This window comes from Acartia tonsa, chromosome 6 (genome assembly GCF_053477335.1).
Source record: "Acartia tonsa isolate MP-2025a chromosome 6, ASM5347733v1, whole genome shotgun sequence".
NCBI lineage: Eukaryota > Metazoa > Arthropoda > Copepoda > Calanoida > Acartiidae > Acartia > Acartia tonsa.
In genome coordinates, this window is record NC_137265.1 from 468,722 (window position 1) to 608,367 (window position 139,646).

The 139,646-nt window shown below is 31.4% G+C and overlaps 4 protein-coding genes and 2 long non-coding RNA genes across 6 annotated transcripts; 4 read left to right on the forward strand and 2 right to left on the reverse strand.

Annotated features, from left to right (window-relative positions):
- The first annotated feature begins 281 nt into the window (after window positions 1–281).
- On the forward strand, window positions 282–19,476 carry LOC145321507 (uncharacterized). The gene is made up of 15 exons (XM_080162920.1): window positions 282–397; window positions 730–841; window positions 1,025–1,121; window positions 1,432–1,541; window positions 1,901–1,959; window positions 2,109–2,192; window positions 2,389–2,465; window positions 2,548–2,636; window positions 2,982–3,026; window positions 3,526–3,637; window positions 4,016–4,138; window positions 4,475–4,513; window positions 4,853–4,885; window positions 4,983–5,095; window positions 19,327–19,476. The coding sequence occupies exons 1-15, from the start codon at window positions 301–303 to the stop codon at window positions 19,388–19,390; spliced, it is 1,254 nt and encodes a 417-aa protein (XP_080019046.1). The 5' UTR covers window positions 282–300; the 3' UTR covers window positions 19,391–19,476.
- Window positions 19,477–34,419: 14,943 nt separating this feature from the next.
- LOC145323477 (uncharacterized) lies at window positions 34,420–37,142 on the forward strand. The gene is made up of 4 exons (XR_013880993.1): window positions 34,420–34,471; window positions 34,784–34,864; window positions 36,057–36,137; window positions 37,066–37,142. It is a non-coding gene; the product is annotated as an uncharacterized LOC145323477 (long non-coding RNA).
- Window positions 37,143–40,912: 3,770 nt separating this feature from the next.
- LOC145323479 (uncharacterized) lies at window positions 40,913–58,078 on the forward strand. The gene is made up of 17 exons (XM_080165879.1): window positions 40,913–40,933; window positions 44,140–44,476; window positions 45,933–45,996; window positions 46,571–46,623; window positions 47,148–47,209; window positions 47,292–47,368; window positions 47,764–47,826; window positions 48,012–48,079; window positions 48,157–48,214; window positions 48,519–48,621; window positions 48,712–48,824; window positions 49,196–49,248; window positions 49,520–49,599; window positions 56,089–56,182; window positions 57,241–57,327; window positions 57,797–57,901; window positions 58,020–58,078. The coding sequence occupies exons 1-17, from the start codon at window positions 40,913–40,915 to the stop codon at window positions 58,076–58,078; spliced, it is 1,497 nt and encodes a 498-aa protein (XP_080022005.1).
- Window positions 58,079–59,874: 1,796 nt separating this feature from the next.
- On the forward strand, window positions 59,875–60,698 carry LOC145323435 (uncharacterized). Its single transcript, XR_013880976.1, has 3 exons — window positions 59,875–59,947; window positions 60,459–60,525; window positions 60,607–60,698. It is a non-coding gene; the product is annotated as an uncharacterized LOC145323435 (long non-coding RNA).
- A 50,233-nt stretch (window positions 60,699–110,931) lies between these two features.
- LOC145323480 (uncharacterized) lies at window positions 110,932–114,039 on the reverse strand. The gene is made up of 8 exons (XM_080165880.1): window positions 113,989–114,039; window positions 113,352–113,614; window positions 112,669–113,010; window positions 112,276–112,466; window positions 111,847–111,889; window positions 111,552–111,595; window positions 111,218–111,356; window positions 110,932–111,025 (listed from the first exon to the last, which is right to left on the reverse strand). The coding sequence occupies exons 1-8, from the start codon at window positions 114,037–114,039 to the stop codon at window positions 110,938–110,940; spliced, it is 1,161 nt and encodes a 386-aa protein (XP_080022006.1). The 3' UTR covers window positions 110,932–110,937.
- A 6,410-nt stretch (window positions 114,040–120,449) lies between these two features.
- On the reverse strand, window positions 120,450–130,781 carry LOC145323481 (uncharacterized). Its single transcript, XM_080165881.1, has 8 exons — window positions 130,664–130,781; window positions 130,217–130,324; window positions 129,832–129,930; window positions 128,266–128,355; window positions 127,961–128,044; window positions 127,761–127,807; window positions 127,458–127,593; window positions 120,450–120,491 (listed from the first exon to the last, which is right to left on the reverse strand). The coding sequence occupies exons 1-8, from the start codon at window positions 130,754–130,756 to the stop codon at window positions 120,450–120,452; spliced, it is 699 nt and encodes a 232-aa protein (XP_080022007.1). The 5' UTR covers window positions 130,757–130,781.
- Window positions 130,782–139,646: the final 8,865 nt, after the last annotated feature.

A 139,646-nucleotide genomic window follows, 5' to 3' on the forward strand; every position in this document is an offset into this window, starting at 1 on the left:
ATATTTATAATTTTTCTTAACTCCATTATAGAGCAGTAGATATTCTGTTGGTATAATGTATATGTGTATTGTGTATTTCCTCCAAAATCTTGAAAACTGTTAGAATCATTCCTTAGTTTCTGAGAATATTTTTTTGTCACTTCTTAAAATAAATGGCACAATAAAAAAGTTTACCCATGACCAATTTTTTTCTTGAGGAAGTATTTTTTGGGGGGATGGATGTGGTAATCATTACTTTACCCCCTCCCCCTGTCAAGGGTTTAATTATGTGTAGTACTAAAAAATTAAGTTTCAGATAAGATGAAAATGAACATAATTTATTTATTTTGCTGTCATTGGATGATATTGGGGGAATGTTCAGAAGAAAAGTTACATACTGTTTCATCAAGTAATCAGGGTAAATATCAGTTTACTGTTAGATATACAATTGTCAGGAGTTGTTCAAGTCTGGACTACATGGCGTTGTACAAGATATTTTAGAAATGGTATCTACTGCTGCAATGTCAGGCACATGAAATAATGTTAGGGGGAAAGTGCAACTAATTACCATACACAGTTAGGACTTCCAGACAAAGGTTGTGCAATCAATGTGTTGATTGTCTGTTGGATGTTACTTAGATTAATATCCTAAAGTGAGCATTAGAATATGGCATGATGCTCTTGGTTTCCTTAGATGATCACATCAAATCCCACTACAACAAGGTATAAGATATAATTAATTTCTGCCAGGTACTGAAGATATACTTGAACCAAAAGATTTGAAAGATCCAGGACAGGAGTTTGTGCACTTGTTTGTCAAGTTCATTCTTCCCCAAGATGCTGATCAGCAATTAGTTGATAAGTAAATTAAACTATTTTGTTGAAAAAAAACCTAAAATCTATTCTTTTATAAAATTAGTAGGCCATGTGTAATTAGAATTAATAATAATCTCCTTTGCAGTGTAACTCCATATAGGTCCCAATGATTATCTTTCATTTAATAATGTGCATTTATTATTTCTTTATTCTTTCATTTATTATTTAGGCAACAGTCACGCTTACACAGATTTTTATGCTCTATCTTCTCAGAGAGTAAAGGAACTCCTATACATTTTTTTTTTCTCACAGATCTTAGAAGTAAAGTAGGATTTTTATTAATCAAACAGGGACATTTATTTCAAATAGTAGCCAAGTTGTCTAAAGTCATATATAACTTAAACATTTAGAGATTTAAAGAAAACCAGGTCTGAATTTTGGGCATTTCTAAGTCAAAATAGAGCATTGTATGACATTTGGATTTGACAAACATTTACTTTACTATTAAATTAATGAAGGAATAGTTACTTATTGCATCAAATTATAGACAACTGTTTGAAGACATTAAAATTTGAAATCATAAGAATCAATAAAACTATCAAATTATATTGTAATCTAATATTTTATATTATTTAGGATTTTTTAGATGGCACATTTAGAAAAGCTATTGGGATGATCCTTAACAGAAAATTATTCTATAATAAGCAGAGAAATGACAGTAATTCAAGTTCTTGGGTTTTTCCAAGGTGCAATATTTCTCAGTTTATTAATAATTAGTGGCTTCACCTAATGAATATTCTAGTGTAACTTTAAAAAGTTTTCTTTTTGAGTATCTATCTTGAGTAATAATTTGTCTAGGTTACATCAGCTGTTTTTTTTTCTTTCATGTATTCTACGCCACCTAGAAGAACTTAACAATATTTTTAAGGGCAAAAGCATAATGATATTGCTATGGTAGTGAAATTGATTTCAATATTCCTGAATTTTAATAACAGCTTTAAATTCAAGTCTTTGGATGTCTCTCATACTTTCTAATGCCCCCTCCCTCCCACACGGTAGAGATTATTTGAAGCCTCCCTGGAGTAAAGTTAAATACCTTTGTTAGATTTGTGGTTCAATATGTGTCCTACCCCTTCTTTCAGCATAAATACAGAAAAGAACTAGGTAAATAAAAATATCTAAATAGTAAATATAGAAATTAATAATAACTTAATTTAATTTTGAAATTTAGCTAAAATTCCTTTTAAAAATTTTGTGATTCATATAAATACATAAAGTTGTAGAAGTACAATAATATTATTGATATATTTTAGATGAATTTACTTCAATTTTGTGCAGCAACAACTATTACAGTATTCCTGTAGTTGATGTTCAATTTTGGTATGATCTCAATTCAGGTTAAAGTTATTACTCTCTTCATAACTAGTGGCTACTCCCCTACTACAGGCCTCTTGGCTCAAATGATCGGGGGGGGGGGGGGGGGGTGTTTGTGCCCATCACCAAATAGTTACAAACCTGCAATGTACATTAATTTGTACAGACAGACAACGAGATCCTGTTACTTTCTTAAAATTGTAAAATTGTTTTTTTTAGATGTACCAGATATTGAAGAAATAACAAATAAAAATAACAACACTATTTACTACAAGTGTGAAGAAAGATATGCTATGGTAATATTGTTTTTTTGTTTCCCTGCAATTATTTGTTTTGCCATCATTCAGCAGTTTATCAATGATAAACACTTTAATATAGGACTTTATGTATGTTAATTTTCTGTTGGTGCATGAACTACCACCTTTTATTAAGAAGTTAATTCTACTAGATACAGATCTCAGACTTAGGTAATTTAATTAATCCTTAAATGTTGTTATCTTTATTTTCTCTGTGTGTAAGATATGGGATTAAACTAGTAACTTTTTATATATGGTGATTATAGAGTCTCCAGAAATCTTTAAATGGCTCCTGTAACCACAATTTAGAGAATTAAACTTTTTAGAGTTTAAAATTTTTGTTTTAAAAAGGATCTAAAAACAAAGGTTGTTAAATACTAAATGTAGATATTCCTGAGAAACTTCTTAAAATGATATAAAGTATAGTTATAGTTTTCTTTTGTTCATTTTTATACATGAATTTTCCTTATAATCTTGATTTTTTTTCTTTGAAATTACTAAGGTTTATATATTTAGGATAGATATTGGTCAATTATTTGACATCTTTAATCAAATGACTAGGTATGTAAAATACTTTTTAACATCAATTAATTTAAATTCATGTAACTATGCAGCTGCATTTGTTGAAATTACCCAAAATATTTTTAATAGGTTTCATGAAAACATACAATAAAAACTTTTTAAATTAGATAAAATTTGAGTAGTAAAATATTTTTTTAAATTTTGTATCATTTTTGAAAGAAGAATAACTTTTTAAAAAGTTATCAAAACAAAAATAGTAAAAGGAGTGATTTGGTTTTAGATTAATTCATGTTTGTTTGGAGTTAAGTTTAAAGTTATATTCCTTTACACAGGAGATAAACAAAGGCATCATTATATATTGTACTAGCGGCTTTGTCCCTAGTCTCTAGGGGCTTTGCCCCAAGAGGTAATTAAAAAAAATGGAGATGTAACCACTTATTTTGAACATATTTAAAAGACAGACAGATGGATACTTTGTATCATAGATAAATCCCTAGAAACTTAGTATTAAAACAGTATTGCAAACACCTTTTTTAAGCAAGGAGATTTTTGCTTTGGGAAAAGACCTAAATGAATCACATGAAGTTTTAGCATGGAGATATCTACATGAAAATCCTCTTGCAACACTGGGAAAGATTGGACAATTTCAGGTTGAAGATTATGTTTTATAAAATCTTTTTTTTGCTCTAGTTACATCACATTAAATTGATCTAATAGTGGAGGTTGTAGATAATCTTGGAAATTCCATCCTTTTTTTTAGAGAGGATGTAAAATCTTTATATACAATTGTTTTTATAATCCTACCCTCACACAAACCAAAGGAATTCAGGAAGAAAATATGCTCCATTAATTGCAAGGATAAAACTTGATTTTTTTTCATTCTCCAGATTTTTTTCAACCTATATTTTGGTATTCCTAACCAGAAAAAATCTCATATGAATATAAAAGATTCCATGATAATGGATATAATTTCCCATTAAGTAAAATCATGAAAATATCATAGGCATGGAAGATGATATTCATTGTAGGCACTAAATGGTGGAGTTATCTTAATGAATGTTGAGAGATTGAGAGCACAACCAGACCTTGTTTCAGCTAAACACATTGCACAGCTAAAAGAGGAGTTTAAATACGCACCACATACAGACCAGGTATACCACAGGTTGCTAAGTAATATAACAGTAACAGAATGTCTGTTTGTATGTTTGTTCCAGAGGATCTCACTAAACACTGGGAGGGGAGAATATAAAATCCCCCCCCCCCATTACATTCTATCTAAAAGAAAATATCAAGAAACTAAAATAAATATCAAGAAAAACTCAAAAGCAAAGTTTGAGGGAAAAAAATTGCATATGTTGTAATATGTTGTAACCCTATTGTTCACAAAATTAAAATGAGAGATATAAAACTGTAAGTTGGGGTTTTAGCCACCCATCCCTCAAAGAAGGGCTAAAAATAAAGTTATGTGATCTAATATTTTTTTTAAGGGTGCCTTTCATCTTCTTCAATACAAGCATCCGAAACTGGTAAGTTCCAAGAAAGAACCAGTTAGACATTGAAATAAAACTTCATGTGACCATCTAAGTTTTGATGATGTCCTTTGAAAATATTTTAATCTAAAGTTAATGTATTCTAAGGATTGGATTATTTGCAATAAAAATATTACTCCTTAATTTTTCAGTATATTACCTAAAACTAACCAAATTTTATAAAACACTTCACAACTTTAATGTTGAATATCCCCTAATTTCAAATTTAGATAATTTTAAAAGTTTTAAGTGGTTTAACCCTACCCAGAGTTAGTGAAGGTGTATTACTTCCATTACCATCACCTTAGTTTTTTTTTATATATTTCATTTTTAAAGGTTTATGTTCTTCCATGTCAGTACAACCTTTTGGTATGTGTGTTTGTTGTTTCAAATAATTTTTAAAATAAATTTAATTTGTAATTTATTACTTTATATTTAGATTTGTATAACTAATTCTTATTGACAGGTAAAAAGAGCTGAATATGATTACCAACCTAATATTCTGAGCTACAACACATGCCTAACAAAGCCCCTGATAGAGCATCATACTGGATATAACCCTTTCATCTATATTCTAAGGTATATTTGTCCATTATCTGAAATAAAATAAAAATACTTAATTATCCTATCATATTGTAGATAGCTTTTTGGGAATATCAAAATGAAAAATTAAAGAATTTTAACCAGTTTTTTAGCACCAAGGGCTGTTATCAATATCATAATTCCTGGAAAATTATCTGTAATATAATGCTATATTTGACTTTCCAGTATGGCTGAGAATCTGTTCTAATCCTGTGGATATTATTCATTTCAAAGCCATACTGAAAGCATTTTTTATATTAAAAATAGTTAACAGAGGAAATGTGATTTTTTTGGCTGCTATTAAGAGTTGACAGCTGAAATTTTTTATGAAGATTTAATCAATATATTTTTTTGTCTGTCTACCTTCTGGTTGTGCTTTAAAAGATATAAAAGCTTTTCTCGTATTCATTCGAATCCGGTGGATAAGAACCGGTTCTCATCCATACAAAAAAACTATGTCTAGCATCGTATTATATCCAGCTTTCTACGAATATAGAAATGTACAATCATAAGAAAACCAGTTTTTTTAGCCGGTGCCTTCGGCACCTCAGGGCTAAAAAACTAGTTTTAATCTCATAAATGTACTTTCTATATCCGCGGAAAGCCGTTTATAATACGATGTGAGAAATAACTATTACAGTTTTTGTTGGATTTTTGCAAATTATCTTTTTTTTCCAGCTTTATGAGAACTGAACATTTGTTGAAGAACTTACTTTGTCTGTTTGTCCATTCCATGATTTTTTGTGCTTTGCTTCTTATGGATGTTGTCATCCTTGTTTTTAAAAGCGCGGCTTTTCTATAATTAGGGTTGGTTCGCCCGTACGTCCATCCGTACGTCTGTAATGGATAGCTTTTTTCATTAATTTAGGCATGTTAGAATTGTCCTATCGATTTCTAACTTTGCATGGTGATGATTCCTTTAGTAGTGTGGCATCCTGCTTCCATCATCTGAGTTTATACATATCTATCCCTGTCCACATTCCTCTAGTTCTCCAACTGAGCCAGACCTACACTGATGAACCGCCACCGTGTCCCATTCTGTTGTATCCAGAGTGAGTTGATATATATAGGCCTTTGTGTGAACATCTCACCACTTGTCTATATTCGGTAGACTGTAAGCCTATATGCCTAGGTTGTCGACAGTCTTAACTCCTTATCCTTTGTGCACGTGGTTTCTGGCCTGTCCAGAAACGAGACGCCAAAGCTTTTCATTAACCTAATCCTGATCCATATTCTATAAATATATAACCTATTAATTTACCAGTTCTGCCAGATATATGTATAATAAATGTTCTATTTTTTTATGAAAATACCTGTGTTAAATTACTGATATATTATTGCGTCGAAGCTACTCTATACTCATATTCCGGTCTGTCCGTACATCCCCTCATACGTCATTTTGGCGCAGTTCTGTCTACCACTCATTTTTGAGGGGGGAAGGTATAGTGGTAATTATTAACGTACAGACAAAGCCAAATCGCTAAGTAGCTTCGATTGCAAAGTGAAATAAATATTTTCCGAATAGATAAACTAGGTTTATTCACGGAAACAGTTTACAGTAACAATTTGTTACAAAATATTGCTAATAAGTATTTCGTGGCAAGCTGCCAAATAAAGATAAAAAGGAACCCGCCTTTTTCACACTAGTATTATTTTCACATATTTTCTTCCTAAACAGGAAGAAAGGGATACTTCCAAGTTCTTAAAAAGTTCGTGGTAGACAAACAGTGTTAACGAACACTACAGCTCCATCACTATGACCGGTGGTTCGGATGCCAAAAAGGGTGAGTAGGGGGTTGGCGAGAAAACTAAAACAGCTCCGCCCCCTCCGCCTCCTCCGAATGCCTCTAATAACACTCCGCCTCCGCCAGATCCACTTTCCCCTGAAAGAATAAAAGAATTTGTACGGGAAGCGCTAAACAATTCTCTAAACGAATATTCGGCACATTATAGAGATATGATAAAACAAGAATCCGATATTATGAAGCTAGAAATGGAAACAAAATGGGCAGGGTTTCAGGAAACAGAAGCACATCGCAGATTATTGGCCGATACTGATATCATAGATCTAAAGCGTAGAGTATCAAAACTCCCAGCGGACGGAAATTTAGGCCCCTTGTTTGCGGAAAAAACGTTAAATGAAAGTCTTAACATGACCCATCTTAATGCCATAGGGGATGATTCAATTAATGCCACTTTTTATGACCGATTATCGGTCCAACAAAAGGTAAGCGTGACCGAATGGGTTGCCAAAGATAGAATTACAGCTCCAGGTTGTATGGCTTATTCAATTGTAGGCTTTGTAAGCCCAGTAGACAATGACAATTGGATGAATGTAAGGGAAACTTCCCTAACAGAATATGAAAAAAGTCTACTGGAAAAGTTTCCCTTTATCCCTGATAGGATTAAGTCGTTAGAGCCTCTTCGTAGGTCTGCACCCAATGTAGCACCAAGAGTTTCCACCAGAAGCACACCCGGGACGCCGGCAACTAGTAGTGCCGACGATGATTTTATTAAAGAGTGTTTTATCAAGGGACAAAAGTGGGATTCCAATTTTGCGAGAGATGCCCCTAAATGGGACGGTAGAGCTGATTTTGACAACTTCTTTGCTAATTTGTGGAGGGTTGCAAAAACATACAGAATCTGTGACCCAATTCTTTTCAAGGATATTCTGTACCAGCGAATTTTTGATTCTAGAGGGGAACGACTTGGGGATTTAATTACACCTGAGAGAAATCAGGCTCTATCTGCCCTAAGTTATTACCTGATGATCAGAAGGCTGGTTACTCCTTTCTCGGATCCAGAAGAAGCCTCGCAGTATTTCTATAACCTAAAACAGGAGGCTAATCAACCCCTTGACACGTTCTTTGAAAATAAACTTAAGGTATTTAAACTCATGAACCCTGGCATAATCCCCAAAAAGAAGTGGAAGGAATTTTACCTTAATGTTAGCAAAAAACCTATTGTACTCAAACCTTGCCATGGACATGGCAAATTATGTCGAAAGTATGCAATTTTTGTACGACTATAACGGGCTTATTAATCTCGGACAGAGATACGTTAATTGGGACGGGTCTGGCCACATTAGCAAGGAAAACCTTTCGGCCTGCTATTCCCAAGCCATGGAAATGTTCCTACCCAAAAATTCTGCTGAAACGAAAAAACAACCCATAATCAGCATTATCGAAGATAATACCCCCACTAACACGGCAGTGTATCAGGAAGATTTATCCAATGAACCTGATGAGGTTCCCTCTTGGGTAGATCATGAGGATGACCCTATTGCATGGGATCAAATCGAGGGTGTTATAGGAGCCTTTAACGGGAGAAGTAAGAATCTTAAATGTTGGCATTGTAATATCCCTGGTCACGTAGTACAAAAATGTAACAAAAAGAAGGCTGGGGAGCCCCCGCATCCCGATTCCCGCTTTGGGAAAACACGAAATAAATTTACCCCATATAAGGGAACTTCGGGTAATAGCAATAAAATACCTGAACAATATGCGCGTAAAACCATCAACCAGATGGATCAGGAGGTCAGCGATGAAACTGAAATTGAAAAACAGATGCAAGCGCATGTTAAAAATCATGTCCATTATATGTAAAAGAAAAGGGATATAAACCTTGCGATATTAATTGTCCCTATCCCAGAAATATAAAATTAGCTGAATGAGTTTCATATTTTGATACAAAAAGATAAACAAAATATCCCATGTCAAGCTTAGCTTGCAAATTCCTTAATATCAAATATCCCTTGCCAGGCAATGTTTTGGCGCGGGAAAAATAAAACAAATCATTATTATTAAATATGAATAAGCAATGCATAAAATAATTTCTCCCCCTTTTTCTCCATTACCCCTAAGTCAAGGCAGGAAATTGGGGAAGAGAGGGATGCATCCTGGGGAGCATTTCACATGCACTTAAAACTTTCCATCCGTTTCAAAAAATTAATAGTTTTAATAAAGAAGCCCACGAGTGAATACTTATTAATCTAATTAGTAATTTTTAAATTGTTTTAATATCGCATGGTACTATTTAATATGTAAATATCGTATACTTGTATGTACATACTACATGGATTTAAAACATTTTAGTTCAATTTTTAATCGCTAGGGGGAACTTAAGCAAATTTTCTATATATAAGCAATGATTTTTGAAATGAAGCTTCAGTATCAATCTGATCTGAGAATTGTACCAATTTGCTTTTGATCCCTGATTCTTTGTGGCTGAAGTATCTCAGCAATAATGTATAATAACGGATTCATATGGGTTAATATTATTGTATTCTGCATAGTGACAATAATAGAATTATATTTAATTTATTATGTATCCGAAAGATGTCACCTCGAATGCTCTCGCGGTCCATATAAATAGGATTGAAAAATGAAATTTAAGTTAATCTAGATCTTTACTGTTCATTCAACACATCTTTGAAGCCAATACCCTGGCAAATACATATGGAAAGAAAAAAAAGGGGGGGGGGTTTATTTCAAATCTGTATAAATACGAATGAATATTCGAATTTAAATCAGTTGTTTATGGAAAGGCCTTCAGCAAGCTCTTCTCATTTTTTGAGCTGCAAACGCAGCATTAAGACTTAATTACTTGACACGTAATTAAAAAACTTTTAACATTTTAGTTAAATTATTTTCCGCTAGGATCACTAGCAGAATAAAAATATTTTAGTTAAATTAACTTCCGCTAGGATCGCCAACAGAATAAAAGACCACTATATAAAATCGAAAGAATACTGTTAATCAAGGCCAGTCACAAACAAAGCAGTTACCACAAACCACTCCTTATTTTTTGAGGCTGACTTCAGCACTAATTATATTCAAAATATCAAATATATATACATATATATATTACCCCATAATTACCCCTTTATTCAAATTTGGTATAAATACCAAAGAAAATCAAAAAAAAAATCAGTCAGGGTAGATCCTCTTAAGTGTATTTGACATATCTTAATTATTTTGAGCTGTAACACAGCGCTAATCTTAAATCATTTAAATTATGATTTAAATCCTAATTTAATTAACATTATTTTACCCCACGGGGGGGGGGGGGTATCAGTCCTAAATCTGTATAAATACAGATGGAAATCAAGAAGTAACTCAGTCAGTTTTTAAACTCTTGTTATTTACAAGCTGAACATTTAGTTTTAAGCTATTCTTTTTTAGCATTTAAATAATTCAAACTTAGTTCAATTTTATTCCGATAGGTTTCTACACTAATAATTCCATATTATAGTATATAAAGGAGGACCAGTACCAGAATTTAATAGTTTCTTTAGAACTTTCAACATTCTTATACTCTTTTTTAAGAAATTTCTTGAGCTAAATAGTAGCGCTAATAAAAATTAATGAAACCCAGAAAGTTATATAAAATAATTTTAACAATTAATCACATTGTTAAAACCCTGAATGATTTAAAAAGATTTGACACCCAATTATACCTGGAGCATAGAAAATCTCTGTGTGAGGATTATCATTGTTTAATCGCAGGGCTCGGGATCTTGGAAAACATGCATCTTAGGCTCCGTCTAAAAATATAATTAAGAATTTCATAATGCCTATCTGTGCAAAATTAAAAGTTTTTAACCCCACGGGGGGGGAATTCCTGCAACACGCTCTCGTGGATACAGGAAATAATTTTAGGTCCCTTATTTCTAAAGAAATCTTAGATGATAATAAAATCACATTTACCCCGGCCAACCTTAGTGCATTATCTGTAGACTTAAAACCAGTAAATATCATAGGACATGTACATTTAAAATTCAGTTTTAATGGATCGGATCAATTATTTGAGGAAACATTTTATATTCCTGAAATGACGTCTAAAATTATAAATTTAGGCTACGAATTCCTCAAAATTAACCGAATTAATTTGCTCTTAGATAAATTTTCATTTGAGCTCCCCACTGGAGAGCACATCCTAATAGAAAATTCAACAATTAACATAGTTGAGGAAAGTAAAAACATACCCCTAATTCCCACGAATAATGTTCAGTCGAAACAAAATTCCCTTATCCCTGGAATAAATTGGAGTAAAAAGGGGGGTACTGGGACATTAAAACAAAATAAAACATGTGTAAAACTAGCAAAGAAAACAACATTTTTGCCTGGGGGAAACACAGCGGTAATAACGGTACCTAACCTTGAAATAACGGGAAGCTGTACATATCCCCGAATAATTCCAAGATGACAAGCCACAACGGCTTGATGCTCATGGAAGGTATTTATAACATAAATGAGAGGGGGGAGTGTTGGGCAAATTTTGTTAACTTAGCAGGGAAAAATATTACCTTGCTTCAGAATGTCAAAGTTGGATATTGTTTCGAATTTGAAGCAGATCTCCAACATTCCTGTAATATAGATATTAATCAAATAAATGAATTATCAGGAACTACACTTCTTAAAAGAATTAAATTCATTAGGGAAAAATTAAACTTAGAAAATAGTGACTTAATTAAAGACAACCCAGGGATGAAAGAAAAAGTAATAAAATTATGCCTTGATCATTTTGATATATTTTCAGTCGACAATGCTGATATCGGAAATTGCGACCTCTTGCAGTATAAAATAGACTTAATCCCTGGGGCTAAACCTACTAAAGCCAGAAACATTCAATTAAACCCGTTGTATGAAACCAAATTAAAACAACAGATAGAAAATTGGTTAAGGGGGGGCATCATAGAGGAGGGCTACAGCGAGTGGTCCTCCCCCATCTTTGCCGTAAAGAAAAAACCAACGGCTGGGGGGGAAGGTAAACTTAGGTTCGTTATCGATTTTCGTGCACTTAATAGTGTGACGCGAAAAATTAACTGGCCCCTTCCCTTAATTTCTAGTAACCTAGAAAAACTAGGCACAGGTAATGTGTTTAGTACCCTTGATCTTACTAGTGCTTTCCATGCGTTAACCATTTCTAAGGAAAGTAAACATTTAACTGCGTTCACAGCCCTGAATCGGCAGTATCTATTCAAGAAACTGCCGTTCGGACTGTGTAACGCACCAGCAGTGTTCTGCCATTTGATGGACAGAGTCCTTACCCTTATCCCGGGGCTGTACGAATTCATTATTTCTTACCTTGATGATCTTATTGTAATTTCGAAGGATATTGATGAACATCTGAACCATCTCAGAAAACTCTTCGGAGTCCTAAAAATAGCAAAGCTTAAACTAAATCTAGCCAAATGCAAACTTTTTACATCCGAATGTACATACTTAGGTCACATAGTCAGTTCCCAAGGACTTAAAATGAACCCCGCGTATTTAGAACAAATTAAAAATTGGAGCAGGCCAAGGACAGGCAAGGAACTTCAGCGTTTCCTTGGCTTCTCCAATTATTATAGGGCCTATTTCCCATCCTATGCGAAAAATTCTTGTACTCTTGACAAACACAGAAATGACAAAAATATCGAATGGACCGATTCCTTATCAAAAGATTGGGAAAATTTCATAGATATGTTTTCGAATTCTATAAGTAAAGGTTATCCCCAATGGGATAATCCAAACCCCTTTATAGTAGATGTTGATTTTTCAACAAGTTATTTTGCTGGAATTCTCAGCCAAAAACAAGGGGGTGAAGAAAGAATTATTGGGATTTGTTCCAAAAAATGCAATGGGGCAGAGAAAAATTATCCAAGTTATAAAGGAGAGTTAGCATGTTTAGTATTTGTCCTTAAAACATTCCTCCATTACTTAAGATTTAGAAACTTCATTGTTCGAACAGATTCAATTTCCTTAGATCATTACAAAAAATGGCAAAAAGGAACAATAAATGGGGTAACTTTACGTTGGATATTTTTTATCCAAAGTTTTGACTTTACAGTAATTCATAGGAAGGGGAGGGAACACTGCAACGCTGACAATTTGTCTAGAGGCCAATTTTTATGCAAAGAACATAAGGAAACCGATTGCGAAAAATGCACTAGTCCATTTACCTTGGACCCGTATGAACAGGATTGTCCCTATCAAGACCAGATCTTTGAGCTACATGCGGCATCTGAGGTCGGTGTAAACAATGTCTGGCAATCTGAAACACAAAAAGATCAAATATTATTTGACATTCGTAGGTGGATATTCGAAAAAAAGCAGTTGTCAAGCTTTGAGAAAGCAGAACTAACCGGCCGAAAAGAGGTCCTTTTTAAATTAATGGAACATTTATATGTTATGGAGGGACTTCTGATATTTAGACAACCCCTCAGCAATGGGACTTTTATTGAAAGACCCGTCGTACCCATTGGATTATACAATAAAGTTTTCGAATTAGCACATAATAATATTGTAGGTCACAAGGGGGTGAACGAAACCATCCGCAAAATAAATGAAAGATTTTTCCTTATAGGAATCAATAAATTTGTGGAATCACGCATCAAAAACTGTATTACTTGTCTAAGAAAAATAGGACAGGTACCTAAACATAAACAACCTATTACCCATTCGGCCATTAGTCACGAGATTTTTGGCCAGGTATCAGTAGACCTTATTGGTCCCCTAACTCCTAACTATTTTCAAGGACAACATGTCCGCTACATATTTATCCTAGTGGATTTATTCTCTAGGTACGTAATCGCCCATCCCATGGAAAGCATGGTAAAGGTAATCCTCGAACAGGTGGTGCCCACCTATGGCTTATTTAGGTCACTAAGGAGTGACAGGGGAACCAATTTCACCGGGGAAGTCTTTCGAAAGGTTATGGATGAATTAGGCATTGAAACTAAACTTATCCCTCCAAGAAACCCTAATAGTAACCCATGTGAAAGGCATAACCAAAGTATTTACGCAGGATTAAGATCTGATGACCGATTCGAAAGTAAGGACTGGGCAAGAAAACTAGCTTTGACAACTTTTGTGATTAACGCAAGTACGTCAAGAAGAACGGGGTATACGCCATTTTACCTGATGTTCGGCAGGCAACCAACTCTAAATCTCGATTTCTTCTCGCCAATCCTGCAGAATAGGCAGGATATTGATTGCATATCTTACTTGGATTACCTAAAAAATTTGGAAGAAATTATTGCACAAGTTTCCAAGAAATCTAAAATCTATTTAGAATTTCAAAATAAATCGAGAAAGGCTTCGTCACCTATTTTTGTGAATGGTGTATGTTTTGCCTTCTTTAATCTAGTCAAGGTAGGGATTAGCAAGAAATTACAATCTTTTTACGGGGGTCCTTTTATCGTAACCAAGAAATTCTCGGAGGCACTTTTTGAACTCAGTCCCTTTGGGTCAAATCCAATTAAGACCAATCAAGTTGTTAGCCGGGATAAAATACGAAAAATAGATTCTAAAGTAGAATTATTGGGGGAAACACTTTCCTTTAACGTCTTTCCTATCGAAGAAATTGTCCCGTCAGAGGAAATAACCTTAACAATAGATAATACGGGACTAACCGAAATCAACGATAATAAGGGCATGGAAAATAATGATTTTACCTACCTAGACAACGGTGACAATGAATTTACTGGGGAAAACCCTGAACCTAATCAGAACGTACCTCAGGGGGAGGTAGATTGTGAAGGGGGAGGGGAAATAGTGGAAAAAAACTCACCATTTGAACCACAGCCCAAAGACTGGGAACCGCCTGGCACAGATCAGTCACCCGGTCCTAACATCCAGGCTGAAAATAGTTTCTTAGAAGACACTGTCCCATCTGAGGCATCATTCTTTGCGCAGCGACCCAAACAATCCAGCCCTGAAAAAGTCATTAATGTTAACAAACAAAGCGTAGTACCTAAATATATATTAGAAGAAGAAAGAAAGACTAGGTCACAAGGGGGGGATAACCGTATACATGTCCAAATTGGACTACATAACCCAATTAGAAGGAAGAAATAAATGTATATAAAATGAAATTGATAACTGTATATAGCTTTATATATTAATACTATCATGTATGTATATAGATATAACAATAATCTAAACAAATACGTTAAAAACTAACGGATTAACATATTTCAGAGAGGACACCAGGCATAAAAATAAAATTAAAATGCAGCATCATTTGGCAAAAGCACCAGGAACTCGAGGTAATTTTATTTGGGGATTCGTGAGGCTTTTTATTATTTTGGCAAAACCAAATGCGTCCGAAATAATACAAATAGATGCGACCCAATGCATGGCAAACAAAAACCCGCGCCTAAAAATCTCTGAATGCGCTACGTTTCTTAATATCACTAATACCGAACAAAAACGATTTCACCTGCTCCAAAAGGTTGAAAGAAAAATCATACCTGGAATCTGTTGCCACCTCCGAACCAGTACACATTACTGGTATTGTGGCAGGTACAGTCATGTCCATCTTGCAGCGCCAGCGCTGGTGGAGATACCAAGTCTTGTATCTTATGAAGACTGCCATGACATGTCCAATACTAAAATATTTAACTTTGAAGGAAAATCTGTTTCAGTGTATGAACACCAAATGTCATACACGCGTTTCATCGTAAATGGAACGCTTTCTTACCCCAACAACCTCCTTAACGGCGTCGACCCCGCCTGCGAGGGACACGGCGTATTCGTGAATAGCATTTTTATCCCTGGGACATTTGAGGAAAAACAAATAGGAGTTCAGGCTGAACCTGTCGAATTATTACAAACAAATACGGGCTGTTACCTGGGAAGTCATTGGGTGGGAAACAATTGCCTAGACCACAATCTTAGATTAGGTTATGACCGCATTATCTCGGATGATAAATCTGATAACTCACAAAAATTCACTTCTCCTTGGCGAATGGTAGACATCTTTAATATTTCATTGTTTACATTTGAAGGAGAACAGGGTGACCAAAAATATTTAGTGATTGATCCCCAAATTACGCTTGCGTTAGAACTGAAAGATAAAATGCATTTCAAAAACTTAATCCCCGAATTATCCTATTACAAAACTAACATTGATAATCTAATGGTATGGTTCACAAACTCTTTAAAACCTTATTTTCCCCTTTTAAACGCTAAGGAAAAAGATGACATGCTATCATTAGAGATTTTTTATTCTTACCAACAATATAGTAAATTAATTGTCCCAGAAAACCGCTGCTTACAGAACCATTTTCTGTCTAAAAGTAGTATTCAGACCCATCGCAAAAAATTAGTTAGGGCGCATGGCGAACTTGACCTAGTAATACAGTGCGATAATCTTAAAATTAATGTTTCTTTGGGAGAAAATTTACCCTGATTTGTAGATCATTTTTCGGTTTCGATTAATAATAAGACCATGGGGGTGTCACCGTTTTCCCGAAGATTGGTCAACACAACCCATCTGACACCAACCAAATGCTCCAAAAACCCTATTTTTCTACACTTGTACCAAGGGAAATTTATTGGGAATCAAGGACAGGGAATGCAAATATTAAATGCAAACCAATACCTTATGGATAAGCCAACTAGCCTATTCCTTTACCATTCTTGGCAAGGCCTAGAAAAAACTAATTTCTCGGAAAGCGTCGAGGAATTATACCTCAGCCAGTTGGCCGCGGATTCAAATAATTTTGAAGTTAAAATTACAGACTCCTGGTTCATTCGAACGTACCATAAGGTGGTTGACTTTTTATCCAGCACTTGGTACCATATGGTTTTAGTACTGGCGGCCATCCTTACAGGGATAGGGTCGTTACTATGCATCGCTTTTATCATATATATATTAGCCTGCACCAAAATTCACGCGTACAAAGAGGGGGGTACGAGTGAAACACACGAATTACGGGATTTTACAAATAATGAGGAAAACTAATATCCCCAACACGGACGACCATGAATCGGACATATATATACCTATAAGGTCGCCGTTCCTTAAGGTTGTCTTTGTAAAAATATTTCCTTATTCGGTATAAGGAATTAAGATTTTTAATTTTAAGTTTTGTATTTTTATTTTAGGATATCCCAGGCGAAATTTTCAAAGGGGATTCCACCACTCTCAAGGCGCCAGCCACCCTTCATACCGTCGTGGTTATGAAGAGGCTCCCTTCTATCCGGAAGATGACTATTATTATGAGGACAACCAGGGCTACCATCAGGGCCATGACGATGCCTATTATGAGCCTGATGAAAACAGGTACCCCATTCAGCCTCGAGTAAAGCCACGTAACCCTGAGAACCTTACTGACCTTCAATGTGTCAGTAAGGCTATACACGTCTATCGTGTCGCTGGCAAAGCCGTTCCCCCAGGACTCCTTGAGCAGCAGGAAAACCTGCGGCAGGCTAAAAGATTAGAAGCCAGTGAATATTCGGATAAGGCTAGACCTACGGTCAAGCCCTTAATGGAGCAAAATACAATACCCAGGGGAGGGGAACCGCAGAAAAATCGGGTGGAATCACCACCAAAACGTAATGCCTCACCTGAATTAGAGGTAGTCGCCATAAAAACAGCCCCAAAAGCTGTAGATAAAAGGCCGCCAACACCAACAGGCAGCGGCGGCCCAGCAGCCAAGAAGGCTAAGGTGGAAATTCGTCTGCCTCCGTTACCCCCTAAAACAAAAGAAGCATCAGCAGAGGCTGGGAAAAATGAACCTAAAGCTTTTTGGGTGACCGCTGAGGAATGGAAACAAGTCCTATCCTCTACTGTAAAAGAGGCTATGGAGGAAGCCCTCCTTCCTTTCCAGAGAAGTCTGGAATCTAAAATCGCTAGCCACTCCTCATCTATGGAGAAGTCACACATACACCGTGACAAATGACTTATCGAAATTTCCGCCGAAGAGTCGACCGGCGAATTGAAAGCGCGCATGTGCTCTGTTATAGAGTCCACTAGTAGATTGTTAGACCAAAGTTCTGACAAAATTATTAAATATATTAATACTCGTTGTAATATTTTAAATGTACCTGTCGAGCAGAATTCGGCTGACACAGAGGCACCCCATCCCGCCGAGGGCGCACCGCAACCCGATGATGATGGCGTAGAATTGATCTCCCACTATGGGTCAGAATGTTCTGATGAATATAGGCCAACCGATCCACAGGGCAACCCCGTGGTCCTTGACTCTGTGGAAGGCGACGTTCCTGCGCATGAGACCAGTGACCAGGAGTTGGACACCAGGATAAGCAAGCTCTTCCCTGATCTGCCAGCCAATCCCCAGGCAGGCTGCTGCCGTTCCTGAGGGCCAAGTGGCCCAGGCTCCTTGTGAAGGAGTACAGGCTCTTCAGAATGCTGTTGGAGCTCCAGAGCCATCCAATCCCGTGGATTCTAATCCTGTAGACATAGTGCGCAAGGCTATGGCCGAAATCAAGGGACCTGCCCCCACAACAGCCACCCGTCGAAGCCGACGCGCTGGTCAATTGTGAGTTGAACATTTCTTGTTCACTCAAGAGGAGGCGAGTGTGGCATCCTGCTTCCATCATCTGAGTTTATACATATCTATCCCTGTCCACATTCCTCTAGTTCTCCAACTGAGCCAGACCTACACTGATGAACCGCCACCGTGTCCCATCCTGTTGTATCCAGAGTGAGTTGATATATATAGGCCTTTGTGTGAACATCTCACCACTTGTCTATATTCGGTAGACTGTAAGCCTATATGCCTAGGTTGTCGACAGTCTTAACTCCTTATCCTTTGTGCACATGGTTTCTGGCCTGTCCAGAAACGAGACGCCAAAGCTTTTCATTAACCTAATCCTGATCCATATTCTATAAATATATAACCTATTAATTTGCCAGTTCTGCCAGATATATGTATAATAAATGTTCAATTTTTTTATGAAAATACCTGTGTTAAATTACTGATATATTATTGCGTCGAAGCTACTCTATACTCATATTCCGGTCTGTCCGTACATCCCCTCATACGTCAGTAGTTTGGTACGATTTAGAAAGCGTAGCAACTCTATAATCATTACCAGAATGCCCGAACGTTCATTTTAAACATGTAGATTTTTTTACTTTTTTAACAACAAATTTTCATGTGATCCGATTGATCTTATTTTTGGTATGTTGATTCCTGGGACAACAAAGTATAATGTTATAAGCAAAGCAATTCTATAATTAAGTCCTAAAAATGTAAGTTTATCCATAAACATTATCCTGTATCCAGCAGTTTTTCAACAAATTTACTTATAATTTTGGTTCGACTCTTATACATTTATATTCTGATTATTCAGTTCTGACACTATACAAGTATTAATGTCCGTTTGTCCTATCGTTTCAGTGTTTCGCTTTTATGTATGGTGTCATCCTTGTTTTTAAATATTGATTCAACTACATTTTTATTGAAATTTAATAACCTTAAAACTATGCAGGCACAATGATGTTTTGAAACTGTCAGCTTGGTGTTGGAATCCTTCCTGGCAACATTGTTATTAGAGAGATACAAAAATAGAAAAACTGATGATCACCAAGAGCTTGTATTCCTATGTAATATTCTTTAATAAAAAAAGCCTTACTTGTAACACAATGCATTTTGTATGCTCTCCTGCTGTAAATAATTTTTTTTTAAATGGTTTACAAATTTGAAATGTAGTATGAAGTTGTTTTTTTCTATCTTGTTTTATATGTACACTAGCGGCTTCGCCCCTAGCCTCTAGGGGCTATGCCCAAGAGGTAATTTTTTTCTGGTGCTGCTAATTTTATGTGAAGTAGTTTCCCAATAATTTTTTTTGGGGGGGGGAATTTTCATTTTTCAGGGGGTTGGGTGTGTCCCAGACGGACGGACAGACGGACAGACATCAAGCTACTTTGTATTATAGATATATTAGAGATAGAGGGCTACAACTAAATGGCTTTTTAATTAAATAAAAGGCCGAAAAATCCCAACTCACTTATTGCACATTGATTGTAATCCAGGGAGAAAGGGAGGGGACAATGGATTGAATATTCATATTTTAGGAGTCTCAGACTTTGGGGACTGGCTTAAAGGGAATGGCATGAATTTAGCAGTTTCTGACTGACTTTGGGGACTAAAATATGAATGACGTCACGAGAAATCATGCAACATGACGGGGCATTCTTATGCTAACCAGCGCAATAATAAAAATGTAAACAATAAACAAACAGACAGAAAATTTTTACTTTTAATTGTTTTAAAATCATAATGTAAAAATAATTATGGAATATTTGTTTGCAGTTATGATTATAGAAATTATTGTATTTATTTTTTTAAAATTAATAATTAAATTGCTTTTAGATATCTTTCATTAATCAAATTTAAAATAAATGAGTTATAAAGTAGCTACGCTAATAGAATATATTTTCTGCTGTTGATTATAGCTCAGTGTATGGCAATATTAGAAAGAAATACATACACAAACAAGCGTCTCAATATACACACACATTTCTGAATAAAAATTTAGTGACACATGGCGATTTTTGGTTTCCTTTTTCAAATGTTTTATTGACAAGATATAATATAATATTTGTATCCTTTTATATATAGTAATACGTTTTTTGTATGTTGATATAGTTCTCCATTTTAGAGGGCATTACATTACAAAATAAAATTTAGTCTAGTGATGATTTTATACAAATTTTAAAAGCGAAGCTTTTTATAATTTAAGGGTCGGTCTGTCTGTACGTCTGTCCATTACGGTTAGCTCATTTTGCTAAATTAAACAGATTAGAATTGTCCTATCGATTTAAAACTTTACATGATGATTTCTATAACAATTAGGTATGACTTGGAAAACGAAGCAACACTATAAGAATCTTTAATATTTTTCAGGTGAAATCTTGTATAAAATGCAAACAAGCAGAAAATGTGATACTGCCTAGGTTTCCAGGAGAACAACAAAATGGTTACGGTATATATACATTTTTTATCAAAACAAAGCATAGAAATTTAAATATTAAGAAAATATGTTGTAATTAATGGAATTTTAGGAAGGGAAAGACATACAGATTGACATTTTTAATCATACTGTACCTTTGCCACTAATTATTAACAGTTAGAAGATTGCTTTTCGGTTATCATTTCATTCTTATTAGGTACCTAATTTTGAGAAAAGTAAGGGAATAGTGAATAGTCCCTTATGTAACATCGCCCCATATGGGGCTATTCTTTGTATTTTTAAAATGGCTTTTTATAGGTTATTTTAGGTTAGGCTAGGTTAGGTTAGGTTATATTGGGTTAGATGATTGCCCCACAGGGTTAGGTAATGGCCCGTTGGGTTAAAGCCTCCCGCAGAGGCAATAAATAGGAAAAAAGCTACTGTGAAAAATACGAAGAATCGCCCCATATGGTGCGATGTTATGAAAGGGACTATATCCAAAAGTAATTTCCAGTTATGGTTTTTTAACTAGGTAGCAGTAGGTAATAATTTCATTGGTATTTATATTAGTGCCGAATTAATATTTTTGCCTTTCAGTTAAGCCTATAAATACTAAAAAAAATATTTATTTCAGATGACTTACTAAGAGAAAATTAGCTTTCCTGAAAGAAGAAGTTATTGATATGGTGCGAACGTGCAAGAAAGAATTTAAGTTACATCACGGAGTGTATCTGCAGCGTGTAGGGGTGGTCCGTAGTTTGACATTTACATAATTTTACTTTTTTTTTAAAGCGAAGCTTTTCTATGATACTGGTCAGTCCGTCCGTACGTCCTTCCGTACCTCAGTCACAGAGAGTTAGCTCTTTTTGTTAATTTAAACAAGTTAGAATTGTCATATCGATTCCAAACTTTGCATGATGATTCCTGTAATAGTTAGGTACAATTTAGAAAGCGTAGCAACCCTATAATCAATACCAGAATGTCCGTACATCCATTTGAAACATGTCGATTTTTAACTTTTTTGATAACAAATTATCCGATTCTTCAGATTTTTTGAAAACTGATTCCTATTACAACAAGGTACAATGTTATAAGCAAAGCATCTCTATAAACAAGTCCTAAAAATTTAAGTATGTCCTTAAACAGTATTATCTATTTATGCAGTTTTGCAACAAATTTACTTAAAATATTGTTTGTACTGAAGCATTAATATTCTGCTAATTCAGTTCTGACAATCTACAAGTGTTAATATTCGTTTGTCCTTCCATTTCAGAGCTTCGCTTTTATGGATGTTGTCATCCTTGTTTAATTTTATTTAAAAGGGGGTCATTTAGAAGTTTATTTTACTTTTATCAATTTGTTTTATCTGATACTTTCCAAAATATGTTTTATTAAAGAGATCACGAATTAGTTTTTTCAGAATTCATTTTTATTTACCATTCCTTGTTTTTTAAGTAATTTTCGTACAATAATTTCTTAAAAGCTCCAAGAAGTTAGAAAAAAAATTGATTAAAATGTCAAGCTCAATTCCACACGAAGTTAATGTTAAAGTCTGAGCAATAATTAAACTATAAGAAAAAAAGCCATTTCTTCGCTTGCAGATAAAAACAAAAAAATCAATACTTAGGAAATAATTTTGTAATAAATCGCTATTAATATTTGTCTTCAAACTTTCTTTAAAATGTAATGAAAAAGTTTGGTTTATTTTATAAAATCATTAACAGAATTTCGGTATGTCTGAGCCGGTATAAAGACAATAGAAAAATTGTTTAAATTTATAGAAAGAATGATATTTAAGATTTAAATTGTTCAAAAAGTAAAAATTTATTATATTTGCTATATACTTCAGCAAAAAATTCAATCATTTTATTAAAGTTTTTCCATAAAAATAAACATTATTTTTTTATTCCAAAATGAATAGTTATTGCAATTCGTCACACACACACACACGCACACACACACTATCGTAGTATAACACACACACACACGCACACACAAACTATCGTAGTATAACACACACACACTATCGTAGTATAACACACCCGCACACACACACACGCCCACACACACTATCGTAGTATAACACACACACACACTTAACGCCCCACCCGCCCACCCATTGCTACCTAATTAACCAAGGAACTAGAGGCATAAGACAATGGCCGTTAAATTAATGCATATTCACAATGAAAATATACACAAAATTCTATGAAAGTCCCCAAAGTTAATTAGCCAACTAACAAAATGTCATTAACTTTGGGAACTAATGTAATAATAAGTCAAATATCCATTTCCTCCCTGCATACAATCACATACTGAAGGGTGAGTTTTAAATGAAAAGATTTAACAAAAAGGATTCTAAATACAAGGACATATATTTTTTTAACTCTTACTTTATACATCTTAATTGGAACTGATGATCTATTTTTATAGAGAAACATATGTATTCCATCAATAAAGAAAGTTAAAAAATTAAACTGTGTTTATACATATAATAATATTTTATAAAGTTGTAAGCTTTTTTTATCTGTAGAGAAGGATCTCGCTAACCGCTGAAACGATATGGTTCACTTTTACAGTGAAGCTTCTTATGGTTTTTGGGAAAGGTTTTAGGCTATTTTATTTTTGTTAAAAAAGTCGTTTGTTGGTTTTAAGCTATTTTTCTGCCCTTTTATATCCCTTTGAATATCCTTAGATACTAGAGACGCAGTTGCTTGTAGATTAAATAGAAATTAGAAAATATAAATTTAGATTAGAATGACTTGTTATAGATTTGAATGGTTTAATCTTTTTACACTTTAAATAATATTTAATTAACAACTGACCTAGAGGTAGAAATAGCAAAGTGAAAGAAGAGAAACAGAGAGAGAGAGAGAGAGGGAGGGAGAGAGGGAGAGAGAGGGAGAGAGAAAGAGAGAGAGAGAGAGAGAGAGAGAGAGAGAGAGAGAGAGAGAGAGAGAGAGAGAGAGAGAGAGAGAGAGAGAGAGAGAGAGAGAGAGAGAGAGAGAGAGAGAGAGAGAGAGAGGTAACGCAAAAAGCCGGGCCAGTAAATAACATTTCAAGTTTTGATCTGTTACTTTTTTTTTTATTTTGCATTTTTATCATTAAAATGACTGTCTTGTGTGTTACTTTTAAATGACATTTTAAAAAAAAACATAACATTTTAACTATTTTGAATGCAATTATCTATAAATCACTACAATTATTCGTATTTACTGCATTTATTATTCAGTTTTCTTAAAAATGGTGTTCGCGGTAGTGTAAAGTTCAGAAAATTTAAAAATTCTTTTTCATTTAATTGAATAATTGTCATTTTTTAAGGCAATATTTTTAAAAAAATATCTTTAATTGTCAGTTATCTACCTATATATATAACGTTATTTGCAAATTCACAGCCACTTTAAGACTTTATCAATAAAAAGTAAATTTTTTGTAACTAGACCAAATATAATTAAGAATTAGAACCATAAATCTAAATACAAAACTAAAAATATCCTTGAGACATTCTATTCTGCAACCTTTTTTATTCATAAACATTTTTAATCAAGTTATTTTGTTTATACCTAGTGTGTGTAACTGTGTAGGTACGTCTTAAACTGACAATTTTTTTAGATTTTAAAAAGTTAATCTAATTGATTTTATTTTTATTTATTATTTTGTTGTAATTAAATCAGGGTAGCCCCTTTCGTGACAACACCCCTTAAGGGGAGTTTCTTTGTATTTTCACAGTAGCTTTTCTCCTATTTCCAGCCCCAAGCAATTTTGAAAATACGATGAATCGCCCCTTAAGGGGTGTTGCCACGAATGGGACTATACTACTACTTGACCAATCAGGACGTTTGACCCCACTATAAAAAGCTTAGGTAATGACCATTTTGCCCATAAAAATCTTTGGACGATGGAGGACGTGTACGCCGAGCTGGCCGCGCATATGTTCAACAAGGCATGTTCGAATTGCGCAGATAAATTACCGTGGATTTATGACTTGGGCCTACTAAATCTGACCTCAGCCCATCTGCAGGTGAGATGGACTAATGAAACTTGCTGGAGATACTATCAGATACCTAGTGAAAACACTAGAAAAGACTAGAGCTCTCTATCCCAGCTGACTTGGCTCTAGTACTCCGACAAAGTGGATCGTGGTAGATTTTAAGATGTCAAAAACGTCAAAAATCTTGAAAATTTCTCGGTTCTTGACTTCAGGGGCCCATATGGAACTTTGAAACTCGTTTTAGACTATGTATTGCGCTGATAACCCTATCTTAATCTTCGTTCCATTTTTAAAAAGGTATAAAACGTTGTTCTAGCTTAACTGTGGCCCAAATGAGAGCCACCGTGTCAAAGGGTAGCTTTAAAGATGGGTTAATTTGGATCCTGCTGTTACTCACTCCTTAAGGAGATGTGGTCTCCCAGCAGCCCCAATCTTAATCCAATGGACTTTTGGGCCTGGAGCGCCATTAAAGCATGAACCAATAGACGCGCCCATACCAAAAAGACCTCTCTCATTGCTCCTATCATGGAGAACTTCACCTGCTTGAACAGGGACATGGTGACCAGGGTCGGCGGGCGGTTCAGGGGTCGGGTATAGACAGCTGTCCGCGGATATTAAGTTATACAATTAAAACCAGTGTTCTTAACCCCAAGGGAACTTAGGCCCAGTCTAACAAAACTGGTAAAATGAATTTTCAGTATGATATATAATCCAGCAAATTAGTAGCCATACTGGAAAAGGCCTTAATAATATTTAAGTTTATACTAGCAGCTACGCCCCTAGAGGCCTCTTGAGGGCAATTGAGAAAAGGGGAGGAGGGGTGAATACGATATCTCCATTTTTTATTTTAGATTTGAAAAGAAAAATAAAGAAAAAAATTGGGATAGGGTTGATTTCTTACTAAGGGCGATCTCTTGGGAGGATGGTGGTACTCTCCCTCAAAATATTTCTAAAGCTTTCCAGGACCTATGGAAAGCTACCCTGTAACCTATATCATTATAGCTGTTAGCGAGATCCTTCAGTACAAACATAAACAAACAAAGAGACAGACAAACATCCTGCTAATTTATTATAAGGATTAGATTGACTTATTTGACCTATTTGACGTTTCCTTAAAATAAAGAACTCAATCAGTTCAATATCTTTTAAAAATTTAAGCTACAGAGAAAAAAAAATACTTTATTTAATAGGATGTATGTTTGAGAATTAAAATGACCTTAAAATGTGCACTTATAGTTTTGTTATCTTTATATTATAAGTAAACATTTTAACAAAATACTTTTACTCCGGAAATTTTCATTCCATGTGCAATTTATGTTTAAATGGATATATAATATACATGGATATATTGACAGGGGTAAATGTGTCGTCAATTTAGCTTGCTGATATGGATTTCATTTATTAGTCAGTTCGCTCATCCAGTAGGGGGTGGGGATGTGGTAAAGAAGGGTTGATGGGGGGTATTGTATTATTATTTTAGCCAGCTGAGAGCATTGCTTTATCAGAGTACATGAAATATATGGTGCAATATCCATGTAATAATAGATCAATTCAAGTTTTATACACGAAGCAATGCTTTTTTGTTATCTTACACTGGGATTTCTAACTACATTTTATAACTTATAAATATTATGTATTACAAACTAGCGGCTACGCCCCTAGTAGAAATTAAAGTGAGAGGGGGGAAAAGAAAATAGCATAAAACCATCACAGGACCAGTAGGTGTATTCTCTGAAGAGTAGAGCCCAATCGTTTTAGTGGTTACTCAGATCTAAAGATTCAGACAGACAGATGGACAAACGGACAGACAGACAGACAGACATCGTTCTACTTTGTATTATAGATACACGTGGTCACATTAAAGTTTAAGTTTTAGACACGTATCATTTGTTATCTTTGCATAACCTTACTTATTTATTACGATATCTAAATAAGTTTTATAACTAATAAATATTATGTATTACAAGCTAGCGGCTACGACCCTAGAGGAAATTAGGGTGATAAGGGGGAAAAAGAAAATAGTTTAAAACCATCACAGGACCAGTAGGCATATTCCCTAAAGAGTAGAGCCCAATCGTTTTAGTGGTTAAGGAGATGTTAAGATTCAGACAGACAGATGGACAGACAGACAGACATAATCATTCTACTTTGTATTATAGATACACGTGGTCACATTAAAGTTTAAGTTTTAGACACGTATCATTTGTTATCTTTGCATAACCTTACTTATTTATTACGATATCTAAATAAGTTTTATAACTTATAGATATTATGTATTACAAACTAGTGGCTACGCCCCTAGAAGAAATTAAGGTGAGAGGGGGAAAAAGAAAATAGCTTAAAACCATCACAGGCCCAGTAGGTATATGCCCTGATGAGTAGAGCCCCATCGTTTTAGTGGTTACTCAGATCTTAAGATTCAGACAGACAGACGGAAAGACAGACAGACATTCAGACAGATGGACAGACAGACAGACATCATTCTACTTTGTATTATAGATACACGTGGTCAAATTAATGTTCAAGCTTTATCTTTTTTGTTATCTTTGCATAACCTTGCTTATTCATTAGAATTTATATTTACGTTTTAAAACTTCGCACCTAAGGGCTTTGTCCCAAGAGGTTTATTCAACCTATTCTTGTGTTATTTAGATTTTTTTTTAAAATGTAAAAAAAGGGGGGGGGGTATTTTTCATTTTTTTGGGAGGGTTTGGGGTGTCCCACCCCCCAATAAAATAGCTATAAACCTTCACAGGACCAGTAGGTGTATTCTCTGAAGAGTAGAGCCCAATCGTTTTAGTGGTTACTCAGATCTTAAGATTCAGACAGACAGACGAAAGGACAAACGAACAGACGGACAGAACGACAGACATTCTACTTTGTATTATAGATAAACGTGGACACATTAAAGTTCAAGTTTTATACACGTAGCATTTTTTTGTTATCTTTGCATAACCTTGCTTATTCATCAGAATTTTTAATTACGTTTTATAACTAAACTAGCCGGCTTCGCCCCTAGCCTCTAGGGGCTTTGCCCCAAGAAGTTTAAATCAACCTTTTTTGTGTTATTTAGATATTTTTTAAGTAAAAAAAAAATTGGGGGGGGGGGGGGGTATTTTTCATTTTTTTGGGAGGGTTTAGGGTGTCCCACCCTCCAATAAAATAGCTTAAAACCATCCTAGGACCAGTAGGTATATTCCCTGAAGAGTAGAGCCCAATCGGTTTAGTGGTTACTGAGATCTTAAGCTTCAGACAGACAGACAGACATCGTACTACTTTGTATTATAGATTAGTTGCTAGGCCCCTTGAGGACTCTAGGGGCACTTGAAGTGGGTTGACATTCACTAATTTTCAATTAAATTTAAGCAAAAACAAGCTACACTGTGAAGGGGTACTATATAGGTTCAGCGGTTAGGGAGATCCTTTGCTTTAGACAAAATAGTTTACTATTTTATATAACAGGACTAGCAGCTTATAGCCCCCCCCCCCCCCCCCCCAAGCCTCTAATTTGTTTTCTAAATACTAAATTTTTAAAGAGTAGAACCTGATCGGTTCAGCGATTATAAAAGATCTTAAGCTTCAGACAGACAGACAGACATTGTTCTACTTTGTATTATAGATATTGTTTGGAATAATATGGACTTTTCAAAGTAATGATTTAGTGATGATGGGTAAATTTAGAGTCCGTTTTTGTTTTAAGTTTCATTAAAATGTTCAAAACACAGAGATTTTGACATTAAAATATTAAATGAACTTTTAGAGTGTATGTCCAGTAAAGTCTTGTAAACTGCTGGAACGATCAATCCACGCTGTTTAGGGAATTGTGGGTATGGTCATAAGCAGGTTTTAGGCTATTTGGTGTGTGACTGAGGGATGGAGGTTAAGTTGAATTCTGTATAAAAGTATAAAATAGGGTGATTGTTTGTTTGTTTGCATTTAAAACTGCTATTCTAATATGGCTCTGTTTTACAATGAAGCTTCTTACATATCCCAGAATGGTTTTTAACTATTTTTAGGGAGGATACCTTCAAGTTCATGATAGTAATATAAGAAAATTACCCCTCCCCACCCCTACCAAAGAAAAAATCTACTTGAGAGCAAGGAAATAAATCTCAACATTAGAGTAAAATATTAGAGAGAGAAAGGGTTAAATAACTGTATAATAACTCTCAATTAGGTCTTTGAAAATCAACCAAGCGTAACGGGAATATCAACACAGACAAGAAGCAGAAAACAAATTGCTAGCAGACGAAAAAGGTCATCGAAAAAGGGGAGGAGGAAGTAGTTATCTGTATTTACATCTGTACTATCTCAACTTACCCACCCCCTTCCACATACCTTTTTTTAATGTTCCTAGAGGCCTATACGGGCGAAGCCTCTACTGTTGAGGATAAAACAAAACATTGATGAAATTATGCATCCGGCAAAAAAACGTGAACTATGTTACAAAACACGAAGATAAGAAAAGAAAAATTGTACATTAAATATGCAGGGAAGGTCATTTAATATCAAAACAAGGATGTCAACATCCATAAAAGCGAAGCTTTAAAATCAGAAGGAAAATTTAAAAATAGCTCTTGTAGAGTGTTTAAACTTAATAAAAACTTGTACATAAATTTGTTGCATAATTGCAGGATACAGAAAAAGGATGTATTTACATTTTTAGGATTTTATTATCAAGATGCATCGTTTAAAAAATTGTACCTTATAAACCTAGGAATAATTATTCCAAAAATCAAAAAAAAGTTAAAAATCGGCATATTAATTTAAAGGTGCTAAGACAATGGCTGATAAATTGATGCACATCCCCAATGTTAATACACAAAATTACCCATTCTGTAGATAACTATTAGTGGTTGAAATGTATAGACACTTAACTTAATAAACCAACCAATCATAAGTCCCCAAAGTCTCTCTGTCAATAGGCACTTAAAAAGAATACGCCGCCCCACTTTTGGGGGATGTTATCATCCTTGTTTAAAAATAAAGCTTCTCCCTCCAGCTTCCATAATTGATTGTTGATTTGGGTTTGGTAGAATAGTCCTATTGAATCTAACACATTTGTAAAATTACCACTTACTAACAATCTGAAAAAACCGTGGCAACTACACAAAAATCCTTATTAGAATGCCAAAATAGTTATTGTATAAATAATTGGGTTTTTTTTTCAGTCAGAATTTGGTACAATTTTTTTTTTTAACATGAGTTTTATATAGTTTCTACTAAATGTTAATGATTGTTTATCCCATTGAATTGTTTTTTAATATATTTAGCTTCGCTTCTGTGGTTGCTTTTATTCTTAATTTTACTAAATGTATGTACATATACAAAAGATAGAAAAACGTGAGGCCTAAAGTCTCTTTTTTCTGTTATCTCTATCTCTCTCCTTCTTTATGGCGCTCTCTCTCCCTGTCATTTTCTGTATCTCTCTCTCTCTCTCTCTCTCTCTCTCTCTCTCTCTCTCTCTCTCTCTCTCTCTCTCTCTCTCTCTCTCTATCGCGCTCTCTCTCCCTGTCGCTTTCTTAATCTCTATCATTCTCTCACTCACTCTCTCTCTCTCTCTCTTTCTTCTATCGTGCTCTCTCTCCCTGTCACTTTCTGTATCTCTATCACTCACTCTCTCTCTCTCTCTGGCACTTTTTAGCTCTCCTTCTCTCTTTTTCTCTTTATTCTATTATATATAATTCAATAATTATTAAATTCTTCTTTTTAGGAAGCTTTCCATAGGTCTCTAGAAGACTTTGCTATAGCTTTCTCTTACTAACTATAAACGGCTGTAATATTGGCAGCTGTCATTGATTGCATATTTGTCTACCAAAAACTAATCCTAAAGTTGAAAGATAGAGATACAACACCTGAATAAAAACTATTTTGCATTTATTATATTCTGACTTACTGAATAGTAAAGAACAGTAATAACATTGTCCATGACAATTACAGCTTGCGAATATATCAATGGATGCAAAAAAATATGTATTTTCCTCCTAACAATAATCTTCTTTTATCATTTTAATAGGCACAAATTTTGACTAATAAAAAAAGGGATTACATCAATTTTAATTATTTTCTTATCCACGGCCAACTGTCTATGAAACCATGAAACAGATAAATATATTATTGCCTTTTTAAATATATTATTAATATTAATTATCGAACAATTTGCTCTTTTACTTTGTTTGCCTTATTTTGCTTTATCTTACTACCTCTGTAGGATTTTTAAGTATTGAAACTACACTGTGTGTAATTCATTTGTATGAAATTTTAATATAGACAGATTTCCTAACCTTTAAATCTTTACTGGAACAAAGAAAAACTACCCTACAAATTGTTAAAATAATTGGTTCAGCTGTTTTGAGATATCAATGGCTAAATTAAGAGATATAGATATAAGTCGACCCACATTTCCAATTGTATTAAAAAGAAACTTTTGGAGGGTTTGTGGTACCCTCTCCCCAAATTGGTTTTAAACTTCCCAAGACTTATGAAAAGCTACACTGTAAAGGAGAATCATATCGGTTTAGAGATCCTTTTGTACAGACAGGCACAAAAACATACAGAAAGACACAATTCCTTTTACTTTTATATCCTGATAATAAAGTAAAAGGATCTGTGTGTGTGTACAAAAGTATCTTAAAAAACCGCTGAACCATAATGTTCTTCTTCAAATCTAGCTTCACATTGGTCCTGGGAAGGTTTATGACTATTTTTGGAGAGGGTTACACCCCTACAAAAGAATTATTCCCCCCAAAAAAATTGTAATTTTACTTTTACTTTTTAAAATTGAAATAAAAAATTAGATAGGTCATTTCAATCCCCCCCCCCCCTCAAGTTACATTATAAGCCTCTAGGGGCGCTGCCGCTAGTAAGAATAAACAGGACTTAGCTTGACATGATGACGTCAATGGAAAATTCTAGAATGTAATGATAAGAAATATGTAATTGTTTACTTATTAAAAATTATAAAACTAAAAGTGTACATTCATTTTATGTAATAAAAAGGACAATATTTAGTAGCTGAGCTACTCTACAAGTTTTGGAAATTTTTTTATAATTTCTACATTTAGTTTTCCTTTTCAGCACTTTCCCACAAAGTATCTTGTTAAACAGTGAACCCATCAATCTAAATTGAAAATTGAAAATAAGGGGTTGGGGTAGTTTTTTTTTGTTTGTTTATTATTTAAGGTTTGGTTAGGTTATATTAGTTTCTAGGTATCCCTGCAGGCTATTTTATATTTAATTTATTGATTACTATTGTATGTCATTGATTTTGTTATCTTTCATATTTAGCGTGGAGGAAAAAACATTATAATTACTGTGTATGTATATATATGAAAACAAGGATGACAACATCCATAAAAGCGAAGCACTTAAACGGTAGGACAAACGGACATTAACACTTGTATAGTGTCTGAACTGAATAATCAGAATATAAAAGTATACGAGTCGAAGCAAAAGTGTAAGTAAATTTTTTGCTAAACTGCTTGATAAAGGATAATGTTTATGGACATACTTACATTTTTAGGACTTGATTATTGAGTTGCTTTGCTTATAAAATTGTTCTTTGTTGTCTTAGGAATCACTATACCAAAAATCAGATCAAACCGATAATTAGATCACATAAAAATTTGTTGTTAAAAAAGTAGAAAAATCAACATGTTTAAAATGGACGTACGGACATTCTGGTAATGATTATAGAGTTGCTTATAGAGTCAATAGGACAATTCTAACATGCCTAAATTAACGAATAAAAGCTATCTATCTCGGACGGACGGACGTACGGACGGACCGACCCTAATTATAGAAAAGCTTTGCTTTTAAAAAGGAATTATCTAAACAATTATGACAACATACAAACCAAGCATAGTTTATCCTTACATAAAAGAAAAAAGCAGACAAGTGTAGAAGGGGGGTGGATATAACCTCTAGATGTTCACCCCTCTATACCCCCCCTCCCCCCCTGGACAAGGGTCTAAATGCTCCTGATATAAATCTCCACCCCACTAAAACAACAGCCAAGGAAGGAGAGTGTCACCGCCATTTAGGGGGGTGTATCCACCCCATAACCTTTAAATATTATTACATGTTTACAGACTTTAGTTTAAAGGGGTTGTCAAAATTATTGGGTGGCTAACTGTAGAACTGGTAGAGAAGGTGTGTAAACACTTGATTTGATGAAAGAAAAAAGTAAAATGGTAAAAAGTTTAATCTTAAAGATGCTTCACTGCAAAGGAGAGCCATATGGGTTCTACAGTTAACAAGACACAAACAGACAGACAAACAAACAAACATATTTTATTTCAGGATTAATATATCCGTATATAACACTAGACAAACTTAAATTTGAAACTTAAAAACGGAGCTTGCAGCCAGACTAATCCTCAAATTTAACCATTTTGTTGATAAATCCTTGTAGATATAAAAAAAAGCCAATGTACTCATTCTCATATTTGTTGGATTCAAAACTTAGGAAGCTTTATTAAAATTTGATTAGTTGGTTCAAAATATCCAAAAGTGTAAAATCCCTATTTACGAAGTAGCTGCGCTACATTATACATAAAAATATGAAAAATATTCTGATAAATTTTATGAAGATGATTTATAACTCTAGTTTCCAAGAATTTCCTTATCTTATGCTTATGTTAATTAAACTTATTCTACCTGGCTATGAAGCTACTCTTATACATGAATATCTGTATGTCTAAATGTTTCAAAAATAAGAATATGATTTTTTTGGCTGCTATTTATGATAGTTGGCTTAAATTTTTGCTATTTATAACAATCTGTTTTATTGAATAATCAGTTTTTATTTTAAGTTTTTCAAAAACATATTTATAGGCTATAGCAAACAAGGTCCTAAAACTGCAAGGATTTTCCAACTTAAAATAAAATAATCATCAAAATTATGTTTATTTATTTATATGTTGTTTGTGATAAAAATGCAATTTAGAGAATTTAATTTCTATGGAGTTATTGTAATTTACTCAGCTGCTTTGGAAGATTGTTGTTTTAAATTATATCCCCTGACTAAAAGTTTCTTTTTATTTTGTCCCTTTGTCTGCAATTTTTAGAATTATAAGCTTTGCTACTTATGGAAAGATGTTGTTTTTGTTAAATTCTTCAGATTTCTATATGATGTGTTTAAACAATGATTATTCCTAAAGACAAAGGTTTTTAACATTTAAGATATGTCCTTACTTCTCCAATATCATTTTAATGTTTTAGATGTTCCTTTTCTTTTTGATAAAGTTTATTTTATCTTTTTTGTTATTGATTTTTAATGTTAATAATCTATTATTATCCTATTTCTTTAGAATTATATATGTTTCATTTTAAGCAAAGCATCTCTATGTTTATGTTTAAACTACTTTTGCTTGACTAAGAAGGGCAATTAATTTTGAAGATTTTTTCTTAGAAGTATATTTTATTATGAAGCAACAGTAGTTACTAATTTTAAATATTATGGTTGAGATAGATTTATAACTGTTAAACTTTACTTTTAAGATTATTAGTGTTTACATAAGTGCTTTAACATAATTTATCGTCCTTGATAATTTATAAAATTATTATAACAAACAGCATGCACAAGAGATAAAAAAAAATATTTAAGAAAATTCTAGTTAGTTGTTAATATTTAGCCATACAAGATGGCTAATGTGTTTATACTATTCATGTTTTTTGCTTTGGCAACAGGTAAAAGTCTTATCCTTTTATAGACCAGGGGTTGGGTTGGGATGAGATGTAAATTTACATAAACAAGGGGTTTTGTAAAACAATACTAATTAATAAAACCCTTCATATTAATGTAAAAAATGTGAAGAAAATCTGACTTGTTAAAACTTGTGTTTGAACCATGTGTTTGAGAGGTTTTTTAGGGGGGGCAAGAGTAGCAATCCTCTTTTCTTAATTTGAAGTTCTTGCAGAAAGATATTTAAATCAATTACAGATACAATTAAGCTCTTTAGAATATAAACTCTTTAAATCTTCATGGTTTTTACAATTTAGGTTCATGTAATGAGCCTAGTGATGCTAATTGCCAAGATGTTGAAGACAATGGAGTTTATACAATCTACAACAGATGGCCATGTAAGAGATATAAATTAATTTTAAAAGTTATAAACTAATTTTCTTAGATTTATTGAAAAATATATATTATTATATAACAGAGACAGAAGGTCTTGATCTTAGTTTGTGTGTGTGACTGCATGTCTGCCTTATTATACATTAAATACCTTATTAATCACAGACTAATATTGCCTACTTACAGTAAAGCTTCTTTTAGATCAATGAAACACTTTTTACATCTATTTTTGATTATTAAACATTATTTTCATAAAAAAATGTATTCATGAGAATAAAAACCTATAAAAGACTTGTCTTGTACACACTGTATATGCACAGGGTTTTAAATAAAATTGCATTTTCCGTTTTTCTGACACAATCAGAAGGAATACTGAAAAACAATGATAAGTCCTAGTTATCTGTAAAGTACAACATGTATATTAAAGGTATTTTTTATTATCTCTAAAAAAGTAGCCACTATGATATCATATAGGTATATAGTATCAAAACATGCTCCATGTGGTCCAAGAAAATTTAAAATGATTTGTATAAGAAAAACTTAACAATTTTTAAATAACAGAAAATGCAGTTTATTCTTAAACACCCTGTATAACATTTATTTTGGCATCCCACTAGAGGCCTCTTGGAGCACTTAAGGGAATATTAGGGGGAATATTAGAATATATGATTATTTAACTTTTAATGACTAATACAAAGCTTTATTGAACCATAATGGTCCCGCAGTAGGAAAGATCTTACAATACAAACAGGATATACTCAGGATGTGCCCTGTCAAATTAAGATTCATTTTTTGTTAAGATGCAAATTCAATAAATTTAATCAAAATGGTAAAATGGCCATGGCTAACATATTAGTGACAAGTTATTTTTCCAATTCCATTGTTTACTATATTAATTTTATAAAATTCAAAACAGTGGTCATGGCTGACATTTTATCAACCTAACAATATTCTTCTAATATCTTCCAGGGAGGAGACATTGGATTATAAAACGTTATCTTATTTAAGGCTTAAAAAATCTTGGGCACTTTTAATTCAATTTTGATTGGTTGGTTTATTTCAATTATAGTGGTTCAATTTAGATTCTTTGTCCTATCCCTCAAGATCCCTTAAAAATTGCAAAAAGTTTTATTAGGATCTTAATCATTCAAGATCTTTTATTTAAACTAATTAATATTTCATAATTTGTATTTAAAGGTGATTGTCAGAAAGTCTGGTGGTGTGAGGGTGGAAAACTTCAGACTGACAACTGCACAAAATTAGAACAATGGAAGTATGGTAAGTAATGTAACACATTATTAAGTAAAACTGTGCTGTCTGTTTGACCATCTGTCTTAATAATTGGATCTTCTGGGAATAAACTTACTGTTCCTTATTTTTTTTTTAAATCAGGATGGTTTGGGAACCACCACCACACCACACCACTGGGGTAAACCCTTAATTAGAAATATTACCACACCCCTATAAAGATTTTGAAAAATTTTATTAGTAAAAAATTTATAAATTCAATTATGCACAAATTACAAGCATTTGACATGGCATAAATTGTGCCAGGAGTAACAAAGTAGAATGATGTCTGTCTATCCATCTTTCTCTTCGTCTGTCCGTCTATCTGTCCATTAAGATCTCTGTAATCACTGAGCCGATTGGATTCCAATCTTTAGGGAACTTACCTACTGGTCCTTTGTTGGTTTTATGCGATATTCTTGAGGGGTGGGACACCCCCAACCCCCTCCCCCCAAAAAAATACCCCTCAATATCTTTTTTTTGATAATTTTATTGTGTATGTTTGGCAAATTTTCCATTTATTCATGAAAATTGGCAACCCATTTGCAATTTTGTAGGCTGGATAGGCACCAAAATTGGTGACCAATTCACAATTTTTTCAGCTGGGTAGGTAATAGAAAATGCAATGATTCCCACAATAGGCATGTCCCACCTCTTGGGGCACAGCCCCTAAAGGCTAGGGGAGAAACCACTAGTGTATTATATTTTACAACTAATATCAGTAGGTAAATACGAAAGAAATTTCTGCAGACTGTCTTTTTGCGTATTAGGATTGCATAAATGACTAAAGAAATAGATTTTGAGGTCCCTGACATGTTTTTGGCTGTTATGTACTTGGGAAGTCAAACCTGAATAGAACTATTAATTTAAACTTAATAATTTAGATGTTATTCACATTATTCACATTTTCCTTCTTAAGAGAATTTTGGCTCTCCAAATTTATTCAACGTGTCTCTCACAGGAGAGACGGAGAAAGAGGAGAATGAGAGGGGGTAAGGAAAGAAGAGAAAGAGAAATGTTATGAAACTTGTGAGGCAAAAAAGGAAGATTATTAGCACAACAATAACAAGTTTTCAACAGTTTATAAATAAAATTTTTCACATGATTATGGTATGGAAAACTTGTTTATGCTTATTAAGTAAATGTAATTTGATAAATACCCTTGTTATGTAGTTTAGAGAGGCTGTGATACTTTAAAATTGGTAAATAGAAAATTTGTTATGGAATAATAAAGTTAAAGGATGATTGTCTGTACTAAAGGATCTCGCTAACTGCTGAACCAATCAAGTTCTCCTTTACAGGGTAGCTTCTCATACGTCCCAGGAAGGTTAAACACTATTTTGGGGAGGGTACCACCACCCTCCTCAGAGAAATCCCCCTAGAAAAAAATTATCCCCCCCTTCCAAAAAAAATTTAATTAAATTTTTTTTAAAACTAAAATGAATAAAGGGGTTGGGGGGGAAGGGTAGATGTTGCCCCTCCCAAAAAAATATTCTTTTTTACTAAAATCTAAATTATAATAATAGGTGTTGAAATTCAACTCTTTCCTCCTCAAGTGCCCCTAGAGGTCTTTAATATAGAATTTTAACTATATTGAACCACTTATGGAGTCATGAAGATCCTTAGGGTGAAACAGCTAATATTCTTTAACCCTATGCCTCAATACTTAGGTCTAGATTGCTTATCTCTAGATCTATGTAAAAACAAGTATGCATGTACTTAATTTTATAATGAAATTTTTGTTGTCTAACTTAATATTAACAATGAAGCCCAATACTGCATGAAATTATCTCTATATTTTATATATATATGACAAAGAAAGTATGAGAACTAAATGGCTATAGACCTAAGAACACAAACACTCATAAGAAAGAAAAGCTTTGCTTAAAAAAATAATTCAATTGTTTAGCTATTTCAAATTGTGTAAAACGTATACAAATAGGACATGTCTGTTCATCTGTATCTTAAATATTTACTACTTAAATGTCTGAATTAATCCTTTAAGTTTATAAATCCTTTGTTTAAATTGAAGTTTTTATACAATTATAGTTGAATTTATATGAGTACATTTAAGCAAATCTTCATTGAAAAATACAATAATAAAATAATAATAAAAAAATCATTTGTAGCATTTTACAATTAATAGTAATAGAACTATGAACTCTGAACTATTGCCTGCTTTCCCTAGCCACAGTGCTCATCTCCATAGCATATAACCTAACCTGAACTAAAGTAGTTGTTCTCTGCCAAAGTCATAGTTTTGTCGCAAGGGGGGAGGGGTACTAAAATTTTCAAAATTGAAAAAAAAATATTTCTAAGAGGATGACACCGCCTATTATTTTTGTTAATTAGATGTGGGGATTAAGGGAGTTTGTGTGAATGAAGCTGATGCTCCAATAGATATCTGCAAGATAGGTAAAACATTTACTTTCACCAGGAAAAGAGGGGACATAAGGCCCTAAAGTTAAATAAACATATTTGTTTATTAGAAATTTTGGAGCCTCTAATAAATCTTGATTGGATAGTAGCATTTTCAAAATTATTAAATCCTTTTAACCTTCAAAAGAGGTACTTTAATTAATTGAGGTATTAATCTAATTTGGCATCAATTCACATCAAGTAAGATGAATTCCAAATGGGCAGTGTATAAAATGTCAGTTTGTAATTTGTATTTTATTCTTTGAAAAGGGTTAAAACAAATTTACACAGAATTGTTAGCATGCATTTGTTATTCATATGGCACAACATAAACTTAATAATTTTACTATTATTTTCTGGTGCATAAGTAAAAAAGTTCTACACATGCTTTTTTAATCCTTTAATATAAAGATTAAAATAATTGATGGAAAATTTGGATGCAATTTTAAATTGCAATGAAAAAATCTGATGTTAACACATTACCTACTTGGGATTATAAATCATGTAAAACCACATTACACATGATTATCATCTGTAGACTGAGTATGAAAGTATAGGGCAAATAACCTTTATAGCACTTCTTTTAAGAGTTTGATATAATTTTTTTAGATAAACTATTTTAATGATGTATTGTTTTAAATTAATGTTTACAAAATTAAAAGTATTTGAAAAAACAAAAATTCATCATAAAACTATTACGTACGAAACATTTATTAAAAGATATTTTATCGTGCATTATACCATTTTTTAAGCAAAACTTATCTATGATAAGGGTCTGTCTGTCAATTTCTTTCAATAATGGGCAGCTCTATTTGTTAATTTTGACATCATTACTTTATATATCCACTTGTTTTTTGTTATGTTTTCCGATTTGTTGTGCTTTGCTTTCAGGAATGTTGTCATCCTTGTTTTCTAAATAAATTGCTATATCAGATATATTTCTGTTTTGTAGTCAAATTATAAGATTATTATTTACTTAGATGATAACTGTGAAGATGAACGCCCAACAAATGCAAATTGTACAATGTTTACAGATTTTAATTCTGATTGGTTTCCCCTTCCATGTGAGTTTATTTTGTTCAATCTTTAACTATCTGTTTTCTAAAATATGAATAGTATGTTTTTTATTGTTGTCTGTAGCTAAAGATCTTAGGTTGAATTGGTTGTACTTGGTGTAAATAAAAGTTATTTTTTCCCTCCCACCCATTACAATGTAACTAGTATAAAACAAAATAATACATTATCTGTCTTTTTTAGATGCAAAGCTACTCTATAATATTTATCTACAGCAGATCCTAATAATATGTTGACAGATTGTTTGTGCCTTTCATAAATGCTATTGGATAGGGTCAAAGCTAATATTCTCTGTTTTTATTTAGTACAGTCTTAGTTGCAAGCAAAGTATGTATATTTTAGAGTGTTTTTAAGCAATCTTCATAACCTTTCTAAAGCCCTTTCAGGTTAGGGGAACACTTGTCTATAATATAAATAAGAAGTATGTAGTCTGAACCTTTAACCCTTAACAGTCAGGAATTACAAGTACAGCTGCCACTGCCAAAATTGTTTTTGAGATTTCTGATATAAAATTTTTACATATAGATAAACATTTTCTGAAAAAAATGTTCATCTAGCTCAAAAAAAAAGAAATTACAGCTGTTTAAAATTTTTAAGTAATAAAGGACTACGGATTAAGGTCCAGAAAGAGGACTGACTGTTAATGGTCAAGGGGTCAAACCCATTAAAAAAAAATCATGAGGTTTAGAAAGTGGAGAAAAGAGTGACTTAAACATTATCCTATCCTACACCTTCCCCTTTAGATGCAGTGTCTAGGTCAAATTTACTAGTATATCATAAAGTAAAATAAAATGTTGTATGGTTTATAGTAAGTTAAAATGTGTTATAAATGCCTGATTATTTGTCCATTAAAGCCTTCTAAAATATCAATATCAAATGAAATTTTCAGCTCCCGAAAAGTGTTTACTTTTTAGAAAAATTTAACATGCTACTTATCCACTTTGATGGAATAAACCAAAAACAAAAGATTAATTAGACATGACAAGATACAGTTACAGATACATGAGAAAAAATTCTATGTGCTATTTAATTTTAGGTGATTGTCGTGGTTATTGGTATTGTTATAGAGGTCAAGTCTTTATATGTAAGTTAATATTTCTAAATCAAATATTTTCCACTTTACAAATCTCAATTAATCACTCCCCTGCTAGATTCAACAAACCAAATTATAATTTCATTTACTTATTATTATATTATTTATTAATATTATATTATTATATAATTTAAAACAATAATTTAGATATTGCATAACTAATCATAAATATTATTAGATGATGACTATTGTTCTGGAGACGGTAATATTTCATATTCTATAATACTTTTAAGCATAATAGTGAATGTAAACAATCATAAAAGTAGAGCTCACTAAATGAAATGAAATTTTTAAAAAGGCTGGTGCTAATTGCTTTGAAGCCTTGCACTCAATAAACCTTTAACATTGAATGCACCCCCCCCCCCCTTCTGGTTATTTCTATCTCATTTTTATTTGTGTCAAAGACAGAGAGCCATAACTGTGTAACTTTTTAATATTGGTATAACACTTAACTGAATGTTTGAATTTTTGAAATTCTTCATTCTTGTGGGAACAGGATGCCAGCAAATATGTTGGTCCTTCACATAGCAAATTCTTGCAAAACATAGCATTTCTGTCCTTCACATAACAAATTCTTGCAAAACATAGCAAATTCTTGAAAAACTTAGCTTTTCTGTCCTTCACATAGCAAATTCTTGCAAAACATAGCAAACTCTTGCAAAACATAGCAAATTCTTGGAAAAATTAGCATTTCTATCCTTAATATAGCAAAATATTGCAAAACATAGCTTTTTCTAATTCTAACAGAAGATCAGAACTAAATCAGAACACACATAACAAGAGTTTTTACATAGTACATTCAGATTATCAATTATGCATTTAACTCTGCATAAATTATGATAATTTATGCTGAGTTAAATGTACTGTTTGAACTTCTATTTAACAGGATACAAGAACTTAATCAGAACACACATAACAAGAGTGTTTACATAGTACATTCAGATTAACAATTATTCAATTGCAGTTAGGCCCCTTTTCAGTCCATCATATGACATGGGAAGGAGGTAGAGGAGCATTTTATGCAGCCTAAATTCCTAAGAATGCAATGCCACTTTTCCTAAAAGGCATCATAGCTGGCCTCTTTTGTGTCCATCATATGACATGGGAGGTTGTGACACAAAAGAGGCCAGCTATGTTGCCATTTAGGAAAAGTGGAATAGCATACTTGGGATTCTAGGCAATTGAATAATTGTTAATCTGAATGTACTATGTAAACACTCTTGTTATGTGTGTTCTGATTAAGTTCTCATATCCTGTTAGATAGAAGTTCAAACAGAAGTGCTATGTTTTGCAAGAATTTGCTTTGTGAAGAACAGAAATGCTATGTTTTGCAAGAATTTGCTATGTGAAGGACAGAAATGCTATGTTTTGCAAGAATTTGCTATGTTTTGCAAGAATTTGCTATGTGAAGGACAGAAATGCTATGTTTTGCAAGAATTTGCTAAGTTTTCCAAGAATTTACTATGTTTTGCAAGAATTTACTATGTTTTGTAAAATTTGCTATGTGAAGGACAGAAATGCTATGTTTTGTTAGGTTTTGCTATGTGAAGGACAGAAAAGCTAGGTTTTGCAACATGAAGGACATAAGCAGCCTTCCTAATGTAAGAATTTGTCAGACAAAGGGCATAAGTCACCTCCCTTAAGTTAGATTTTGTTAGATGAAGGACATAAGTAGCCTTCCTTAGACCAATTTCCAGTGACTTCTGTACTAATTAGGAATGACTTTGTTTTCTTTTCATGATCCCAAATTTTATATGTTCATTAAAGTTAACACTTTTAATAATTTTTTGATAGTATTTGTACCAAACTCTGGTTGGGATTGTAATCCTAAAATGGATGATTCTTATTGCAAGGTAAAAAATAATAATATTGCATAAGTATAGAAATAAATCCCCAAAAAAGAATAGGCAATTTCTATTGGCAAAATTATGAAAAGATTAGGTAAAAAACCTAAAATCCATTTATTGTAAAATCTTAGCTGACTAATTTACAGAGAAGCAGATGATTTCCCTGAAAGTGCCTAGCTTACTCTTCTTACATATATATTTGATGAAAATAAATAGGGTAGGTTTTTTATCATACTGCATGACCCACAAAAAGTATTTTTTAGGTACATTTAAAGTTCCATATGTTCTTGTTTTCTATACAGTTTTGCACCAGATGAAGAAAAAAATGAATGTCAAGCATGCATTAATGGAGATTTTAAAGATTTTAAAAGCCAAAGTTTCTAAAAATCTATTAAAAATATAATTTTTATTTTTCATAATTATTTGATGGAGAAATAAGGTCTTTCTGCTAGCTAAAGAATAATATACAACAAAAAACAAGTTTACTTGTAATTTTTTGTTATTTCGCCAAAAAAAAATACTACTGAATTAAATGATCATTTGTAAATTTCTGGTTATTTTCCTACCCTTATTAACCAAAAGAAATAACTATGACATTCACTCCGCCCCCTTTTTCACATGCTTATCATTTAGAAGTTTGTTAGTTATGCTTTGAAGAATCATTTTGTTGACAATTTATTTTGTTTATATCCTATTTGTTATTAAACTTAGGATTATGAAACAAAAAAATTTCTTTATATTTTCTTCTATATCATAATTATTTTTTTTGCTGTTTTATTTAATACAAGTTTTTCTAATAAGTAGGTTTTTTTGAATTTAAAAGGAACCAAAAATATGTGTAAAAATGTCTTTAACCTTAAACCTAAATTATTTATTACTCTTTTGTCTAAAGTTTCTACAAGTAACAAAAATAAATGAATTTTTACCTTAATCTTGTTAAAAAAGCCATTTCAGGTAAAAAAATACTTTTTTGCTCAGTCATTTTTTCAAAACTTTAGCTCTAAAAATCTCTGTTGTTAATTTGTATAATTAAATTTTTATATATTCTTGTGTAGAGAATAAGAATATATGATACTTTTAATGATACATTAGGAAATTGTGGGTGTTACTGTTAGGTCTTTACATTTGGTCAGTTAATATTAGATTTTGGTAGCTCAGGCAGGTGAAATATCTACCAACAGGGATTTGGCATCAAGAAAAAAACGATTACATGTTTCTTGCATTTAATATAAAGCAACACATTATATTTTATCAATTTCTAAGTAATTATGCATTGGTTTTGAGCAAATTATATTAAAAGAATGCCTAATGGTTTGGAAAGATAGACTACTATATCAGAAGTTTAGTTTTAGTTATAGAAGAAAAAAAAGACAATTACTTGCACATTTGTATAATCTGGAAAATTTCTTCCAATCTTGGCTTTGCCTTGCAGAGCCTCAAAGAATAGGGGATTTCTAAACTTCCCTGATAGTTTTCATAACTTGATATCATGATGCAACTAAGCCTACCCTGGGACATAAAACTTAGGTATCGTTCTTTATGCTATCTTTCTATTATTCAGAAACAATTAGAAACCACTACTCCATCAACAGAGGCTAGTTCTATAACCTCAACAGAGGCAAGTTCTACAATTTCAACAGAAGCAAGTTCTACAATTGCAACAGAGGCAAGTTCTACAGCTCCAACAGAATCAGTTTCTACAACTCCAACAGAGGCTAGTTCTACAACTCCAACAGAAGAAAGTTCTACAGCTCAAACAGAAACAAGTTCTACAACTCCAACAGAGGCTAGTTCTACAATTCCTACCATGACATCTCCATCAACTACTACAACTATATCAACAACTACTACCACCACTACTACAACAACAACAACTCCTACCCCATCAACTACCACAAGTACAACAACAACCACTTCCAATAGTAAAACAACAACAATAACCACCACTACTACTGCTACAACAACTACTACAACTCTAACAACAACTACCACAACTATTACAACAACAACAACAGTTAGAGAGTGTACCAAAATAGGTAATGAAATAAATCAATAGATAAAGCAAGCATTAAATTATTCAATAAAATCTTAAAATAAAAAAGGTCATTACCATTCTGAATCCTATATAAAGATTTTTAGGTATAAAAACAAAATTGAAGTTTTGAATTTCTCTAAAAAAGTAGTAAACAAAAGCAATTAGCATTACATAGAGTTTCAGAGTTGCATTTAATCATTACTTATTGCATTTGTACTTTCATGTTAAAGGAAGCCTGCAAGAAATACCACACTTTAACTGCTGAAAGACTGCCACAAGTAGACCAAATACCCCAAATTTGAAGCCTTCAGCTTCTATAACAAAAAAGTTCTAGGCATTTTAAAATGACATTTTATATACAATGAAAATTTTGAAAGAATTACAATGCTAATGTTTGAAATTTTGAAATTAAACTACGAGGCCTAGAAACAAAATTATAAGCTTATTTTTGTCATAAATTTAGATTGCCAGTAACTAATTATATTTTTACAATAAAAATACCCATTTTTATAGTCAAAATCATTAAAAAAAATTAAGTTTAACTTGTGTTGTACCAAGTGTACTGTAGCCAATCAGAAGGCTGAATCAGCCAAGCAACCAATCACAGATGAGCTTATATTAGTTTTCCCCTTTGTTTTCGCTATGATTTTTGTTTACAAATGTAATTTAAATCGATTTTTTTTCATAGATTTTGACTATGAAATGTGGTGTTTTTATTGTAGAAATGTAATCAGTTACCGCCAATCTAAATTTCTGACAAAGATAAGGTTATAATTTTGTGTCTAGGCGACGTAATTTAATATTGTTTTATTTTTATGAGCATTGGAAATCTTTCAAAATATTCATTGTACATAAAATGCTATTTTGAAATGCCTAGAACTTTTTTGTTATTGAAGCTGAAGGCTTTAAATTTTGGGTTTTGGGTCTACTTGTGGCAGTCTTTCAGCAGTCAAAGCATGGTATTTCTTGCAGGCGTCCTTTAAAAATATTATTTATAGATAAACGTGGCCTGGAATGGGTAGCATTATTTAATGAAATAGCAATAAAAAACTGTTCTGAAACTTCTAATTCCACAGGTGCAGTATACTGTCAATTACAATGTTTAGAGGTTTAGAATAAATGTATTAGAAAAAAACATGGTTTATCTTATGATTAAGTGATCCTTTCAAAGCTAGAGTCTGTTTCCAATTTGTCAACAGTTGTTTAGTAAAAGTATAAAGAGGTTGGTTGGTGGAATAATGTTGAGGTTAACCAAAATAAGTGTAATAAATGTACATTGAGACATATGAATTTAGGTATAATATAAGATATTTCAGAAGGAGGATATGCGTATTGGTTTTGTGATGGAATAATAGGAGACTTCAACAGTTCAGAGCCTGATAGGTAAGTTATTATATAAAATACGGTTGGCAATCCAAATCAGAATTCGGAATCCGCCCAATTTTTGGCCAATTTTGGAATCTGAATCTGGAACCCATTTTTTGATAGTGGATTCGGATTCTTAATTGATAGGCTAAAAGTAGCATCTTGAGTTTATCTTTCATCTCCTCATTTTTGAAGGCAAAGATTATCATCATTATATATAATATCTTGTAAAATCTGTCTTGATTCTCAGAAGTGAATTATAGAGAACACCAAGAACATTAATTTTTAGAAAATATGTAGCACTTAATTTTTTTAATTTAAAAAAATGCCTTTTAAAATATTGCTAGAATCTGGAATCTGCAAAAAAATAGGAATCCAGAATCAGCAAGAATCCGCCATTTTTTGGACGGATTCTTATAAGAATCCAAATCTAATTCAGGTCCAAAAATTTGACATATTGCCATCCCTAATTTAAAACCAACAAAAAAAGATTAACATCCTAAAATAAAAGAAATGAAATGTTTCTAGAGCTCCTTTAAACAAAAGGCCTTAGAAATTCAGGGATTGGTTGAAAACAAAACTTATTTTTTAGGAGCCAATGTTTTGAATCCTGGGTAGATGACATTAACAACATGATAAATGAAGGTGAAAATGTTTGAACTGTTAACAGTGATTCAAGCCTATGAGTTAAAAAATATGATCATTTTAGATAATAAGATTATCATTGTGTTGATACATATCTTAATAAGAAAGTACACTTTATATAAAATCTCTGAATGGTTGATAGTTCCCAAAAGAAGTAAGACATCAAAAACCCAATCTTTGTAAGTAAGGCAGCTACAGTGATCTTGTTGTTATCTAAGTTTCACAAAATTTGGAAATAAAATACTGATAAATTGATAATAGTTATTTGGTATATTTTTGTCTGTCTGTCCTTTTGTTTGTCAGTGTTTCTGTTCTAAGGCAGGTATTTATATTTCTTTTTTATTCCTCTTTTTGAGACATCTAAATGTATTTATAACAATGTATTTTATTTCTTTTTGAATGCCACCCTGTCTATCTTTTGGTCAAAGATTTTCCATCTCAGTAGCAATGATAAATCTGAGATTCTAATATTTTATTTACAGTTAAATAATCCAACAAAATACTCTCAAATCATGTTTTTAAAGGTTCCAATAAAGATAATGAAGTTATTGATTATATCAATGAAGAATTGAGCCAGGATAACAAGGTATTCTCTTTTTTCTCTTCTCTAACCTAGAAAATCTAAAATAATTATCATTTCAAGTTATTTATTTTATTATACTAATTAGGAGCAATTTGGAGGAACTATAATCAGATTAACAGAGGCATTAGAAAAACTTGTGTTTGATGGACAAAATGAGTCCAGGTAATGTTTGCATTAAATTATCATGTCAAATGAAGGGTTTTTCAGATTGCCTGGTTTCTTTCATTCTTTCCTGTTGTTCCTGTTTAAAATACTTATTTCACATTTAGCTTTAAACAGTAGGTAAATCTTAAGCATGATATCACTGACTTTTGATTTAGATTAGTCCCAAAACTTGACTTGATGATTCCTGTAACAGATTACTACAATTTATAAATTGCAGAAATCTTTTCTTTATTTACAGAGATTTAAAATTTTTATATATTATTATAAATTCTGATTTTGAGTCTTTGTTATGGAAAATGTAAGTTATATCTAATTTTTTCTTGGCTCCCAATTTTAAAATGAATTGAAAATAATGAGGGCATATAAGTCTAATATATTTCTATGTACTATAGTGAAAATGGCTTTGACACCAGTTTTGTCAACACATACCTGAACGTGACAGATCAGATTTTTAGGTATAAAAAGTATTCTATAAATCCTTTATTTCATATTTATTTTATTCATAAAGGATATGGTATTAGGGATTATGACAAACCAATATTTTGTTCATGTCCTAAATCAAACAATCATCAAAATTAGTCACTACATATGTTGGCAAACTGTAATACACCATTAAAAATCTAATAGATAACATATCTAGGTCTTATCTTGGCTGGGAGGAAATTACTGATATGGAAACTAAAATGAAAACTGCAGTTAAAAATCTAGGTATGAATTTATAATAGTCATTTTTATCCACTGCATATAGTTTAAATCTTTTTTATTATCTTTACATTGTATTTAAGAAACAATTGATCAAGTGGGATACAAGCTTGGAAAAGCATCAGCAAATAGTAAATCTAGGTAATTTCATTTTATTTTATTAATCCAATCTATATTTTGAGAAAATTCTTTCAAGGTATTAGAGATACTTGTAAGCAGATTAAAGAAACCTAAAATTACAAGAATATTTTAGGTTATATTTTCAATAAGTAATGTTTAAAGCATCATGTTTCCTGTTGGGTTAAAATTGTTTTAATTTTGTTCTTGAAAATAAGGGAAAACTGGGCAGAGAAAGAAAAGAAAAAAACAAAATAAAAAAATAGATAAAAAGTCTTTATACATAAACTGTGTTAAAGTAAACTCAATTTTTAATTCTGTTCTTCAGATGTGAAGACTCAGTTACAGCACAATTTGCAGCAACAGAGCTTCAAGTGAAAACTCTAGTCAAAAATCAAGATTCAAATGAATACTGTTTTCAACTTAACCAAGTAATCATATATTAAGATGTTTTGGATAATTGAATATCTAATTATCAATACTAATAGAGATAATCAAAGAACTTTACGTATGTTATTCAGGGAACAATATGTGTTGAGTTGGAATTGGAGAAAGGAGATTGTAATATTTTTGTGGTGACATCAATCAAGTCAAAACAAGATGTTAATGACAAGAACTCCCCTATATTTGCAGAGTAAGATAATTTACTATTATTCAAATATGTATTCTAAAACCAGGGTAAGATTAATAGACTTAAAAAAACTAGCTAAAAGAAAAATTACAAACTAATATGCTAAGGAATATTTGAATTAGTTGCAATTATTGAAAAGTTTAAACGGCTCAATAAAATTTTTTTTTTATTTACATAAAAAAAATGTTTTGTTTTCACCAATAAAGAAATCATTAATGTTACATAATGTGTATAGTACAGGTTTGACTCTTAATATCTTGAAGAATTTAAAATCTAAAAAGGATCAATTCAAAATTAAGAGTCAGTTAGCTTTTTAACTTTTTCTTAGCTTCTAATTAGTATATTTCATTATATTTTAAACATTTTTTTTAAAGTTTGCCAATGGATTCACTCAACAATGGAGGTATGCTTGGTGATAGACTCCTAGGTAATTTAAGATAATATTAAAGGGTATGCACAATTTAGTAATTTTAGCAGAAATAGGATGAGGTTGAGAAAGAAAATTTTTAATCAGCTAAATTCACACTCAATATTTAAAATCTTCTGACTTTTAATATTTATAGCAACTACAAAGATTCTCCCTCACCATATTTATTCCCTTACCGAATTTATTCCATATCTATAGTTTGATAAATAAACATGAATTGAATATTGTTAATTCTTAATTAGTAAATAGAAAGAAATTTAAAATCTAATAGGACTGACCATTAACAATGGAAGTAACAGCAAGGACAAACTGATCTCAACTATAACTTTTAATATGGGAGAAGTATATGAGGTAAACTTGAAAATATCTAGAAAATATGTCAATAATTTCATTTTATTTACCATAATTCTTGTAGAATATTCCTGGATGCCAGTTTATCCCTGGGTATCCAGATTGTATCTACTTGGATACTGAAGAAAATGAGTGGTCTACTAAAGGATGTGTGGTAAGTTTTATGTATTGTATGAGTTGGGAGATTGAAACAAACTTCATGTTAAAAGAAATTCAATTGATGATAAATATTTTACAGTTACTTTACACTCTTGTCTCATATCAATTTTTGTAATCCTAAGTCCTAAGTACAGATTGTTTTTCTTTTTTTTTTTATATATACATAATGTAACCCTTGCCTCTTCTATTTTGATATAAATAGAAAACAAGAGGGTATTGTTATTTATGTTTAATACTTTAGGTTATGTTAAGTTAAGATTTTATTAGATATTTTTATGTTTATATATAAAATTAAAGAAATGGGTTTTAAAACAATCTAAACTATAATAGAAAATAATAATAAGAGAAAAACATGACAAATGGTGTTTGATCACATCAGCTTAATTATCAAATCTGCTCAGAGTTGTACATTCAAAAAAGGACCATATAGAAGAAACAAAATTAGAGGGATTATTTTTTCAAAAGTGGGTAGCTACGAATTTTCATTTGGTAGATCATAAACTGTTGCATTTTGTTCATTCAAATTTTAAAATTTTATGTGATATTGATAAACCACCTTTATAAACACAAATACAAAACCAGTTCCATTTATAAATAAAAATGTGGGTCATCTCAAAAAACGCCTATTTCAGAAAACGCCTATCTCAAAAAACGCCCATCTCAGAAAACGCCTTTTTCATAAAATCCCTACTACATTTTTTAAAATTATCTTGTAGTGAATGTAAGTTTAACCCATTAGTGCCGAACTGGGCATTAAAACCCGGTTCCGAAAAATGGAAAAAAAAACAGTTTCTGGCTTCATAATTGCATCATTCTCAGTAGGAATCCCCCCTCTACTACCCTGGCTTTCATTTCCCCCTGGAGCAGGCAGTTTAGCTTACTTCCGTTTTCCGGTATAGCTCAACAAAATTTGAAAATCATGAAAATTCAAAATACCCCTTCTAACTTTTTTGTTTTTATAGTAAAGTTGCTGATTTTTTTCGTGAAATCTAATGTTTATTGACAAGTACATCTATTTGTGAATTCGATTTATTCAAATTATTATTTTTTATATGATTTTTTTATTGTTTTTTTACGCCCTATTATGACCCGGCTCGGCTTGGCCATAAATACCCGACAGTTTTAAAACCCGGCTCGGTTTCGGTTTTTATTACCCGGTTTTAACTTTTCAACCAATAAAAATAACAGTTTACATCATTAGTAAGGGTTTGAGCCACCCTAATAACCCTAGTAATCTCTATAGGTGTCACCCAATAGTTTTATTCTCGTTTTCTGATATGTAACACCCAAATTTTATATGTTCTTTTTTTGTAGTGTGTGTCTTTTAAAACTTCGAGCAACGGGTTTTTTTACCCGAAAATGGCGGCACCTATAGCCGAAACACTAAATTTGAAATAAATTGCTTCGTATTATACTTGTAGCTCTATAGATTACATGAGGTTGTGTAGTTTTCAATTTCGGATCGTATCAAAGTTCTAAAAAGTGTTCATCTCACTTTTGGCGTTCAAAAATTACATTTTTCGATTTTTGGTCGAAATAACAGGGTTTTTACAGCAAAACCGGGTTTTAACGCCGGCGGAAACCGCCCAAAACGGGTAATAATGCCTGGTTGGTATATATGGCCGAGCTGAACCGGGTTTTTTTGCAACTTTCCTGTGCACGCCACTAGAGCAAAACAAAAAAATACCAATTCCGTTTTGACCATTATTTTGACTATTAATATCTAGAATTATATAGCTTTTCCTCAAAATAAAAAAATAGTTTAGAATAGTTATTATTATAAACATCGTATTATAAACGGCTTTCCGCAGATATAGAAAGTACAATTATGAGATTAAAAAAACTGGTTTTAATCTGATGATTGTACATTTCTATATTCGTAGAAAGCTGGATATAATACCATGCTAGACATAGTTTTTTCGTATGGATGAATACAAGAATAATTATTTTAAGTTATAAAGAAATTTAACATTTTGTTAAATTTTACTTTCCATAGATGATATATTTTGGGGGAAAAATAGGGTCAGGTTATTTAAATGTCTCATCTCTATATTCCTTCTTATTTTTATCAGATTAAAAATTATGTACTTTTGAATAAGCTTCAATAATTAAACCCTTTCCTCTAATGAGTTCTCTATCCAATAATTTTCTCCCATCCACCATTTTCCATTTATTTAAAGTATCCCTATTCTCTTAATATAGAAGTTACTCTTTAGTTTACCATTTTATCTATCTTTGCACATAGTTTATTGACTGGTTGATTTGGTAACTGTTTATTTGTGTTTTAGATAAGAGATCATGAATGACAAGTATTTTATTATTCTCTTGGATACTAATTATGAATTAGGCTTTATTTTTAAAAAATGTAGTAGGCATTTTATGAAAAAGGCGTTTTTTGAGATAGGCGTTTTTTAAAATGGGCGTTTTTTGAGAGGGTATGAACAGTATTTTTTTCAGTACTTAAGCTTCTCTCCATCATATGTGGTGCCTCCTCCATCTTGGCTATTCTTGTCACTGAAATGTTACTTTATTTTGGCAGGTAATTTTAAAAACTGTTTGAAACTTATCTTTAACCCTTAACGCCCTCCCCCCCCCTTCGGGTTTTTCTTTCTCATTTTATGTTTGTAAAAGATGAAGAGCCCACACTGCGTGACTTTTTAAGTATGGGTATGAGACATAACTGAGAGTTGGAATTTTTTGAATATCTCCATCCTGGCGGGCACAGGATTCCAGCAAACCTGGCAGGGTCATCCAGGTAAAGAGAAAAACTATTTTTTTGACTTAAACAAAGCATTTTGACTTACAAAAATACAGAAATATCCTCTAGTAGTACATTCTCATATGAAATACAGGTGTTCAAGTCAATTTCAGGTTCCAGGTACACTGGTCGCGAGAAGGGGAAAGCAGTTTTTTGAAACAGGCTCTCTGAGATTATTACAGATTCTGATATATACATATATAGACTAATGAAAAATGCAAAAAACAAAATCAAAAGCGTTCCTTCTTGAGAGAAAATGCGGGAAAAAGATTTTAGCTATTTCTAACCTAAAATTCACATTGGCAAGACAGTAAAAAATATAAACACATTTTAACATGTCATGCTCAGCACCTAGAAGTGGTAGAAAAATGCTACACATACCATTGGAAAGCTCATAACCTCTAGTTTTCATATTGATATATGACGTTTTTGTACTATTATTAGTTTTTGAGCTATCCTTTGAAGAATAAACAAGTTTTATAAATGCAGTTTTTTCTTGAATTTTAAGTTTGATACTTGTTACACAAACCTTTTTCAAATAATATTACTTAGCACCAAGAAGTTATATAATTATTTTATATAGGTAAAATTGTATATTTTGTGTGCTTTCAATTTTAGCTTAATTAAAAATTGTCTTTGAAATGTGTATAGTTTGTAGTAAGAACCAAGGAGGGAGGGGGGGGGGGAGTTTATACACTTATACAAAATGAAATTCAGTATAAAATTTTTGCCCTGTATGTTTTTGGGCTTGTTGTTATAGTTGTTATAATTTTGGCACTTTCCTCCTAGGAACTAGTGGGTTAAAACAGCCCCCAAAACACTAAAATCACAACCCAGTTAACTTTTCAGTTATTATAATAAGATGAACAACTATGAGCTCTATTAAAACATACTTCTTATTTACTAATACTTTACATGACTAAACCTAGTACATCTACCATAAGCCCATGAGAGCTTTCCTAAACAGGAAAACTCACTCAGTTCAGTAGTCATTGAAATCCTAACCTTCAGAAAAAATTATATTGTAGGATATTAGAAACAAGCAAACAAAAACTAAAATCCCAACACTAAATTTTTCATTTTTCTATTCTCACACCTTTTTTAAATAATTAAGCTAAGTAGTCACTAAAGATTTTATTTTGTCACTTTCCTTCTTGGGGTTAGTGGGATATAACACCCCCCAAAACACTAAGATTTAAGGCTTGAGCTTATTTTTAAAGATATCAAGATGATTTTTTTAATTTAAAATTTATTCTCATAATTAAGATAAGTAGCCACTAAAGATTTCATTTTGGCACTTTTCTTCTTGGGGCTAGTGGGGTAAAACAACCTCTTAAACATTAAAATTATAAGTCAGTATCATATTTTGCCCTTGCTGTTTGTTTTGTTGTTAGATCAAATGATTCTTTTTTAAAATTTTCTTACATGATTGGATCTACCTATAAAGCTTTAAAAATTTAATTTTGGCACTTTTCTTTTGGGGCTTGTGGGGCACAAAAGCCCAAAAGCACTAAAATTGTAAGTAATGAGATTACTTTTAAAGATATCAAGCTATTTTTTTAATGTAAACATTATTCTTACAATTGAACTAAGTAGTCACTAAAGATTTCATTCTGGCACTTTCCTTCTAGAGTCTAGTGGGGTAAAACACCCTCCAAAATACAAATATTATGAACTCTGAGCTTATTTTCAAAGATATCATGTTGAATTTATTGAAAACTTATTTCATATAATGAAGAAAAAAAAATAAGTCCTTTAAAGAGAGTGCCTAATTGAAATCTATAGTGATTTTTTGATCAGGTTTATAACTATAACAACAAGCCCAAACATCCAGAGCAAAATTTTATACTGAATTTCAAGGCCTATAAGTGTATAAACTCTCCTCCTCCCCTTGGATCTTATAAGTTCACAATTGGGAGTGGGGGTTTCACCCCACTCCCCCCTAGAAAGAAAGTGTTAAAATGAATCTTTATTTGCTACTTAGCCCAATTGTGTGAAAAATTTACATCAAAAATCAGCTTGTTATCTCTAAAAATAAGCTCAAGCCTTAAATTCTATTAAATTGGGGGGTGTTCTCAAGAAGGAAAGTGCCAAAATGAAAGCTTTAGTGGCTTCTTAGCTCAGTTATGCAAAAAAAGTTTACATTAAAAAAATTTGCTTGTTATTTCTAAAAATTCATTTCAGACCTTAGATTTTAGTGTTTTAGGGGCTGTTTTAAGTAACCCACCAGCCCCTAGAAGAAAAGTGCCAAAGTTCAATTTTTAAAGTTTTACTGGTAGATTTAATAAAATGAATCAGGTTAAAAACTATAACAACAAGCCCAAAAACATACAGAGCAAAATTTATACTGAATTTCATTTCATATAAGTGAATAAACTCCCCCCCTCCCTCCTTGGTTCTTAATGCAAACTATACACATTTCAAAGACAATTTTTAATTAAGCTAAAATTGAAAGAACCTAAAATATACAATTTTACCTATATAAAATAATTTTATAACTCCTAGGTGCTAAGTAATATAATTTGAAAAGGTTTGTGTAACAAGTATCAAACTTAAAATTCAAGAAAAAACTGCATTTATAAAACTTGTGTATACTTCAGATGATAGCTCAAAACTAATAATAGTACAAAAAGTTATATACCAATATGAAAACTAAAGGTTATGAGCTTTCCAATTGTATGTGTAGCATTTTTCTGCCACTTCTAGGTGCTGAGCAATGACATGTTTAAAATTTTTTTATATTTTTTACTGGCTTGCCAATGTGAATTTTAAGTTAGAAATAGCTAAAATCTTTTTCCCGCATTTTCTCTCAAGAAGGAACACTTTTGATTTCGTTTTTTGCATTTTTCTTTAGTCTATATATGTATATATCAGAATCTGTAATAATCTTAGAGAGCATATTTCAAAAAACTGCTTTTCCCTTCTGGCGACTAGTGGGTATGATCCTGCAGGTCCTGATCCTCCAGGTCTCCAGACATCTTTAAAAGGCTCATGTGGCTGCAATTTTTAACTCAAATTTTAAACTTAAGCTTTTCTTACATGTCTACATAATGTATTTTAATTTCATAAAGATCCCCCACCGTTTTCCCGCCAACTGCTGACTGTGGCGGCTGGCAGCTGCCAAGTACAGCTGCAGCCGCAGAAATATATATTAAGATATTTTTAATATAAAATTTACCTAAAGATAAACATATTCTGCAAAAAAATTGTTCTTCTAGCTTAAAAAATAAGAAAATTACAGCCGTTTGAAATATTTATGTAAAATAGGACCTAAAAACAAAGGTTGTTAAATAAAAGGGTGAAGCAAAAATTGACCTTGTCCTACTTAAAGTCGGAAATTCATTATCAATCAGGGGACTTGCAGCCTTCTAGCTCTAATAGGAATTGAGATAATAGGGGGGGGGGGGGGCGTTGAACACCCCCCCCCCTGACCAATTAAGGTGCGGCAAGGGGTCTGACTGTTAAGGGTTAATAATATGAAATAAATATTTTTCTCTAAATTGCTTCAATTATTCTTTTTCATTAAATTGAATCTGAATTTTTCAATATAGAATATTTTTTTTGTTAGGGAGAAAGATGATGATGAAGTGAACATGAAGAGGTCTGCTGAGAAAAATCTAAACTTCTGCATGATAATTGCACAACTTGGATTTGTAATCTTTGTAGGTAAATAATGATTAACGAAAGAAGCTACTTACATTATTCTTCTGTAATGATACTCTGAAAATAAAATGTTTGTGTATCTGACTGAATTATTTGTTAAGGTTTTCTTTAATGGAAATTAAATACACGGTGTTTTAGAAAAAACTGCGTTTTCCGTTTTTCTGACACAACCAGAAGGAATACAGAAAAAAATATTATATGTCCTTATTCTCTGTAAAAAAAGTACATCAAATTTATAACAGGTGTTTTTCATTATCTCTAAAAATACGGCCTCTATGATAGATACATAGTTTCCAAAAATGCTTTATGTGAAAAATGTTGTGCAAGAAAAATTAAAATAACTCTTTTATTATGTATAAAAAAATCGTAGAATTTCAATATTAATTTAGAAAAAGGTATAAGAAAAGTACCTTAATGAGTTTAAAAACCAACCTTAAGGCACAAAATTCTACCAGAAAAAAAGCATCATACGCATCTTTTGAAATATTTTTGCTTTAAAATGCGCCATTATTTTCAGAGATATTTAAACACACCTGTAACAATTTCGATGCATATTTTTATAGAGAATATTGACATATAATTATTTTTTTTGTACTCCTAATGGTTGTTTCCCAAATTTGGAAAACTCAGTTTTTTTTAAACGCCCTGTATATTATTTTATAAAAAATTTTAATGGTAAGATAAAAATACTATTTTATATCAGAATGTATAATTAGAATTAGGTCATTCCATTTCTTTTTTTTTGTTGTTTTACAATAAGCTATAATGTAATATCCATCAACTTTCTACGCTGTTTTGAAAATTCTTTTTTATATTGCTTGTTCTCAATATCTCTCATTGCCTCTCCCTCTCTTAAAGTAGATGTATAATAAAATATATCAATAATATATAATCATTTAATACACAGCCCAATCTCCACCCTCTTAAGAATTAACAAATAATAGGTTATAATAATATAAGTATTCTAACCTACCAAAACCATACATGGTTTGGAATTATTCTCTAATATGAATGGTTAGACAATGTTATACTCTGTGTCTAAAATATTCATAAATTCCTAGGTAGAAATGATATTTTACCCTGTGCTGTTTGTGAGAGTTTTGGAGCTGCAACCCATTTTGCGTTTGTGGCCTGCTATGCATGGATAGGTATTAATTCTTATATTTCTAACCCAATGTGGTTGTTGATTTTATTAAAATATTCATCAACAACAAGTTTCATAATTTACAAATAAAAAAATTGAATGTTATATAATCTATTGGAAAACTGCAAAAAAAAATTATGTTTTTGTGTCATTATTGTCCTGAGAATCACCTTATTAAAAATTACATAAAGAGGAAACATTTTATTTTGAATTATTTATTAATGCTCCAGGAATCCTTATGTAAGATTTTAAATGTATAAAATGACAATAACATTTTAAAAATAAAAATAAGATATATCTGAATGATGAATTAAGATTGTTTTTGTGAAGTTCTTGTTTGAGAAATAAGAGTTTCCTTCCAAATTTCTATCAAGCATATAATTTTATGCTTGAAATTAGTGTAGGTAGAGTTACATTGGGTACGCACTATCATATTAAGATATTAAACCTTAACAATCTTGTTATATTTTTAGTAATAGATTGTTCACAAGTGTACTACAAATTCTACAACAAGAGGGCACCACAGACAAATCTTCTCTACCTTTCTATTGCTTCATATGGTTTAGCATTTGCAATAGGTGGAGTATATTCATTAGAATCTTTTCTTATATATTGGAATTTATTTTAGCTTTCAATTTTAGTGAAATTTTAGTATTATTTGATCAAAATTAATTTATTATTAATATTTCTTATTAGCTGGAGGAGTGCTCATCACTAGTCTGACAAATGAATCCTATTTCTACCTGAGGAGGTAAACAATAGATACATTATAATTATAAAAAAATACAATTATTTCTCTTTGTCTGTCCGTTAAGATCTGAACAAATGCTAAATTAACTTGCATTTTTAAAATTCAAACAAACACAATACTTGTTATCAAATATGAATATACATTAACCCATTAGTGCCGAGCGCCACTTTTATGGACCAATCAAGCTGAAAATCTCAGGGAAGCTTTATTATGGTAAAAACGGAATTCAATTTTTTTGTTTTGCTCCAGTGGCGTTCACAGGAAAGTTGCAAAAAAAACCAGTTTGGCATGGCCATAAATGCCCACTGGGCATTTTGACCCGTTTTGGGCGTATTCCCTCAGTATTAAAACCCGGTTTTGTAGTAAAAACCCGGTTTTTTCGACAAAAAATTAAAAAATGTAATTTTTTAACGTCCAAAGTGAGATGAACAGTTTCTAATACTATGATACGATCCGTAATTGAAAACTACATAACCTCATGTAATCTATAGAGCTACAAGTAATATTTGAAACAATTTATATCACATTTAGTGTTTTGGCTATAGGTACCACCCTTTTCGGTTAAAAAAGCCTGTTCGCCAAAGTTTTAAAACTTCACACACACACAAACTACAAAAAAAGAACATATAAAAATTGGGTGATACATATCAGAAAAAGAGCATAAAAATATTGGGTGACACATATAGAGGTTACTAGGGTATAGTTATTAGGGTAGCTCAAACCCTTACCAATGACATAAACTGTTATTTTTATTTAAAGAGAGTAAGGTACATTAGGATTAAAATGATAAAAATGCAGTTTATGTCATTAATAAGGGTTTGAGCCACACTAATAGCTATACCCTAGTAATCTCTATATGTGTCACCCAATATTTTTATGCTCTTTTTATAATGAAATTTTTACATTTGAAGAGAATAATAAATCATAAAAACAAATTTGAATTCACCTAAATTTTCATGGTTTTCAAATTTTGTTGAGCTATACCGGCAAACGGAAGTAAGCAAAACTGCCTGCTCCAGGGGGAAATGAAAACCAGGGTAGTAGAGGGGGGATTCATACTGAGAATGATGCAATAAAAAAGCTGGATTGTGATTTTCTGGAACCGGGCTTTAAAACCCAGTTCAGCACTAATGGGTTAAGGCGGGTTGAGTTCCAACTTTTTTGGAATTTCACATTTTTTCACATTGGCAAGGGTTACTGGGCCAATATAAAACCCTGTGAAATTTGAAAGAGGTTTTTTAATCCAAAAACAGGGGCGGGCAGGGCTTATAAAATGTGCCCGCCCCCTTATAAAACCAAAAATAGAAATTCCTTCAAACACAGGCATGTTTCATATCAAAATGACCGCATTGAAATGCTGATTACAGATCTGAAAACTGTTTTAAAAAATATTGTTTCAGTCTTAAATAATTTTCAAATAACCTACCAAAATGAACAATTTTGACTAAATCAGCCTTTTTAGGTACTTAATGAACTCTTATTCAAACTAAGAGCAATATTTTTCAAAACGGTTTTCAGATTCATAATCAGCATTTCAATGAGGTCATTTTGATATGCAACATGCCTGTGTTTGAAGGAATTTCAATTTTTGGTTTTATAAGGGGGTGGGCACTTTTTATTCCCCCCCCGCACGCCCATTGTTTTTTGATTAAAAAACCTGTTTCAAGTTTTACAGGGTTTTATATAGGTCCAGTAACCCTTGCCAATGTGAAAAAATGTGAAATACCAAAAAAGTTGGAAATCAACCCTTAAATTGTAAATATTTGAATTTTAAAGATTGTAAGTGTAATATGTATTTTCAGAAGTGTGGAAGGCCATGTGGACAGTTGCTGGTTGAATGACTGGGCTGAATATGCAATCATCATTCCTATAGGTTTATTATTTTAAAAATATTTAAAAGCTAATCTTTTCTGTAGATCTGAATGAATTGATAGCTATTGTTGTTTAATTAAACATGTTAGAATTCTCATAGATATTTCAAATTTGTAATAATCTAACAATAACAAGGTACAATATTTTAAGCAAATCATCTCTTAAATAAAGTCCTTAAATTGTAAATTTGTAAGTTGTAACAAATCTATTAATAATTTTGTTGAGACCAATTATTTGATATATTGCTTGTAACTTGTAAATTATCTGTTTGATGAACCCAATAATTTGGACATTGCAACAAAAAAGCTTATTGTTTTTATAATCAAACTTAAGAAAGCCTAATATATTTTCATCAGCATTAGTTTGCTTCAAAATCATTATCATTTGTTTAGAGAACTATGAAAATCTTAACTATTATTGTTTTCAAATAGACAAAATGGTGCATATATTTTTCCAACAACCCCTCCTCCTGAATTTCCTATCCCCCAAAAAGATTTAATGTAAATTTTAAGGAGTTGCAGTGCTTCTTTGCTTAGTTAGAATGGTCTTGACATATGTTTGGGTAAAGAAAAACTCAAGGTAAATGTTTTATTTTTCACTTGAAAATTTAGATTGCTAATGCTAAAATATTTTAATTGGATAATAATTTAACTTATTTAGTTACACAACATGTGAAATAATCTTGGATCTCCTGATATCCTTCAGAAGTACACTCGTCCTAACCTTCGTGATGACTCTCAACATTGTCTTTGGTAATTTTGTACACTTTATAAACTTGAAATATTTTTCTTAAACTTGAATATAAGAAATTTTAATATCTTATTTACATAATGATGAACTGACTTTATAAAAGTAAAGATAAATGGAAATATTTAATTGATACTCCCCCTTAAATAAATTTTAAACATGGATGTGACCTAAATGTAGTCACCCCAGGACCTTGGTTAAAAGGTGTTTGGAGTAATATAAAATCTACTCTAATGCGGATATATGTACATAGATGTATCTTTTTAGCCTTTGTTGCTGACTCCCATGTCTTTGGCTACATAATTGTTGCTCTCAATGTTTTCCCTGGATTCTTCATCTTGTTGAACAGTACTGTTTTCAACTCTGAGGTAACTCTTGTTTATATCTAAAATCTATTTATGATTTTGTTTCATTTTGTTTATTAAGTTATCTAAAACGGTTCTTTAGTAAATTCACATTAGCAATGACAAAGGCCATTAGGCCCATAAAATCACTACTGCACATAGTTTTCATGTCTTTTTACTATTATGAGAAACTTTGAAATTGCATGAAATCAAAACACTTGTCCTGTTCTATTTTTTATTGTGTAATGCATGCCTATCATATGAATAGCATTTATTTAATTTTCAGGTAGACATCTTTAGAAATCTGAAGAAGAACTTCAGAAGAAAGAATGCTTAAGGAATATAAATTTGATTGGATTTGATATTCAAATGTCTAGGCAGTAAAATCAACTTTTATTTCTAATAAATGGATGATTTTTTTTTAATTACATGATAATCATACAGGGTCATTCAAGAGAAATGATTTTTTAAAAAACTTAATCATGCATAGAAAACAAAACCTTTATGTATAATCCTTTATATATTTGGAAAACCTATTATGAGACATTTATGTTTCAAATATTTAAAAATGATTATTTCAACAAATTATTCCTTAAAACAGGTTTTTCCAAAAGCTTTTTTTCGAAGATTTATTGATTTAAAGGTTGTAAAAAATGTGTATCTTTTTGAAATTCAAATTGTGCAACTTGTGTTGATAGTAGAGAAATGTTATGCATATTGTTAGAATCGTCATAAGCTATAGTTTTTAAATATATGAAAACCACTCCTGTGCTACGTATAGTATAGGACCTACGTGGTAAAATGTTACTTAAAACTTTTAAACCTTTTTCTCACATTTTTCAACGTAGCTCCTAAACTATAAATAGCACAAAAATGGTACTTATATTTTCAAGAACTAGAGCTTATGACGATTCTAACGGTATGCGCAACATTTTTCTCCTATTAACACAAGCCGCGTAATTCGAATTTTAAAAATATGTGTATTTTTGCACACCCTCTAAGCCTATAAAACTTTGCAAAAACCGGTTTTTAGGGCATAATTTGTTGAAATAATCATTTTTAAATATTTGAAACATAAATGTCTTTTGATAGGTTTTGCAAATATATAAAGGATTTTACATAATTGTTTTATTTTCTACGCATAATTAAGTTTTTGTTAAATCATTTGTCTTGAATGACTCTGTAGATTAAAAGATAGATTTGAATATTATTACCAACATATAATTTGATATTTTGTACAAAGCAAGCCTGTAGGACATTCCGATATTTCAATCATAAAATAATTTTTCCTTTAAATCTTTTATAAAGCTTTTTTAAAAAAACAGATATTGTTGGTTTTGTGACATCACCTCCTAAGGGGCGTTTCATCATATTTTCACTATAGCTTTTCTCCTATTTCTACCCAGCATGTATTGATGGTTTTGTTTCAATAGTAATGTTGTATTGACATGGTCTTAATTTTTAATATGTCATGTTTGATATATTTAAAGAAAATGACTTATTGATATGGCCTTAATTGTTTTTTTTGCCATCATTTTTGTAATAAAAAGAAATTACAAATTAATGCCTGGTTAAATGGAATAATTAAGGTTGTTTCAATATGGCTTTATCAATTTATGTCCCATCTTATTATGTTTTAAAGAATTGCATGTTAATGTCTCACTAAATGAAAAAAAAATGTTGCATCAATATGTGCTTAATTTGTAATGTGTCCTCTTGATTAATTAAATAATTTATTTACTACAAATTTATTACTTCTATTCCCCTGGCTTGCTTAGTCTTTTATATTACCCGGTTAGTTACACCTCCCAGCTAATAGGAGCAAAGCAAGGGGAACAGCTGACCAATAGGAATCCTATACTTCTAAAGCCTCCATAACTTTTAGTTCAATTTTTTACTACTAGGTGGCCAAATGCTTTTTGTATATTTGTATTACACACTCCAAAAGCACATATTTTCTTTTATAATGAATCAAGATTACATCATTAAAGACATATCATTGTCACATGTTTATTAAAATAATGCCACATTGATAGCTGCTGGGTAGCACCTACAGGTGGCTCTAACCCTGCGAGACAATCATTAACATATATAACATATCAAAAGCTTCTGTAAAAGTAGGTTGAAATGCCCCATGAGAGGCAATATCACAAAACCACCAATACCCAAAAATTCATATAGATTTAAAAACTTTATATTTTCCTTAAAAAGATTTTAAAATTTTGTAATGAATTTAACTAATTGTAGAATAGAAAAAAAACCTGGATATTACCTCAGGCATGCTCTCCCGACCAGGAATTCATTGATATAACGAATTAAAGAATAATGGATTGGCCACAATTAGTAATTTAGGAATTATTAATTGTTCTATGTATTTTTATATTTTTTTAATAGAGTTGTTTGCATTAAAAAGTTTTTTTTTTCCTTATTCTCATTTTTCAAAGCAAAGCTTTTCTATATTTAAGTTCGGTCTGTCTGCCCGTCCATCAGTCAGTAACAATTAGCTTTTTGTTTAGGCATGTTAGAATTGTCCTATTGATTTTAAACTTTGCATTGTGATTCCTGTAGTAGTTAGGTACAATTCATAGAGTAATAACAGGAATGTCCGTTCTTGCATTTAAACATTTTATGTGATATTATTATTCAATTGATCTGGTTTTTAGAATACTGAATCTTATGTCAACAAAGTAAAAATTGAAAGCAAAGCATCTATATAATCGAGTCTTTAAAATGTAAATATGCTGTTAAGCATTATCTAACAAATTACTAACAATTTTGTTTAGACTTTTATACATTTATAATCTGATTATTCAGTTTTGACACTCTACATGTGTTAATGTTTGTTTGTGTTTGATTCAGAGCTTGGCTTTATGGAAATTTTCTTCCTTGTTAATAATAATATTAAGAATTAAAACATATAGATGTATCTTTAATATATATATTTTTGTTAAAAGTTTTGTTTAAAGCTTTTGCATGTGTAGACTCATTGGAATTTATGAGGATGAAACTACAACCTTAACCTAATTTTTACTCAGCAGATACTTTACCATGTAATTAATGTTATAATCGTCCTACATATTTAAACCTTGCATAAAGAATACTGTAGCAAAATTGTGTAATCTTAACAGTGTAGCAACTCTATAATAACTGCTGTAGAATCAATGCCTCTATCTAATTTTTAGGACTATGAGATTTTATAAACTTATTTGTTTAAATGATAAAACAAAAGGATTGTACATGTTTTACTTGTAGATTAACTATAATTATGAAGGAAGAAAGTATGTCCATCTACAATGGTACAAAAAAATCTTAAGGCAGTTTTCCTCAAAGTGTTTGGAAGAGTACAGAACCACCTTCATCTTATATTAAAAAAAGGTATTTTTGTGCGTGTTTACTTTAAAAGCGAAGCTTTTCTATATTTAGGGTCGATCCATCTGTCCCAGCTAGAAACGTCGTAAGGAAACTCGCATCCGATATGTAGTATATTATCGCCAAAATCTTATTTAAGATTTTATAGCAAAAATCGAAAAAAATCGCTAGGGATTAATTCAATTTTGTAGTAAAAATCGCGGCAACCACGATTTCCCTGAGAAATCGTAAACAATAGCATTTTATGTGTGTCAACACACACTTACAAACAGACACCAACATATAATCAACATCATTCTGTGAGAAATATAGTTTATAAATTGGCCGCTAGAAGTTAACATTATTTTTAAAAATATATTGCATTTTTCTGTTGTCAAACAAAATAAATATAAAACTGATAACTAAAATTGTCATAATGTGTTTATGTTTAATATTACAAATAAAAGTATTTTTAAAAAGTTTTTTTTCTAAATGGCAACATTTTAAAATGTGTGTCTTAATATTCCTTAAATCATTGCCATTAAGTATGATAAACATAAAAATACTCTATTAATGTTCATTGAATACATTTGAGAGTATACATTAGGTAGAAGGGCACAGAGAATGGTTTCTCTTTACACCATGTCTCTCTCTGTCTCTTACTCTCTCTTTCTCTGTCTGTCTCTAAATGTTTTTTAAATGTACTTTTTATTCACGATTTTGGCACGATATCGCTTATGAGCCTTACGATATCGCTTACGATTTCGTGGGTGTATCGCGCAGCTCTAAGTACCTTTTCGACCATTTATCGTAACATATCGTCGATGTGCATTGGACGACTATTTAGCGATATCGTAAGAACTCGTGCTCGATTGCTACACGATATCGTGCGCTATAGTAGCGCGATAGTGACGCTACTTTCTGGCTGGGGTACGCCTGTCCGTAACGGATAGCTGGTTTTGTTAATTTAAACAGGTTAGAATTGTCCTATCAATTTCAAACTTTTCATGCTGATCCTATAACAGTTTGGTAGGGCTTAGAAAGCGCAGCATTTTTACAGAAAGATCGTAGGTCTATTACTGATTTTTTACATCAAATTTTTGTATGTTAAAATTATCCGATTCATTTAAGTTTTGGAATACTGAATTCTATTACAACAGGATACAATATTAGGATCTACTGCAGTTCACGGTAAAATATTGCTGGTAAGCAATATTTCCAAAAATCTATGAATTTTAAAGGCTGCTAGCTGCCAAACGGCTGAATATACAGATCATGCCCGCACACGGCGGCATAAGAAAGCCTACAAATAATCTGGAATAGCCATAAATCAATAATGCATAATTATCTCGCAGTGCAGAGAAATGCGCTAAAAAGAACTATTTTGTGCGTTTTTTCTTCAGTGAAGCTTTCCCTGTGCTTAATTGGATCTTAGCTATTCCAGACTATTTGTAGGCCTTCTTATGCCGCTTAAAATGGTGTGTGGGTATGATCTGTACGTTCAGCCGTTTGGCAGCTAGCAGCCTTTAAAATTCATAGATTTTTGGAAGCATTGCTTACCAGCAATAATTTACCGTGAACTGCAGTAGATCCCAATATCATTAGTAAAGTATCTCTATAATCAAGTCCTAAATATGTCCTGAAACATTATTAGATTATGTTATACTAGCTGCTATGCTCCTAGAGGCCTCTATTACACGTAAAATTGTTTTTTTTTTCTAATCTATTTTTAAATCAGTTAATTACCAAAATAATTTTTAGCCGATAGATGGTGTTAGTTATGTTTTTTGCTAATTGCAAAAAAATGTCCGCATGGCGGCGATTTTTTAATTTTTAATTTTAGTCGATTTCTCTAGGGAGAGTGGTGTTACCCTCCCATAAAATAGTTATTATCCTTCCTGGGACCAATGAGAAGCCAACCTGTTAAAGAGAACCCGAGATCCTTCGGTACAAACATACACACTGACAAACAGACCTTATTATAAGGATTGAAAAAAAAGTTTAGGTTTAGGCATAGCGAAAAAAAACTCTAAAGGGATAAGAGAATGGACTATAAATTGATGTACATCCCCTATGATGATACACAAGGTTAAAACATTTGAACACTCAACTTAATGAGCGAATCCCATGGAGGGAGGGGATTTTGGGTCTCCAAAGTTTTATAATAACGTTTTCTGATTGGTTAGCTTGGTTAGCTGAGAGTCCAAATTTCAACCACTAATATTTATCTACAGAAGGGGTAATTTTGTATATCATCATTGGATAGGTCAATTTAAAAGTTGCTGTGCCAATGAATAAAAAAACGTTATTAAAAATTTTTGAGATTAGTTAGTAGAATAAACTACCCAATGTCTCCTCCCTCCCCGAAAAAAAACCTACTTTTAGGGCAATTTCATTAATTTGTTTCCTAAACATTTGGAGCACTTTCAAGCTCTTTATAATGGCAATAAAAAGGGGATAAATTAAAAAACTTTTGGCCAAAGTATCCCGAATGACGTCATATTAGATAAATAGATTTTTCTAATAATACGCAATTTAAAATATTTTGGGTAAGGGTTTTCAAATTTGTCCCAATTTCTTATAGGAACTAGAGCAAGAGCTTTAAGCAATAAATTTTTACAATTAATTTTATTTTCACGCTATAAACAAAGACGTGATACTGGCCTATCATTCGTCATTTTGTCTGTGCATCAGCCAATTATTGGACATTTGTATTGTATAACGTCATATTTTTATAGGCACATGGATTTAAAAGGATAAGACAATGGCCAATAAATTGAAGTACATTCCCACCAATGATTGCACACAAAATTATCCAATACCTAGATTACATTTAGTGGTTGAAATGTTTGGAAACTCAACTAAATGAACCAACTGATCAACTGTTAAGCAAAAAATATAAACATGATATTTTAAAACTTTGTGGACTAGTGTAATAAACAGCCTAATGTTCCCTCCCTCTCTGCTATAAACTACATATTTAGCTTTGCCTATTTGTGGTTAATATCATTGAATATGATGTGCCTATTATAGTAGGGACTATACCTACGGGGCTACTATGTAGCTAATACCACTGAATATGATGTGCCTATTATAGTATAGCAGAGCCATAACCCTGCAGGAACTATACCTACGGGGATACTATGTAGCTAATATCATTGAATATGATGAGCCTATTATAGTATAGCAGAGCCCTAACCCTGCAGGGACTATACCTACAGGGCTACTATGTAGTTAATATCATTGAATCTGATGTGCCTATTATAGTATAGCAGAGCCCTAACCCTGTAGGGACTATACCTATGGAGCTACTATGTAACTAATATCATTGAATATGATGTGCCTATTATAGTATAGCAGAGCTTTAACCCTGCAGGGACTATAACTATGGGGCTACTATGTAGCTAATATCACTGAATATGATGAGCCTAATATAGTATAGCAGAGCCCTAACCCTGCAGGGACTATACCTACTGGGCTACTATATAGCTAATATCACTGAATATGATGTGCCTATTATAGTATAGCAGAGCCCTAACCCTGCAGGGACTATACCTACTGGGCTACTATATAGCTAATATCACTGAATATGATGTGCCTATTATAGTATAGCAGAGCCCTAACCCTGCAGGAACTATACCTACTGGGCTACTATATAGCTAATATCACTGAATATGATGTGCCTATTATAGTATAGCAGAGCCCTAACCCTGCAGGGACTATACCTATGGGGCTACTATGTAGCTAATATGATTGAATATGATGTGCCTATTATAGTATAGCAGACCCCTAACCCTGCAGGGACTATACCTACGGGGCTAATATATAGCTAATATCATTGAATATTTGTGAATGATAGGGAAAATAAAACTATATTTTTTACAATTTTTTATAAACAGGGAACAAGGGACATTAGACTCTAAATTACAATGATTCTCTATAATTATGTTACCCTACTTGTTGGCTCAAAAACTTTAGTTACTTGGAAGCCCACTCCCTCAGCTAGCAATAGCTTAAAGCCATAGCTGCAACCTACCTAAGCAGTTTTATATAAGCTGTAGCATAAGATATAAATGGATATATTGACAGTGAAAATTTTTGTCAATTTACTATTTTGCTTGTTAATATGAAACTCATTTATTGGTCAGTTCAATCAACCACCAGGTGGGGAGGGAAAAGAATTAAGGGGGTGAATGAGAATTATTGTTAATTTTGCCAGCTTCGATTATTTCTTTATCAGAGTACATGAAAATGTGGTGCAACTTAATCCACTTAATAATATATCGATTACCGTAGCGAAAGCCACATTCAGCCATACAGCTTCAATTTTTCCAGTATATCATTTATTTTATCTTAAAATCTCTCCTCTCATATATTCTGTAATAGCGGCTACACCCCTAGAGGCCTCTAGGATGGAGGGTGAATGTATCCTCTCCAAAAATAGTTAGAAACCTTCTCTGGACCTTTACTTAGCTTCACTGTAAATGAGAACATTATCTGTTGAGCGGTTCGCGAGATCCTTTGCTACTGCCTATATATTAGGATTAGTTTTCTATTCGTTATTTTAAACAAATTACTAATCCTGCTTATTATGGAGGACACTTATGGAGGGAGTGGACATTGGACTGTAAATTATGTTGGTACCCAAAGTTTCATCTTCAAGCAATCTTATTCCTTGCTAAAACTTTGGATACTTAATTGAATTTTGATTTCAAAATTCTGACAGTGTCCTGACTATTTAACCAATAATTTGTATCTAGAAAATAATAAGGTTGCTGCCATACTTTTGGACACAATCATTCTTGTTATAGTTAAAATAAGCATTTTTAATTTTGCCTTAAATTCAAGTTTTTGGTGTTAAATATTTCTGCTTATCTCTAAAAGTAAACATAATAATTCCATGGATATAGATTTAGGGATATTAATTATTTTAAAAAGAATCAGCCTATTGTGCCTAATAAAAAAAGTTGTCAAACAATACAAATGACCAATGATAGGCCATTATACATTATACTTGGCCAATGGTATAAAGTATAGTTAATTGTTATACTGGCCTATTATTGGTCGTTTGTATTGTATGACGGCATTTTTTATTAGGCATGATAAGCTGCTTCATTCAAAATACATCCTCATAAAAAAATAATACAATGTTTATCTGTGTGTGTCTGTTACAAAAGATCTCGCTAACCGCTGTACAGAAATTATTTTCTTTTTCAGCGAAGCTTTTCATAGGTCCAGGGAAGGTTTATATCTACATCCTCCTAAGAGAAGTCGCCCATAGAAAATGACACCCCCAATTTTATGTTTCTCTTAAAACTACATTAAAAAATGGAGAAATGATCACCCCTTCCTACTTACTTAAGTGCCCCTAGAGGCCTCTAGGTGCCAAGCCACTATTAATAAAAATGTTATAATTATACCTTTGAAATTATTGGAATGGAGATAAAAGTATCTTTCATTGGCCATTTCTTAATCCCTGAACAGTTTATAGCAGGGAGGGAGGGGACATCGGGATAATTATTACACTAGTCCCCAAAGATCTATAATTATGCTTTCATATTTGTTGTTTTATTGGTTTTTTGATTGGTTGGTTCATTAAGTTTCAACAATTATATATAATCTACAAAAGGGGTAATTTAGTGTATCATCATTGGGGATAAAGATTTATCGGCCATTGTCTTATCCCTTTAGTTCCCTGAATAGTTTATGGAGTGAGTCTTCAATGCCACACAAGTATCAACTTACTACATCAATAGACCAGGATAATCCTGGTGTAGTCCCTTTCGTGGCAACGCCTCTTAAGGTGCGTTTGTTGCATTTTCACAGTAGCTTTTCTCCTAATTCTATCCCTAATCCTGCGGGGCAATCACCTAACCCAACCTAACCTAACATAACCTATAAAAAGTTACTGTGAAAATACGACAAAACGCCCTTTAAGAGGCGTTGCCTCGAAAGGGACTATCCTTATATAAAGCAACAGTCTTGTATACTAATGGATCTCGCTAACCACTGGACCGATAAGTAGAGTTTACATATGTAGAGTTTGATAACTATTTTGGTGGAGGGTAGATTTACCCTTCTAAGAAAAAATAAACACTAAAAAAGAATGAAACCCCTAAAATTTCACTTTATATAAGGACTAGCACCTACGCCCTCTAAAGGCCTCTATAGTGGGGAGGAAAAAGTTGCCCTCACCCCTTATTATATTTCTTTTTAAGTTTGTTTCTTTAGTTAAACCGACACACACATACACACACACGTACAAACAGACAATCATACACACACAAACATTCATACACACACATACATACACACACACACTCACACAAACAGACACACAAACATACAAACTCCCACACTCACATACAAGAGACATCCTGTTACTTTTACATAATGCTAACTGTGCTAAATGTTATTGCATGTGGAAATAATATCTCAACTTAAATAACTCCGGGTGAGATTATATTGTAATGAAGCTGAAGGACTCAAGCCTAAGGCAACACCTCGCCCCCAAGAGGTATTTTCAGAGATTAATTTGTAACAAGAATGACATCATCCATTACTTTTAAGTTGCGAAGTATAAAAATAAAAACTTTATATCATGGGCCATTCGTGGTCAACAAAACTGGCATCTTAATTTTTCTATAATATAAAACCTACAATACATAATCATTTAAATCGGTTTTGAAGCCATACTGAAATAGTCATATTCGCAACGTATTATAGACAGCTTTCCACAGATATTAAAAGTAAATTTTTAAAATTAAAAACAGTTTTGTTAGACCCCGAGAGGTCGAAGGCATGGCCTAATAAGACCGGCATCAATATTATGACTTTTATTTTAATATTAGTTGAAAATTGTATATAATTTAATAGGATTTTTCATTCCAGAGAACCAATTCTATTCCTGTGGATATGAATTGGTTGTGAAGCCATACTGGACAGTGGAAAGTCTATTCATAATAAATGCGGAGAAAATTTTTCACTTTATGAACGTTTTATGTTTAAAAGACGTTATAGAGTAGCTAAGCTAGAAATAATATTATTTTCTGAACAAAATAAAACATAGTTTTGCCACATATAAATAAATGGTAAAAGTTGCAACAATTTAAAATATGTAAAACAATGACTTTATTTTTCAAAATTGATTTGTATAAAGCAATTAAAAAAACATTTAAAGACATTTCATCAAATTTAAAGCCTCTAATACAAATAAGTTACCAATAGACCAAAATAAATTTTTAAGTTTTTTTTTTGTTAAGATTTTATTTATTACTAACTATGGGCGAATTAAAAATGTATTTTTTTTTGTTTCATATGAATGTATGATCACTATTTACCAGGGAAGGATAGAACAATGGAAGATGCATCAATATTTTCCCCAAGTATTTTTAAAGAATTATTATTTTAGAAGTTTGAGAACAGCTGAATATTGCAAAAAGCGTAACTTTAAGATAAAAATATTTGGTGGAAAATTAATTCATCTTTCGTTGTGCTATCCCATATCTCTGGTGTTCTCCTTTTATTTTATGTACCTGAATATTAAAAATAATTAAATTTACATTATAATATAACTAATGTATTTTTTAGTATTTTAATTTTGTTAAAATATGCTCATTTTATTTGTTTAAATGTAGCTATAGTTAATAGTTATAAGACCAATTTTGTCCATAAGAAACACAGCAAAGACAAGTTAACTAATATAAGTTTTTCAAGAAAGATAAATTAAAAGAAAGGAAAGGGCTCGGCAGCTGCGGGAAACCAACCCTTTACAATTTGGAAGTCTAAACCTGACCCAAATAAGGCAATACCTCTTTCAAAAAACTGTCATCCAAACGGGTTTGAATTTGAGTCCCTAAAAGACACATTCTAGTTAATAGAGTATCTGCGCTATTAAATTAAATTCAGTATCATTCCCTAATTAATAAATATATTATATATTTTATACATGAAAAAAAAACTTGATGGCGAGTATTTTTATTACATTTTATTGAGCGAAATTGTGTCACAAAGTAAAAATATAGATTCTATTTTCATAAATATACGTTTACAATAAATTTTAAAAAAATATGAAAATTTATTATAAACTTAAAAGTGCATAAAGCAGAACTGAAAGACCGGAAATTTTTCCATTTTGTATTTATTTTCTAAAGTTTATTCCTTCTCACAGCTCCATGGAATGCAAGTTTGAAAACTGTAAAATAACCCTAGCTTGGAAATTGTAGCTTTTGTCATCTAAGGTCTGTTGGTATTTTTTATATGCTAAATTAAATATAGTTCTTAATTTAGACATATGTTTTCTGTTTAACATAAGAAAAAAATTCCTCTATTTATATCATCATTTAAAAAAACACATTAAACGTATAAAAATCCTAAAACAATCTTTATGCTACTAGATTCAATTTGAAAATTAAGCCATTTTGAAATGCCACTTTTGCTATTTTCAACAACAACAAAAAATGTGCTAGAAAAAATATAGGTTTTTTTCACAGTTTTGAAACTCGCTCTCCAGGGAGAAGTGCAAAAATTATTTCTGCTACTAATTCTAAGTATAAAAAAGAAGGAAAAACGAATTAATAAACCAAACCCAACAATTAAAAAAAACAACTTTATGTCATTTCACTAAACTTAGATATCAAATTATATATAATTTACAATGCCTTGCCTTTTTTCATAACTATTATATCTGCCCCTTGCATCTAGGAGCCCTGTCTGTTAAATTGGGCTGGGTTGGGCCCCCCTAAGATCTTTAGGGTCAAATAAAAAACTGCTTCTTTGGAATATTGTAATAATTTTCTTATTTGCTTTAAAAAAACAAAAGGTTTTTTTAGGTTTGATATTTTTTTCTATTCTGATATGTTCAAAGTACAAAATGAAAAACATTTTACTTTTGGTAAATCCTTTTTTATACTTAGCATTATGCATTCTCATTATTATTAAATTTTTAGGGCAAATTGTTGTATTATAGAATTTATAGTACTGTTCGGGTATAGTCCACTTTCGTGGAAACGCCCCTTTAGTAGCTTTTCTCCTATTTCTAGTCCCTGCGGGGCAATCACCTAACCCAATTAATACTAACCTAAAATAAGCTATCAAAAGCCATTCTGAAAATATGACGAATCGCCCCTTAAGGGGCGTTGCCACGAAAGCGACTATTCCCTACTTTTCTACTAGGAAATTAATGAATACGATTAGGAAAATTAAACTTTAACTTAACAAACCCCTTATACCATCTTTTTAGTTAGGAAACCGGTTTTTATGCCGTAGTAATAAAAAGTGATATAAAATTGTTATTAAATATTATTATTTGTTTATTGTTAATGTAAAAAAAATTATAAATGCCATGTTCTATGAAAAATAAAGTTATAATGAATGGATTTAATAATTTTGTTTTTAAACTTTAGGTTAAATTTCAGAAAATTCTAAGTTATAAGCAGGATTCTTATGGGATAAGACAATAGACGATAAATTGATTTACATCCCCAATGATTATAACAAAGTTACCACTACAGTAGATTGAAATTATTGGTAAAAAAAAGACTAGTCAATATTTGTTTGGAACCTACCTATTAAAATTCATGAAGGGTACTCAAAGAGCAAACGAATAGAATAACAAGGTTATAAAACTTTGGGTACCCGTGTAATTTACAGTGTCCAATGTCCCCTCAACAGTCACAACACCATGTTGTTGATATATCCGCGATTTTTTTTTTGAATTGCGGTTTTGTTAATTTGATAATGTGATAAATATTTGGGGACATTGGACTGTAAATTACACTGGTACCCAAAGTTTTATATTAACGTTATCTTATTTGTTGGACTAAAAACATTAGTCCTTTTCATTGAATGAGAATTGGTTACAAACTATGCAAGTCTAATTTTTTCAACCAATAATTGTAGGTTACATTTTGTTTATTATCATTGGGATGTATATCCATAAAAATCCCTGGTATTACTTTTGTTTTATTTATAAGTATTATACTTCAAAAATTCTACTTTCCTTCTCAATGACAGAGATAAAACATCTGAAAAAAATTATAACTTTTCCGCTATTAATAAAGATGTCCAATGTTTTTTATTATCATAAATGAACATGAACTATATAACTTACATTATCCGTCAGTTTGTTTCTGCTCATTTTTCTAGCCTCCCTCCTTAATTTCTAGACATGGGGGGGGGGGGTTGTTGTATTTTTTGTGGTTACCCCCTAATGAACGACCTAACCTGCCGTACCCTAACCCTGCGCGGCTAGCCAGTCCCCAATATAACCTAATCTGACATAAACAAAAAACAAAAACAACAACACCCCCTTCTTAATTCAAAACAAGGAGGTATAGGGGAGGTAGTTTTGTGCTCGATAGGCACTTTGAGGGAAACCCCCACTGTATAAGATACTGAGAATAAATCAATTTGTTGGAGGCACTCTAGCTTTTCTTATGGATCAAAATCCATGTTCCTCTATTTCTTCAATTTTACCTAGTAATAGCTAAATTGCTTCAGCGAGAAATGGGGAGGTAAATCATACTTTTATTAGACTATTGATATGTTAATATTATATCAGCCCTAACTACTTTTTATTGGAGCCAGAAAGTCGACATAAATATTATGAATGTTTTATTTTTAAAGAAAATGCATATCTATGAAAATTCAGTCGCTATTACTTTTTAAGAAAAGTTATAATGTCGACAGGATACCATTTTTTCAGCAGCAGAGCTACTCTTCATTTAACTTTGTACGATTGTATGGGTAATGCAATTTTATCGGCTATTTATTTAAGATAGACGGCTACAAATTATATTGATGATTCCCATCAATTATGCTTCAAAAGACGAAGTTAATAATTTTTTATAAATGTTTTTATTGATTGATTGCATATTCTGTCTCTTACTAATCATCTGTGCTTTAACTCACTTTTTTCATTAGCGCATCTACGATTCTTTGTGCTTTGCTATTTATGGCTGTTGTCATCCTTTTTATTAATTTTTATAAACCATTTTCTCTTATTCATTCGAAACCGATTAATATCCGGTGGATTAGAACCGGCTCTCGGGCATACTGAAAAATTATGTCTAGCATATAATATTCAATTTTCTGCCAATATAAAAATGTTTAATCATTAAGATTAAAACCAGTTTTTTTAAGCCCGAGCTTATTGTATTTTTATCCTCGAAAAGCTGTTTTTAAAACGATGCGAGAAATATTAATGAATCAAAATGTGTTCTTCCCTTTATACCTGCTATAAAAAAGGTATGCAGCATTGAGGAAGCTTCATTGATCAAACAACCAAAAAGTATGAAGGTATATTATGGGTGGGGGGGTGTATCCAGGGAGTTACAGGGATAAGACAACGACTGATAAATTGATGTAAATTACCAAATTACTACATATTAAAGTATCAAAAAAGGATATAGTCCCTTTCGTGGCAACGCACCTTAAGGGTCGATTCGTTGTATTTTTAAAATTGCTTTTAATAGGTTATTTTAGGTTATTTTAGGTTATATTTGGTTAGGTGATTGCCCCGCAGGGTTAGGTAATTGGCCCCACAAGGTTAGAGTCCCCCGCGAGGGGCTAGAAATAGGAGGAAAGCTACTGTGAAAATACGATTAATCGCTCCTTAAGGGGCGTTGCCACGAAAGGGACTATACCCGCAAAAAAAATTGTTCATAAACTGGTGTTTTATATTATACTAGCGGCTGCGTCATGAAGGGACATGAAAGTGCAGAAAAATAACTTAAAACCTTGCAACGACTTTTAAAAAAAAATTAAACCACCCTGGGACCTTCCCTCTAAAGGAGAACCATATCGGTTCAGCGGTTATCAAGATCCTTCGCTACAGACAAGAAAGCTTACTACTTTATATAATAGGATAAATTTAAGGTTAAAACTTAAAGATTAAGTAACTATTAAATGATCTTTCTTCTAAGCAAATAAATCTAATTAACTATTACTACCCTCAATCTGTAAAATCAACCCCTAACGGTTGGAGGATGGGCGGGGAGGTGGCGTTGAATGCCTGCCCCTCCCCCCTCTGTTTTTTTTTCTATCCCATTTTCTGTGTATAAAAGGTAGAGGGCTATAACTGAGTGACTTTCGAAATATGGGTATGACACATAACTGAGAGTTGAAATTTTTTTAATACCTATTTCCTGGCGGGCACAGGATGCCAGCAAATCTGTTAAGGTCATTCAGGTAAAAAGATAAATATATTTTACTTAAACAAAGCATTTCATGTTATCTAATACTAAAACATCCTATAGTCGTACATCCTCATATGTAATATAGGTTTTCAAGTCGATTCCAGGTTCCAGGTATAATCCTGCAAGTCCTGAACCTCCAGGTCTCCAGAAATCTTTAAAAGGTTCCTGTGACCGCAAATTTTTACTTGAACATTTCAAATTTTAAACTTAGGCTTTTTTATATATCTTCATGACATATTACAATTTCATAAAATTCGTTGCCGTTACCTGCCAACCGTCGGTTTGCGGCTGGCAGCTGCCAAGTACTGCTGCCACCTCCAAAATTTATGTTTAAGATTTCTAATATAAAATTTACATAAAAATAAACATATTCAGAAAAAATTGTTCTTCTAGCTTCAATAATAAGAAAATTACAGCGATTTAAGATTTAAAAAACAGAGATTTTTGTTGTAAAATATAAAAGATTATATTGCCGGATATCCGGCCGGATAGTTTCAATATCCGGATATCCGGCCCGACCCTATTAAGAAATATACTCCTAATTTTCCTGGAACAAAGGCGTACATACCTAAATGGTTGTTAATTATTTTCTTTATGAATACAAAATTAATGAGTAAAAACTTTATCAAAGTTTCACCGGAAATTGAATTTTTTTTTTGGCACGTTACAATTTATTGAACTAATTTTACTTAATATTTTTTTTATCAATTATTACAGAAAACAAAGTTTGAAATGTATAGGACAATTATAACACACTTACCTAATTAAACTTATGGAGCCAGATGAACGTACGAACGAACCTGTCCTAAATATAGACAATCTTCGCTGTATGTTGTTATACAAACTTAAGCCTTAGTTAGCTTCATCTGTGTTGCATAATCGTAGATTCTTTCAAAATAAACACAAAAAAAAGTAAATAGGTTTTTATCTTTATTTATAAACAAGGATGACAACATCCATAAAAGCGAAGCTCTGAAACGGTAGGACAGACGAACATTAACACTTGTAGAGTGTCAGAACTGAATAAGCAGAATATAAACATATTGTAAGTAAATTTGTTACAAAACTTTTTAATTAAATGGTACTGTTTAAGGACATACATTTTTAGAACTTGATTATAGAGATGCTTTGCTTTTGTCATTGTTCTTTGTTGTAATAGGAATCAGTATTCCAAAAATCAGACGAATCGGATAATTTTAACATAAAAAAATTTGTTGATAAAAATTGAAAAAAATCATCATGTTTTAAATAGACGTACGAATTTTCTGGTAAAGATTATAGAGTTGCTGCGCTTTTTAAGTCGGATCTAGCAATCACCATGACATGTTTGAAATTGATCGGACAATTTTAGACTGCTTAATTAACGAAAAGAACTAACCATTACGGACGGACGTACAAACATACTTTATTTTAATTTCTTTAATATAGCCATAGAAAGATGCAAAAAGTATAAGGTAATATCATATATTGTTGCAAAAAGTTAATATCTTTCTATTAAAAGCGAAGCTTTTCTATAATTAGAGTCAGTCCGTCCGTAACGGATAGCTCTTTTTGTTAATTAAAGAATGTCAGAATTGTCCTATCAATTTCAAACTTTGCATGATGATTACTATAGGAGTTAGGTACGAGTTAGAAAGCAAAGTAACTCTACAATCGTCACCAGAAAGTCCGTACTTTGCATGTTGCATTTTAATTTTTTAACAACAATTTTTTAGGTGATAATTATTCGATTGGTCTAAATTTTGGAGTACTGATTTCTAGGACAACAAAAAACATTGTTATAAGCGAAGCATCTCTATATCAAGTCTTAAAAATGTAAGTACGTCTACTAACAATTTCGTTTAATACATTTATATTTTGAATATTAAGTTCTGATACTATATTCAAGTGTTAATGTTAATTTGTCCTACCGTTTCAGAGCTTCGCTTTTATGTTTAAATAATTGGTTTTAACATTTATAATTTTCTAGACAATAGAACCCATGTTGGTGTCAGTTTTCTAGGTTAATTATATGGTTTTGAAGCGTGTTAATTTTACTATACTCTGACTTTTTACTCTATTTGGAAAATACTAGTGGCTTTGCCCCAAGAGACAAACAAACAAACAGACAGACATAATTCTACTTTGTATTATAGAAGGATTTTATTTAGTGATTCAGTAGAAAAGATTAGAAATAGGTGAGAGTGATAAATAATTTTGCTAGAGAATTTCAGCTAAAGGTAGAAATTCTCTAATTATTATTAATATTTAGGTATGTTCTAAGTCTGTTTATTGTGTTTCATGCTTTTTAAATCAAATTCCAATTATTTATTTGTCTATGGTAAAATTTACTAGATGCTTAGATAATTTAAATCTTTTTTGATTAGATCAATCTTTAAATGTTTATCAATAGTTTCATAGTGTATTTTATTTATTCTAAATTTATTTCTAGTTTCAACTCGAATCCAGTCTTTTCTTGATTATGTTTATGTTTTTTTTTATTTTGTGTTTTTTACCTTTTTCAATAAATGTATTACTTTTTACATAGTTATTCCTTAATCAATAGTTTATCAATTTATTTCTTGACCTAAGTAAGTATAATACTGCAACAATGTGCATCCAGCATATGTAGAGTCTGGTCCTGACAAAATTAGCAACCGAATTTTACATTATTTTTGAAAGCCAAACTTTACAAAATGTTCATCATTAATTAGATCTTACACCAGATTATCAGACAAAAACAAGGATGACAATATAAGTAGCAAACCACAAATAATCAAACAAAGTGAGCTATAGAGCAGATGTTCAGTTCTCTTAACAACAAAAAAAAGAGAGAAAATGTAAAACTCCAAGAAAATCATGAAACCATAAAGCATGACTGACAGACAGACAGACAAAACAATAAATAAATTAGATGCGTATAGGAATCTTCAATAAAAATTTCAGCGAACAGTCTATATTTAATAACAGCCAAGAAAATCACATTTAGAATGCTAGCCAGAAATAGTGAATCATTGAGTAGCTCTAATATTAATTTAAGAGTAGCTTCAACAGTAAAAACATACTTTTTTTCATAGTAAAGAATAACACCACAAAAAATAATGTTAAAGTAAAGAAATAATTGAAATCATATTAATTTTATTCAAAAGCCAGTATATAGTGTATTATAATATCTTTACATGTGTAATATTCATTTAATTAAGCATTTAAAAAGCCATGATTGGTGAGTCCAATTTCTGAAAACAAATAGAGTCAAGTAAAAAAAGTAATACTATTTTGTGTACAGATATAGAGGAAAAGTTTTTTGTAGCATATCAAGTGGCAGATATAATCCATTGCAATTGCAAGACCAACTAAGATACAATGAAAAATAAATAACATAGGACTAGGAATCATTATTATAATCGCATCATATTATGGCCAGCTTTCTGCTGCTAGTAAAATTATAATGTTAATTCCATATTTGTTTGCATTAAATAAGGCCTGTGTTAATTCAATTGTATTGAAATTAGGATTTTTATTTTATTATTCAGTGAAAATAATCTGAATTACAATACAATATATGATTTTTCAGTATGGCTAAGTAACCATTTTAATCCAGTGGAAGTTGATTGGTTGGAAAGCCATACTTGAAAGGTTATGATTTTAAGTTTCACCTCAATATATTGAACAAATTATTCAAGTTCATTTCAATTCTTGGCTCCTGCAATTAAATTTATTTATTAGTATTCTTTGTCTTAAATTGTATTCCACATGATACATCCAAAAAGATAATACCACCCCCCCCCCTCATAATTTTATAAATTCATTCAATCAAAAGAAATCACAATTAGACAACCCAAAACTTTTGGTGTTAAGATTGAATCCTTATTTGAACGTACAATTTAACAGTGTCCAAATTAGATTATAACATTCATAAAGGGTAATCTTGTTTATTACCATTGAGGGTACAAATTATCATTGTATATTGTCCCATACTTTATGTTCCCAGACATCATAATTTTTTTCCAGGTGAAAATGACATTACAACTAATTTTAAATCTTACCATGTATTTTGAGTAGTTCTGCAATTTCAGTATGACCATTTTTGTTTGCCTTGGCTAGTGCAGTGAAACCTTTACAAAACAAAGTATATAAATATGTTTTAAATATTGCTGCTTGTAAAATATCTAAAGCATTAACTGCGAAAAATAACAAGACATATCAAATCATGGATTCACATCACAGTGAGTTACAAAGCTGATGCATTTTGGTTTGGGAATTAATTCATGAAATATAAATTAGATAAATTCGTTGTCAATAACATCAAATAATTTTTTTTACATAATGTCTCCTGTTTTATTAAAAAAATCCGACTACAATTCAGTCAAAATTATATTTTGCTATTTTGACCCTTTTATTTAACAACCTTTGTTTTTAGGTCTGCAGTGGGTGGAAAAATGGGTAGATTTTCATATAATTTCAATATGTCAAGTAAGAAAAGTTTAAGTTTAAGATTTGAAGTATTAAGTAACAGGAGCCATTAAATAGTTGCTGGAGAAAATGAGGATCATACCTGATACCTGAAATTGACTTAAATAGGTCTATATTTCATATTATGATGTATTACTATAGTATATTTTAATATTTTTGTAGCATAAAATACTTTGTTTAAGTAAAAAAAATATTTTAGCTCTTGACCTGGATGACCATACCAGCTTTGCTGGTATCCTCTGCCCGCCAGGATGGATTTCAACACATCTCCTCCCTTTTCCCACCCCACCTAACAGTTAAGGTTTAAGTTTAAGGTTAAGTTAAAGATTAAACTATTTGATTATTTGACAAACCATCATTATTCTTGACACTGATGTCAGCTCCCTTCAGTAGCAGTATTTCAACTATTTCTTTGTGCCCATGTGCTGCAGCAAGAATAAGACTGTTGTCTCCTTAATAGAATGATTACAATTACTTAGAGGTAATATTACCCAAAAACAAGTATGACAAAGTTCATAAAAGCAAAGGTCTTTTAGAGTGTCAGAACTTAATATGCAGAATATTAACAGATCCTAATTATAGAAAAGCCTTGCATTAGTAAATATTTTAAAGAAAAAGGAAATAAATAAATTGCAGACAATAGAAATAGGATTACAAGTTTAGTCAAGTTAGACTATCCCAGCCCCATGTTTAATAAGCTGATTTAGTCTTGATATTTTGAATGGGTATTTTTCCTCCCCTACAACCCTTTTTGGACTATTGATTTGTAGATGAGGATGAACCTTTTATATATAAAGAAAGTAGTAATAATTTAATCAATATGTTATTTACCATGATTGTTTTTAGCACGGATATATGCCCCATGTTGCAACAGTGTTTGAACTACATCTTTGTGTCCATTTTGTGCTGCTACCATAAGACTTGTGAATCCTGAACAAATTTAAATTGATTATTTCATTATTACTTTGAAGAGAAGGTAAAGAAATGCTATGTTTCTTAAAGGGACAGTGAAGTAACTTATACATAAAAACTAGATAGTAACACACATTCTAAGCACATTTAGTTCAACTGATTAACCAAAAACGTCCTAATAGCAATACTAGAAAGGATTTATGAATTGATTTAGCATCCTTTCAAACCTTCAGCTACAATAGAAGTTTTGATATTTTGAAATTGTATTCCTCCCAACGCTCCTTAGTCTAAAAGTATGATTAGATTTTGCAAAGCAAAAGGAAAAAATTACTATTTCTGACAAATAAGAAGAGTCAATTTATACAATAGTCAAATTACAAGTACTTACCATCATTATTGGAAGTGTTAACATATGCATCATATTTTATTAATGTTTCCACTATGTCATTGTATTACCACTACTATACTACTACTACTACTATTTACTGAATTTACCTTGCCCATTAGCATGGATATCTGCCCCATATTGAATCAGTGTTTCAACTACATCTTTGTGTCCATTTTGCACTGCCATCATAAGACTTGTGGCTCCTAAATCAATTTATGTTTGTTAATTAATTTTTACTTTAAAGAATATAATAAAAGATAATTTATTGAAAAAGGTCTTTTAAAGCTTAAGAAAGTATACATAATTTAATCAATATTGAGAAGATTCGCCCCTCGGTCTATGACTTCAGACTAGTAACACTTGTAGTGTAGCCTGACTACTAAGGCAATCAATAAAATCACCTTGTTGGTGCAGAAGTATTTATATTACACAATAGGCATAACAATAAAGATATATGTAAATATTGAATACATGATCAATAACCTGTCTTTGGTTAGAGCTCCTATGTCCGATTGATATTGCTAACAATATCAATGACAAAACAGAACTAACTTAAAACAGGGCATCTAGCTATATTTATAGATGTAGACATTCATTCTTGGACAGCTCTCTAGCTTTCCAAGCATGAACCGTCTTCATGATAAACATACCTATGATGCAATACATATAGGTGTTCACATAATATCACATTCTCCCCCCCTTATGAGAAGATGTCATAATCTACTCAGAATTTACCCATGATATTGTATGCAACCTTTATCCGATTACGAGTATATACAGCATGACCCTCAAAAAAGTATTTTTAAGCATCTGCAGCCCTTATTTCTCAATGAATTATAAAAAAATGTATATGTCCTTGTTCTCCATAGTATTCCACATAAGTAGATATAAAAATATTTTTTTTACCTCCATTAACACCGGAGATTTTTAGAGCTAAAGTTTTGAAAAAGTGACTGAGAAAAAGAATTTTTTTTTGTTTCTCTTATTTTTTGGATGGTTATATTATGTTTTTCTGGCAACTGAATAATGATACACAAAGAAAAACAAGTTAACTAATTATTTCTTTTTTATTCCACCAAAAAATATAAATTTTTAATGGCAAAAAATACTACTGAATGAATTGATTATTTGCAAATTTTAAGTTATTTATTAACCCTTATTTGAGAAAAGGATTAATTATGACAGTTGCTCCGCCTACTTTTCTGACATCTCAATAATTTAATAGGGGGGTAATTAAGCTTTTTAGACAAAAAAATCATTATGTTTTAATTTTTTTTTCTTTATAACTTTTTTGTTATTAAAGTTAGGATTGTAAAACAAAAACAATTTTCCTGCTATATTCATAAAGATTTATTTGGTTTTTTAATCTTAAACAATTTTGCCTAATAAGTAAGTTTTTCAAAATATCATTAAACTAAAAAGACTCTAAAAATATGTGTAAAAAAATGCTTTTTACTCAAAAACTAATTTTTTTATTTCATTTTTGTATAAATTTTTTGCTAGTAACAAAAATAAAAGGATTTCTACCTTAATTTTGCTAAAAAAGTCGTTTCATGTTAAAAGTTACTTTTTCCTCAGTCACTTTTTCAAAACTTTAGCTCTAAAAATCCCCGGTGTTAATGGAGGTAAAAAAAATATTTTTATATCTTCTTATGTGGAATACTATGGAGAACAAGAACATATGCATTTTTTTATAATTCATTGAGAAATAAGGGCTGCAGATGCTTAAAAATACTTTTTTGAGGGTCATGCTGTATATATGATAAAACAAACTCAATCAGAATTCATTGAATAAATCAATAAAAAGAAAATGTAAAATAGGAAGCAATTAATAAATTTGGAATAAAATGAATCAACATAAAAACATAACTGAAGCATAAGGCAAGAAATATAAAGTGCATTTTCATTACAAGCATAAGCAAAAATAGATTAAACATATTTAATAAAATTACTATCCCTGTATCCATAACACCAAAACATATCCATTCCATATCCATTCCATAAACCATATTCCATGCTGCCAACAATCATGTCCAACCATGCCGCCAACAAGCATGTCCAATCATGCCTCCAACAAACATGTCCAACCATGCACTGCCAACAAACATGTCCAACCATGCACTGCCAACAACCAACCATTACAAAGAAAGAACACCAAATCATTTATCTTAACAAATAACAGTATGAGTAACAGGATTAGAGAAAATAAAATACCAGCCACATAGACAGGTATTGATTGCAGGCAGAGAACAGATTATCAGTCATAAAGACAGATATATAGATGGTGTAGGCAGGAACACAATTCCTTCTTATCATTTCTTTCCTCGAATCCAGTATCATCAACATTCATTGGTTCTGCACCAGAAACTGCTGGTCCTGCACCAGAAACTGCTGGTCCTGCACCAGAAATTGCCGACAGTAGTCCTGCCATTTTCTCCAGATCAGATCTAATGACAATCACAACATTCTCTAGTTACCAAAGATCGCATCATCAATCCTGGCTTTGAACTCCTCACATCAAGTGTTTACAGTGTTCTTGATTTCAGCCACTTCATTCTTTACTGTTGTAATATCATCCTTGGCAGCTACCATGATCCCCAATGGACATTTAAACTCTGCATACTTAAGTCTCTAAGCAGGTGTTGTAGCAGAGACAAATACAAGCAACTGCCTCTTGGTCTTATATTTAGTACTTGGTGTATTTGACAGTAGTAGCACACCTTAGTTTGGCAGATTGTAGCAGAGACAAATCTAAGCAACTGCCTCTGTGTCTTGTGTTTAGTACCAGGTGTATTCTACAGTAGAAGCACACCTTAGTCTGTCAACAAGCAACGAGAATCCTGGTTTCCAGGTCTGGTAAGATTGAGCAGCACGAGTCCATGAATCAGCCCATGTTGCACATGCAGCATGTGAATGACTGCAAGCAAATTTATCATAGCTTCACCCTCCATTATGGTTGGGGAATACTTCCTCTAATGATATATCTCCATCCAGCTCCACTGAAAATAATTCAGCGTGCAAATTTATCTTTGGTATAGTCAACCACATTTGACTGATTGATCAGTACTGCCACCACAAATAAGATATACATAGATATATATGCATAAATTATATATTAAGAGATTTTTATTGCATCTCAAATTTTTTTTTCTCTTCAAGTCCTGTCTATCCAGCATGTCCAAGACACAGGATATACACTTGTATATTCCATGAAATGTTACAATTGTAACTTCAATTTTAACAATTACAACTGCAATTTGTTTAATCCAAAGAACAGGAACTTCAGGAGTTCATTCCCAAAATTATTTTGGGCATGACCATCAGTATGTACTAACCCATCCAGAATTGAGGAATTGGTTTGTAAAGGTGAGACTTAAAACAGTCATTCCCAAAAATTATTTTGAGCATGACCATCAATATGATTTTGTGATATATAAATCATACATATCTTTGACATACATATGTAAGTTTATTTATCATATACTTTTGGTTTATCTTATATATTAAGAAAATTGATAATCCATAAGAGTTAAAAGGTTGGACCATAAAATATGCTCATGAATTTTCATAACCATAAATTTTAAATCCTGTATTTTAATAATATCCTTGTTTATTGGTAATTATATAATCTTTATTAACCATAACTATTATTAGACACTTCCACATTTATTACAAGTGTCAATAATCCATCAGGGTTAAAAGGTATTTCCAATTTTAACCATTTACCAAAGTTGAAATCGTGTTACTTTAGTTTAGTTTATATCAGTATATTTAAACTTTGTTTAATTTGAACTAATCTGTTCAAAACTTTTGTTAATTATACTAATTATGTATGATATAAGTTGAACTACTTAAAAAATTAAAGCGTTCAAATTGCATACCAAACAGAGTTATTTTCAAAATTACCAGGATCCTCCCCCCTTGTCAAAAATTTCATTCCAATATGACAACAAATTTATTGACAAAGGTAAATCAGTCATAACATTATTCTCACCTGATTCCACCATGGTATTTGAAATTCATTGTCAAAGGCTAAATCTGTTTATTTGCAAGTCCTGAGTTTTTTTTTATATTAACGTTCCAAGGCAAAGCTTGATAGGTTATATCTTCATGTTTTTCCCAAGATTGGGCCCCAACCACCTCCAATTTCTCTGATTTTATTGTCATTTTAGTGTCTGACATATCACTGTGCTTAAAAATCAGTATTTGTGATCTTATTTGGCCAAGTGATCTTGTGAATTCTCCTGAGACATTTGATTACCTATGTCTGTAGCTTGGAGACCACTGCTGTGTTTAGGAACCAAGTTTCAGCCCCAATACAGCCAAACAGAGAAAACATTTGACTTAAACAGTCTTAACTTGGTTTTTATGGAAATGTTGTTGGAAGTCCAGAACTTGTCCTAGATCAGTTAAAGTGCCTCTAGCATCATAAATTTATAATACCGAGATACTCAAAAACAATCTATACATTCCCAAGAGTTTGGCCTCCAATAAACACTGAAAAATGGCATTTAATCTGAGTGCCTTGATCATATCAGCAAAGCCCAGATCTCCCTAGTAATTGGAACTGCCATGCTTTCATGTTTCCCATCAGTTGTTGACACATTCTTGATGATCCCGTGGATCTAGATCGTGTACCTCTTTCTCAGTCATTCTTATTATAGGGTTGTTGACCATTCCTAGCAAAAATCTTCCGAACAGTGTATCCATCTATACCCAGAACCGCTAATGATCTGTGCAGGATCAGTGTCATTCCTCATTCTGCCATGAAATCATTACTACTAGATGTAATATTCATGAATAAAATGTTTATAGAATCCCTATAATTCTATAATTAGTATTAAATGTAATTTTCATGGATAATCTTAACTATATGATTACATAAAAGCCACATAACAATTTGATTATATAAAAGCCAATAAAAATATTGTTGTTTATTTTATATTGTCATAAAGATTTTTATAAAATAAACAATACCTTAAAACTAAAATTAGGAAACATATGTAAAGTTTATATATGTCCCGAAATGATTAAATAAAGATTAAATACCCATAACATATGTATATATATATATTTTCTTTATATATCTGGTAGTGCGAGTGGTTCAAAAAATTTTGAAATTTAGATGTCGCATCTCCATATATATCTGGTAGTGCGAGTGGTTCAAAGAATTTTGAAATTTAGATGTCGCATCTGCATATCTAAATTATTGCAACTCTATTTCTTCATTACCACCGATTCCCGACCAACATTTTATATTTAACACAAAGTTTACTACTTTGTACAACCCATACACAGTTAAACCAGTCATTATTACAGATAAAACAAGAATAACAATCACCATTATTACTCGCTTTATCCAATATATAAAATCCATTAGAGTCCACTCCCACAAATTTTTCTGAACGCTTTCAAAAGTATGCACCAACCCATCCAAAATAGATGGACTAGCTTGTAAAGATGCTATATCCAATGGTTCATCCTGTTGGATCTGAAACTCATATAGAGTCTCCATATCATTATCCTTAAAGATCTCCTGAAACTTAACAGGATTCTGTGGATCTGACAGTTCCTAGTTCATTATTGGTTACATAAACATTATCATGTATCCATAGAAATGAAGAAGAACTTTTACAATCTACTATGGTTAAATTTTCCAATTTTTCAAGGTTACGAGTCTCAACTTGCAGACCATGTCATACACCTTGATAGTTAACCCTTAAGTGATCCAAATAACAATATCCCTTGTCCTGATGAATTTCAACAGAAATTTCTTTACATTGTTCTACCCTTATAAGTTCCCCAAGTTGAACAATTTTAAAACCTGGAAGATATTTTTCCTTAACAAAAATATATTGCCTTATTCTATGCTGACATGGAATAAGTTGTTCATATTCCTTCATCTTTTTGTTTAATTCATGAACTTGCCCCAGTGTGAAAACCAAATTGTTAACATTCCAATCTGATTTTAGATAGTGTAATGTTTTGAATTGCATCCTAAAATTGTGCTAATTAAAACATTTTATATATCAGTTTTTGCCATAAAACTTACAGTATGACCATTTCTTATGACACTATTATATCCTGTTAGAAGCAATATGAAATAATATTTCGTACTCTGTACCTAAATGACTTTTGAACAATTCAATAAAAATCATTCAAAATTTATTTTCATAAAGTATTTCGAACAATATAGTTAAAAACCATTCGAAATTTGTAAACTTTTTGTCACCAAAGTGAAATATACTTTAAACAATTTAATAGAAATCATTCAAAACTTATTTTCACAAAATACTTCGCTACCTATATTTTGAACAATCTAGTAGAAACCATTCAAAATTTGGCACAAAATTAGATATACTTTGTCCGATTAATTATATATTTCGAACAATCTATTAGAAACCATTCAAAATTTATAAATTTTTGACACCATTTCATAGAAAACAAAATACGTGATTTAATAAAACATTAAACCAGTCAAAAATAAGAGAAAGATATGTTGAACGTACCTAACAAAAAATTAGCCATCCAATTTCCCTCCTCCATTATTTTGATTTCTCTAACACTCAGAGGTTTTTTTTTTCTTTAACCTGTGTGAGGAGAATGATTTCAACATGAAATAAGCAAAAGAATGTTCATAACATGTTGTTTTACAATCAGCAGTAGTACCGATTATTGTACCACGTGACAGATCAATAATATTTCATAACATGTTGTTTTACAATCAGCAGTAGTACCAATTATTGTACCACGTGACAGATCAATAATATATTCTATATTAACCAAAATGGTTATCATTTCCACTTCTACTTTAATTATCAATGCTAAAATTAGCATCAGGAATAAAAGTATCCCCAATGTATACTCCTAAAGGTTTACAAATTTTCTATATTCTGCCAATTCTATGCTTATAGACCCATTTATCAGAGTAGAAAGAGTATTACTTAAATTAACCTTAGTGTTAAAAGTTTGTACCATTTACACTATGTACACTATTTTGTACTTTTGCCAGAATATTCAACATATGTAAATGCGAATACAACCCGCAGTATCAGGAGTCCTAAACTAATGTCTGGCATCTAATGCTATATTGTACAGTATCTATAATTATACTAACAGACATATTTTGCTGAATTACTAATTCATGTTCAATAGTACAAAGTGATGGTCTATACTTGACTCCCACCACTTCTTGACGATTGTATCCAGTTAATTGTACTGCTACAATTCCCTTCATGGTATAAAGTAAAATAAATAATACCCACCTAGGATTAACATTTCTATTTCTAGCAAGATAACAGGGCTTCTAGATTTCGATGAATGCATTCTGAATTTTTTGAGAAACTCTCCTGATTCACAATCACAAGATTGCAAAAACAGTATGAATCTTCTTGTGTTTTTAAATAACAAGTCTGTTACCAAAACTATGAATCTTCCTGTGGTTTAAATAACAAGTTTGTGACCAAAACTTACAAGTTTATAACCATTGTTTTCTACCTTGTCAATCAATGTTTAGTTATACCAATAAAAACATGATATGCTCCAAACTACCCAATACTAACCAAACTGCTTCAAAAATATATTGCTTACATATGTTATGTATGATTTAGTGTGAACGACCTAAAAATTAAACCGTTCAAAATATAATTATACCTAATATACCTCTCCCCCCCTTTACAAGATATAAAATAATTATGTTGTAAAGGAGCACACTGATTATGTATGATATAGATTGAAACTATATAGACAGGTACATATATCAAAATATATCATCCCACTCCCCCCCCCTTTACAAGATATAGAACAATTATGTTGTAAAGGAGCAGGCAGACACCTACAATATGAGAAATCGCATGATTTCAGGAATAAAGGGCACATGGGGGCACAACTTCCATATTTTTTTTAATTATAAAGCAGCAGTACTAAACATTCTGCTAATCCAATTGAAATCCATCCTTGATCTCTCAGATGCATATGTAACCTTAGAGTGTAACATAACCATTAACCATGGCATTTGCATAATTAACGATGATGTATTTAAAAGATGAGAACAAACTTGTTCTTAACTTTTTAAAAGATTAGTCAAACATTTGCTTACTTTTAGCTGTTAATTCAGCTGTTAATTTGTAATTAATGTCAACATTAACTCTGTAAGTCTTTTCAACAGTCTGTAAACCACTGAAATATGCAGGTTCCCTAATTCAACCAGGCTAAATTCCGTTTCACATAACATTTACACAGAATTTACTTAGATTCCATGTAAGCAGACTTTTTCATTTCATGTTGAATTAAAAATAGACAAAAATATAAATGAGATTTTCTTTAATTTATACCTTTACTATACACAGAATATATATCCACACAGAATTTACTGTACATATACATTTGCTATACACAGAGAATATATACACACAGAATATACTGTAATATACACATTGATCAATATAAATAAATTATACCGATCCCTTCCCCAGCAGTAAATTTCAATATGGACACCATATTGAATTCTTAAAATATAATGGATTATAAAATAATAATCAATTTCTTCATTAATAAAATTGCAAATCTTAATTATTCCAAGAAATGCATATGATAAACAGGTATTACCCTACATATCACTTCACTGCCATAACAACATATATGCCACAATAAACATTTGTTTACTGCAAGCATCAAATTTAGAATTTTTCTGCGTAATAAAGCCATGCAAATACGTTTATAAGCAAAATCTATTAAGATTAGCCGAAGTAATGAATTAGTCACTTCTGAGCCCAAACTGTTCAATTCAATTTAAATAATAACTCCGTTGATATTTATTCCACTTGACTATACATATAACTTATATATGTATAAGAGGTTAATATGGAAATTAATTTTATATTCATTCAAACAATTAACATTCAAACAATAAACCTTTTTTGTGCTCTAGATTTTAATATTTTATGTATATATTTTGTATATATTTCTATATATACTACTATATGTATTATTCGAAAATGGATAACTAAGATTTATAAGAAATCTTATCTCCCATATTCTTAAATCATCTTAAAACTTTGTCTTGTTATCATCTTTCATTGTCTTATCATTAATTGAATTCAGATTATAACTTGGCAACATCTGAACACAATAGAGATATAATTGTATAATTGTAGAAGCAACAATTGTCATTTGTTGTATAAAAGTGATACTTTCTACTTTTATTTTGGTACACGGATCAAGTCCATCATATAGAGGACTGCATTCATTTCGTGGTGTAACATTTATGGTTTATCTATACATAAATCATTAATCATTTTGTAGTCATAGCTAAACACATTAGAAATGCTTCCTATTGCTGCTATGTCAGGTGCATGACATAAATAGTTAGGATAAGGGAAATGCCTCAGCCTCAAAACAAGCGCAACTCTTTACCATGCACATGTGGGACTTCTCATACGGAAGTCGTGCATCACAGAAGGTTGGTTGTCTGTTGGATGTTACTTAACCTAATGTCCTAATATCCTTGGACATAGAAGGGTGCGTAACAGTCATCCTTAGTTCTCCTAGATTGCTGGACCAGGACCTGGATAGTACATCAAGTCAGTAAGATTTTTAGCTGCAATCCTGCCCATACAAAGTAGTTGAAAGTAGGTGGCACAATTTAACATTGCTAAATGTTGCTAGAAAATTCTATAGTATAATTAGGATTTTCTGTTTTAGAAACAATTCCCAAAACATTCAACTTTAATGCATATTTTTATATGCATTAATATTGTTTGTTGAGATAGTTTTCAGATACATATCCATAACTGCTATTTCTGAGCCATACTTTCTAATTTCATGGAGTATGGACGCGAATAATAAAATTTTGTTCTAAACAAAGAATATCTGTCTTCAGAAGTATTTTTGCCCTGAACATTTTTAATGCTCATTGCCACACATTAATTTTCAAAAATTGAATAGTTTTAAATGAATAACAACTAATACAGTAGTTGAAATAATCCTGTTTTCTGAATATTTTACAAACCCCACAAATACAACATAAATGGATTAAACTCATTTTATGTTAAACAGAATGCACAAATTAATAATATGCATATCATAAGGGGATTGTCACACACAGAATTTTCTAATGTGGACAAAATCAACATAAATTTATAACCAATTTATTCATTAAATCCTGTACCTTTTACAAACTAATAATTATGTCAATTATTACTATGTAAAAGAGAAATCATGTACTGTATTTACAGCACATGACAAAAATAAAAACTTAGGCAAATTTTGCACATCCTTGTTTTTCTGAATTTTTACTAATTATATATAAAATTATCTAATAAATTCAAGAATCTTATCTTTTTTTATTTTCAGTTGACCAAGAAAGTCAGAGGATTAGTTTATCCCCCTATCAGTATTTTTTACTTTCAGTTGACCAAGAAAGTAAGAGGGTTAGTTTATCCCCCTATCAGTATTTTTACTTTCAGTTGATCAAGAAAGTCAGAGGGTTAGTTTATCCCTCTATCAGTATTCCTCTTTCTTTTTAGTGGGGTTTATCATTAGTCCTAATTTCTTAATAAATTCGGAACTAATGATAGAAAAAGCCAGTTTCCGAGTCAAGACAACATTGTGCTATCACATTTGGATTAATAGCACATGCTGCATGAAAATTCGTTCTTGGTTTAACATACATTATGTATATTAAATGAATAAAATAAAACATTTCAAAAAATGTAAACAATACCTTAATACAATTAGGTATATTAATTTATGATTTTACGTAATCACATTCCTTCATTTATTTAAACTTAAAATGTAATTATTCATACCTAATTTAATTTAAATGTTTTTAATTTATATTTTATATTTGTTTAATTACTCTACCATATCATAATTCTTTATGTAGACATTTCGAACAATTTAATACAAATCATTCGAGCCTTTACCTAATTTAGATTTGTATATACTCCGAATAATCTAGTAGAAATCATCCGAAAGTTGTATAAACTGTTTCAATTTTATTTATATATTTCAAACGATTTTGTAGAAATCATCCAAAATATATAACTATATCCTAAATCATACCATAGATATATATATTTCAAACAATCTAGTAGAGATCATCCAAAATATATATAACTTTACCTTAAATCATACTATAGATATATATTTCAAACAATCTAAAGAAATCATCCAAAACATAATTTTACCCTAAATCATACTATAAATATATATTTCAGACAATCTAAAGAAATCATCCAAAACATAATTTTACCCTAAATCATACTATAAATATATATTTCAGACAATCTAAAGAAATCATCCAAAACATAATTTTCGAACGGTTTAATAAAACCATCCAAAGATATACAAACAGTTTAACAAAAAAATTAAACCATTTTACAGATAAGAAATGTTAATATTTTGAACAACTTAATAAAAATCATTCAAATTGCTACTAGACATATTTTTGAGCCAATTTTCGTTTTTGACTATAATCAAACACTCTAATAAGAATTAGATCATTCGAAATTCATTTTTAAAAAATATTGTGACTGTTACATAACTTCAAACTATTTGATAGAAATCATTCGAAATGTATGAACAATTGCGCAATTTAATACAAAATTAAATCGTTCCAAAATATATTTTTCTCCTATGTACATATAATTCGAACAATCTAATAAAAACCATTCGAATTGTATGAACAGTTTAAAATAAGAAAAATGTTATAATATGATATAGAATTAATCCATCCAATTATAACATTTCCCTCCCCCCCTTTTACATACACAAAAGATTTTATACCTTAATTTTAACACAATGTCACCACTGCTAAAATGTATAACATATTTGGTATGTAAAAGCATTAAACCTTCCATTTGTCATGATGTAAGATAACAAAAGTTTATATATGTTTATATATTTATAAACAATACTCATGTAAAACTAAAATGTTCACATTTTTTAGGAAATAGAAAAATAAGATTTTACTAATTTTATAATCGCATTAGTAAAATATCAAATTAATGTACATCCTCATTAATGGTGCACAAAGTTACCCCCTTCCATATAAAAGGGATAAGCTAATGACCAATAAACTAATGTACATCCTCATTAATTGTACAAAATTGCCCTCTTCCATAGAAAAGGGATAGGACAATGACCGATAAATTATGTACATCTCCATTAATTATACACAAAGTTATCCCCTTCCGTGGATCAGGAAGCAAAAGAAATAGGATAAAGATTGTATACCTCTTCATTGATGGTACATAAAATTACCCCCTTTCTGTAGATTAAAACTAGCGATTGAAATGTTCATACACTCAACTTAATTAATCTAAATCGAAGGAAAGTCCCCAAAGTTGTCAAGTCAACGAAAGCAAAAACGTTATGACAAAACTTTAGAGAATAGAGGATGTGTAATAAACAATCCAATGTCTTTTCCTCCCTGAATAAATTTTTGTAATACAAATGCATATCAACATTCCAAGGATTAAAATTTTATGAAGTCATCACATTTTAACACAAAATGTGAAAGTCAAACAAGCGTTTATTTATTATTTCATTTTGAGTAGCAAAACTACTCTATAACCCGTCTGTATTAAACAAGACAGATTTATTCTATTTTGAGTAGCAAAGCTTCTCTATAAACCGTTTGTATTAGACAAAAACGATTTATTCTATTTTAAGTAGCAAGACTACTCTATAAACCGTCTGTATTGGACAAAAACGATTTATTCTATTTTAAGTAGCAAAGCTACTCTATAAACCGTCTGTATTAGACAAAAACGATTTATATTAGGATTCCTAGATAGGATGGTCCCATATAAAAGAATGATTTTAAAGGATTAATATTAGTTATATTATTCCAAATTTAACTAGCGAAGCTACTATATATAACATAACAGAACGATTTATATTATATATATAGCGAAGTTACTATATATAACATAACAGAATGATTTATGTTATATATATTGTATTTTAAGTTAAAATAAGAATTAAAATATTCTCATTCTAAGTAGCGAAGCTACTCTATAATGCTTTGTGTTGTACTACTATCATTGCTATCACTGACAGAAATTTCTGTCAGAGATATTAGTCCAAGATTACCAGAACTAAAAGATTCCTGTGTAAGATGATTCCATTTGTCCTGATTAGAACAATTATTCTTTTTTCGTTTTTTCTGATTACCAGAAAAAAACCTGCTTTCTATGAGTAATACACAATCTTTGTATATATTTCACCCTTGAATAGAATGAAAGCCTGTAAGGCCAAAATCGATGACGTTTGTCATGTAGCCTGCTAGGAAAATATTGTCCTTCTGGAAGCAACATAGACCTATTATACCATGGAGATGTTGATGTTTTGTTTTCCCAAATTTTCATATAAAAATCTGCTACAGATTTATAATTAATATTGGTAGATTTTCCTATCCCAACGTCCGTACCTCCTTCATTGAGTGATACTCCACTAGTATTATTAGATCCATTATTGACATCAATAATTTCAGATGTGCCGCCAATGTTTTCATTAATAACTTGGCTAACCTCAGCATCTCCAGTATCCATTAAGCTGGCTACAGATTCTGAAACCGCTGATGTAGTCTGTACTACTGATACCGTAGATACAGCTGGTACCGCTGCTGACACAGTTGGCACAGCTGCCGCTGACATAGTTTGTCTGCCAGACCTGCTTACAAAATCAGAAACCACCAGTGTACCTTGTACCCCGGCTACTGCTGGCAATGCTTGTCTGAGACTAGATACAGAATCAGAAACCACAGGTGTACTCTGATCTACCGCAGCCGCAAGCTGTACAGGCTGCCCACCACCAGTAAACCGCTGCATAAATATTGCTATTTGCTGTTGCATACTTTGCATAAAATCCATAAACAAAGCATCCCTATCTGAATCAACCCTCCCCCCCTCAGAGGAAGAAAACCTCCCCCTTTGGGACAGGGCATGAGATGCCTCAGTATTACTAGCCATGACAAAGACAAGGAAGCGCTAGTTCGAAATCGACTGCGCCACTTGAGAAGATTCGCCCCTCGGTCTATGACTTCAGACTAGTAACACTTGTAGTGTAGCCTGACTACTAAGGCAATCAATAAAATCACCTTGTTGGTGCAGAAGTATTATTATTACACAATAGGCATAACAATAAAGATATATGTAAATATTGAATACATGATCAATAACCTGTCTTTGGTTAGAGCTCCTATGTCCGATTGATATTGCTAACAATATCAATGACAAAACAGAACTAACTTAAAACAGGGCATCTAGCTATATTTATAGATGTAGACATTCATTCTTGGACAGCTCTCTAGCTTTCCAAGCATGAACCGTCTTCATGATAAACATACCTATGATGCAATACATATAGGATAACATATAATAATTGATAAAGGTGTTCACATAATATCACAATATGTTATTTACCATAATTGTTTTTAGCACGGATATCTGCCCCATGTTGCAACAGTGTTTGAACTACATCTCTGTGTCCATTTTGTGCTGCTAATATAAGACTTGACAATCCTTAATAGATTTAAATTGGTTATTTCATTTTTACTTTGATGAGAAGATAAAGAAATGCTATGATTCTTAAAGGGACAGTGAAGTATACATGTTGTATTAGTGTTTGAACTACATATTTGTGCCCCATATAAACAGCTTTCTGCGGATATAAAATTTACTATTATAATGTTAAAACCAGTTTTTTAGCCCTGAGAAGCCGAAGCCAATGGCTAAAAAAACTGTAGAATTACATCATCTCAAAAATAATTTAGAACTATAAGATTGCTATACATATATGTTAATTATGAATTATTAGGAAATTACCATAAATATTTGTGGCATTGATATCTGCCCCATGATTTATCAATATTTTCACTATTCCATTGTGTCCTTTCCCAGCAGCAAACATGATACTAGTCACTCCTAAATATAACCTGAATATAGTAAATAGGCTAGATTAAAAAACTACCCTCATATAGATCTTTGCTTACTAAGAACTTTAAGGGAAAGCAATAGTTGATGTTTAACAAACAAATAAGTTTAATATTACTATTTATTTATTATACAATATACAATGTGAATCTTCCACAGATTAGTGCTTTTGCTTTAATAGGCTTTAAGGTAATACATATTTTTTTTTACCTTAATCATTCTTTTCAGATACATCTGAGCTTGATCTTTAAATCATTTTAAATTTCATTTAAAATGCGCTGCTGTGATTGGCTGAAATTTCGCGCGGGGTGGTTTAGATCACCATTGAAATGATTTAAAGATCAAGCTCTGCACTATGACCAAGCAATAACTTGACAGTACTTACGCAAAATTTGTCAAATGACCCCAATTTTTGGCTTATCTAACCTTATCTAACATGTTTAATACTAGCTGAGATAACAGGTAGAGGGGCATTTATGTCTAAAGTCTAAATAGTCTAAAAGTATGATTAGATTTTGCAAAGCAAAAGAAAAACAAAAAAAACGAAATCTGACAAATTAGAAGAGTCAATTTACACTATAGTCTAATTACATGTACTTACCATAATCATCCGTAGCATTAACATCAGACCCATGATTTATTAATGTTTCAACTATGTCATTGTGTCCATAAAGTGCTGCAAGTATAAGACAGGTCTGTCCTAAATATGAATCTTAATAAAAATATACAATTTACATGGAATTGAACCAGGGACAAAATTATAATTACCAAAGTAATAGATATTAGAATCTTTTTTAGTAGAGAAGCTACTCTATAATTCACAATGTCCATCCGTCTGTCCGTCCGTCCGTCCGGCTGTCTGTCCGTAATTAATAAATTGGGGGAAACATGATTTTCTCGGCTCCAATAAAAGATAGAGAGCTGAAATTTTTTGACAACATTCCCATCATTAAGGAGCACAATTAACTATAAAACATCAATGGCGGTCGGACCGATTTTTAGCAGGTTTTAGGCTATTTTTATATTTTTTCAAATTTTCCTCATAACTTTGGTGTTTGTGGTCCGATTTTCAAAATTTTTTCAGTTAGAGATATCAAAATTAAATTTTCCGTCATTTGAAGAAAACAACAATGACGGTCAGACTTCCTTTTTGCAGGTTTTTGGCTATTTTTACATTTTTCCTGATATCTTTGGTGTTTATGGTCCGATTTTCGAAATTTTTTCACTTATAGATATCAAAATTGAATTTCCTGTCGTTTGAAGAAAACAACAATGACAATCAGACAGCCTTTTTGCAGGTTTTTGGCTATTTTTATATTTTCACATTTTCCCCCATATCTTTGGTGTTTATGGTCCAATTTAAAAATATTTTTCAGTTAAAGATATTAAAATTAAATTTCTGGCGTTTTAAGTAAATAAACAATGGCGGCCAAACTGCCTTTTAGTAGGTTTTTGGCTATTTTGATATGTTTGACATATTTCCCCATATCTTTGGTATTTTTGGTCCAATTTTAAAACTTTTTTGCATTAACTTAAATTGACATGAACACCTGTATTTCATTTAAGGATGTACTACTAGAGGATTTTTCAGTATTTTGGTATGATAAAATGCTTTGTTTTAGTCAAAAATATATTTTTGCTCTTTACCTGGATGACCCTGCCAGGTTTGCTGGCATCCTCTGCCCGCCAGGATGGAGATATTCAAAAAATTCCAACTCCCAGTTATGTGTCATACCCATACTTAAAAAGTCAAGCAGTTTGGGCTCTTTATCTTTCACACACACCGTTAAGGGTTAAGCAACCCCCCCCCCCTTCCCCACTAACCTCCTTATATGATTTTTGAGTTAATGGGGATATAAAAAAAAATTTTATTAATCTTTAGTCCAAAAATTCTTATACAAAAATAAAACCAATGTTTAAATCTTAAGATATAACTGTAGTCTAGATAATTCATGTGGGTGTTTTTTGATCCCCTAACATCCTAAGGTGCAACTAAGACCAAATCTTTAAGGGCTAAAGAAAGTAGATATAATTTTAAAAATATGTAAACCAGAACTGACCAACCAAAAACATCCTAATAATAACAATTTAAAGTATGACTTGATTTGGCTGGTTTCTGAACCTCTATTTATCTTAAGAGATTTAATTTTGTATTAGCTTAAGTTAGGTTATAGGCTATAGGGATGAATGCCCGCTGCTAGGCAAGCTAAGGGGGCCGGGTGCTGCGGCTAGGCAGGCTAGGGCCCGAGGGCTGCGGCTAGGCAGGCTACGGCCCGAGGGCTGCGGCTAGGCAGGCATGGGTGCCAAGCGCCATAGCCAGAGTTTATAGTTCTGTTGGGTGAAGGGGGGGGGGGGAGGGGGCAGTGTTCCTATTGTTAGTAGGGTTTTCTACCCCCCCCCCTTCTTGATACTTGATCTATTTAGATGCTGCTTAGGGCTCAATATCAATGTTGAATGATTTAATCAATATTCAGTAATTATTATTTTATTATATCTATCTATAATACAAAATAGAATGATGTCTGTCTGTCCGTCCGTCCGTCCATCTGTCCCTTAAGATCTCGTTAACCACTGAACTGATTTGATTCTACTCTTCAGGGTATATACCTATGGGTCCTGTGGTTGTTTTAAGCTATTTTCTTGGGGGTTGGGACACCCCCAACCCTCCTTAAAAACGAAAATTTCCCCCCCCCTAAAAAAAATTTTCATATTTTTTTCTAATTTTAATGGTTTTTTTATGTTTTATATATTTTATATTTTTTTTGATTGTTTTATATTTTTTTTATACTTTTTTATATTTTTTTATATTTACAATTATTTTTCTTCTTTTTAAATTTCTTTTCTTCTTTTAAACTTTATTTTATCAAATTCAAAAAGATTGTGAAACCAAAAAGGCTGATGGCAAAGAAATCTTTAAAAAAATTAAATAAATGAAAAAATCAATGGTTTTAAATAATATAAATCAATATAAATAAATATAAAAAGTTATAAAATGTTATAAAGAGTTATAAAATGTTATAAAGAGTTAAAAAAAGTTATAAACGGTTATAAAAAGTTATATTTCAGAAAATATCTTTAAAAAATGTAAATAAAATGTTTAAATATCTCCCATGAACCTTCAGGAAAAAAGCCCCTAGAGGCTAGAGGCGAAGCGGCTAGTTGAATATATAGTATGAACTATATATTAACTTTTAACAAATCTATTCTTTAGAGTGAGCTTTAACTCTTGTAACTTTTCAGAGTTTTGAAGGGTTGTTAAATTGTATTTCTTCCTGGGGTTAGGCTTTGTGTCCTGCTTTTTAAATCTAAGCTGAACTTTGGAAGATAGAAGATAATGGTCTAAATTAACATCAGGTCCTCCTTCAACCCTGACATCAAAGATAGAACCTTTAAAGCATCTAGATATACATATGTGGTCTATCTGGTTAAAGGTTCTTTGATCTGGTGATCTCCAGGTGGCAGTATGAATCTTTTTGTGTTTAAAGATGGTTCCACCAATGACAAGTTTGTTTTCAGTACAAAAACTTACAAGTCTATCACTATTGTTATTTTCCTTGCCATTACTTCTTCTAAATTCTCATTATTACTCCCCACTTGAACATTGAAATCTCCTAGGAGCATGGTCAGATCCTTTTCTTTATGACCATTTCATGGTCATAAAATTTGTTTTTGGCCTCAGTGTCTGCTTGTTCTGTAGGAGCATATGCTACTATAATTCTCAGTTTGATGTTATTAACTGAGGATTTGAAATAAGCCTCCATAATTCTAGGACCATGGGGTTGCCAACTGATCATGGCCTGCTCTGCTTGCTTGGTCAGCATAAGAGCCACCCCTTGATTATGGCCTAGATCCTCATTCATATGACCTGAGTATAGTATTTTCAAGCCAGAATGATGTTTAAACTCTATTGTTTGTCCCCCTTGATTCAGTGATAGCAAGGATGTCAACCTTGGCTTTTAGCATTTCTTGGCAAATGTTTTCTGTCTGGCCTGACTAAAACATTGTCCAAACATTCCAGGTGCAAATTTTTGCTGGTCTGCGGGAATTCAGAATTATCCACCTGACTGATCCGTTAGCGGTTTCCCAGTCAAACATCATATTGTTGTTTCCAACCTCTACTTCGTTCCCGAGCCCAAAGTTAAATTGATCATTACTTTGTGCGGGTTGAACATAAGCAGGTTTTTTTCTAGGGAAGGATTGTTAGCCCCACCCAAACCCCCTGGACTGGGGGAAGTGACCAAAATTCAGTCTGGTATCTACCCTGGGACCTACCAGCACATTAGGACTCTTCTAGTGTAGCTCCTAGGGTCATTGATGCATGGTGCAGGATGGACAGCGTGCACGTACCTGGTCTCCCATCCCGGGTCCTGTGGTGGTTTTAAGCTATTTTCTTGGGGGATGAGACACCCCCAACCCCCCTTAAAAATAAAAATTTCCCACCCCAAAAAAATTTTTCATATTTTTTTCTAATTTTAATGTTTTTTAATGTTTTTTTATGTTTTTATATATTTTAAATCTTTTTAAATTGTTAAAATTTTTCATATTTTTTTCTAATTTTAATGTTTTTTTTATACTTTTTTATATTTTTTTATATTTACAATTATTTTTCTTCTTTTTAAATTTCTTTTCTTCTTTTAAACTTTTTATTATCAAATTTAAAAAGATTGTGAAACCAAAAAAGGCTGATGGCAAAGAAATCTTAAAAAAAATTAAATAAATGAAAAAATCAATGGTTTTAAATAATATAAATCAATATAAATAAATATAAAAAGTTATAAAATGTTATAAAAAGTTATAAAAAGTTATAAAATGTTATGAAGAGTTATAAAAAGTTATAAAGAGTTATAAAAAGTTATAAATTCAGAAAATATCTTTAAAAAATGTAAATATAATGTTTAAAAATCTCCCATGAACTTTCAAGAAAAAAGCCCCATGAGGCTAGAGGCGAAGCCACTAGTTGAATATATAGTATGCACACTTTTCAAACAATTCTATATATTAACTTTTGATAAAAAATTAAATGGAAATAGGCCCAATCGATAGACAAAACATTTCTCTATTAGGTCTAGTAAACTAATTGGTTAATCAGGCTTTTAATGATGTAAATAAGAATTTATGAAAGATATTTAAGGCTTTGGAATTAATAGTCAAATTCATGAATTAGATTTTTTTGTATAACCACAACAACTCCCCTTTTCAGGGAATATAAAAATAAAGATTAAAACATCATTAATTTAAGATATCATAATAGGAAACTTTATACACAATTTGTTTTCTCCCCTTAGTAGGGCAGATAGATAAACGAACATTTGCTTGAGCTGAGGAGCAAAGCTACCCTACAAGACTTACGGAAAAGGTGAGGCCCTACTACAGTATAATATAAATAACGTCCAATTGCAATTCATATTATTATTTTATTTTTACTTTAAAGATGATAAGAAAAGATAATTCATTGAAGAAGTTAGCCCTCATAATAATTTTGGTACACCAAATGTGCAGTTTTACAGGAAAGTTTAATATCCAGGGCTAGGATTCAATGTAAAAATTACAACCTAAAATTCAAGACTGTTATATATTTTGGTTATAAATTATTAAATAATTACCATAAATATTTGTGGCATTGATATCTGCCCCATGATTTATCAGTATTTGCACTATTTCATTGTATCCATTCCGAGCAGCAATTATAATACTGGTTGTTCCTGAATATAACAGCAAATAGGCAAGAAGAAAAAATTACCCTTATATGGATCTTTGCTTGTTAAGAACTTTGAGGGAAAGCAATAGTTGAGCAAGTTTGACATATTTAAATAAGTTTAATATTACTATTTATTTATTATACAATGTGAATCTTCCACAGATTAGTGCTTTTGCTTAAATAGGCTTTAAGGTAATACATATTATTTTTTTGACCTTAATCATTCTTTGCAGATACATCTGCACTATGACCAAGCAATAACTTGACAGTAGTTACACTAATTTGGCAAATGACCCCAATTTTTGGCTTATCTAACCTTATCTAACATGTTTAATACTAGATGAGATAACATGTAGAGGGGCGTTTATGCCTAAAGTCTAAATAGTCTAAAAGTATGATTAGATTTTGCAAAGCAAAAGGAAAAAATTACTATTTCTGACAAATAAGATTAGTCATTTTACACAATAGTCTAATTACATGTAATTACCATCATTATTGGAATTGTTAACATATGCTCCATGTTTTATTAATGTTTCCACTATGTCATTTTATTACTGCTTTACTACTACTACTACTATTATTTACGTAATCTACTACCTATAAATAAAGTAAGCTCTGATGAAGTATTACAAAGCGTAAAAAGTTAGGATTTTGTTTTACTTAAAAAGGTTTTTTTATAATTTAACTAGGAAGAATGTATATTATAAAAGATTAAACGGATCATGGAAAGAAAACAAAGTTTCCAGTTTCGTCGTTTTTTCACAGTAGCCTTTCTCCTATTTCTAGCCCCTGCAGGGGGCTCTAGCCCTGCGGGGCATATTTTCTAACCATGTGGGGCAATTATTAACATTTATTTAACCTAACCTAAAATAACCCTTCAAAAGCTACTGTGAAAATACGATGAAACCGGCAACTTTGTTTTCTTTCCATGATCCGATTAAACTAATTTCTTAATAGACTTACCTTTTTTATTCTTTTTAGTTTGGATTATCTACCTAATTTTGTGTTTATTTTGAAAGTGTAGCTTCTCTATAATTGGTTTATCAGGGAGTAATAGTTATAACTTTAGTTATTTATTCTTAGGAAAAATAAATATTCAGTATTTTTTTACATTAAAGACGTTCCACTATTCTCACCAATCTATTTAGGTGTGGCAGAGGGCCCAATCTTTTGCTGCTATCAAAAGTAGACATAATTTAATAAAAGATGTTATTTACCTTTATTAGTTTTTTGATTGACATCTGCCCCATATTGTATTAATGTTTGAACTACATCTTTGAGTCCATATTCTGCTGCTATCGTAAGACTTGTGGATCCTGAATTAATTTATATTGGTTATTTTATTTTTACTTTAAAGATGATAAGAAAAGATGATTCATTGAAGAAGTTAGCCCTCATAATAATTTTAGTACACCAAATGTGCAGTTTTACAGGAAAGTTTAATATCCAGGGCTAGGATTCAATATAAAAATTACAACATAAAATTCAAGATTGTTATATATTTTGGTTATAAATTATTAAATAATTACCATAAATATTTGTGGCATTGATATCTGCCCCATGATTTATCAGTATATGCACTATTTCATTGTGTCCTTTCCCAGCAGCAAATATAATACTGGTCCCTCCTGAATATAACAGCAAATAGGCCAGAAGAAAAAATTCCCCTTATATGGATCTTTGCTTGTTAAGAACTTTGAGGGAAAGCAATAGTTGAGCAAGTTTGACATATTTAAATAAGTTTAATATTACTATTTATTTATTATACAATGTGAATCTTCCACAGATTAGTGCTCTTGCTTTAATAGGCTTTAAGGTAATACATATTTTTTTTACCTTAATCATTCTTTGCAGATACATCTGCACTATGACCAAGCAATAACTTGACAGTAGTTACTCAAAATTTGTCAAATGACTCCTGTGACCCCAATTTTTGGCTTATCTAACCTTATCTAACATGTTTATTGTTATATATTTTGACTATAAATTATTAAATAATTACCATTAATATCTGTGGCATTGATATCTGCCCCATGATTTATCAATATTTTCACTATATCGATGTATCCATAAAAAGCAGCAAACATGATACTGGTCAATTCTGAATATAATAGAAATTAGGCCAGAGCTTGATCTTTAAATCGTTTATAGGTGATCTAAACTGGGGCGATTCATTCAGCGCACCATCAAATTATTAATATCAATCTTTAAATCAAATTTGCATGGGCGATTTGGCGCGGCCAGTGGCGCGGTTCCGGCGCGGCAATGCCACTCACCAAGTGGCATTGCCGGGCCAAATCGGGGTGAATCATATGTAATAAATGGATATTTTTTCCAAAACTATCGTGAAAACATTTTTATAGTTATTTTTAAAATAAATTATATATTAATGTTTTATATAAAATACCATACTGACACGGCATTTTATATAAAATCTCGGATCTACTGCAGTTCATGGTAAAATATTGCTGGTAACGAATGCTTCCTGTTTTCTGGCAATGTTAGAAGATTCCTGGATCTAGCATAACAAGAAATATTTCTGGAGCCACCAATGTTTAACATTCCTGGTTGCCAGCAATTTATGCATATTCCTGGCCACTGCCATGTTTGAAATATTCCTGTTAAAAAGCAATATTTCCCTTTTTTAATTCTAATTTCCTTTTTATTACACTAACCCCACAATTAGAGGTTGATAACATTCACACAACTCAAAAGTGGCTCTTTTGGCATGTTTGCCTGATATGGTGGGGGGTGGGAGGGTAGTGGTGTTTCTCTGTTTTAAATGAGGGAGTTAGGAAATGCTATAAATATTGCTACGCTCTGCTACAATTCACAGTATATTAAAAACCTTAAACTGATCAAATCTCAATAATGAATTAGAGAGAGGGGGGGGGGGAGGGACTGAGACAAATATCATAAAAATTCCTTATTTCTGATTTTTATCTACAGTTAATAATACAACGTTTACGTAGGTGTAAAAAGTAACAATATAAAAGTAGTCAGGAAAAACTTAAAGGTTAATAGGTCCTTGAAAGGTTTTTAACTATCTTGGTTGATTTGAGGGTATTATCCACAATCCTCCTAAGATAAACTGCCACTAGATATTATTATATTATTATAATTTTTTGGTTTATCGGTTAACAAGATCCCTCTGTATACAAAGACAGTCAAACACACACAAAAGCGGACACCCTGTCACTTATAAATAAGTATGAAACTCATTATGTAATTGTAACTTACTTTTCCTAAATATTTTACTTTAAATTATAATCCTTCGCTACTTTATATTGTAGATTATAGCAGTTGCGCCCCTAGCATCATGGCTTCATTTTAAATTGATAGAAAGGGGGCTGAAAATAGCCTAAAACCATCATGGGACCTTGTGAAGCTTCTCTAGAATGAAGAACTCAATCGAATCAGTGGTTAGTGAGATCTTAATTGAGAAAAAAACAAATATTGCTATATTGTCAACCTTGCTTGCTTGAGTTTACAAAGCATAAAAAGGAGGGAAGATAATTTGAATTTAAAACACCCGCCAAAAGTATCAGAGATTTAAATTTAAAAATGGGTAACCAATTAGCTTTTTTGTCAAGAGGTTACGTTATCCTAACTCGAATACCCACCAATTAAAACCCCATATTTTATAAGACGAAATAAAAATGCCATTCTAATTTTGGCGCTAAAGTGTTCTTTCCCGTAAAGTTTATACAGCCTCAGGCGTTAATTGAATTTAAAAACCCGCGCTACGAAATTTTGGCGCGAATTTAATCATATGTGTGTAAAGGTTTATTAATTTAAATTTGAAAGTCTAAAAAAGGGGGGTAATAGAATAATTTGAAATAAAAATCTCCCGTCATAATCTAATTACTTACATGGTTTCATGGTCTGTACTTCACAGTTACCCTCATAGATTTTTTTTTCGATTTTGATCCCCCCTCCCTGGACGGGGCACTTTTTTTATAATTAGGTTAGTTTAGGTTATAGGGGCTAGTATTAAGTTTTGGCATTCTATAGGCGTTCAAGTTCGTTGGTTTTACTGTTTGATTTCAGAGCCTCACTTAGAAAAGAATTAATTTATTAATACGATGAAAATTACTAATTTATCTCCCCCACTTTTCAATATATTATAAAATAAAAAGGCATGCTCAAATTTTGGCGCGAAATTGGATATGAAGATAGAAACAGTTAAATGTATAGGTAAAGATTCAACTCTCCTATATTCTTCCCCCACCTTTATTAATAAAATAATTGAAGCAACTGTCCCTTATTAATCATTGCTGTTTACCCCCTAAGAAAATGTGATAAAGGGTATGGGTTAAAAACTCCTGTAAGCCAGTAATCTTCTCTCATTGCTGGTAACCTGGAAAATTTGCAGATTGCCAGCTAACAGGAACCTAGGATTTAGGGGAATATGCGTGCTGCTGGATCCAGGAATCTTGTAATATTGCCAGGAACCAGAAAGCATTTGTTACCAGCAATATTTTACCATGAACTGCAGTAGATCCAAAATCTCTTACTGACATGGCTTGAGTAATAAAGTTGTAATTGCGCGGATCGATATTTTAGTGAGTGCACAAGCGATCTAAAAACACCGCGGTGAAAATCTTTTAAAAATCAATGTTTTATAGGTGCGCTGTGGCTCACCATCAGCGCACCTATGGTTCACCTCTGAATCGCCCCGATTCAGTGCACCATAAAAACGATTTAAAGATCAAGCTCTGAAGAAAAAAAACTACCCTTTTATGGACCTTTGCTCACTAGGCACTTTGAGGGAAAGCAATTGTTGAGCAAGTTTGACATAATCAAATAAGTCAAGTATAACTATTTATAAATTATACAAAATGTATCTTTCCTAGTTAGGTGCTTTTTCTTTTATAGGCTTTGACAGAAAAATTCTTTTTTTAATAAGGGGGAATTCATAAATTGTATATTTACCTTTATCATTTTTTGCAGATACATCTGCATTATAATCAAGTAATAACTGAACAGTACTATTCTTCCCTGATTTAGCTGCAGCATGGAGAGGAGTTTCTACATAAAAATACTGTTGATTAATTTGTTTGTGTTGGCTTTGACTGTTATAAAATTATTCAAGTTAATACTGGTTTATTTAGTCCTTTCACATGGGATCCTGAATATCCTTATTGTGAACATATACAGGACACTTTCTGCTAACTTATGATCTACTAGCGGCTTTGCCACTAGCCTCTAGGGGCTTTGCCCCAAGAGGTGATCAAAAAAAATTTTTGGCGAAATTCATAAAAGGACCAAGGAAATCTCCTGAGGGTTTTTATTTTTTATTTTTTGGGGGGTTTGGGGTGTTCCATCCCCCAAGAAAATAGCTTAAAACCACCACAGGACCAATAAGTATATACCCTGAAGAGTAGAATCAGATCTGTTCAGTGGTTACCAAGATATTTAGGGATGGACAGACAGACGGACAGACAGACAGACAGACAGACAGGCGGACAGACATCATTCATCATAGATATGAGAGATATTAATACACATTATAATGGTGTAAAATAATCAGGAAGTATAAAATTAATTTTACTGCAGTGTGGTACCTTTTACATGTTAAAAAAATAGTATTAGTAGAAAAGTAAAAGATGCATACTATAAGACAAAAGATCCTTCACTCTTTTTTTGCAACTCTACATAAGTTTATCTATATGTAAACTGATAGATGTAAGCAAGAAATGGAAACAATTAATATATTTTCTAAGCACCTTTACCAAATTTGACTTACCAGAGTTATAAGTTAAATTAACTGAGTGTCCATCATTAATTAATTTCTGAACTTCATGATCATCCCCCTTTAGTGATGCAATGTATAGTGCTAAAAAGAAAACGTTTATTATCACAGAAGGTAATTCAAGCTGTAAAAAAATTTTCAAGAAATTCATATTAATCAATTTAAACATTTTTAATTGATTCAATCACTTTGTATTATATATGACATAGGAAATGGGGTTCAGACTACATTGCCTTAGGCACTTACTTCTAAAACTTATAAGTAGCATTCAGAAAAGATAGTTTACATCAAGTAAGCCCCTATTTCTCCAAAGTGATAGATAAGAAATAAGATATATATTTACCATTACTCTTGTAAGTCTTCTCAGTGGCTAAAATAACATAAAATGATCAATAATCATATTAGAAAGTTGGGTGTAATTATTTTTTTTTACTCTAGCTAGTTAAACAATGTTTTATTGAATTAAAATGGAGTAGAAGTAGTAAGAAAGGAATTCTCTAGGTGTGTTTCTAAAGTTTCTAAAGAGAGGGGCGATTCTGTTGACTGGTTAATTTTTGGTGTACTGTTATCTGACTTGTATTTCTATTTTGAGGATTTTAAAGCCCAGTTATTTGTTTTGTGAATACTTTCATTTTAATTGTGATAAATATTTTTCATGAGTAAAATTAGGTGTACTATAGTACTTTAGCTATATAGCTTACCTAAACATTGAGTTTTTTCAACATTTATTTCATTGGCTAAGAAGCCAACATCATAAGTTGCAATTGCTGGATCACCACCAGCATTCAAAAGTTTAGTAACAAAGTTGTTATCAACCCCTGCAAGTACTAATGGCGTCCTCCCTAAATAAAAATAATTTTTAATTAATTTTTAATGATTTCTGAAATACATAGATGCCAATCATTTATAATACAAAAATATATTGACTATATTTTTAAATTTAAAATAACAATGGTGTAATTTTATTTGTAACACCTACAAAAATAATGAGTTATATGTCACAATAAATCAATTATGACCAAACAACTCTGAAAATAATGCACACCAAGCAAGCAATTTCATGTAAAATATCAGAATATTCATAGAGTTACTTTAACCACTGTGATTTCCGCATGAGTTGAAAGTGGTAATAAGTGATTTTTAATCCTAACAACTTTAGCTTTCCAGATTATACTTTTTTATTTCCCTGCTCTTACATTACATTAATTATTGTTAATTTATAAGAATTCATATTTATTTGGCAATATTTATTTCAAATTAAGATGATAAATTTTATAAATAAATACCTTTTTCATCTCTTGTATTAATATCATTTATATACACATTCAACATAGTATCAAAAAGGCTCTCACAATTACCAATTATTTTCTTGCATTCATCTCTCTTTGTCATTTCTACATTAGTCTCATCACATTTATTTTCATTTTGATGGATTTGGCAAGCAGTTATAATACTGTGAAATCCAGTATGAACTTTGATCATGTCACTTAAAATAGATTTTGAAATATAATTTTAAATTAGTGTAGTAGATCATAATCAAGATATAAATAATTTATATATTTACATTATGTGAACTAGTCTTTATATGGACTATGTTAATAACTTTAAGAAGATATTTTATATTAAGATATTGTTATAAGATTTAAATTCTAATTGTGCATCTCACCTAGTTTTATTTAACATTTTGTGTTCAGGTTTGCAAATTGTGATAAAGGTTTGGGACAGTTGGTATTTGTGACTTCCAATCATATTGTGAACAGCCGTCACAACTAATTTTAGATATAGAATTTTATTACTTTATGTATAAGAACAAGTTAATGAACAATCCTAATTAACAATCTTTAAAGTTGCATATGTTGATATTTGTCCTGAAAGATTCTATCAACATCTGGTGTAAGAGTAAAAAGTAAAGATATTTTTTACTTTAACAGGGTATTATATATGGCCAAAATACAAAAACATTCCAAAGTAATAAAAATAGAGTGCAATAAAGATGTTTAAATTTAAGGATTAATTAAAATCCTATTTTTCCAGGTTTTCAGAAATCTCTAAATGGCTCATGTTACTGTAATGCACCCCCCAACACCCCTTCTCACGGAAAAGTCCCAAATAACAGTTGTATTCACTTAGTTAATAAGAATAAATGTGTTTTGAGATAGCCCAACTGTCTCTTGGGGTGAAGACCTTAATAAATTGTTTTTTTTGTTTAATCTAAAGTGCCCAATACAATATTATTAGTGTAAATATCTCACTGGTAGGATCTGAAGAATTTCTCATAATCTCACACATCTCTTCTGAACTGAAATAACATTTTAAAATGTAAAAAAAAATATTTAATAGTATTTTACAATCTTAAGTTTCAAGTTGCTCTTTCTTGGTAAAATTTTTCTTAATATGCTAAATAAATTCTCTTGTGCCAATATTTTTTTGAATTTTTGCAAAGTTTTTATTAACTGTAGTTTTTGTAACAATAATTGAATTAAATACTTACTTGTTAAATTTTTTCTCAATATGCTCAATGAATTCTCTTGTGTCAATTTTCTTTTGAACTTCCACAAAATTTTGATTCACTGCAGTTTTTGTGAATATCACATAAACAGAACCAGTGACAAGTCCAAAGAGTATAAGTCCTTAAATACAACTTAAAAGTTAAAACCTTTTACAGTGCAAGGAACAAAGATTAAATCCAACATTTTATATACCACAATCACTATTTATGCATATTATGTTTGATAGTTACAAAAATTACTAATGTAATAAAAAATTTTCTTTTCTGCATTATAGGAATGGATTATGTTAGTTAGAAATCTTTTATTTTAAATTACCTCCAATAATATCAAAAATCATTTTCTTCAAGAATTTCTGTACTCTTAAATTGAAATAAATTAGTAAATCTCTTTTTATTACCAGGAATAAGATATAACCAACAAGAAAATAAATCTAAAATAATAATAGGGAGGCAGATGTAAAGATCATTAATTATTCTATGTGTTGTCCCATCATGACAGCTGAAATCATATGTAGGTTTCGTGATTTATTTCCAAATTAATATCGTTGTTGGTATAAGCTGCTGTAATACTATTGTGTTATTAATAAAATAAAGTCAAACAATTAACAAACCTCTTCCTGTTTATCTTCTTGAGATTGTCTGCAAACCTTGAATCTGCAATTAATTTGAATTAGAATCTCATCTATAACGTAAAATGATATCTATCTGTCTATCTAGATAAATGTTGAACTGACAAGTTTAAGCTTCACTGGTCCTGTGATGGTTTTGAGCTATTTTTGGAGAGTGAAACAATCCCAACCACCTAAACTCCCAAAACAAAATAATAACCTTGCCCTGTAATTATTTTTTAAATAGAAAAAACTGTCAGGTAAACCATGTTACTATATTTAGAGGAATTATTGACATTATCACTGAAGCTTAACAATTTTTAGCTATATAGGAATTTCATTTGGGACTTCACATCACCTTTTAGGCTGGGGTTAGGTTAGGTGGCTTATTAAGAAATTCTAGATAAACTGTAATTTTTTAAAAATTTTAACCTTTAGGGCTTTCATCCATTTCTAAAGTTTGATCTTTCATATTTGGCTTAAACACAAAATCAACCCAGCATGAGGACAACTTCAGATAATGTAAAAATTCCATAGAAGAAACAACTAAACAACATCCTATTATTATCCACACAGTTTTCAGTAGCTGCGATATCATTCTTGATCTGTTCTGACAGTCCCACCTTTATAAACATCATTATTATTAATATTGAAATTTTCCTGCATTTATCAACAACAAAATTCAATTACTATCTAGCAGCAAAAAAACAGTCAAAAATCTACCATAATTTTACAATTAAAAACCAAAACTACTTTAAAAAAAGGATAAAGATAAACCTTCCCCTTAAAAAAATAATTATCATCAATATGATGAAAATAGTTTACCATAAATCTTGTTGGGGAAATGGTATGATCTCTTCCTGAATAAGATATTGAAGTACAACAACTGCAATAGTAACAATCAGGGCAACCATCTTGTTAGTCATTCTTGCCTTTCTTTTCTTACTACAGTTTCCATTAGGGTCTTCAGTAATTTCTTGATGTTGGAAGGATGGAACTGGAATGAAAAGGGCTGATCGGTCAGTAGATTGATTTTTTGAAGAACTGTTGAACACTATTGCAAGTGATGGAATGAAGAAAAATGTTGTGTTCATGATTGTCATAGAGATAAGGATTCCATACTTCCATCCAAGGCTAAAGACTATAATGCTCATGAGTGCAGCAAGTCTAAGAATAAACATCAATATAAAATATTGTTTTTGGGCAATATTATGAAAAATCATCTACAATTTTGTTATACTATTAATACTAAAATTGGGGACAAGGAGGGTCTATAAAGTGATAAGTTAACCTGGTTTCATTTTGAAGTATATGAAGATTTTTATGTTTTCCTATCTAATCTTTAAATAATCAAAATAAAGTCATGAATCTTCAATATTTTGGTAAAAGAATTTTTTGAATTATTTCTTGATCTGTATAGTCAAAATATTCAGAAAATGTATATATTTGCTAATGTTTGATTATTACTAAAAACTTCTGCAACCAATGTAATTTAAAAATAAATTAACCTGACTGTGATGTCAACAGAACTTCTAACCATCAAAACAAACTTATCTAAAAGTTTGGGTTCTCTTTGGGACACATTTATCTTGTAACTAGACAAACCCCATAGAATTGACAGGTAAGATGTGGTGATACTTCGGATTTCCAGGGTGTAATCTTTTTGTTCTGAGTAATCAATGGAAAGAGGTTCACTGCTGTATAGTTGAAACAAGAAAACTCCAGTCTGCAGAATGATTTGAAGCGTTGATTCAATTGAAATCTCATAAACCTGCAACAATCATCCAAATTCAATTTAGACCTTAGAAATAAGAATAAAGAAAATCAACCAGTAATAAAACAAGTTTCGCTAGTTACTTTTTGTACCAAATTGATAGTTCTATTGAATAGGTCTAAATTTCATACTTTCAATGTGTGACTAATAATAACTGTTGTTTTGTGTGACCTATATCTATTTTTTTTATAGCAAAGCTACTCTATAATTCACTTTGTCCTTTCATCTTTCAATCCATCATTCTATAATGATATAGTGGAAACATGATTTTTTCTGCTACTATTTAAGATAGACAGCTGAAATTTTAAGTAAAGATTTCTATGACATATGCCCAACTCATCTATACATTGTTTTGTCCATCTGTCTGTTACTTGGGGTGCTTGATTAATTCCTAGGTTTTCAAGTTTACATGATATTCTCATTTCCTTTTCAAGATAGAGGGCTGAAATTTTTGGGATTAATCAATTTTACATTCTACATATTTTCATTAAGATTTTTCTATTAATTGGAGTGCTAGATCGATTCCTAGATTTTAAGGTTTTCATGATTTTCTTTATTCCTATTCAGTATAGACAGCTGAAATTATCAGCGATTGAATATTCTTATATTCTACATATTTACATCAAGTTTGTCTATTAATTGCGGTGCTAGTTTGATTCCTAGATTTTTAAGATTTCGTCATTTTAAAGATTTCTTAATTTTTATTGTATGACACTGCTCTAAAGTAAATTTTTTTCAGATACCCATTCATGATTTTTGAGCTTCATTACTTATGGATGTTGTTTTCAAAATTTTGTTTTCTATAGACTAACTGGATAAACCCCCCTAACTATTAATTTCAATTTAAAGAGAAGTGTTTGAAATTTGTAGGACGTTGTACATAATTCTAATACTGAACTCAATAAATGTTTGAAATTCTATTTTGGCACTTTTCTTTTTGGGGCTAGGGGTGTGAAACACTGAAATATTTATTTCTTATCTATATTTATTTTTCAACTTTCCTTCTAGGGGCAACGTGGTTGAAAATCCCCCAAAAACTAGTATGGTCAGTCTTTACATAAAAGATAAAGGATAGAATAGAATCCAGATAGAAGCTTTGCCTGGCAAAATATCACCCATTTAATATTCAAAATAAATACCTTTGTTAAAAATCTAATAAAAGGCACATTAACTAGCATTTAGCCATATTTCACCAATACAATAAAACATTTTTATTATTAGTATATATTTTATTGGGTATAATTTAAAATCATTAATATACAAGTTATTTTAGAACATAGTAAAGAAAAATTATGATGTTATTTGTCGGATTTATGACAGTGTTGATTCTGTTTTCTGTGTTGATGTCTGCTTCTTTTTTTATTGCTTGTGGTGGTGATGGTGTTGATGTTTGTTATTGATGACAAGAACGACAGTTGTTACTGTAAGAATAAATTTATAGTATAGATGTGTAAACAAATTACTAAATGATTACCAATTGCAAGGACCTAAAATTCTGCAGACGAGAAATAATTTCATCAAATTTTGCTTTCTTAATTCAGCTGTTTAATGCTTTCTTTTACTTTTTGAAAAAGAAAGGGAAAATTTTTGTGAAAAATTGTTATTTCTGTCTTAACTTATGTGAAGTTTTTAAAACTGCCATTATCAATTTCTCACAAGTAGGCTCCTGACCATAGACGTCCAAGGGGGGGGGGGGTAAAGTGGCGATTACCCCCCCCATTTAAAATTAACCCCTACCCTGGGAGTGCCATAGTCACCCCCAACCATTTAGGAAGGGGTATTTACCCCCCCCCCCCCAAACAATTTTGGGTGGGTAAATACCCCCCCAAAATAAAAAATCTCAAAAAAAGATTTTTAATACTAAATGTTTAATAAAATTTAAATTACCACCCCCAAAAATTTTACCAGGGGGGGAAATTTTGGGGATTTTGCCAATAGATTTCAGTGGGGTTAAAAAAGATTTGCAGCGCACTTTGCGCGCCATTTTACCCCCCCCCCCAAAAAAAAAAAAGCTGGGACAACCCTGCTCCTAACTATGAAATTATATTCATTATCATCTTTTCCAATTAACAATACTGCATTTTTAGACCTAGTTATATGTGAATAACAAGGCATTTTTCCTAATGATGTAAATACTTTCTTGCAAATCATATTATCAAGTTTTTAGTGACATCTAGCGACAGATATAGAACTATTTATTGCAAATGTTCCCAAATTTATTTTTTGCCTGAATTTACGTTGTTTTAAATTATTAAATTTATGTTCTCTTGCCGGCACCCAGCCTTATTTTCATTTTTGAAAGATTCAGCTGATATCAAAGACCCAACCAATAGACGGTACAAGGCCCTTGAAAAAGGAAAAGGGTTACACATTTTTGTTTGGTTTGCATTGCTTGGTTAAAGTGTTTAGGAATCTATTTTATTATATTTGCTTTATTAAACTTAATTTACAGCTTTATCCAAATCAAAAAATATTTTCATAAACATATAATAAAAAAATATAATTTGTCAAATTGAAAATTAATTCCTAAGCCTCAAACAAATATCATCAAAAGCCTAAATAATAAATCAGATTTTTAGACCTCAACGAAAAATGTTTTTTCTATTGATTGTGCCTATTCTCATTATATAGATTCCAGTATATAAATATAGTTTTCAATAAAAATAACCATTGAAGTTCTTTTATAAATTGTAACTAACCAATCACAAATCATCAAAAATTTACAAATAGGAAATGCTTATTACCTAAAGTTAATGAATGAAATTGCTTGAAAAAGGAGAGTGTTCATACTACATGTTCAATAGATTTTACAATAAAATAATAATACTTACATAACATGTAAAGAGAGAAAAAATCATGAACAAATATATTTCAGTCAATATATAAATTTCAAAACAATGCATGCAGTTAAAAATAAATGGTAAAATCCTCTTAGAAATTTTTTTTTATTTACATTTTTGTAATAATGTATATTGTTTTATGAATAATTAATATGCAATGTAACAGATTTTCAAAAAAACACAAAAAACAATAATTCATTTATCCTCTTAAATTTTGAAAATTTGAGTACTCCTTGCCCTGCCCCCCCCCAGACAGAGAACAACTCTGGCCGCAGGATCAGTAATATTTGACATAATATCATTTGACATAAATTCATTTGACATAAAACATTTGGCATAAAATCACTTCACATAAAGGTACATTTGACATAAAAACATTTGCCATAAAGGTACATTTGCCAAAAAGGTACACTTCACATAAAAACGTTTCACATAAAGATACATTTGACATAAAGGTACATATGATATAAAGGTACATTTGACATAAAGGTACGTTTGACATAAAGGTACAGTTGGCATAAAGGTACATTTGACATAAAGGTACACTTGGCATAAAACGTTTCACATAAAGATACATTTCAAAGTGTACCTGAGGTAGTCATTTTTTTCCCCGAGCATGGCAACCCGTGAACAGAATCTCAGTTCTGCACCACAAGCCTTGCACGACTGAAGTTCCCATGTCTATACAGTCATATTTATATGAAAATATTTTTAGAAGATTTTTAAATTTTTTTTTGAAGATTTTCCCCAAGGTAATTTTGCTTTCTTTTAATAATAGATAAAAGTTTCTAAAATCTTCAAAAAAAAAAATTTAAAATCTTCAAAAAAAAATTTAAAAATCTTCTAAAAATATTTTCATATAAATATGACTGTATAGACATGGGGACTTCAGTCGTGCGAGGCTTGTGGTGCAGAACTGAGATTCTGTTCACCGGTTGCCATGCAATGTACCTTTATGTCAAATGTACCTGTATGTCAAGTGTACCTTTATTTCAAGTGTACCTTTATGTCAAATGTACCTTTATGTGAAATGTACCTTTATGTGAAATGTACCTTTATGTCAAGTGTACCTTTATGTGAAATGTACCTTTATGCCAAATGTACCTTTATGTGAAATGATTTTATGTAAAACGTTTTTATGTCAAATGTACCTTTATGTCAAATGAGTTTATGTCAAATGATACTTTATGTGAAATGTTTTATGTGAAATGAATTTATGTGAAGTGATTTTATGTCAAATATTACTGATCCCTGGCCGCAGTGCTTGGCTCCCTAGCATGCCTAGCCGCATCTCTCGGCTCCCTTGCCTGCCTAGCCGCAGCGCTTGTCCCCCTTGCCAGCCTAGCTGCAGTACTTGGCCTCCTTGCCTGCCTAGCCGCAGCGCTCGGCTCCCTAGCCTAATTATTGTTTATTGTGTTTTTTGAAAATCTGTTACATTGCATAGTAATCATTAATCATAAAAAATATACATTATTACATTATCCAAAACACAATTATTACATATTATATCAAATATCATAGCAGCTGATTTTTTATTTCTTAAAAGTCCAAGATATAAAATATTCTTTCATTATATTTGATTATTATATGTACTAGGGTGGGTCGATTTTGGAATTTCACATTAGTAGATATTGGCAAGGGTTACTGGGCCAATATAAAACCCTGTAAAACTTGAAAGGGGTTTTTTAATCCAAAAACAACGGGCGCCCGGGAGGCCCTGACCATAGTTTAGCTTTAACAAATTTTAAATGTAAAGGTATAAAGTTAAAGCAAATATATAACAATATAATTTAGATTTTAATAAAAATTACTTCAGAGTAAAGCTGACAACCTCCAGTTTACAGGATGTAGTTAAATACTTGTTAGAGATAATAATCAGCCCCAAAAATAAAAAAGTTTTTTTAATATGGTAAAAATGATAATCTAAATCTTAATTTTGGTTATGATAATCTTATTCATGGTAATAATGACCTTGATGGTATTTGTTAATGAGCATTATTACAACTCATCTAATATACATATATTTTAGAAAAAGTTTTGGAGAGTTTGGTGTCAATACTCAAAGTGATATATTCATGGTTACCCAAGCAGAACTGATTAGGATTTGTTTATTGTTATAGTAATTCTAATTTATTATGTATCTTATACTTTTTATTATATGACATTACAATTTTAAATTTAAATAATGCCTAAATAAATATTTTTATGTTTCATGTACACTTTAGATTTAAATATCTCACATCTTAATACCTTCTGTTTCTGATATTCCTTTCTTTTCTCTAGATCATGTGGATTCATAAAACAATTCAGACCCTAAAAATAATTTTTAGTTATTAGATTTATTTCTGCTTGAAGTGTTAAATAAATAATCTATAAAAAAAATATTTCTATTCAAGTCTGGCTTTAAAACCTATTAATATCTGCTGGATTAAAACTAATTCTCAGTCATATTGGAAAATTATGTATAAAATCATATTACCAACAGTTTCCCATGAATATTAAAATTAAGATTAAGACAATCACCCTAAATATCATTGCAGGCTGATAAGCAAATGCTTTTGTGAGTTTCCAATTACTAGTTTTGTTTTCCTTTTCCATAACAAGGTCCAGAATGAGGGATAAGCTGGGAAGTACAAGGATGATCACTAAAAAGAAGAAGTAAAATATTATTATAGTAAAATATATCTAAAAATATTAATTATGTCACTAAAAAACTGTGTCTTCTAGATTGTAGTACAAAAATGAAGAAGTAAAAAAGTTTAGTTTTAAATTTAATTTTTGTTGTTGTGAATTTTACTCTTTATTTTCACATTTCCTGCAGGCTTCCTTTAAGTGAAATCTTTCAGTTTAGAGATATCTTACTTTGTTTTTAGAAAGATTATGTTGAGTATGTTGGATTATACTCAGTTTTACAAGTTCAAGAAATAATTTCCAAGATAATTAGACATAAAACAAAATAAAATATTATGAAACATATAAACAAATTTTTAGATATCATCCTAAAAGATGATTTAACAGAAAAAATGTGTCACTGATCATAATTTTGGTTTAATCAGGTAATGTTTGAAATTTTTAAGTAAACAATGACCTAAAAACAAAGGTTGTTAAATAAAAGGTTGAAGGAAGCAAAAATTGACTTTGACTTACTTTAGGTTGGAAATTTATTATCAAACAGGGGACTTGCACAAAAAAATTAGCTTTCTAGCTCTAATAGGAACTGAGATAAAAGAGGGGGGGGGGGCATCAAACGTCCCCCCGACCAATTTAGGGGCGGCAAGGGGCCTGACTGTTAAGGGTTAAGGGTCAATGTAATTTTTAGTCATAATTAGTTGATTAATCAGCTTACACCAATATGAAAAGTCTTAGATTATGTTTTATTTTAAACTAATTCAATATTAAAAGAATAAGTTTTATTTTCCTAAAATGGGTTAAAGTTTAAAACTAACCTGATGCTATGAAACCAACAGCATACATTTGGCCTTCTCCAAACTTTGTATAATCATTTGTGATGTTGTACAACTCATTTTCATCTTTAAAACAATAATAACCTGTTTTAAGTCTTAAAATTCATCTAGATTTTGGCGTTATCCTCTTAGAATTTTGCAAATTTGAGTAACAATAGTTAGATAGCAGTAAAATATATAATCATTTTATTTTACTCTAACCAGGCAGAATATTCTACTTTATTCTAGTTTATACTTTTTTTCTTAGATTATAGTAACTATATTTATATTATCCTTATACTAAAGTAACAGGATTTCTGTTTGTCTGTGTGTTTGTACTAAAGGATCTCGCTAACCCATGCACTAATTTCATAGGTCCCAGGAAGGTTTATAATATTTTGGGGGAGGGTACCACGACCCTCCCAAGAGAAATATAAAAAAATCTAAATTTTTTTTATGTTTCTCAATTTTACAAAGAGATTCTAACGCAACATAAACATCAACCTAACACAGACATATTTTAAATATAAAAAAAAACCGCTAGTTTTGTTATATTGTATTTCCTGATGTAGTTATTTTTTCATGATCCTCCTAAAAAAGGTTTAAACTGTCTTTAACCTGTTTTTAACAAATATATCAAAATTATACTATGACACCAGTAGAATCAGACTGCAGAGCCTAAATTTGAATTAAGCCCCAGATTAACATTTTTGGGAAATTTAAAAATTAATTTGTACTGTTGCTTGGGACATTTATATCCAGAGCAAAAGGTCTTTTTACTTGTGGGTAGAATTATTAGCTTTTAGAGTGTTTTGCTTCATAAATAATGTATTTTGTTATAGAGTAAAGTTAGGCCTTTTAATTTGATCTATCAAAATGCATTAAAAGGACTCTCCACAAGAAAATCAACTTTGGATTTTTGAAAATCTAACCTGAAACTTTTATTCTCTGTTCAATTTTAGGTATTTTTTGTTTTTGTGGCATCGCGATCGAAGCCCTTTGAAAATTTTGTCCGCCTCCTATTTGTACTCCCGCTATAACAATATACACTACACTTTACCTCCACTCAAAATATGTTCACCGCTAAAGAATTCTTACTACATTCCAGAGATTTTCTCTCGTCGCTTACTATTCATTCTCATATGCAATATTCTCTCCCCGCGTTACAATTCATGAACTTGTATAAAAATTTCAAACATTTTTCTCTCCACTCATTACAATTCATGCTCCAAATGAAAAATAAGACAACGTAGCTTGGAGAAGCAGAGAAAAGGCCTAGAACCTGTAAGAATATTCACTGCAAAGGGTAGCCATATTGGTTCAATTATTATTAAGATACTGTATTACATATGCACAGACAATAACCTGCTACTTTTATATAAGGATAGAAGTTTACAATGCTATCTAATCTACTCATCATATCAAGGATGACAATATCCATACAAGTGAAGATCTAAAAGCAAAAGGATGGAAGGACAAAAGAGCAAAAACCATTGTAGAGTGTTAGAACTTGAACAGCAGAACATTGATTTCTAAGTCTAAACACAATTGTACATAAATTTGATGCAAAACTGCGTAAATTTAGGAAACAGTAGGGACATTCTTCCATTTATAGGATTTGATTATAGAGATACCTCGCTTATAATATGTTGGCTTGTTGTCATTACTCCAAAAATCAGATATATAGGTAATGATTATCGAGTTTCTCTGCTTTCTAAATGATACCCAACTGTAAGAGGAATCACCAGGCAAAATCGATAGGAATATTCTAACATGTCTTTTTTAATAATTAAATAATATCCTTCAATGACTAATGTTTTGGACGTTGCGGTTCCTGCAACTGGCAGAAATACATTGGATGTATTTTTGTCAAAATTGTTTGTCTGGATGTAAATTCGATAGTAATTTGCTATATATCGTAGGTATGCTGACAAATATACATCTAACACAGGCATTTAAACATCCAAAATTGTCAATATAAGTATTGAAATTTTAAAAAATACAGAAGAAAAGAGAAGTGAGAGAGGGGAAAATTTAATCTTTAAAAAACAAAGAAAATATCTAAGCATAATGTTAAATCATGTATTGTAATAAAAAATGATGTCAACATCGAAGTAGCAAAGCAGAGATAAATATAATCATTTAGCAAAATATCAAGAAAGTAAAAATAACAGATTCTTAAGATTTCCTAATTAAACATTATCTTCAATTCAACAAGAAATATTTAATAAAAAGCAAGGAAAGGAAAACAGATGGATGGAAATAGTGAGGTATAGAATGCTTTCCCATAAAGTGCATATCGAGCACTGAAAACCCACTGATTAGATCTTTGAAAATCAGGAGGGGACAACTCTGATATAAGACACTATAAGACAATGAAATATTAGGACAAACTGAAAAGCAAAGTTCCATGGAATACAAAACAGGATAGTTAAAATCAAATTTACTAATTGGCTCTGTTATTTACTGTAAAAAGGTACATCATTTAATAAAAGCTTCCTTAAATTTTCTCTATTAAGTATTTTAATTCTCAATTTGATTTATTGTAAAACCAAAAAAGATAAAAAAAAACATCTAATAGATTTTACAAGAAGGATGGGGCTGGTTATAGTTTTATAATATTAAAAATATAATATAAAAAATGAAAATACACATTTTTGTAAGAAAATGTCGAGCTATTTACCACATAACATCAATAATTTGTACAATATTTTACTCATATATTAAACTCTATTGGCGGTGAAATTGTAAATGTATATATACTTAGGATTATGATAGTTTTCTTTAGTTTATTAAATATAATGGTTACAATTTTAGTCATCAAAAGTGTAAGAATTATAGATAATACTTACGTAAAATCTAATCAGTGAATTAAAGAAATATCTAACTATCTTTTTAAATTCTTTATTTTTGTACAGTCCCAAGTGAGGAAGATCATATTTTAAATGACGCCTGCAAGAAATACCACGCTTAAACTGCTGAAAGACTGCCACAAGTAGACCCAATACCCCAAATTTAAAGCCTTCAGCTTCAATAACAAAAAAGTTCTAGGCATTTCAAAAAAGCATTTTATATACAATGGAAATTTTGAAAGATTTCCGATGATCATAAAAGAAAAAACAATATTAGATTACGTCGCCTAGACACAAAATTATAACCTTATCTTTGTCAAGAATTTAGATTGCCGGTAACTGATTACATTTTTACAATAAAAACACCACATTTCATAGTCAAAATCTATGAAAAAAATTCAATTTAAATTGCATTTTAAACAAAAATCATAGCGGAAACAAAGGGGGAAATTTCTGCAAGCTCAGCTGTGATTGGTTGCTAAGCTGATTCAACCTTCTGATTGGCTACAGTACATTCGGTACAACGCAAGTTAAACTTAATTTTTTTTAACGATTTTGACTATAAAAATGGGTATTTTTATTGTAAATATATAATTAGTTACTGGAAATCTAAATTTATGACAAAAATAAGCTTATAATTTTGTTTCTAGGCCACGTAGTTTAATTTCAAAATTTTTAACATTAGTGACGTATGAGGGGATGTACGGACAGACCGGAATATAAGTATAGAGTAGCTTCGACGCAATATAATATCAATGATCTAACACAAGTATATTCATAAAAAAAGCGTTTATTTACATAAAAAATAAGGCAGGACTGGTAATTGAATATATGTATTATTAATAGGACATGGATCAATGTTTAGCCAATAAAAGCTTAGGCGTCTCGTTTCTTGGCAGGCAAGAAACCACGTACTCGAATGCTAGGGAGATATGATTGCCGACGGCCTAGACATATAGGCTTGCAATCAACCAAATACAGACAGAAGGTGAGGTATTCACACAAGGGCCTGTAATAATCAACTGGCTCTGGAATCAGCAGGATAGGGCAAGGTGCCGGGATCAGCAGTGTGGGTCTAACTCAGTTGGATAGCTAGAGAAATGTGGACAGGGATAGATATGTATATATTCAAATGATGGAAGAAGGCCTTTTCTTCCACATTAGCATTCAAATTCTTTCAAAATTTTCATTGTACATAAAATGTCATTTTAAAATGCCTAGAACTTTTTTGTTATAGAAGCTGAAGGCTTCAAATTTTGGGTATTGGGTCTACTTGTGGCAGTCTTTCAGCAGTTAAAACGTGGTATTCCTTGCAGGCTTCCTTTAAGAAATGGGTTGTTTCATTTTCCCAGCTTTGCTGTATTGTATTGATAACAACTGTCTACTATACAGTTTTGACAAAAATACATCCAGATGTATTCCTGCCAGTTGCAGGAACGTCATTTACCCTAATATTTTTGTAGAAATAAATTGAAGAGTTTGAACAGGGATCTAATGGGATAAGATAATGGACAAAGAATGTATTACATCCCTAATGATAATAAATAAGATTACTCCTTCCAAAGAATAAAATTATTGGTTGAAAAATATCTCAGTCCCCTTTTCAATGACAATAAAACAACAAGGATGACAACATCCATAAAAGCGAAGCTCTGAAACGTTAGGACAAACAAGCATTAACACTTGTAGAGTGCCATAACTGAATAATCAGAATATAAATGTATAAAATTATAAACAAAATTTGAGCAAATTTGTTTAAAAACTGATCTAATACAGGATAATGTTTAAGGACATACTTACATTTTTAGGACTTAAGTATAGAGATGCTTAAGGAAGAAAGGAAAAAGGATAAGAGGATGAATACTCACCCCTTTTTCATTGTAAAATACTAATTCCCTCCTAGTAAAATAATTCGTCTGCTATTTAGCTACCCTTGGTCTTTCCCAGCTAAGCTGCAGCCATTACCCAGCTGCCATATGGATATTTTTGAGCTCAGCACCCATAAAAACCTACCTCTAGACATGTCACAAGCCTTATACACTCTTCATACTCTTGGCTGCTCTCAGCTGTTTTCAGCGGATTCTAGCCATTAAGCAGCTGGTACTAGAAATTTACGACATTTCCTCTAATTTCACCTCTGAGAGTGCGGCATTCCGTGAGCATGTTTTCTCCTTTGTTTATCGGAGAATGCAAAAAACGGATGTTTGTGCCATGGAAAGTGTGTTTGAGTTTCAGAACCCTGTTGTAAGTCTGTCCTGCTTGCATGAGACGTAACCCAGGTAATGATTATTACATGTGTGCTGAATATAAGGCTTAACTTCAATTAAATTAAAGAGCAAATTATTTCTTTTGTTGTTTAATGAAAAGACCAATTGTGCCTATGTAACCTGATAATGTTAATACTAATAATGATAATACGCTTTAGGATGATGTTTTAAATCGATTATGATCATTTGTATTGTCTGATCTGTTTATCTCATTTATATGTATTATTTTAATTGATGTATTTTATATTTTGTTTATATCATTGGTTTTCATCTTGAAAATCAAAGGTTTGTAAACCTTCTGGTTTTCCATCCTCATCAGACAGCAAGAAGTGGGTTGATCATCTATCATCGGTTTGAACGTACAAGAGTCATATCGCTGCGATGCACTATTATTTACCAAGAATTAAACCAAGTCGTTACTTTTCCAACTTTTTGTTCAATTTAGGGAAAATAGACCTACCAAGAATTCTAAGTGCAATTTACTCATTGATTACAAAGTGGTTGGATTAACCCCTCCCCCTTTATTTTCATTTTGTTATTTGTGAAACCGCAGAAATTACTTTAATTCGAAGCCATACTGGAATAGCTATTCATTGACAGCTTTCTGCGGATTTAAATAAAAAATTATAAGATAAATACCAGTTTTGCTAGCCCTGTGGAAAATTATCTGGAATATGATGCTATACATGATTGGATGAGAACCTGATCTTATCCTTCTGATATAAATCAGTGTCGAAGCCATACTGGAAAAATATTTATTTTATAATCCTAGTAACAGAGGAATCATTATGTGTCTGTTTGTCTGTACTGCCTTGCTAACCGCTGAACTTATATGGTTCTCCTTTACAGTGTAGCTTCACATAAGTCCTAGGACGGTTTATAGCTGTTTCGGGCAAGGGTACCTTCACCCTCCCAAGAGAAATAGCCAAAAATAAAAAAATATAAAGCGTTGCTTACTGGATATATTACATGCCTCTAGAGGCCTCTAGGTGTGCAGCTGCTAGTATCCCTATAATCGATTAACAGAGACTGCGTGCATTTGTCTGTCTGAACCAAACTGATTGAACTGATATGTTTCTCCTTTACAATGAAGTTTTTTCATAGATTCTGGGTATGTGTAAAACTATATTTGGGGAGGATACCAATACCCTACCAAGAAAAAATACCAATAGAATAGAATTCGTTAGCTGAACAACTTCAGACTTTGGGAAATTTAATTTTTTGATAAGATAGTTCAATAACTATAGTGTCCAAACATTTCAATCACTAACTGTAATCTACAAAATGGTAATTTTTTTGTAGAATCATTTGGATGGGCATAAATTTATCGGCTATTATCTTACCTATCCCTTTAGATCCCTCGTAGTTAGAAACTTCAATAAAGAAATGAAAGCTATGGGCAACAAATAAGAATGTAACTTTTTATATAATTCAGGGATAAGACAACGAACGTTTACATCCATAATGATGATAATTTAAATTACCCCTATTGTGGATCAATATTATTGGTTGAATTTGAACCAATCAAAATTCAATAACACAAAGTTTTTAAGATGGCAGATTGTTGATATACATTATACAACTGTAAAGACTAATGTCTCCTCACTCCCTGGGTATAATTGTAATTTACAGTTTAATGTTATCTCCTTCCTGTGTATAGAAGAGAAGTCTAGAGGGATAGTACAATTGTCGAAAAATGTTAACATGGGAAAGATAAGAAATGCAGAGAGAGATGGGACAATTGGCTGTATATTACACTATTCCCAGCATTGTTTTATATGATATAAAATAAGATTATTTAAACTTATTTTTTAAAATATTTTTTAAAGTATGTATCTTTTATGTGTATAGTTTTCATTCTTTTCATTTTAATTAAATAAAAACTATTTGACTACATTGAAAATAAATCACTTTGTGAAAACACTCTTTCTGAAATTAAAATTAAAATGAAGGAAGATTTCTTATTTATTTGTTTTTAGCATTATGTGTTTTATTGTATAATGTTAGAATTTTCAATAAAATTAATTGTTTTAGAAAACAAAATTATTTACATTGAACAGAGTAATGTTTTTTTTATTGAATTAATATAAAGTGAATTATATAAAATTGTTCTGTAAGCAACAATTTTACCCCAAACTAAAAGACCCTTTTGCTCTGACAAAAATGTCCCAAGCAACAGTAAAAATTAATCTTTTAATTCCTCCAAAAAAGTTAATCAGTGTCCTAGTATGTTATTGACCCCCCATTCAAAAGTAGGTTAAAACAGTTTAAGATGTTTTTGTTTAACATATTAATTTTTTCCCAAATCATTATTTGACATTTAATTAAGGTACATTATGTAAAGACTAATTGATGATTTATACTGAAAATCTAATTATTTGTCAAAATGTACTTCTTTATAACTATAAGTAATTAGTTTAAGTAACAACAATTATTACCATATTGAAATCAGAGTTAGCCCAGTACTTGAATGTAAGCATCAGATCACTTATGAAATCCCAGGTTGGCAAGCAAACATCAAGGATCAAAAAGACAATATTTGCACCAGTTAGAATTTCAATTGGTTTTGGTATCCTATAAAATATAGATGCAATTATTTGTGTTATAGCATAAAACTAAATACAAGAAAAAACATAATGACTCCTATATCATATTTATTCCTAATATAAAAATCGTATTACAAATATATAAATATAAATTTTACACTGAAATCTAAAAAAAATAATAAGTAAAATGATTACCTTGGACAACTCACTGAATTAAGGGGAACATTTTTTCCTTTTTTGTCCTTAAATAAAATGAAATTAAAACATGGAAAGAAAAGTAGAGTTAAGATTATTTGTTATCAGTTTGACTTAACTAATGTTTAGTAAATAATTTCATTAACAAGAATCAATAATATTTCATTATGAACTATCGTGTTTTAAGGATATTATTTTACTTTGTTTTCCAATTCTTGTAATTCTATTTCTGATCTGTTGATCAAACCTTCTTCTTGTAAGATGTTTTGTTGCTCAGATATTATCTAAATAATTTAGAATAGATTTCAAAATAAAGAATCTGGAGAAGTCTGAATTAGAAATTTGAGAAGGAATTTAGATTTTTAATTTTATAAAGATGTTTAAATTATCATCATTTGGTTGTCAAAAGTAATTATTATGTACTTAGATCCTAAATAATAAGTAAACTTATTTATTCATAGCTTCAGACAGAAATATAATTTTAATATTAACACAAAGAACTAACCCAAGATGATTTTTCTTTTTCTTCCTGGTTTGAAACAGTCTCTTCATTACTTTTTATTGACTTCAACTTACAAACAAGTTCCTGTGATACCTTTGATATAAATGAGTCCTACATTTATTGTTTTAAGTATAAATATAATAAATGATAAATTTTATTAGGCCTTGCAGACTGTTCTTTATTTTAAAATACAGGGTGGGGCAAATAAGACCAAACATTTTTCAGCCGACCATAGCTCCAAAACTACTTAACCAATCAGGACGTTTGACCCACTACAAAAAGCTTAGGTAATAACCTTTTTGCCCATAAAAATCTTTGGTTGATGAAGGACATGTACTCCGAGCTGGACGCGCATATGTTCAACAAGGCGGATTCTGAGTGCGCTCGTACAATACCCTGGATTCTCGACTATGGCCTACTAAATCTGATCTCAGTCTATCTATAGACGAGATAGACTTATAAAACTTGCTCTAGTTACTCTTAGATACATAAGTAAGACACTAGAAAAGACTAGAGCTCTCTATCCCAGCTGGCTTGGCCGTAGTACTCGGGCAGTGTGAAACGTGGCAGATTTTGACATGTCAAAAACGTCTAAAATCTTGAATATTTCTCGGTTCTTGACTTCAGGGACCCATATGGAACTCGTTTTAGACTATAAATTGCGCTAGTAACCCTTACTAAATCTTCATGCCATTTCCAAAAAAGGTAAATAACGTTGTTATAGCTCAATTGTGGCCCAAATGAGAGCAGCTGTGTAGAAGGTTAGCTTAAAAGATGGGTGAATTTGGATCCTTCAGTTACTCACTCCCGAAGGAGATGTGGCCTCCCAGCAGCCCCTATCTTAATCTAATGTACTTTTGGGCCTGGGGCTACTTTGAGGCATGCAACAATAGACATGCCCATACCACAAAGACCTCCCTCATGTCCACTATTAAGGAGAACTTCGCCAGCTTGGACAGGGACACGGTGATCATGGACTGCGGGCGGTTCAGGGGGCGGGTAAAAGGCGGTGATTGGGGCTGGCAGCGATTTTATTGAATGATTTAATAGTCTTATACACAATTTGCTTCCCAGTTTTTGAAATTTAGTAAAATCTTTAAAATTGACGATTTTATGTTCATTTGATTAAAAAATATAGTTTGTCCGGTCTTATTTGCCCCACCCTGTATATACATATTATTTTCAAAATTTAAAAATCATTTACAATATTTGAATATCATTTATAAGAACCTCAGAAATTCTTCATGTTTTTACCAGAAATTTTTAACATGTAGAGTATTTTAAAACAATTAGCTTTTTCCAGTTGTTTAAAAAAATCAAAAATAATAAAATGATATATAAAACCAAGTTATATATTAAGAAATGCATTACACTTCTTTTTATGATTATGGAATTTTCCACCCCTCAAGAAAATAGCTTAAACCACTTTCAGAACCAGTAGCTATATTCCCTAAAGAGAAAAAGCCCTATCAGTTCTGTGTTTACCAAGATCTCATTAAGGCAGACAGTAATCTTTGCTCTTTTATAGATTATTATTGAAATAACTACAATTACTATCATTGATTATACCTCACTAAGATCTTCTCCAATTTTGATAAGATCAATAACCTCATCATCAAATACAACCTTTGCAGTCTCCTCGTCCTGAAGGAGATCCTTACTTGGCATCTTTGATAAAAAAGTAAATATTTACATATGATCAAGGCATTCAAACAAATTGAATCCTGTGTCAACAGAATTTAATTGGGTTGAATCCCACTTAGTTGATTTCTATGGGTGGAATTCCTTGGGTTCATTTGATCAAGGGCATGAAAATAAATCAAATCCCATGTAGGTTGAGCCCTCTTAATGGTGTAATTCTATTTTGATTTTTGTTGATTTCAAAAAGTGACATATACTTGTTTTACTTAAATTTAAATTATAATAAATTGACTATTACTAATATTGATTATACCTCACTAATTTCTTTTTCAGAATTAACAACATCAATAACCTTATCATCGAATGCAATCTTTGCAATCTCCTCATCCTGAGGAAGATCCTCACTTGTCATGTTAGGTTCCTTTGATTAAAAAAATAAACAATTACTGATGATCAAGAAGCAAGGGTATTCAATCACTTGTGTACAATTGGGTGAAATTCTATGGGATTAATTCCATGGGATCAATTTCATGGGTTTAATTCCAGGAGATCAATTTCATGGTTTAATCCAATAAATGATTACATATGATCAAGGCAAGCAAATTAATTTAATCCTGTGTTGACTGAATTCCATTGGGTTAAACTCTTTTAATGGTCTAGTTCCATTTTGATTTAGTTCTGATTAGAAAAATTACACTTCCTTATTTTATTTAAATTTAATTTATAATGAATTGACTATTGTTATTATTATTGATTATACCTCACTAAGTTCTTCTTCAGAATTGATAATATCAATTACCACATTATTAAATACCATCTCTGTAGTCTCCTCATCCTGATCCTTACTCAGCATCTTAGTTTCCTTTGTTTAAAAAAAAAGTAATCAATTGTATATAATCAAGAGCATAAAAATAAATTGAACATCATATGGGCTGAAATCCATTAAGTCGAATCCTGCCAAGTTGAATTCCATGGGTTGAATCCCATCGGGCTAAATTCCAATGGAATTAATATTGATATTTGTAAAGTTAAAATATAAAAAGATGTTCTCCCTTTTACTTCCCATTCAAATAAAGCTTCTCTTGTATTCCCTTCTCACACATTGATAACTAATTTTAAAATGTGAAAATTTTGTTTTAGCTAAAATGTTTTTGTAATTTTTTTCATTATATTTTATTTATACAGAGTGAAAACTAAGAAAATATAACAAGTATTAAAACAACATATTGATTATGCATTTCAACTGATATATTTTATTATATTACTATAGATGATGTTAGTACTTCAATTGTTAACAGACTTGCTTAGACTTGTGAAAAGAAAAGATTATCTCCTTTTACAAAAAATATCAGCTTCTAATTTAAGTGAAGTATGTAATATGATTTTCTTAGCTGGTATTGGAGATATTTTATTTCTTTTTATTTTAGATTATTTAACAATATCTGTTATTATTGTCTGTCTGTATAGAGGTTTTACTGTTTATCTGTCTGTCTTTTCTTTTGCATGTCTGAAAAATGTTTTTCTTGGTTGCTGTTTATTTCTACATAATTTTACAATATCTTTCTTTCTTGTCCATTGATATTCATGTTTGTCTGTTGAGTTGTCTGTTTTTCCATCTGTTTGTCTGTCTATCTGTCTGTTCTAAAGTATAGAAGTATTTTTTGTTTGCTTTTGAATAAAGACGTACATGGGTAGCTAAGTAAAAAGGGAAAGAAAACAATAATTGGGTCCAACAATGAAATAGTAAAAAATTCTGTAAATCTGTAAATCAGGAGCTGATTTGTAGGGTTTTAGTTTTAAAAAAAACCTACAGATAAAGATTGCTAGATAAAAAGGCCAAGGAGAAAATAATGGGTCAAATTGTGTTTTATTTAGAACTTCTATATGAAAAATAAAAACTGCACAAAAATTTTCATCAATATATTCCTATCAGAATTCAATTTACAGGTATCTTGAAACAATGTTGCAAAATAAAATTGGTTTAGACAGCAAAAAATTGGGATAAAATTGTCATAGTCGGATCCTCTATATAAAGAAAGAAAACTCCACAACTAGAAAATATCTTAATAGATATAAATTGATCTTTTTAAATGTAAGTATACCTCACTAAGTTCTACCGCAGAATTAACACGATCATTTAATATCTCATTGGCTACATTGAAGGCAACCTCCTCATCCTGAGGAGGATCCTTACAGGACATCTTTCCTTCAAAGTATTCCAAAGATATGGTCTAAATGTAGTATTAAATCAGTTCATCATATTTAGAAAATTGTTTTAGTTAATAGGAAAGTTTGGAGTGGGCAAGTGCTATGCATAAAAAATTATAAACTTAAAATATTCAAGTGATTAAAAATTAAAATAAATTGTTTTTAAATCTTTCTTTCTCTAGAACTAGCGGCCCCTGAGGTGGTACTGGGGGGCGGGGGGAGGGATGGGGAAGTCAACCCCACCACTCTCCCCCCTCTTTTAATCAAGTAATTTTCAGTTTCAGGACCTAAGAAGAGAGTCATCTAATTAGGGAATAGCTAAAAACCTTCCCAGGACCCAGGAGAATCTACATTGTAAAAGAGAACCAAATCAGTTCTGCAGTTATCAAGATCCTTCAGTACAGCCAGACACACAGAGATCCTGTGTCTTTTATACAAGAATAAAGAATTTAGAAATACAGGGTGTTTTTTTAATAGGATTGCTTTTTTAACCCACTTACACTTGACGGAAGTTTATAATTGACAACCCTTTTTTTCTTCATTGATGTGGAGAGTTTTATAAACGATTAATAGATCGCCTATTTAAATGGCGTGCAAAAAATGTGTTTATTTTTATAATTCAAACCGCGCGGCTTTTGTTGATAGTAGAAAAATGTATTAAACTTTAGTTTTTGGATAAATAAGAACAATTTTTGTGCGATTTGTAGTTTAGTGAAATTGTAAGATAGGTTGAAAGTTTTAAGTCAGTTGGAACATTTTACCACTTAGCTCCTAAATAATACATAGCACGGAAATGGTTCTTATATATCCAAAAAGTATTCTAACGGTGTACATAACATTTTTCTACTTTTAACAAAAATAAGGCTCTTTGGAAAAACTGGTTTCAAGCTATAATTTGTTAAAAAACCAGTGAATAATATTTTTTTGATATAAAACACCCCACTTCGATGAAGAAAATTATCTATTCATTATTAACTTCAGTAAATGGTAAGTGTTAAAGCAATACTTTTGTCCTATGGAAAAATACACCCTGCAGAATGCAAATAAAACAAGGATGAAAATATCCATAAAAGCGAAGGTCTGAAACGGTAGGACAAACGGACATTAACACTTGTATAGTGTCAGAACTTAATAATAAGAATATAAATGAATATTTGTTAAAGCAAAATTGTGAGTAAATTTGTTAAAAAACTTCTTTAAAAACTTTAAAAAACAGGATAATAATTATAGACATGCTTACATTTTTAGGACTTGATCATAGAGTTGCTTTGCTTATAATATTGTACTTTTTTGACCCAGGAATCAGTATTCCAAAAATCAGAACAATCGGATAATTAGATCACATAAAAATTTGTTGTTCAAAAAGTAAAAAAAACAACATGTTTAAAATGCTCGAACGGACATTCTGGTAATGATTATAGAGTTGCTACGCTTTCTCAATCGTACCTAACAACTACAGGAATCACCATGCAAAGTTTGAAATCGATAGGACAATCCTAACATGCCTAAATTAACGAATAAAGCTATCCAGGCGGACGGGCGGACAGACCGACCCTAATTATAGAAAAGCTTCGCTTTAAAAAAAAATAATTACTGCAAATGTATTGTTTATATATTATTTTTTCAACAACTGTATCAATTTTAAGCTCAAAAAATGTTGGGACACATTGATATGGATAACAAATACTTCCTGTAAGAATAAATGTGACCAATAGAGATAATATAGAGACATACTCTATAAATCAGCCAATAGGATACAGTTGGAGAATAACCAGGTATTGGATAAAGTAGTGTACAGATTTTAATAGGAAAGGGCATATTTTTATTTTGTTTGCATAATATTGCAGCATTTTTAAAAATAAAGCTATCCTTGCTAAATTTATCATGTAAAAATGTATTTCCTAGAAAAGTGTGCAGCACATGACAAAACCTATAATAAGTTATCTATAAATATTAGAATTTCTTATGATAAAGTTAGCTTTATGGAAATTATATTATCAAAAGATTTCATCGCTTTTATTACTTGAATAAAAAATATATGCAAAGGTGTCCGTCCTTTAAGTTTTAATAATTTTGGATTCAGTTTGACCATCTAAACATATTATGTCTATTGTGTGACTATACATAGTTTCTAGAAATTTCAATTTTATGTTTTTATATGGAAAATGTGTTCTATGACTATATACTATAAATCCTTATCAAATTATTCCTTCCTGTACCAATTATTAATTTTATGAAAATAAATATTTTTAAAGCAAAGCTTTCCTATAATTAGGTTCGGTCCGTACATACGTCCGTCTGGAATGGATAGCTTTTTTTGTTGACCCTTACAGATTTGGGGGGGGGGGGTGCTTAATGGGCCCCCCTGTTTAGTTTTTCCAATGTAATTTTTTTGTAGGTAGCTGTGACTTCATGACTTTTTAAGTTTAGTAATTATACGTCGGCAAGAGTTGATCTTATAAGAATATCTGGTCTGTGTTGGATAGGTGGCCCCAAATTTAGAAAAAATTCTAAATAAATCTTAATTTCTTCATTGTGACTTTTGTGTATAAGATAAAGACCCAATTTTTTTTTGGTGAATACTGGGATATCCATGAACATCTGAGAATAGTGGCCTTATGACCGTTTGACCGATTCCTGACCGATTTTGTGTCCTGCTTTTACTAAGGACTTATATCATGTATATCGTGACTTTATTACAGCTAGAGACCTAAAATATTTTGTGGTACATCCTTGATCAATAATAAATTTCCGTGAGTAGTAAGGTCATGACCGTTTGACCAATCCTTGACCGATTTTTGACCGATTTTCTATTTCCTATTTGCAATTTTGCCGTTTGTAAGCTGCCAGCCGCCGAATTTCAAAACAGCTCTAGACCAACAAAAATTTTTTATGTAGTCTTTTATTGTGATCAGAAACAGATAGAAATATTAATTGGCTCCGCCAACCGCCGTTTTACCGCTGTAACCGCCAAAAATGGCGGTTTCCGTTTTTCGGCGATGGTCCGAAAAAGTAATTTCTTAGTTATAAAAAATTAAAGTTCCACCTAAAATTTGGTGATCCTAGCTTTAAAATTGGCTGCTCTACAGCTGTTTTAATAATTAGCGGCTGGCCGCTAAAAAGCGGCTAAGGAGCGGTCTGACCGCTATGACTCGAAAAAGTAATTTTCTCTAAATATGCACATGAACCACCAGAAAAAAATTTATGTCTCTAACTGTAACAGGAGCCAAGATAGAGGGGGGGGGTCAATATTTAACCCCCCCCCCCCCCCCCCCGATCTATTAAGGTGGGAATTGGGACCCGATCTGTAAGGGTTAAAGGTTTCGTGATCTTTATATAATTGATCGCATATTCTCTCTCTTCCTAAACATCTGTTTGTATATTTACGATTCTTTGTGCTTTGCTATTTATGGAGGTTATCATCGGTGGATTAGAACCGGTTCTCGGCCATTCTGAAAAAATTATGTCTAGCATATTATATCTAATTTTCTACCAATATAAAAATGTTTAATCATTAAGATAAAAAACAGTTTTTTTAAGCTTGAGTCTAATTCATTTTTATATCCGTAGAAAGCTGTTTATAAACCGATGCGAGAAATAACTATTAATGAATCAAAATGTATTCTTCCCTTTATACCTGTTAAAACAAGGATGACAACATCCATTAAAGCGAAGCTCTGAAACGATAGGACAAACGAACATTAATACTTGTAGTGTGTCAGAACTGAAAAATCAGAACATAAATGTCGAATTTAATTATTTTAAAAGTTTAATTAAATTGTTGAAAAACTGCCTAAATACAGGATAATTTTTAAGGACTTGATTATAGAGATGCTTCGTTAACAATATTTTCCTATGTTGTCCTAGGAATCAGTATACCAAAAATCAGAACAATCGGATAATTAGATCACACAAAAATTTGTTCTAAAAAAGTAAAAAATCAACATGTTTAACATGGACGTACTGACATTCTGGTAATGGTTATAGAGTTGCTACGCTTTTTAAATCGTACCTATCACTATCACAGGAATCACCATGCAAAGTTTGAAATCGATAGGACAAATCTAACATGCCTAAATTAACGAAAAAAGCTATCTGTCTCGGACGGACGGACCGATCCTAATTATAGAAAAGCTTCGCTTTTAAAAATGGTACGGACGGACGGACAGACCGACCCTAGTTATAGAAAAGCTTCGCTTTTAAAAAGGTATGCAGCATTGAGGAAGCTTCATTGATCAAACAACCAAAAAGTATGAAGGTATATCATGGGTGGGGGGAGGGGGGGCATCCAGGGATCTACAGGGATAAGACAACCACTGATAAATTGATGTACATCCCCAATGATGATACACAAAATAAAATTCGTGAGTGAAACGTTTGGACACTCAACTTAATGAACCAACAAATCAAAATTCAACAAAAGTCTCCAAAGTTGATAAGCCACCGAATAAAAAAATGTTATCATAAAACTTTGTGGACTAGTGTAAAAAACAGCCCAATGTCCTCTCCCTCACTGGGTTCCATCATTTTATAAACATTTTCTTTTTAGGTTTTTACTCATAAATATTTTATTTTTCTAATGTAACAAAGTTACTTTTTAAATCACTTTAATTTAATTCTCCAGGTTATAAAACGTTCCATAACTGATTTTGACAAGTAGGTTTTCTCGGGCAGTCTGAGATAGATAGCTTTTTTTCGTTAATTTAGTCATGTTAAAATTATCCTATCGATTTCAAACTTTGCATGGTGATTCCTTAGAAAACGTAGCAACTCTATAATCATTACCAGAATGTCCGTACGTTCATTTTAAACATGTTGATTTTTCTACTTTTTTAACAACAAATTTTTATGTGTTCTAATTATTTTTGATCTGATTTTTGGTATGTTGATAACAAAGTACAATATTATAAGCGAAGCAACTTTATAAGCAAGTCCTAAAAATGTAAGTATGTCCATAAACATTATCCTGTATCAAGCAGTTTTTCAACAAATTTACTTACAATTTTGCTTCGGCTCTTTTACTTTTATATTCTAAATTATTCAGTTCAGACACTATACAAGTGTTAATGTCCGTTTGTCCTACCGTTTCAGTGCTTCGCTTTCATGGATGTTGTCATCCTTGTTTTTAAGTTTATTTCAAAATATAAAAAAATAATGGGTCCTGGTTGTCTTTGTGTGAAAGCAACGATGATTCTCCAGGCTATGAAATGTTCCATAACAAACTTTGACCAGTTGGTTGTCTCTTTGCTCATTAATCAAACGTTTGTGGAATGATTTATCATATTTGACTCCTAATTGTTTATAATGTTTATGGACATACTTACATTTTAGGACTTGATTATAGAGATGCTTCGCTTATAATATTGAACTTTGTTGTCTTAGGAATCAGTATTCAAAAAATCAGATCAATCAGATAATTTCATTTAATACAAATTTTGTTGTTAAAAAAGTTGCAAATCAACATGTTTAAAATGGACCTACGGACATTCTAGTAACGATTATAGAGTTGCTACGCTTTCTAAACTACTTTAGGAATCTCCATGCAAAGTTTAAAATCGATAGGACAATTATAACATGCCTAAATTAACGAAAAAAGCTATCCGTTACAGACGTACGGACCGACCCTAATTATAAAAAAGCTTCGCTTTTAATAAATCGTTTTTTAAACATTTTAACAACTATAGATAACTTGATATCTAGAAATTATTTGCTGTTTCTTTTTTAAAGCGAAGCTTTTTATAATTAGGGTCGTCCCGTCCGTACGTCTGAGATAGATAGCTTTTTTCTTTAATTTAGGCATGTTAGAATTGTCATATCGATTTCAAACATGGTGATTCCTGTAGTAGGTACGAATTAGAAAATGTACCAACTCTATAATCAGAATGTCCGTACGTTCAATTTAAACATGTTGATTTTTCTACTTTTTTAACAACAAATTTTTATGTGTTCTAATTATCCATTTGATCTGATTTTTGGTATATTGATTTCTGAGACAACAAAGAACAATATTATAAGCGAAGCAACTCTATAATAAAGTCTTGAAAATGTAAGTAGGTCCATAAACATAATCCTGTATCAAGCAGTTTTTCAACAAATTTACTTACAATTTTGCTTCGACTCTTATACTTTTCTGTTTATTCAGTTCCGACACTATACAAGTGTTAATGTCCGTTTGTCCTACCGTTTCATTGCTTTGCTTTTATGGATGTTGTCATCCCTGTTTTATTTATTTTTTTGACATTTTTGATAGATAGCTTTATCAAAAGCAATTCAGTCTATTTTTTATTAATCCGCAGAAAGACTGTGACTTAAATGTATTTTAACGTTACTACTACTATAACATAAGAATTTATGATGTTCATAACCTTTTAATATTCAAAGTAGCTTTTAAGAGAACATAATTTTTTTATAGATTTCGTGATTATTCAAAAAAGATTAATATTAAAAAATAGTAAAAAAACATCTAAGCGACGCTTTTTTAAAATTTAGAGTGCTTCCTTGTTCCTCATTTACTGGTCAATTTGTTCCTCCAATAGGAGGGGAGGGGATGGGGTAAAGAAGGTTGTTAAAGTTGGGAAGTATAATACTATCCACGTATTCTATATCCTTTACTGATGGCTTGTTCAACAGTAAATAATGTTACAACAACAAAAAGCATCAACTTTTACAAAACAGCTTTTAGAAATTCTTTAACAATTTAAACCAAAAAAGAATGACAACATCCATAAGAGCAAAGCTCTGAAATGGTAGGAAAAACGAACAAGAACACCTAACACTGGATAATACAGGACCCTGTTTATGGACATAATTACATTTTAGGACATGACTATAGAGAAGCTTCGCTTATGATATTGCAATATGTTTTCCTAGGAATCAGTATTTCAGAAATCAGTTGAATGAGATAATTATATCACATGAAAAATTGTTGTCAAAAAATTTAAAATTTAACATGTTTTTAACGGACATTCTGGTAACAATAATAGAATTTTTACACTTCCTAAATCGTACCTAACTACTGCAGGAATCACCATGCAAAGTTTAAAATTGATAGGACAATTCTAATAGGTCTTAATTAAAGATAAGACAAACAAAACGGGCAAACAATACGAACAAACTGGCAGACCCTATTAATAGAAGAGCTTCGCTTTTAACCTTTACAGCTCGGGCCCTGTAGGAATCACCATGTAAAGTTTGAAATTGATAGGACTTAATTAAAGACAAGAACTAACCAATACGGACAAACTGGCCAACTATATTTATAGAAGAGCTTCGCGTTTACCAAAATAAAACCCTTTATTTGATTAAAAATATTGTTATTTTATCATTGTTGATTACAAACAATACTAGCTGCCTGGCCCCTAGCCTATAGTAGAGGGCGTTAGAGGTAAGAAAATAGCCTAAAACAATCCAAAGACATTCATAAAGATTCTCTGAAAAGTATAACAAATTTGGACCAGCATTTCCAGAGATCTTTAGCTTCCGACAAAAAAGCTTTCTACCTTATATTATAGGACAAGGGGATGCGAGCATCTAGG

Excerpts from the sequence above, each read along its gene's own strand:
- LOC145321507 (XM_080162920.1), top strand. The coding sequence starts at position 301 with ATGAAAATGAACATAATTTATTTATTTTGCTGTCATTGGATGATATTG. Across the intron at positions 842-1,024 it reads GATCAGCAATTAGTTGATAA|GCAACAGTCACGCTTACACA; the intron begins GTAAATTAAACT and ends TTTATTATTTAG. Across the intron at positions 2,466-2,547 it reads GTGAAGAAAGATATGCTATG|GACTTTATGTATGTTAATTT; the intron begins GTAATATTGTTT and ends ACTTTAATATAG.
- LOC145323479 (XM_080165879.1), top strand. The coding sequence starts at position 40,913 with ATGACTATTGTTCTGGAGACG. Across the intron at positions 48,215-48,518 it reads TCAGCAAATAGTAAATCTAG|ATGTGAAGACTCAGTTACAG; the intron begins GTAATTTCATTT and ends TCTGTTCTTCAG. Across the intron at positions 56,183-57,240 it reads TGGATTTGTAATCTTTGTAG|GTAGAAATGATATTTTACCC; the intron begins GTAAATAATGAT and ends ATAAATTCCTAG.
- LOC145323480 (XM_080165880.1), bottom strand. The coding sequence starts at position 114,039 with ATGAGAATATCATGTAAACTTGAAAACCTAGGAATTAATCAAGCACCC. Across the intron at positions 113,615-113,988 it reads GAATTAATCAAGCACCCCAA|GTTTATGAGATTTCAATTGA; the intron begins GTAACAGACAGA and ends TGATTGTTGCAG. Across the intron at positions 111,596-111,846 it reads AAGAAGATAAACAGGAAGAG|AGTACAGAAATTCTTGAAGA; the intron begins GTTTGTTAATTG and ends TTTCAATTTAAG.
- LOC145323481 (XM_080165881.1), bottom strand. The coding sequence starts at position 130,756 with ATGCTGAGTAAGGATCAGGATGAGGAGACTACAGAGATGGTATTTAAT. Across the intron at positions 128,356-129,831 it reads TTGGAGAAGATCTTAGTGAG|GTATCACAGGAACTTGTTTG; the intron begins GTATAATCAATG and ends TTTATATCAAAG. Across the intron at positions 127,808-127,960 it reads TACAAGAATTGGAAAACAAA|GACAAAAAAGGAAAAAATGT; the intron begins GTAAAATAATAT and ends ATTTTATTTAAG.